The sequence below is a fragment of the Mustela nigripes genome, chromosome 14 (assembly GCF_022355385.1).
Source record: "Mustela nigripes isolate SB6536 chromosome 14, MUSNIG.SB6536, whole genome shotgun sequence".
Classification (NCBI taxonomy): domain Eukaryota; kingdom Metazoa; phylum Chordata; class Mammalia; order Carnivora; family Mustelidae; genus Mustela; species Mustela nigripes.
The window spans coordinates 16,025,132-16,137,186 of record NC_081570.1 but is presented as its reverse complement, the minus strand read 5'-3'; the positions used below and the strand labels follow the sequence as shown (position 1 = coordinate 16,137,186).

The following is a 112,055-nucleotide window of genomic DNA, read 5'->3' as shown; positions in this document are numbered from 1 at the left end:
ACCGGAAGTGGGGAGAGTCGTGGGTGCTCAGAATAGGGGAAAGTTCAGAACTTGGGCTTAGTTTCAGGGAGGGAGAAAGCAGAGGCCAGGTCGGTTACTGATCTGTGGGTTAACGGGAGGCTGTGCTGACCCTTCCCTAAGCCCCTCAGACTTCTGGGGGAAGGTAAAGGGGCTCATGGCTGCAAGGAGAGACCACCCCTGGGAAACCACAAGGGATGGGGCAGGGAGGTTCTGCCCAGTCTGGGGTCTGCAGGGCCTCGAACCCTGTGGGAAGGCTGGATTATAGGGCCGGGGCCAAACGGGGCCAAACGGGCCCAAACGGGGCCTGACTTCTCAACTTGACCATGGCATGGAGCAGGGACCCTCCCTATGGAGTATTAGGAGGATGGGGCCCCTGGCAGCAGGTGGGGGAGAGTCCCTACATGTATTGGGGGACCAACAAAGAGTGTGGGCTCCAGTCAGACCAGGCTGGGATCCCAGGCCTGACGCCCGCTGTGCGCTCTGTGGCTTCAGGAAATCACTTCCCCTGTCTGAGCCTCAGGACCCCGACTGTCCAAGGGGGACACCACCCCCTGCCTTCATGTTATGAAGATCGAAGGGGTTCCTGGTGCGCAGTAGGCCCCCCTGCATCGATCTCAGCCTCGCCCCCACTCTCCCCCCACCTCCGCGCCGCCCCCCAACCCGAAGACCTCCCTCAGGGAGCAGGAGGGATCAGCCATGGCTCATTATCAGAAAGAGGGGTATTAATATCCCTGATATTAAAAAATAACCTTATCATCATTCTGCCTTGTCGGAGGAGATGAGCCCACATCAGCATTCTGACAGATGGGAACAGCGCTCTGTGTTTGCGGGTATTTGCGGGAGAGAGACGGAGGAGAGAGGGAAGCAGGGAGACAGGGAGGGGGGCCCAGAGTGTGAGGGCCTGTTGGGTGGGGAGCCCAGGGCTGTGTGGGTGTGCCGGCGGGGTGGGGGCGGGGCGGGAGGTGGGCGGGTGGCGGTGGCACTTCTCCCGAGCAGAGGAAGAGTTTGGGGAGGGTGACTTGGTAATACCCATTATTGAAAGTATTGAAATGCTAAGCAGCTCTAAAGATCTCTGCCTGATTTTCATTAAAGCGGCTGAGGCAGAGGGTGTACTGGGAGGGGCAGCAGCTGGGGAAGGTCTGACGACAGAAGACAGCCAGGGTCAGGACCACACGGAGGCCACCTTTCCAGACACCACCGCCGCTGTTACCGTCACGAGTCACCGCGACCCAGGGGAAGCCCCGGCCATGCATTAGAGGCCATCCTGGTCACTGCGCAGCCAGATCGCTGAGCTGGACCCAGGGCTGTTGCCCTAGTGCTGCTGCTCCGATAGCGCCCCCCAACCCCCATCTTCCCACCCCTGCCGCCTCCGGAGAACAGGTTCTCCTCTGTTCTAGGAGCAAAGAACCCCTATCCCACCTCCGCCCCATTCCTTCCCATCCCTTCTGAGCCCAGGCAGTGTCCTGTCGGGACAGGGGGAGGGGGCAGCTCTCGGGGAACTGCTTGTCTGACCTGAAATAGGTTCTTTCCAGGCTGTGGGTGGGAATTCCCAAGAAGCTAAGGAAGGGTCAAAAGGAAGGAATGCTAAACAGCATGGTGATGGAGGAAGGGAGTCGGCACAGGCCCAGAGAGGGCAACTGACATCCCCAAGGTCACACAGCCAGCAGCAAATGTGGGACCAGACCCAGCTGCCCGGCTCCTCATCCACTGCTCCCCCGACCCCCAAGACCATCTCACTGTGAAGCAGCTGGAACATGGAGATGGGGCAGGACCGTGGGTTTGCTCACAGTCAGCCTTGGAGCCAGGCAGGGTGGGGGAATCTCTGTCCTGCTCCCCAGCGGGGCAGGAGGAAATAGGGGGTCATCCTTTGAGGGGTACCTGTGGTGGGCTGGATGCTTTGCAGTTCCCCTCCCTTCCAATAACCCCATTCCAAGTCTTTAGGGGTATGGTGCCTCTTACACTAGGCTCCCAGAAGACCCAGAGGGGGAGAGCAAGCTGTCCAAGGTCAGCCAGCCAGGAAGCAGCCAAACAGAGGTAAACCCAAGGGTATCAGACCCTCAAATCTGGGTTTGTCCCCCCTCGAGCCAGACAACCCCCTGGAAGCAGTTTCTTGGAAAGGAGACAGGATGTAATTTGGAAGCTGGAGAGCCTCAGTGGATTAGGGTCACCTAGAAGGAGCTCCCAAGGGCCTAGTTTGATTTGGAATTGTCCCCAAAGCACATTTACTCCCCGGGATGCAAGTGGAAGGGGGACCGAGAGGCCCGGGCTGCTTGGGGCGCAGGCTGTTTGAATTCTAGCGAGGCTGTTCCAGCTCCTGGCCCAAGGTCATTTGTTCAGGGAAGAAAGCAGCTTCTCAGCCCTCCGCGCCCCTCCCTCCCTGCTCTGAGCCCGGAGCTGGGGGAGGCTGAAGGACAATGTTCCGGTAAAAGCAGATTACCCCGCCAGTGTGAGGGGCCGGCTAGGCGGGATGGCACTGTGGTGACAGGTCCATCAGGCGCCTCTCTGAGGGGATGCTTCCTGGGGCTCCCGGTGACAGGCCCGGGCTGTGGAGGGAGTGCTGATGAGGGGTTGGCTGGAGACAGCCTTCCAGCTCTGGCCTCAGGGCCTGGCCGCAGACTCTCTGATGCCTCCTCCTGAGAAGCCCCGGGAATCACCCAGCCACCAGGCCCGGTGCCCGCTCTGGACAGTCCACTGCATCTGTTCCCTCTTCAACTCCAACCCCCTCCCCCTCTTCTGGCCTCTGCCTCCCTACCTGCAGCCCGACTCCCACTCCCACGGCCAGGGGAACCTTTCTGCACGCGGAACACCACGTGCAGCGAGCCCACTGCCCCAGGAGAAGGCTCCGCTCCTCGGCCTGCAAAGCCAAGCCCGTTGTGGTCTGGCTTCTGCTTTTCTCTGGGGCTACATCTCATACTCTTCTCTCTCTCCTCCAGACCTTTGCACGCGCTCGCTCCTCCTTCCTCCTGGCATCCTGCCCTAGCCTCTACTTCTCCCACAAGTCTCAGCTCAGGCTCACCTCCTCCTTGAAGCCTTCCTTGAATGGAAGCCCTGAAGTCTGGGTGAGGGCCCCCCAGGTCCCCGGCACTCACCCCCTTTGTCCTCCTCCTTGTCCTGACGGCTGGCTGCGGTGGACTCTCACGCGTGCCGGGCACGTGCTGGACGCCTACACTGCTTCACTCCTTCCTGGCTCCGGCCAGAGCAAGGTGAATCCCTGTGTGGCCATGCAGCAAACTGGGGCATCTTACGTTCGGCCACTGTATAAAGGCGGGGGTGGGGGGGTGGGCAGTGATTGCTCAAAGGCACCAGCAGGTTAGTGTCTGCTGTGAGCCAAGAATTCCAGGATCCCGACTGGTGTCTTAGCCTCTGGGGCTGTAATCTGGTTCTGGCTGGAGGTCAGCTCCCTTCAGCCAGATTTTGGCCGGGGACCAGCAACTCCGGCCCACCCCCTCCCCGCAGCAGCCCTGGGCCTCTGAGCAGCTTCCCCTGGAGGGTGGGGCTAGAGCGGGGTGGTGGGCAGGGGCAGGGAGGAGCCGAGGCCCCCAGGGCAGCTGGGAACCCATGGCGCCTCCCCTCCAGACTCTCTCAGGCTCTCCTGGTGCCGTTTCTGTGTCCCCTCAGCAGTTCCTGACCTCTGGGCTTCCGTCTGGATCTCGCCTCCCGCACGCGATCCCATCTCCACATTTCAGACTAGCCCCCCCTCCGGTTCTCAAGGTGGTGGTGGGGGGTGCTCCGTATTCTGGCTGGAGCATTTCTGACCCTGGACCCTGCCAGAAGCCCTGCCCCAGGCCCTCGGTCTGGCCTTGGGCTTGTTCTGTCAGCCTGTCCCCACCACCAGAGCTTTGAACCCCAACGTGGAGCTTAGCACTCCGGGCCCCACCTCCTCTCCCCACCGCTGCTGAGGGGCTGGGAGGGGGGGCGGCCCGGGATGATGAAGTCGTCTCAGAAGGAAGAAGCTAAAGATGTAAACGAGCCCGTGAAATCCCCGATGACAGCCGTGACCACTGTGGCTCCAGCCATTAAACACGGAGCTTTCACGGCCCCTGAAATACACCTGGGGCGCTTGTCAGCCGCTCCTGCTCATCACACACGCAGGCTGTGCACACGCGGGCACACGCGGGCACACGCGGGCGTGCACGGGCGTGCGCACACACACAGGCTCAGGGAGCACCCCAGAGGGTGGGATGGGGGACCCTAGGCAATGGTTCCAATAGTCCCCTTGGGCCGCTGGGGAGACGGGAGCCCGGGGCGGAGGCCCAAACCTGCTTCCCGCGTGGCCGCCTCCTCTTTCGGTCGGATTGCACAGCGCCCACCCATCCCCGGCATCCCAGCCAGCCCGGGGGGCCTTGATGTGGGTCAGACGCTGTTGAATAGCCATGCCTCGTCCCAAACACACAGCACGGGGCCCGGCCCACAGCAGGCACGGGATAGAGGCACCAACAGGGGACAGTCAGTGGCCTCGACCACTGAGGAGGATCCTGAGGACCTTGTGCGTCTTCTGAGGCCCAGGCGGCTAAGTCGAAAGCCTGGAGAGTCTGGGCTCTGAGCTCTGGCCTTGCCTCTCCCTCCTGTGTGACCAAGGCCTCCCCTTGTTGAGCAGGAGTGTCCTTCTCTGACAAGTCCCTGGCCTGCCCTGGTCACGGAGGCCTCAGAGCCGGTGGCTCGGGTAGCCTGGCCAGCGATGGCGGCCTGGGTACTGGGGGAGCTTGGAGCCTGCTGGGCGCTCGGACTGAGGAGGCTCCGAGGGCCACTTCCTCCATGGGCGGCCCTAATTCACACAGCACTTGCAAAGGCACGTGGAGTGTAGCAGAGGCTAACCTGGGGGGGGGGGCTCGTTAGGCTGAATGTAGCCCCCAAATCCTGTAAGAGTGAATTTTCAGGAAGCACTGGGAATCTCTTCTGGGTCAATTCCCCCCCAAGAGTTCTGTGCCCTGGCTCATGCTTTCCTCTCCAGGTGAGGGTCTCACCACCCCCACATCCCCACTCAGAGCAACAATTACTCTGAACTTCCAGTCCGCCTGCCCCCGTCATCCACTGTGCTCCCTAGCCTGGTGTGCTCCTCTTCCCTTGCCCCGTCCCTCTGTCCGGGGAACTCAGCCTCAGCCGACTCAAATTGCTGGTCTCCAGAAGCCCTCTCTGGTTCCCACATCTGGGTGAGATGTGTCTTCCTGTTGCTCAGTCTTCGGAACTTCTGCCATCGCAAAACCTATCACAGGGACCCGTCCTCACCAGGCCCTGTTTCTCCACTGGGTTGCAGACCCTGGAGTGTGCTCCTATGGCTCCCGCAGGTTCCCACCTCAAGACGGTGGCACCAGTGGCTCTGCCAGCACCTGTGGGCTTGCCACATGTTGCCGGTTCTGCCAAGACGCCTTCTGTGAGCTGCCTGTCCTGGAAAGCCCAGGGCTGCAGGCAGGCTTAGCTGGGGACCCCATCTTTCTTAAGTGCCAGGCAGGGGGCCGGGGCAAAAAAAGCCTGCCGCCCTCTCCTGGGCACTGTTTCCTTCCTGGGCAGGCCTCTCTCTCTCACCCACGAGGGCCTCAGGGCCCAATCTTCTGTCCGACTCTGTTACTTTCCACCTTCCCAGGGGTCACCTGTCATAGATATGGGAAGTAGGGTGTCAGGGACTTTTATTAGAAAGCTCCTGAACAGAAAACTGCCTGTCCTCAGGGAGGCCCTTCTGGAAGGCCGGATGACTCCAGGCAGGCAGAGGGAATGGTGCGTAAGCATCTGTGGTTCCATGATGACGGTCGCCGGCCCTCCGGGCTGCTGTTGTTGTTAGAGGAATGGCATTCACTGAGCAGCAGTGGTGTGCAGGCGAGACTCATGTAACAGCAGCTTCCCTCCCATCACTCTCTGTGGGCAAAAACGCTCATCTCAGCTTGCAGAGGGGACCCAGGGCGGTGGTCCCTTGCTCTAGGTCACGCACACAGCTAGGGAGTAGCACAGAGCCAAGGGCCCTGAAGCAGAGTCTGTGGAGAGCCCCAGGCCTTGGGCTCTCTCTGCACCAGGCTCCTTCCTGATGCTTAGGCCCTGGTTTCCAGAAGCCCATGGTTCAGTGGTGCCCCCGGGAGTAGTGGGGGGCCTGGTGAGGCTGGTGGCTGATCCAGCAGCATGTTCTGAGGAGGGCCCCAAAGGGTGACCCCTGGAGGCTGGGCATGTGGGGACCGCTCTCCCAGGGCCTGGCATGGTGGCCCCACCCACACACCCTCTGGCCACCCTCTCATTTCCAACAGGGACTCTTTAAAGAGCGATGACCAGCCTGCTAGGGGACTTCAAAGATAGTATTTGATGAGTTTTAGCAGCTTCAGCAAAACTCTAATTTGAATTTCAGGCGCTGGTGTGTGATTTCCTCGGTGACAGCTCCGAGGGACGCTCGGCTCGGCTGTCATCCTGCGGGGCCTCTGCTGGCTGCTGCCGCCGCCTGCCTTCCCAAGGAAGAGAGACGGCAGGCTGAGCCGAGCTGGGGCCCCACAGAAGCTCAGGGAGGAGAGGTGCACGCCGGTGACAGGGAGAGGGCGGGCGAGGGAGGGGACTGTGGAGCAGAGACAGGAGCTGAGTGAAGAGGGAGTCTGAACAGGGGTGAGGCTGGGGGCTGGGGGAGGAGAGCCACAGAGAACAACAGAGGCGAGAGGCGGGGAGACAGAACCCAGAGGAGGGGCGCCTGGGTGGCTCAGTGGGTTAAAGCCTCTGCCTTCGGCTCAGGTCATGATCTCAGGGTCCTGGGATGGAGTCCCACATCGGGCTCTCTGCTCAGCAGGGAGCCTGCTTCCTCCTCTCTGCCTGCCTCTCTGCCTGTCTGTCAAATAAATAAATAAAATCTTAAAAAAAAAAAAAAAAAAGAAAAGAAAAGGCCAGAGAAGAGGGACTGATGGCCAAAATCCAGACTGAAGGAGTCAGCCAGAGAGACCAGACCGAGAGGGGAGCCCAAGCACAGAGGTGGAGATGGAGACCCAGGGAAGCAGTAGAGGGCAGGGAAGGAAGGAGTGGGGGAGGCAGAGGGGCGAATGGAGGATGGCAGAGGGGTGAGGATGCTGTGCCCAACTCGCATTTGCTGGGCAAGCTCAGTCCTGCCTCCCAGCCCCTCCCCTCCCGCAGCCCCTCCCACCTCAGCTGGCGCTGCTGTGCCCGGGGTTAGGGTTAGCCCTGGGTCTCCCACCAGGGCTGCTCAGAACCACCTTCCACCCTAGCCTGGGCCCTGCAACGGGGACCTCTGGGACCCAATCCCAGGGCTGTGCCACGGAGGGAGTCGGCCCCACGCGGGCACATACGCATGCGGGCACACGCACTTGAACCCCCAAACCCCACACACAGAGCACTGGGAAAGAGAGAGGAAAGGGAGACACAGAAGGAAAGAGGGATCCAGGAGCAAAGGCAAGGTCGCTCCGTCTCTCTGAGCTGCGTGCGGTTTCCTCCTCTGCAGAAACTCCGGAGAGAAGAGCTCACATCCCTTGGGGTCCTGGGGAGGGTGACATGAGGTCACTCATGGGAAGGGTTCAGTCTGGCGCTGGTTCAGGTGAATCATCTCAACTAAAGGGACATCCCACCGACACACGGACCCTGGGTTCTGAGGTCCACGTTCCCAAAGTGTGCTCTTCCTGGGGAAGAGGAAGGCCGTGCCCACCTCTCCTCCATCTTCTCCTTCTAAGGTGAGCAGGGAGCAGGCAGGGAGGAGGGAAGGGGAGCCTTACTGGCAGCTCATACCTTCAAGGCCACACAGGTCTCCAGCCTCACAGTCCCTGTGACTGCCCTCGAGGCGGGCATTCTGCTGGGTGGGGAGGGAGTAGGAGGGAGAGGCAGCCTTCAGCCCCACAACAGGGCTCCTGGGCGCGGGGGAGTCGGGATGGTGGGCAGGACAAGACGAGCGTTCCTGCGCAGCAGTGCCCGGTACCACTGCCCTGGCAGCCGCTGGCCACATGTGGTTCGAGCCCTGGAAATGTAGGAAGCCAGAATTGAAATGCTTCCGTCTGAGAAAAATATAAAATAGCTCCTGAGTGTTTTTACATTAATTACGTGTTAAAATGAAAATAACTTGGATGCATCGGTTAAATAAAATACATCACCTTAATCTCACCTGTCCCTCTTTACTCTTTGAGTCTGTGTGTTGCCTAAGTGAGCACACTCTTTACTCTTTTAATGTGGGTATAAGAAAAATTCACAAAATTCCATATAGTTCATATTATCTTTCTATGGGACTACACTGTTCTGGAACATCTAGGCATCGGAGACTCCAAAGCTCCATTTTACTGGTGGTGGGGCGGTGCTGAGGCGCAGAAGGAAGGGCGCTTGCTGGGGAGGGGCATCTGGGAGGGTCATATTTAGCCATCGGGAGCAGAGCTGCGGAGACAAACACCGGTCTCTGGTGTTCGCCCGGCCACCAGCTTGCCAGTCGGGAGTGAGAAGCCACAGCTCTCGACAGTTCCAACAGGTGCACGAGGGTGAGGAGCTTGGATAGGCTCCTACTGGGGCTGGCCCAGGATCCCCACGCGGGGTCCTCCGGAAGGACTCAGGCCAGAGAATCACTAACGTCACCACGGAGGAGGAGGCTCATTTACAAAGGTGGGGCAAGGCGTAGCCGAATGGTGGGCGATTATGAAGGCTGCAGTCCTTACAGTTTTCCTAAAAGGCTGATGGGATCCCTGAGACCATGACCTGTTCCTGGACGAAGACCCTCGGGGAACCCGGCAGAGGGCTGTGTGAAGAACAAAGCCATCGTCCTCAGCAGACGCTGGCTGGGTGACGCCGGGCCAGGCCGTGAGCCTCTCTGGGCTCCAGCTTCCTCGTTTGCAGCCTGGGTCTAAGAGCGCAGGCTTTAGAACCCGGTGAATGCAGCCACCGGCTCTGCCACTTACCGATGACCCCAAGCTGGTCACTTCGCCTCTCTAGGGCCCCCATTCTTCCTCTGAAAAGTGTGCCTAAGTCCTACCTCAAAGGATTGCTGGGAGGATGGGCAGACAACGGCCGGGCAGCGCTCAGCCCCCGCCGGCACCGCGAGTACCCGTTCGCTCAGCGAACAATGGCAGGGCACCTGCGCTGGGAATCCTGCAGTGAACAAGGCAGGCCAGGTCCCCACCCCTGCAGGGCGACTGCTGTCGGTGAGGAGAGAGACCAGTGGGTAATTTACGAAAGTTTAGATCGCAATAAGCGCTATCAGAAAACCGAAGGAAGGCGGGGCGTGGACGGTGGCTCGGGACCGCTCTTTGCAGTGTGGACAGGGACCCCCCCATCGCCGCCCCTCCCCCCAACTCCAGGCAGGCTCTCCCTGCACAGCTGAGAGGCTCTGACAGGGGGCTTCCAGGGTTCCGTCCCAGGTCCACCTGCCAGCGGCCGTGTGACTTTGGGCAAGTTCTTTACTTCCCCCAAGACCCCATTTCTTCACCAGTATGATGGGGATAGGAGCACCAAAGAGGCTGCGCGGGCTCCTGGTGAGGGCCCCTTGCTCAGTCCACCCCCGGAGGCCCCTCTGGCCAGGTAAGCAGGGCAGCCACGGCGACAGCTGCAAGTCCCAGGATCGGGGAAAGGAGAAGGTGGAGCGGAGCCCGGAGGAGGACCGGCGGGCATCCTGGCCCCGGCCTGGGGGGAGAGGGAGCCGCTCCTCCTTCTTGCCCCCACAGTGGGACTGGGCACGCAGTGTGTGGCAGGGGCTATGGGCCATTTGAGAGCCCGGAGAGTGAGGTACGAGGGAGTGGTGAGCGATGAGGAGGCTGGGGAGGTCGGCAGAGGAGAGGCCGGCGGGGGTCAGATCATGGAGGGCCCCGCCTGACTGACGAAGCCGCCAGGACTTCATCTTGGGCACTGTGGCAGGTGGAACCAGGGCACAACCAAGTCAGACCCCCCTGATGGTTGAAAGGTCTTTGAAGACAGCTCTTTCGGGCCTTCCCTTCTCCGGCTCTAGGTCTCCAGGGCCTCGGACTGCTCCCTCTCATCCCCTTAGCACGCCCTGTACTTGGAAATCAGAGACTGGCTCTCAGGTGGACGGCCAGGGCTGAAGCCAAGCACAGAGCTCTTCTTCGGGCCTGTGCCTCTGCCTCCCTAAACCCACCCCTACCTGCGTCTTCTCACCCCACCCATGCCTGCTTTTAGCCGGTGGGTTCAAACCCCAGCTCCCCCACTTACTCCCTGTGTGGCTTTGGGGGACCCTCTGTCCCTCTCCTATAAAATGGGGAGGAATCTTGTGTGTGTGTGTGTGTGTGTGTGCGCGCGCGCGCGCTGCGGTATCTAGAAGCCATGACCGAAGGCTTCTGTGTGTCTCCATCCAGCACCCGTGTGAAGCAGGGAGGGGAAGAGATTGTGCTTATCTCCCATCTGAGGGTCAGGGGGACTGAGACTGAAGGGAGGGGGTCTGTCCAAAGATACTCACGCAGCTCCATCAGGGGCATAGCTGGGACCAGGACTCGGGTCCTATCTTGGCACCTGGTCTAGAACTCTTTCCACTCTATCAGATGGCTTCCAAAGCAGAATCTCAGGTTGAGGGCTGAAGCTCTAATGCGGGGCTTCCAAGCAACTTCCAGCAGCCCAAGGCCATTCTGAGCTGAGGACACGACAGAAGGATATTGTCTCCCCCCAAACCCATTCAGGACCCTGCCTACCCAAAGGAATCATTCTATGTGGACGTCTGCTTTCTCTGTCCCTACACAGGGAGCTGGGATCCTCACTGGCTTTGCCCAGAACTGTCTATGCAGCCTGCTGGAGTCCTGCTTGGCTTAGTCTCTGGAAAGTTCCTGATGTTAGGGTCCCACCTCCACACCCTGCCCCAGCATGGCTCTTGTCATTGGTTATAATGATGGCCTATTTTCTTGTCTGCCCTTCAGCAGATTCTGGGCTCAAGGGCACTGTCCCTTAGCATGGTGCCCTCCGTCCCCAGCACCAGAACTGAGCTCTCTATTATTGTGTAGTCAAATGAGTGTGTGCTCTAAGCCCCGGCCCTCCTCGCCTTCCCTTAACCTACTGTTTTGTATCCTTTTATTTTGGTGTTGCTCCCCGTGGAGTCTTATAAGACGTTTCGTCCCCTCATCTCCACACCTATAAAAATCTTGCGGGGACATACTGATGTTGTACGGTGTATGATTCTTCCCACCCTCCAGCAGGTGGATCATCATCCCCCTCGAGAAGGCAAGCCTTAACCCAAGTCACCTGTGTGTACTGTGGAAGCTGCTAGGTGGCCTTCGTGGCTTCTTGGTGGGACATGCAGAGGGCAACACGTCCGTCAGGGCCCATGTGCTGTCTGGATGGGTGTTCTGGGGGCAGGAAGCTCCGTCCGAGTGGTGGGGGCCCTGCTCCAAGGAGGGCAAGGGCAGGCTGGCCTCACTGGGGTTCCGGGAGGTCTCCGTGGGTGAGGTTTTTAAAGACTCTCTGGTCCAGACTGATTTTACTGATGGAGAGATTGAGGCCAAAGAAGGCATGTGGGGGCACCGGCGTTAAGAGACTCTGTAACCAGACTGTGAGTCTGTTGAGGGGAGGCTATGCTACTCATTCCCGTATTCCCCCCCTCTCCTCCTGGTGCCTGATATTGTGCCTGACTCTGTGTCTGGCTGGGGTTCGATGTGCTGGGCGTGGTGGATAGACGGACAGATGGATGGATGAACACATGGATGGATGGAAGAACGGACGGACGGACGGACAAAGGAAGAGCAGACTGATGCCCAGTCTTTTCTGCACACTGAGGAGGTAGGGTCCAAACTGCAGCCCAGGACTCTAGAAAGCTCTGGTGATGCCAGGTGGGTCTCAGAAAACAGAATAGGAACGCTGGCGGAGTGATCTCTAATGCCCCGACTGCAGACTCATGCTTCAACCGCCCACCCTACACCTCTCTACTTCGGCATTTCATAGACCTCTCAAATCTAGCAAGTCCCAAAGTCAACTCCTCGTCTTCCCTCCAAGACTCACCCTCCTGTGGCTCTCCCCACCAAAGCACATGGCAACTTTCAGACCAGAAATCTTGGGCATCACCCTTGGCTTCTCTGTCTTCCCCTCCGATCCCACATCCAGTCCACCAGCTTCTATTGGCTCTACTGGCATCTGACCACGCCTCCCCACCACCCCAATATAAGCCGTTATCCCTCTCCTTACTTGGCTAACAAATGAGCCACTCAGAAACTGACTTGGGTCTCATTTTCACTCTCACAGTCTCATTTTCATTTTAGAATTTCAAGTAATTTTGCTGTGATGAGATATGACAATGGCCTTTAAGCAATCCCCCACCTTTCACCCTTCTCTCCATATTTATTCTTTACCCACAGTTACAGCACCGCACCTGAAACCTGCCAGTGGCTGGATCTTTAATGTGACCTCAAGGGTCTTACATCCTCTGGATCCTGATTTGTCCCCCTAGCTTCCTCTCCCACTGCTCTCTCCCTTGCCCACTCTGCTCTGGCTACAGCGCCTCTTCAGTATTCCTTAAACAGGCCATGTGTACTCCTGCCTCAGGGCCTTTGCACTGGCTGTTCTCTCTGCTGGTTGGGGGAGGGGTGTTTCTCCCCTGGACACTCAGGTGGTCAATTCCCCAAGCCCTCAGGTCTTTGCTGAAGTCATTTGCTGAGCCAGGCCTTTCCTGGCCACCCCACCTGAGACTCCAACATTGCGACATCGCCAACATTCTCCTTGACACTTGACGCTATCTAGCATTCCACATAGCTTACTTATAGTCTGTCTTCCATATTAAAATATGAGAGCAGGGATGTCACTCTGTACTGTTCACTGAGGTGTCTCTCATCCATCCTAGAATGCTGTCTAGCCCTTAAAATGTTCCATTGATACCTGTCGAGTGAACGAATGAAGGACTTCTGGTCTGGGAGGTAGGAGCAGCGTGACAGGGGCTCTTTTTCCTCAGTCACTCAGCAGAGGCCCCAGCGCTCTGTGGACCGTTTAAGACACGAACACAGACAGATACCGTGTAATCCCACTTCTGGGAGGAACCCAGACGGATTCATAGTGAGGGGGAGTAGAGTGGTTTCCAGGGCCTGGGAGGAGGTGGGGGATGGGAGCGATGCTAACAGATTTGTGGCTTCACTTAGGGATGATGATCTTGTTTGGTGGGTCGAGTCTCAGTATGAAATGAAGAGAAAGTTCTGGAGATGGGTGGTGGCAATGGTGGCACAATATTGTGAATGTACTCAATGCCATGGACATTTACACTTAAAAGTAACTAAAATGGAACACTTGTTATGGATACTTTACTACAAAAAAGGGCAAAAAAAAAAAAAGAACTGAGATTACCACATGCTCAGTATTGTGGATTACAAACACTGAGAAGTCCGAAAGACATTTTGGCTGGCGTGACTGGGGGCAACTTTCTGGAGTGGGAGATATTTGGGATGGGCCTTGAAGGACAGGGAGAAGGCGGGTGGGAAAAGTCTGGCAGAGGATGTGGTGAGGGGGTGAGTAGAGGAAGGCCGGGAGCCTAGTTTGGCCCCGTGTATGTGTGCCTGGCTGGGGTACGGAGGCCCCACTTTGGGAACCTAGAAGCCCTGTCACCTCCCCGTGCCAGCGTGGATCTGAGCCTCCAGGAAGGCTGAGGGGAAGCTTCTGATGAGGAAATCGGGGGCAGCTCATGGTATCCAGGGGATCCTATCTCCTTAGGCCCGCCGGGTGGAGGGTTGAGGACGCCCCCACGAAGCCAGGGCTCTGGGCTTGTTCACCCTGCCAGGTAGGCCTGACCTGGAAGACTTAGGGCACAGAAACACCAGGCCTCAGACCTTGAATCTCCCTGTTAGTAGTGAGGCCACAGGGTCAGCAAAGTGAGGGCAGAGCACGAAGCCTGGACTCCCTCTTCGCTGTTGCCCTGCCAGCGTCCTAGTCCAGGCTACAGAGCAGACCCTCCCCCCACCCCCCACCCCAACCCACCTCGGCTGCCCTTTCTAGGGTCAGGCCCAGGAAGGGAGGACTAACCACTCACTGAGGGCCTGGCACCACGCAGGCTCAGGAGTATTATTTTACAGTCCCCAGGGAAAGGCAAGTACTATTACCCTCCCCATTCACAGGGAAGGAAAAGAGGGCTCAGGGGCGCCGAGCGGCCTGCCCAAAGCCAGAACACTCAGGCTAGCATTTGACACCCGGGCCGGGGGCTACCATGAGCTCTAGGCTTGCTTCAGACCAGGGCTCACAAGAAGGGCAGAGCCACTGTCCCTATGTCCTACTCTCCTCCTAGGGCAGACCCTCCCCCCAGCTCTGGAAAGCTTCCTTCTCCCAGGCCTGGATGCTTTTGTCCTTGGTCCCTGCCAGCTCCTCCCAGCTGTGCCAGGGGTGGGAACAGTCCCCTCAGCCTCATTGAGGGGACAGAAGGTGGGCTGTCCTGGACCGAAGCTGCCACAGGGGGCTCTCTACAGCCAGTGCTAGGGAGGGAGTCAGACTACTGGAGAGGGGGCGCTCAGAGGGTGTCTAATCCAGTCACGGGGCAGGGGTGCTGGAGAGGCTTGTCCAACGTCACGCGGCTCACGGGTGACAACGCATTTAGTTTTCCTACGGCTTCCGTTATAAATGTGCGATGTGTCACCACAAATCTTGTTAGTTCCAAGATAAACAAAAGTCGCATGTAGATTTATGGCGTGCTTAGGAAAAAAAGTGCTTCATTGAGGCGAGCCCCTCCTACCCCACTAATCATCAGAAAGCCACAGACACAGCAAGGTGAGCCAGGCCCAGGGGGCATGGTCAGCTCCGGACACTCGCTCTATGAGGACAAGGCTGGTGCCCCGGGCAGCACGCTCTGTGTCATGGTGTCCTCTCAAAGATGCGGAAAGGAGAGGCTTTCCTGGCTGCCCTGCGGCCCCTTCTGTTTCAGGTCAGCGCTGGTCTGGAGCTGGTGACAGACGCAAACTAGAACTAGGCATCTTGTGTTCAGGCAATGAGACCTTTCTCGCTGGGTCATCGTGGACAAGCTCCTTCGCCCTGCTGAGCTCTGATGTAATCACCTATAAAATGGGCTAGAAGGGCTGTCACTGTAGAGTTTCAAAAGCCACTGGTGTGGACGACGATGAGGGTGAAAGCGGAGGCGGTGCGGGGCAGGGCTGGCGCTCAGGGCAGAACATCGGGCGCGGGCTAACTGTAGTGACTGAGAGCAGGCGCCCTCCACCTTGCCAGGGCCGTGTATCACTTGAGTCCCTGTCTCCACCCCCACCTCCCCTTCATTGGGCACCCGTGGAATGTCACAGGCTTCAGGGACTGACAGGGTTGGGCCTGGATCTGGGAGCAGCCACTCCCCGTAGGACTCTTACCCAGCACGATCGTCATTAGCCACGGGTGACTATTTAAATTATAAGTTGAGGGACGCCTGGGTGGCTCAGTTGGTTAAGCAGCTGCCTTCGGCTCAGGTCATGATCCCAGCGTCCTGGGATCGAGTCCCACATCGGGCTCCTTGCTCCGCAGGGAGCCTGCTTCTCCCTCTGCCTCTGCCTTCCACTCTGTCTGCCTGTGCTCGCTCTCGCTCGCTCTCTCTCTGACAAATAAATAAATAAAATCTTAAAAAAAAATTAAAAAAAAATAAATAAATTATAAGTTGAAATTCAATTTCTCGGCCACACTAGCCACATTTCAAGCGCTCGAAGCCACATCTGACTAGTGGTTCCTACGTCCGACAGTGCAGAACAGGCCATTCCCTGCACCGCTGAGAATCCCACTGGGCAGTGCTCGTCTGCTCACCTGGACAGACATGTGATGCCTGCGCCGGGGATGGTGCACGTGCTTTGGCCCAAGGCCGAGGCCAACAAATGGAAGGGCTCAGCCCACCCGTGCCACAAGGATTCTGGCGGAGCCCCAGATCCCCTTCCTCGCTGGGCTCAAGTAGTGCTTTTTCTTGCAAAGTGGATGTAATTCTGGGTCCAATGCTCTGATTGCAGGTCTGCTGCTGACTTACTGGGTGACCAAGGGATGTCACCTCCTGGAACCTCAATTTCTTCATTGGCAAAATAATAATTCAAGCTCTTTTAGCCTCAGAGCATTGCTGCAAGTAAATGATTCAAAATGCTCAGAAATATGAGGACCCTAGTGACAAAGGGAGAGCACAGCGGAGCGGGAAAAGCCTACCTCTGGTGTCAGACAACCGGACTGCAGTTCAGCCTCTCACTAGCTGAGGACCCTTCTGCCCACAGAGGTGGCCGCGTCTCAGTTCCTTTGTGGTGAAAGGGGTAATAATGAAGACACCTAAACTTTCATGTTGCCGTGAGGCTCAGTAATGACCTGAAAATAGCCCAGCGCTTCTCAAGAGTAAGTAAGGCATTATGGGATTACCCTGTTGCCCATACAAACAAGAGGTTGGCCAAGCTGAGCCAACCATTTGTCACCTTGTCTCGTCCGTGCTCTGCCTGCCTGAGAGCCCTCCTGCTCTGAGCCAGCACACCAGGTTGGGGCAGAAACGGAGGCATCAAAGGGTCCAAGACAGCCTGCTCTGTGGATGCCACAAGATCCACCGGGGCCGCACGGCCAGGACTTTCCTCTAGGTGGCGCTGCGGAGCAGTGGGACGCATCCTAAGGAGCGAAGCTCCAGGCCATCCTTGGACCCCAGCGCTACTGCGGTTTTGCAGCTAGAGTCATACAACAGGTGTTTCCTGAGCACCCGCCAAGCACCGGACACCAGAAATATGGGACACAGAGAGGCGGCTGCGGAAAAGGCCCTGCTTTCCTGGGACTCTGTCCAGCTTGGCCTGTTTTTCATCGGCCTCCCCCACCCAGAAGCCCACCTTACCTGAGCTTCAGATGGACCCATGGGGTCTCTGCACTGGGGCATAGACCACCCCAGAGCTCTGGGCCCCCTTTGGGCACGACTGGTATTTTCCATTAACCACTTGCTACCTGCCATGACCTGTACCAAGGTCTTACATGCATCACCTTTAATCTCCACAATTACTGTGAGAGCTTTTATTACCTCCGTTTACAGACGAAGGATCAAGGTAAAGAGAAGCTTAATGTGCCCAAAGTCACACATCTAACAAGGGACAGGGCGGGGATTTGAATTCGGATCTGAAGAACTCGAAAGGGTGGCTCTGATCTGCCGCCTCTTATCTTGGCTTCTAATCAGATCCTCTACGGTAACACGGCTGCTGTCTGGAAAACATTTTCCTTTTAGGAGGCCAATGATGGGAGAGGTGGGCATGTCCGAGAAGCCCATCCAGCTGCCACCCAGGGCTGCCATCCAGAGCCGTGTGTGTGGAGGAACCACGCTCGCACGCTCGCACACTCACACACTCGCACACTCGCATCAGGCTGTGCGGCGGACCTCCGCCAGCCCTGCGGGGGCTCGAGCAGCTCCGGTAGCTGTCCTTCTGCTCTCTGGGGAAGAGTCTGGACTGAGGACAGGTGAACAAACCATCTAGTCCCGAAGCCAAGGCAAGAGGACATGACTTGTTGCTCCAGGACACCTCATCTCTAGCAGAAAGCAGCAGAGGTTTAGGCCTGCCTGGCTGTCTCAGGCAGGACGGATGCAGGGGAAGGGAAAGGACAGCGCAGGCAGGGAGCCTTGCTGGGTCCTGTGACGACCGTCCAGATGTGACAGACCAGGCTGCTAAGGACTGGGAACTACCAGGGACTAGATCTCTTCTAGCTGACTGGGTACTAAGAGCACGCTACGGAATCAGACTGTCCGTGTTCGAATCCCACTCGCGGGCAGTCACTTGTCACGGGGCTTCCCTGCTGTGGGTCCCCAGGTCTGTAACCCAGGACAACAGCAGCTACATCATCACGGTGCCGGTGAAGGCAGAAGTACGCAAAGATCTCTGTCCCCAGTGCAACAAACACCAAGCACCTGCAGGCATTACTTACTATGAGACTATCTCCAAAAAATATTAACCATCCTGATGAAAAAGACAATGAGAGAGAGAGAGAAACAGCATTTGTAGGTACTTTAGGTCTTGGTCTGGACCCGCATGGATGTTTTTGGTTCTTACTTCTCATAAATAATCTCTGTCTGGCCAACAAGGTGATCAGGCCCCGGGAGCAGGAACCACACACTGTTTCAGCCCCGCACAACCCAACGTCTACAGCACCTGGCACAGGACTGGGCCCACGGCAGGACCACCGAGACTGCAGAACTTTCAGGGAGAACAGACCGGGGCAATCAGAACCTGACGTGCCTGGTTCACTGTGTGTTAACAGAAAGGACACACAGCCCTTGCCCTTGAAGAGGTGACGGTTTCGTGAGGGAGGATCTTAAGTCACCCTGTGACAATCTAGTAATCCCCATGCTCCAGATACGACACCGGCTCCTGCCTGACATCCCTCACCCTGTCCTGCGTGTGTGCAGGCTACTCCGTTCCTCGCTTTACCCCAGGTCCCCGGGCTCACAGGCACGCTAGTCCTGGCCTCCCTGTGTGTGTGGGTTTTGCCCTGGACCCCGTGCAGACCACAGAGGTTTCAACCTTAAAACGAATAAAAAGCCATTTGGTCCTGTGCCAGCCCCGTGGGCCCCCTTCCTCATCCCCTGCCCATTTTTATTGGACCCTCCTGATGGCAGGTCTAGGAGATCTCTCCTGGAGGGAATGGTGGGTCCCTGGACTGACCTTGTCCTGATGTGTTTGATCAGCTGTTTCTGGCCTGCGCTGGGGGAACCCGTGCAAGAAGAGCCAGCGGGGTGGTGTTTGATCAGAGCAGCGGGGGAGCTCTGGGCAGGGCTAGCTGTTCTTCACCTTCTGCTAATCTCTCCTCGGAGGACACAGGAAGTGGGATGTTCTGCTAGACCAGCCCCAAGGTAGCTTGGGGAACAGCCTCACTAGCGGGGTGAGATGGGGACGTCGGTTTCTCCCTGGGGGACGGGAAGACAAGTGAGATGAGCAGCGTCAGCGTCTACTAAGCACCAAGCGGGCTGCCCAGTGCGCTGAGCTCGTGGAGCAGATATGAAGGTCTTGGCGGGCATCGGACCTATGCTCTGGTAGCACCGGTAACAGGGCAGAAGACGGGACAGTTGCACAAGAATAAAGCCTCAAGGACGTTCCCAAGAAGCAATGAAACTAGACCCCCTCTTCTAGCGAAGCCAAGTACTGGGCTATTTACCAATGAAATGTGCGGCCCCTTGGTCTAGGATAAGTTCCCGTGAAGGCAGCCAGAAGCAACGTTTCTCTTTTCACCCAGACACAGCCCTGAGCGTACAGGGAACATAAGACGGACACTGAAGACAGTGCTCCAGAGGCAGGGTGGGAAGGCCAGACACCATTCCGCACGCCGCGATTCCACTCCTCGGATCTCACTACCTGTGCTCCCGACCTGGCATTCAGAGGCTGGCCCTGTACTCTGACAAAACCCCTTGGCTGTGCTGGTCCAAGCCAGGACGTCCTGTCCCCCTCTTGTCCTTGTTCACTCGGGTCTGGGACAGAGGTCCTGGGATTATGCAGTATGGCTCAGAGAGGTGAGGTTTACCTTGGTCTCGGGCACCCGGCACTCTGTTCCATGCCCTCCATCTTAGGGATGTGCTGGGCCTTGCCCTTCTCTGCCCTCTTCCCGCAGGCTCTTTAGAAGGACTGGACATTGTAAGAGACATCATTTCCAAAGCGTCTACATGCCGTTAGGAGTTCAGGAAGGCTTTGCCCAAGGTCATCCACCCAGTTAGTCTATGCCCTTTCCGCTGGGCCATCTAGCCTCCTACAGCAGCCTCCCAGGCCCAGCGCTAAGAAAATGGGACAGCCGAGGGATCCCTCGGCCCATTTCCTACCTCCTCACTTTCACCTTCATGGCTGGAGCCCCGCGATGTGTTACCATTATCCGGGGCTGCCTAGGACGCTGCAAGGATTATTGCTCCCGATACAACGGAGAGCTCCAGCCTATCTGCAGGCACTGGGCAGGCAGGGGTACTCCTTCAAAAAGGCCCTGTGGACTCTGGACAAGGATCCGCTCGTGCCACTCCCAGACTGTCCCAGGAGACGCGAGCACTGAGCCACCTCACCCCTGCTTTCCCTGGCTTCTGGGCTGACCTGACCTTAGAGGACTAGCAGGCAGGACAGGACAGATGGGAAAGATGGGACGTGCCTCCCCTTGCCTTTCACGCGGCTTCTTCCTGCAGAAAAGCTGCACATCCTGTCCGCGCGCTGCCTGTCTGCGTCCTCGCGGGCCGCCAGCAACGTGACATTTCCAGCTATTTTCCACAAAAGGTTTCCGCTTATTTTATACTCATCTGCTCAGCACTTTGTGCTTTGGGGCAGTTGAGATGCAAGAGATAAATGAAAAGTGGTGGGTGTTGTAAGGTCTCCTGAGGGTTGAGAGGGAGGGAGGGAGGAGGGGCAGCGAGGGAGGGGGAGCGAGGGGGGAGGAAGGGAGAAGAGAAACGCGAAGGTGCCGGAATGGCCACCACTCAGCGCCGGCAGCCCAGGCGAACGGCTGGGCTGAGCGCCACAGGCAAGACCGAGCTAACAATTAGTCTCAACACCAAGTTCTTTAAAGCCAGCCTTGGAATTCCCTGTACCATTCTGTGCGGCCTGCCCCCCTTCGGATGGGGGCTGCGAGGAGAGGGCTGAGAGGGTGTCGCCCCCAAGGTCACGCGCTGAGGAATTGGCACAGTGCGGATGTACCCCGGATGCACGTGCACACCCGCCTCTGAGACCACGCACCACGCTGGATCTCCGGCAAAGAGGGCTCTGGAACAGCCTCCACCTGATGGGACAGTCTCCCCTCCCCCCACCATGCTGGCAGGGCCCGAAGGTACAAGAGCCCCTAGAACTCCCTGTCAAGCCTGTGCCCACGCGACAGCTGGCCAGAACCAGAGAGGAAACAAGTCTCATTATAGTCCGTGTGAAACTCACGCAGTGCAAGTTTTTCAAAGTACGTATTTTATTTATATAGAATAGAGCAAGTTAAATGAAAATAATGGTTTATATCTCAATTACACAGCATCAAGTCCTGGCTGGCTGTCCTGACTGGTGGGAGGTGTGGCTGGCCTTGGAAGAAGAAACGACCGATGAACATTTCCATGATTTGGACACAATGTGAATGAGCCCAGGGGATAATTTTTCTCAACAGCATGATCCCAGAGCACAGGCAGCTTCTCTTGTCCTTATAGGCACAGCTGTACACGGAGGAAGTTTCTGAGCCCTGGCTGTGCTTTGAGCTTCTGGCCCAGGTCCTACCAGCCCAAGGTTTTCCATGGCAACAAAACAATCATCAGCTTGCCTCTGATACCCTCTCCAACCCCAAATCTTCCTGTTACTCCTGTTTTTCCCTGCCTCCCAAGGGTCCCTGGGAAACAGTGCACCAAGTGGGGAGGGCTGAGGCTGTTATTCTTTCTTCGGGAGCAATAACTAAAGCGTCCTAGCCACTTCTCCATCACTGTCCCGCTTTCTGGCCCCAATTTAATACAAACACTCCTTATCCCCTAGAACCTTTCTATGTGAGGTCAGCAGTTTCTTCCATTCCTTAGGCAATTCCCAGATCTCAGACCCATGAGACTTAAAGGCACAGCCCTGCTGTGTGATCAGCGCGTGGTTACTGACATCACCTGCAGTGAGAATCTCTGAGGGGCCACCTCCTCTTTCTTCTTGATTCTGAGAGTATCCCTGACTTATTTAAACCATGAACAGAGAAGGGGACCTTCCCCCCATTTTGTCCCTCCGCACCCGACCAGCAGAGCGCCTCCCCGAGGGATGAGGCCGATGCTGGTGGTCAGCGGGAGGGGAGTCAGAGCACTTCCACAGAGAAGGTCTGGATCACCGGGGGGAACCCAGCATTCACAGCACAGTCCTTGCTACTTACTGGGCTCCAAGTTTTCTAAACATAAATCTTTTGAGACAGAAGAGACGGGCTTTCTTACCTAAACGAGTAAAGAGCTTTGCCTTTGCCTCTGCCTCTCTGCTGCCCGTGGCTAGGTGCTGCTCACGTCCTTGGGACAGTGCCATCCTCCTCTGGCACCCCTGCTCTTCCATCTCCTGTCGCCTCACTTACCTGGGATGGCAAATCCTGTTCCCTAAGTGATCCCCGTTACTCCCACAGAATCAGACTCCAGCTGGGCATCTGCCTGCCTGTCCTTCCTTGCCGGCTGCCTCAGCAGCTCTGGAAGCAGAGATAGTCCAGGGTCCTAATGGACATATTCAGGCAGGGGTTCCAAGAGGTCCACAGCCTCCTCCACACAACCACAAATACCCCCAGGATTCAGCCTGGAGGCCACCAGGATGCACCCATGGCAACAAGGCAGAGACCTCGCTGCCATGAGAAAGCAAGTGAGGGGGACCAAGGGGAGCACGATGACAATGTCTTCTGTGCAGACATTCCGGAGGTCTCCTGGGCAGCAGTGGGAGGAAAGAACAAAATGGCCAAGTGAAGCTAGAACAAGTCTTCCTACAATACAACCCGCGCCTGGGCACCTCTCGGAAGTGACACTATAAAACTGCCCCCAGTGCAGTGCCCCGCAGAGGTCCACTCGGAGCAAAGGCTAAATGCAGGACGCACCTTTCCTCCTTCCTCCCTGGAAGCAGCACAGGGTCTGTGCCTCCCACCGGGCGGGCTGCGGGGTCGGTGAGGCATGTCAGGCGGCAGCTGCCACCTCTCTGTATGCCCCCCGCTTGGGAGCTGCTAGTCCTCGATTACGCAGCAAACGTGTGCCCTCCATTGGACACCCAAGCAAGGAGTTCTCGGGACTTGAAAGGATCCGAAACTTGGTTTAAAAACTACAGCTTTCTTTCATCATGAGACTTCTGAAAAAAAAAAATCACTTTCCCCTACGAGCCCTTAGCAATTAAGTTTTTATTTGTCTTTTGGCTGCAAGCAATTCTGAGGATGCAGTCCCTGCCCACCGCCGCAGAGCCTCAACTAGTCGGCGGGGCCGGGCCACGCCGGTCCCTTCCAGAGCATTTCCTCTGGTGCCAGGGGGAGACCCAGCGCCCTCTGCCCCTTGCTGGTCATGAGCTCTCCAGGTCCAACAGCCCCCAGACCGCACCACCTGAAGAGAAGCCAGCGGCGGCAGGAGCAGTGAGGGCTGCGCGTGGAGGCCACGTCTTCAAGGTTTGAGCACCATCTTCTGGTCAGGTTCCGGCTTCTGAGGACTTGCCTTTGAAAACTTCATTTGCTCCAGAATGGAAAGATCCCTGAGCTGACAAGCTCAAGCTGACGCGCAGATCAAGATGAGGACACAAGTGGAGGCGGGAGGAGGGAGCTGCCCGGCGTGCGGGCCCGCGCTGGAACTCAGCCCCTGCGCACAGGTGGACAGACGGCCGCAGCAGCCACGCCGGGCGGTGGCAGGGCTCTGCCTTTGGTCCTACCAGCGGCGTGCGGAGGCCAGCAAAGTCCTGACCGTGTCCCAAGCTGACCCCTGGTCCCTGCTTGTACCTGGGGACGTGAAATGTGCTCGGAAAGACGGCACGAGCGTGTCCTCTGCCAGCCCCCAGCCGGAGGGTGAGTGATGAAATGTGCACCACCCCTGCCAAGGAAGAAGCCGCGCGAGGGGGGCAGGCAGCCCTGCTTGGTGTGTCAACACGCCACTCACGAGCAGACTGTGACCTTCTGGCACCAGGGAAAGGAAGATAAATGCTAGTCATTCCCTCCGAACGGTGGGAACCTACATCCATCTAATTGCACTTCATAATGGATTCCACAAACCATTAATTATCAGATTATATTTTAGGAACTGAAGATAAAAAAGCTTTGTGAAATTCAGACTCCGAAGGATCACTAGCCTGCAGTAACAGCCGCCGCCTGGAAGAGGCGGCCAGCAGGCCACTCCCAAGGCATCGAGAACGTGGCGGGAGGAGGAGCCAGAGCGCCCCGGCACCGGGCACTGGCGCTGGTTCATGGGCCATGCCCCAGGCTCCAGAGCAAGCGGCCGACAGTCTTGGCTTTGAGGAGAACACGGAAGGCCGCAGGGACAGCCCTCGGGTACAGAACACCGCAGAGAAGATCCTGGACCGGCAGGGCTTGTCTCCGCAGCTGCATGGCCGCACACTAAGTGTATCGCAGAAACCCTGCAAGGCTTGGTTTGGGGAAGGGCGAACTGTACTGACGAGGTGGGACTCGGCCTGTGTTAATGCTCTGCTTCCTGTTCTCCCGCCACCAGGAGAGGGCCGGGCCGCCCAAGCGGGGAGTGAGGAAGGAGTCCAGTGTGCTCCGGCCGGGGGTGGGGGCGGCGGTCTCTGTATGGTGTGTTGGTGCTTTTCTCTCATTTCTAAACGGCCAGGAGGCCCTGGCAGCATTGGTAGCCCCAGTGTGTGGACCGTAGGCCCACGGCTGCCTGCCATTCTGCACAGTGAAGGTGGCCAGCGCGCGGCACCTCTCTGATGGCCTGGTCACCACTCCCACCCCACTGCTCACCACAGAGGCCACAGCGGGAGGCCTGTGGGAAGGAGGCCTGTCCCCTGGGGAGGGCGGCAGTGTCCGAGCCAAGGACACCAACACCGCTGGTTCTCTGAGAACAGAGTGAGTGCGCTCGGTTGGTGCAGGCTACGAAGCTCGCTACTCGGGACAGCCAGGGACGGAGGGCAAACTGCAGGCCGCAGAACGTTCTCTGCTGCAAATGCAGGACCCTCCATGGGATGAGCAGCCACTCACTTGGCCTCGCCACAGATCAGGGTCACAGTGCCATCGAGCAAATCCTCCACGGTCACTGCCACAAGCTCAGAGCTGGTCTGAGAGGTCTGCGAATCTGGCAATGTCACAAACACCTGTGACCCAGCAAGCTGGGTCTCCTCCAAAGTGATCACCTGCTCCGTTGGGGCCGCCGGCTCTGGGGCCTGGATCACCTGAAAGGGAAAGACCATGAGGCTGCTCTGGGCAGTGTCTACAGGGAGCTCCCCAGAATTTACATGGTTTTTGTCTCACACTGTAATGATGATATTTATGTTTTCACCTGAGGAGAGCAATTACATGCGCCTAATGGGAAGAGGCAAGTCTAACACACCAGCGATGCAAAAGAGAAGGCAGGCAAACAATTTAAATAACTCTGTGTGCTAAATTGCTGTAATTTAGCTCAGTACGCCATCTCAGGGTGCCCAGACTCTATGATTACACACCGGTGAATACCGGTTCAGTTTCCTACACTGGGTTCACTGGGTTTTCCTGTCTCGAGGATCACACTGCGGAGGTAAGGGCCATGTGAAAGGAATGCTACTTAAAGTGGTTAGTCTCGGGCTTGACCCCGGAAATGGAAGGAATTACCAGAAGCCTTGGCTGGCCAAAGGTAGTGTTTGGCCCTCAGGTGAACAAACTTCCAGAACTCAGGAGCAGGAACAAGTGGAGGAAATGGGGCTTTTATCAACTCCCTCATTTGCCACCCCCCAACGCCCCTACTGGGAGCCCCACGCAGGCCTCTTCCATAGCTGTCACCTGTTCAAGGGGGGTCAGGGAGACCCCGTCTGTGGTGAAGCACACCCCGTTCCGGTCCCAACCTCCAAACTGATGCTTGTGACCTGTGGGGACTTGGGGCAGCTTGGTGCCCCCTGATATTTTCAAACCAGAGAGCCTCTGTGGGCATAGCCACCCTGGCCCTCAAGAACTAGCCACGAGTGGGGAGCAGAGTGCTAGGCCTGAGTGGGCAGAAGGGGGAAGCTAAACTCAGCTCCATGTCTGAGTCGTGGCGGGGGGTGAGAAGATGGATTATGGTGTTTAATCAAAAATCATCTAGGACAGTAGTTTTCAAACGGCTTTTCTTTTTCTTTAGGAATGGGAGCCTTTTTTTTTTTTTCCCCCTTTTTCCTCAAAGGACATCTTACCAAGAATCCTAATATATAAAAAAAGATCAAAGCAGAGACATTCTGGGTGACATGGCGGCAGGAATTCCGCTGCAGCCCGCCTACCTGACCCGCCCTCTGCTCGCAGAGAGGCCTGTGAGGACACAGTTCATCAAGAACCTCTCTGTGGGGCTGGACAGTGGGAAGGTCCAATCAGTTAACAGCGCTGCTCCCGTCCGTCGACAGATGATCCACAGACCCGCATTGCTTTCCCTTGTCTGCCCACCCTCTCCGGAGAAGACAGGAAGAGGCGAGGAACTCCGACATACCCGGTGTCCTGGGCCCAGCCTAGAGGAGCTATCGAAGTGTTTCAGCAGTAGGGGGGTCCCAACAGCTCACCCCCCTTTCTCCGAGATTTCCTGCCACTCCTGCCACACCCCACGGTGTTCTGCAGAAGGTGGGGAAGTGTGTGAATTAAGACAAAGCAAGGTTGTTCTGCTTTTGGAAATTCTCCCTCTACCCAGGGGCCATTTGCAGGTGCTCCCCAGGAGACTAGAGTGTTCTGTTCTGTTTGGTAAGGGGCCCAGAGAGTCGCTTCTATAAGGCCCTCTTAGTCATGTTATTACATATGGGATCCTCTGGGAGCCCCCAAGAGAACGGCTGGGTGGTGTGGCAGAGCTGCCTCCAGAGAAACCTCCGGACCCCCGCGTCAGCACCCTCGTGGCGGGTGGCCCCAGAATCACCTGTACCACCTGGGAAGCTGCCGCTTGGGGTTCAGAGCCCATCACCTTGGGGTGTTCGGATTCCAAGTGACCATCCAGCTGGGCCTGGGAGGTGAAGAGCTCCCCACAGAGCTCGCAGGGGAAGGTGCTCTCGGACTGCTTGAAGTGCTCCATGGTGACGTGGTGCTGCAGCGCTCCCGGGAAGCGGAAGGTGGCTGCGCAGTACAAGCACCGGAACGGCTGGGACCCTGGAAGGGGGGGACAGAAAGGACCGGCTGCGGGCAGAAAGCCTGAGGAAAGCAAGAGCAGCCGAGGGGAGAGGAAGGAGCAACCAGGATCGAGGTGTAGAGGCAGATTCAGGTTCGGTAGGACCCGAAGCTTCTACAATCTGGGGGATCCTCCTCAGAAAGATAAGATAACATGACAAATACAGGACTAGGTCCCACACAAGCAAGGGGCTCCGCAGCCACGCTTCGCCAGCATTAGCTCCAGAATGACTCTGCCTCAGCTCAGGGCCAGGCTTCACTCAACTGTGGACCAGGACCCTGAGGACACTGTACCTCATCAAGTCCACAAGGCATGCTCTGACATCTCTGACCCGGGTTCAAGGGCATCTTATGACCACTACAGGCCACGCAGCAGTGGGATGTAAAATCACCAATAACCATGTGCACATGGACGGCTATGGTGGCAGCACTGAGACCTGCGGAGTGTGTGTCTGTGGCTTCCAAGAACATCCCTGAGACAGGAGTGGTGCACGTTTTTAACTCCCAAGAACCAAATGGTTTAGGAGGGATGAGTAAGGGGCAGATGTTCAGCTACATCCCTAAGCAGCAAGAGTAGACCAGTTTTACGTCATGCTCGAGGGACTGAAACTAACGGCCTGCTGTGCCCCACCGCCGGTGCTGCTGGTGGCGGAGTACATGCCACGTGTAAGCACACGTGCCTCGACTGACAGAAGTGAAAGCTGCTCTGAGAGGTGGGATGCTCACCATGATTTCTTTCTCGTATTTTCCTTCTGATGTACCCAGAGTGTGTAAAATCTCTGCCAAATTAAGCCCAGAACAGCATGCAGAATCACCTGCAAATTCTAAGTGACGATGTAGTTTAATTGGCAGTTTTTCTTTTCTTTTCTTTTTTTTAAGATTTTATTTATTTATTTGATAGAGAGCAAAAGCAGGCAGAGAGGCAGGCAGAGAGAGGGCAGGAAGCAAGCTCCTCGCTGAGCAGAGAGCCCGATGCGGGGCTTTATCCCACGACCCTGAGACCATGACCTGAGCCAAATGCAGGGGCTTAACCCACTGAATCAGTTTATCTTTCTTAATGGTTCATACAAGACTAGCATTTTAGATTTGAGGAGACATGGCAGCAACAAGGACAATCTCAGGTCATGCTGGAGGGATGCTCACGGATGCCGGGCCTTACAAGCTTTCTGGGTACTAACGTATTTCAATTTGCAGTTACCCTGCAAGGAAGGAAGCACTCTGACCGTCCCTGTTTTACAGGTAAGGAAACAGAGGCACAAGTCCGTTCGGTTACTTGGTCTGGCCTGCATGGCTGTGGATGGTGGAGAGGAGACATACCAGGGCAGTCCAGGCCAGGAACATATCGCAAGGGGCACTGACCTGAATGCTGGCACTTGATGTGGACCTGTAGCAAGGCCGGTGTGGGGAAGAGCTCCTTACACTGGTCACATTCGTGGAACTTCATATCTGTGAAGCACACAAGGAAAGAAATGGTGGGAACCAACTGGAGGACGGCTCTCTCAGGCTGCAGAGGGCGGCGCTGGCCAATACTTAGCAAGCATCTACCAAGTGCCGAGAACCTCACAGCTCTGAACTTGCAGAACAATCTGGCGTAAAGGACACCAGATCGGAGCCAGGCCGCCCGGATGGAAGGAGGGCTGCTCTAAGAATGGAGTCGGAGCGCCACCAATGCACAGTACACGCCTCGCACACAGGACATGCTTCATGGCTGTGGTGATTACCCCAGGCTGACTGGCAAGGGGGGTATGTACTGACTTTCTGAAGAGAAGGAAACCGGCTCAGGCAAGAGAGGTCACTTGCCAAGGTCATGCGGCATGTGGGAGTCAGGCTTTCCGCCCGAGCCTGTCTGCCACTACAACCACCCGTCCCAGGTCCCACCGTGTACCAGCGTCCCTCAGCGCTGGGAGCTCACAGTGCTCGAGGCCCCCAGGTTTGAGAACCACTGCCACTCAAGCTACTCTTCACTGCTCCTGATGGGCCAGCGTGGCCTCCTTCAGGTGTGCTGGGACAGAACAAAGGCCACTGCCACACACACCACAGTACAGAACCGGAAGTTGGGATTTTTGGCTGGAGCCCAGGATGCTGTCATCGAGCCACTCCCACTCATCAGCTCACAATGGCGGCCTCAGGCACCCCAACTTCACCTGCATGCTCTGCCTTGATGTGCTTCTTGTGTTCAATGGTGTTGGAAAAGGTTTTGTCACAGGAGCTGCATTGCAGTGATGAGAATTTGGAAGATCGATGGTTCTGAGCGGCAAACACATCAGGGTGGTGGGTCCGATTGTGGTACCACAACCCAGACAATTGCTGCAAGGAACATGGCGAATGTTAAGTCTTAGAAGGTTCCAGCAAGCTGGAGAGGTCCCAAGGCCCTCGTGAGACAAATGAGCTTATGGATCTAGATCACACTCTCACCATCGCACTGAGTGCTCACGTGAGAGGAAAGGCTGGTGGCTGGGGGACCAGGCTCCTGTGTATTTACTGAGAGACCACTATGGGGCAGGGCACAGCCTGGTCCTTCAGAAACTCTCACCCTTCACAATAAGCCCATGAGGGAGGCATCAGAATCTTTCTAGTGAGGTGAGTTGAGGCACACAGCGGTTAAATGACTTGCCCAAGGTCCTATCAGTAAACAGCAGGGCCAGAATTCAATCCCTGGCCTTCCCACCAGAGCATGTGAGCTGTATCTCACCGCGTCCCAGAGGCCCAGGGAGGCAGCAGAGAAGCCTGCTGAAGCAGAAGCATGCGCGGTCCCTGCTCCTTCCCAGGTTCCAGAGCAGCCCGGAGACACTCTCACCCCACAGTTCCCGGCTTTCCCAGTGGCCAAGCTGATGCCTTACTCAGCTCTGTAACCCTGAGGCCATAGCACCAGGTGTGGTCCAAAGTGAGCTCTCCATGTCTGCGGAGCTGCATTAGCCGCGGTGTTTCTGTCCCTACATCCAAATCTTACAGACGTCACAAGAACCATTTTTTCTCTGCAGCTTTAGAGTTGAGTTTCTCATATGTGGTTTCTTTTTGGTTCCATATGGGGTTTCCCTTTAATTACATACCAAATTCTACGGTGAAAAAGCAGACCCCTTCCCTAGGAGTTTAAAAACAGCGACAACAACCCAGTCATCGTGCTAAACAAGGTAACTGCAGGCAGTGTTACACGGCCCATTGTCACTCTCATATCCCCTGACACACGGGCTCAACGGGCTGCACAGAGTGTGAGTGTCCAAGGGGAAGAGCAGTATTCAGCTCGTGACAGGGCTGAGATCCAAGAGAAGAGCTGCAGGAATTCTCGGCTCCAATTAAAGCTCCCAGCTGCATCACTCTGACCAGATCACCTGAGAGAATCTCAGCGGTTACGAGCTGCATCCTTCCTGAGCGGCAGCCACCTCGTCCGCTCGGGGACTCCGGGCAGATGCAAGGGAGGGCAGGCCGGGGACGGGGGAGGTGCTCCGGGCCGAGCGCGCGGTCACCTGGTAGGCCTTGTTGCAGATCCCGCAGCTGAAGGGCTTCCCGCCGACGTGGGTCACCATGTGGCGCTCCAGCATGGAGGGGGCGCTGAAGATCTTCCCGCACGTGGGGCAGGGGTGGTACTCCTTGGAGTGCACCTCGTGGATGTGCCTGCGGTGGTCCTGCAGCGTGGGGAAGCTCATCCTGCATTTCTTGCAGTCGTACGGATCCTCGATGTCTGGTTTCACGGACATCCGCGGGGAGAGAGGGAGGGAAAAACACCACGGGCAGCCGTCAGGAAGGCGCGGCAGCTGGGTGCGGTTCCGGTTGCGAGGCTGTTTGGAGGTCAGGCAGGGCCGCACGCTCCGAGGACCAGCAGTGAGTGTGGCGATCGCCTGACCACCCCCCCACCTTTGTCCGGGGAGGGGGGGGATGCCTCTGAGGCTTCTGTACGAACCCCCTCTGCGGCACCAAGTAGTTAGTCCCCATTCCTCACGTTACATCCTACAAGTTCAATTCCATTTAACTACTTTGCAGGGAGGACTGCCCTTGCTCTTCCCCTGCCTGCGCTGGGCATTTCTGAGTGTTCTCATGTTCTGCAGAGATTTCCAACACACTCCCCAGAGCCTCACTGTTTGCTCTGTTGTCAGCGTCTGACTGACAGGAAGGATGCTTCCTTGCTCCTCACCTTGGATTCAACAATAAAAACACTCTCAATGTTTAATGAGTACTGCATGACAGCCATATTCTAAGTGCCTTACAAATATGAACTCACTCTAACCTTCCAATAACCCATGTGAGATCTATGATCACCCTATTTTAGAGATTAGGAAAAGCAAGGCTTCGAGTGCACCCAGTGACACAAGTGGGAAATGACTCAACCGGGTGACAGTCGCTGCTCTCACTCCCAAGGCTGTGCTCTGAGCCACCTGCTTAACTAGACACGCCAACTCTTCAGGGAGGCCTCAGAAGTAAGAACTAGCACTGAGGAAGGATACATCTGCCATCCCTGTGGCAAGAGATTTCAGTTTTTCTGAAAGCAACAGAAAATAGCACATTTTAATAATAAAATCCTTTGCCTACTAGCCAATCTTACGTGTGCATGGGCTCCAATTAATTCCAGAATTTGGACACACGGCAGCACTCGGTATCATTAACTGGTGTCCCTGTGGACATGAGCTCCGAAATCTCAAGTCTACACTGTCTCCAAAGACACGGGGTGAAGCAGTTCTCCATATGCTACGACGCGGGCCTGGGAAACAGGCAAGCAGTGGCCTGGGAGAGGGCCCTGGCCGCTGGCCTGCTGCCAATGACCTTTCCCAGGACACGGAGGTCTTTGGGCTCCTCTTCGTCCTGACAACTGATCAGCCCCACCATCTCCTGGCTCCTAAGTAATGCTACCAGGAAGAGGAGACCAGAGCAGAGCATCCAGAGCAGAATGTCCTTTGAATAGGTCGAAAGAACATCGAAATGATGGCACTAGATCCAAGCCAGACCTCTCATCTGGGCGTCTACTGCAGCTGGATATGGGGACTTGTGAACCCCCAGGGGAAGGGGCTGCACTGTACGTATGTCCAGCATCGCCCCGGGTCCAGCCCCATGTCAGGGACACAGAGGAGTCCTGACAACAACCTTTGTTGGCTGGCTGATAGTCTATCTGAAGTGTTGACATAAAGGCCATGTTTGTGAGGCACTGTTTTTGCAGATAGCTAGAAACTGGTGTGTGGAAAACAGGGGTAGGGAAGGGAGAAGGATATGCAGGGTACGTGGCACGCCAGAAAGACAGGCTTTGATGGCGACAAATGGCACCTGAGAGGGTTGCTTTTACCACCAATACTCCTATCTGGTGTTTACTGAGCATCTTCTGTGTGTCAGGCAGAGGCGTCATGCTTCACACGGGATAGACACCTTATTAATTCTCACAGCAATCCAAGGCGGTGGCATTATTACTTTTCCTCATGGACAAAAGGGGCATGGGGGATTGGAAAGGTAAAGAAATCTGTTTAAGGTCTCAAGGTAGTGAATGGCAGGGTCAAGGTCCAGTTCCAGGCCCTTGTGGAGTCGGAGCCCAAGCTCCTAACCCCCCCACAGCTACGCCGTGCTGCTCACCCTCACTGCAACGAGTCTGCTGGGGGAGACGGTATGTGGCTGCAGACACCACCCTGGCCACTTCCCGAGGCTGGGATGAGGATGCACAGAGTTTTCTTTGCCTTCATGTGCGTGTGTTGATTAGAAGTGTGTTTTGTCTGTATCAGTTCCGGTAGAAGTGGAGAAAGGTGGGGCAGACTCCACTACCTGAGTGGCTCCAGGGGCACAGTGGAGGGAATATCGGGCAGTAGGCTTCCCAGGTCAGGAGGGGGGGCGAGAGCAGGGACCACTCACGACAGTAGATATTAACTCAGACAGCGTCCGGCTGCTCCTCGGGGAAAGGCGGGTAGGACTACAAGATGAGTTGGGGAGGGAGGGGGCAAGCAAAGAGCAGCTCAGTGGACTAAAGGGAATATTCTGGAGCTCTGCAGCCTGTCTGTTACTGAGGCTCTCCTTCAAGCATGATTGGCCTTTGTCAGGCAAGCAGTGCCAGGTGGGCTAAAAAGGAGACAAGGAAACAGCTCGGACATTACACAATGACATGTTAAAAATGGGATTTTTCTTGAAATAGGAATGAGGGACTTGGTTTTGCTGGAGAACAGGGGAGGGGAAGACACCAAGTGGGGACTGGCTCTGGTGGAGTGACAACTTCTGTCATGATCGTTACACGCCTTCTTAGAGCCAGGCCTGGCGCCGAATGCCTGATAGCCGCCATCCCAGTACGTACTGTGAAAGGTGTGCAGGTGGATGGACAGGCCGTTGGCTTGCCGGAAGCCCTTGCCACAGTCCCTGCAGACATATGGCTTGTCCCCAGTGTGGGTCCTCACGTGGCGGGACAGCTCAATGGACTGGGCGAACACAGCATCACAATACTGGCAGGCGTACATTTTCCCTGGAAACAGCACGAGTTTCCTTATTAGAAATAGCACCAAACACGGAAGGCATCCCTAAACACAAGATCACACGGTAAGGCACGTGTCGGGGAATACAATCTGGGAGACGGCGTCAAAACCACACGCAATTTGTAACACCCGGGGTGAGAGGTCTGGGCCCTTCTATCGGATGGCACCTCGCATGGAGCCAATGACAGTGTGGCCTCCCTCCCCTGCGGGATAAGAACAGAGTCCTCACACACAAGACCACCCATCTGTTAACCAGGCCCCTCTAAGTTATGGAAGAGCTCATTCCGCTCCCAGAAAACAGACATATCCTCCTGCCCAGAAACTCCCGGGTCTGGATCCCTGGCCACATGCACCGTGTGGAACCGCAACCGCACACGGAGGTGACAGACGGGGCTAGAGAGAAGGGAAGCCTTCCCCTGCTGACTCGCTATGAAGTTATTATAAATCATCTGGCTTCTCTGTTCCCTCACACACATAATGGGAATACAATGACCAGACTGCCAAAGACTGTTGGGAAATAGAGGTAAAGAGCAAGGCTGGAAAACTGGCATGTGTAAGAAACCACCAGACCAGCTGTGCCTCCAGGGTCCCTTCTGGGCCAGCAGAGAAGTGGAGAAATCAGTGAGGTGAGAGTCCAAATCCCTCAAATCTGAGGTCTATTTCAGCTATAGCAATCAACATCGTTTGCATTTTTCACATGTTGGGCTTTGAAATAAGATTTTGTTAGGAAAAAAAGGGTTTCTTCGATCAAGAGTTGAAATTATTGAGAAGCCCAGGACTCAGCCCTTGGCCGCCTGCTTTGTAGATGAACCTTAGCTCAGAGCTCAGATACCATCTGTACCCTGAGAATGCCCACAGTCCTAGCTCTGGCTCCCAGCTTCCCCTGTAACCGCGACTTACACATCCAACCTCTTACTTCTGTCCTTCTCTGCGTGGAGCGCACACCTATCCCTCAGACAGAGCTCCTGAGGCTCCGTCCCCGGCACCCCCATGGCCTGCCACCAGCCCCCAAGCACTCCAGTTCCGTCCACTGCAGGGAAGGGCAGGGCCACACACTTGGCTGCTCATCCAGAAACCCCACAGCCGTCCTTAACCAGCCGCCCACCACGGGTCCTAGCACTTCTGCTTCAAACCTGAATGTTTGATGACTGCCCCCAGCATGCCCTCGCTGAGAGCCCCGACACCTCCACACCGGACGACTGGCTGGCCCTGCCTCCCTGTGAACATGACTCTTCTCTTATTAAAACAGACTGCCGAGAGTGGCCAAAATTAACTCCAAATTAACTCCAAAGAAGTCACCTCCTGCTGCTCCTCTGCTTATAGCTGGCCCATGGCTTGCTGCTGTAGAATCATGGCCCCTGAGGGTGCCCATGACCTAACGCCCCGAAACTTGGGAACATGTTCCCTCATGTGGCAAAAGGGGCTCTGCAGATATGATTAAGTTAAGGGTCCTGAGATGGGAAGAGTATCCTGGATTACACCAGCAGGCCCAATGCCATCAAGGCTTCTTTGGAGGGGAGAGCAAGGAGGGTCCAAGGAGGAGGCCCAATGGGGGAAACAAGGAGTGGCCATGAGCTGCAGAAGCCACACAACCTCTAGAAGCTGGGAAAACGGGGAACAAGTTCTCCCCCAGACCTTCCAGAAGGAACACACTCACCAAAACTTTGACTCTTCCTTTGTTAAAATCTCTTTTGGCTCTTTAACCTCCAAAGTAGCAAGGTAATACATTTGCCTTGATTTTAGCTACTGTGTCTGGCAATTCATGAGGGCAGCAACAGAAACCAGCCCACTCTGCATAAAAACCCAAGTCCTAAAAACAGAACAAACTAAAACAACAACAAAAAGTCCTGACCCTGGCCTCTATGGCCCTACACCTGGCCTCTGGTGAGCTCTCTGGCCTTCTCTCCCACCGCTCTTTCCTTGTCTGCTCTGTTTCAGCTCCTTCTAGTTCTCTTGCGGTGTCTCAAATAGGTCAGGCTCATTCCAGTTGCGGGGGGCAGGGTCTCTGCGCTTGGGATGCTCTTCGAAATCTTCCGCCGGTTCCAGTTCTCACGTCACTCGCCTACACAAGCCTCACGTCTCTGAGGCCTTCTCTGATGATAGCAAACCCTGCTGATGATCCCGCTTTATTTTTCTTCCTAGTAATGACTACTATCTGAATTTACACTACACATTTGTTTATGGTCTCTCTTACCACTGGAAGTGAACTCCATGGCACCTCGGTGTGTATACACACGCCTGGTGCCTGGAATAGTGCTGTAGAAATTCATTTACTCAATGAACGTTTACTGAGGGTCGAGTCTTGCTAAGTACTATTCCAGTGATGCAGCAGTTGGGGGGGCATGGGGAACTAACAGCTCTACCTCGTGGAGCCTGCATTCTAACGGGGGAGACTGACTAGAAACACGAGAAATTAATGAAGTAGGTAACATTTCCTGCGACAAGCCCTACAGCGGAGAACGAGGCAGGGGAACTGGAGCTGGGGCTGAGATTTTACACGGGGTGGCCGGGAAAGGACTCGCGGGGAAGAGCTGTGAACAAAGACCTGAAGGAGGTGAGGAGGGATGACAAGAAAGCCTTGGAGTGGAGGGAAGGGCAAGAACGCAGGGCCGGCAGGTGTCCTCCCGGGCCGGAGCCTTGCAAGGAGGCTGCAGTCGGGGAGAACTGGGCAAGGGTGAGGGAGGGGAGTATGAGGGGAGGTCTTAGGGGACCCGGTCACAGGGAGCCTGGCAGGCTGGTGTTAGGCCTTCAGATTTTACACAGAGTGAGGTGAAGAGCTTTTGCAAAAAGGTTTTGAGCAGAGAAGTGACAGGCTATGGGCTAGCACCGGAAGGACCACTGGGGCCTGTGTCCCCAGAGCACCATCTAGGGAGATGAGAGCAAGGGCAGGTGCTTCCTACCACGATCCAGGTGAGATGATGGCGGGACTTTCTTTCTTTCTTTCTTTTTTTTTTTTTTTAAAGGTTTTATTTATTTACTTGAGAGAGAGAGTGAGAGAAAGCACACGAACGCACATAGAGGGAGAGGGAGAAGCAGGCTCCCTGCTGAGCAGGATCCGAGGACTGTGGGATCCTGACCCCGAGCTGAAGGCAGATGTTTCACCACCAACTGAGTTCCCCCAGGCGCCCGATGATGGGATTCTCCCTTACACATAAATGTGCCAAACAAGGCAGGGAGTCCTCTGAGAGGCCCTCTCTGACTATGCATCTCCCTGGCTCTGAGCAGGCTAGAAACCCCTTCCCCGTCCTTCCGGCTTGCTGGGGTTATCCCCTATCCCAGCGTCGGCAGCTCTGCACCGCCTCGGTCTCTGCGGCAGAGAAGCCCCTGGCCCGTGAGCTCTGGGGGCCCAGCAGCTCCGGCATCATCCCTTGGCCATGGTCTGACCCACAGCACGTGCTCAGCCAGGGTTTGTCTCATGCGTGAACTCTACCTCGAAGCCCGAGGAACTCCTGGTTTTCTGCCAATTCTGTAACTATAAGGTCTACATTAGTTAGCCTCTCTTCACGAACTCTTACCATAAGCCTTTTAACGTGCCCATGTACCTGTGTGCTCCTGGTCATCACTCTAGGCAGAGTGTGCACCGTTTTTTGTTTCTAATCTACTTGAGAGACATGTCATGCCTCATTCCAAATGGGTTTTTGGGCAGGTGGCCCACTGAGAGTTGGCAGAAAGAATGAAGAGACTCTCGGCACCCTACCTTCCGAGTGCTTCTTCTTGGTGTGGTAGGCCAGGGCGGAAGCCTGGGTGAAGGTCATGAGGCAGTGCTTGCACATGAACGGGCGGTCCCCCGTGTGAAGGCGAAGGTGGTTCTTCAGGGTAGAATTGGCCGCGAACTTGGCCCCACACTCTTCACAGGAGAAAGGCTTCTCGTCAAAGTGCTCTGTCAGTTTGTGGTACTGCATGCCTAGAGAAGCCACACCAGGGGCCAGAGGGATACACGTCATCAACGTGACCACGCCAACGTGAGGACATATAACCGCGCTGCAGGGGGCCAGGCCCCACGAGGAGGCACAGCAGGCCACCTGCACTCGGCCCGCACTCAGCCCTGCTGCTCATCCGCCCACTGGCCCGTACTCCGAAAGTCACCTCGGTCCCTCTCCTGTCTGCATCAGGCACGGAGTGTTCTGGGTGTATCCTTCCCCTCCCCTCCCCTCTCTCTATTCAATAGGACCCACCACCAAGAGACAGTGAAACAAAACTTGGTTTTATGTTTCATTAGGTTTAGCCAACATCTGGGACGAGGGTAAACAATTCTGACTATCCGACCCAGAGTTTGTGACCTATTTATTATCAAGAAACAAGTGGTATGTGGAAGCCTGAGTCGGCCGTTAACTAGCTGGTTATTGCTACAAGTAACAGCCGCCGCCACTTACTAACTCTACTGCAGGCGCTGTAGGAAGGTGTTTAACTATGTTAACTCTTTAAAACAATTCCAGAAAGTGGGTGCTGTCAGGGTGCCTATTTAACAGATGGGGAAAGGAAAGCTCGGGGAGCGGAGTCCACAGCTCATGCTTTCCTCAAAACACCACCCGCCTCTGTGGGAGCCCTCTGGTTCCCAGGCCCATCCGTAGCCCTTACTGCACACAACCAGAGGCAAGGCCTGGAGTCCACACCACAATATCCGGAACTCCCGCCCTCTGAAATCACTCTGCCTTCTTGGAAGTACCTGAGGCATGGGCAAACTCTCTCCCACAGAGGTCACATGTCACCGGCAGCCTCTTCTTCTTCTTCTTTGGGATATCGGGATCTCCTCCTGCACCATGGGCCTCCAGCTGATGCTTTTCCAGCTCCTTCTTAGAATCCTTGGTCTCGTTGCACTCCTTACACTGCACCTGCTTGCTCTTGGCCACCCGGCAGCGCTTCATGTGCACCTTCAGACGGCAGTAGAAGTGGAAGCTTTTGTCACAGGCCTTACACACGAAGCTCTTCTTGGCAGCGTCGGAGGAGGCAGACGTGTCTTTCTCTTGTCTCTCTGGCAAGGAACCAGTCTCTCCTGGACTGCTCTGTTTCCCAGACTGGCAGCCTTCCTCCGCTGGCTCGGCTACCTTCTCGTCTGCTCTGCTGTCGGCTTTGCGGTGACACTTAGTGCTCACCTTCCACCTCTCCCTCCCTCCACTTTCCTGGGTAAGGAAGCCTGCAGATGAGAGAAATCGCACGGCTCTGGAAATTCTGCGTTTCTGCTTTGCTTCCTCATCTTTCCTAGAGAAGGCTGCAGACTAGGGCAGGACCCTCTAAAACTCTGGAATGATACCACTGTCACCTTCACTTTCCAATATACACCCACAGCATCGGCTTAGATCTAAGCCTGTGACCTGTGCAGGTACTGAGAGCATTTCAAAGTAGTGAGGCAGCGATGGACGAAGCCGTCTACGAACTACTGCCTCTTCTCTGCAGGACGGACACAACCTGTTAGGAAAAGCCTAACAACAGGCTTTTCCCCCAGCGCACCTCCCCAGCCCCCGCTCTGTTCCTTACCAGCGTGTGCTAACTCGTGCATGACGGGCTGCAGGTCTGGGAAAGATCTGTGCACGGTGCATAGGAGGTGACATATTTCAATGGCCGAGACGGATTTTTCCATGGCTCTGCTCAGCACTACTTTCAGGGAAGCTTCAGGGCTCGCCGTCTCCGAGGAAATGCTCAGAATCTAAATGAACACCAGGAGACAAAGGTTTGTGGTTAATATCAGCAATTTTCTCCGTGGTTCTCAACTAGGGGAGAAAGAAAGCGAATCTGAGGAAGACACCACTCCGTTTATAACAGATTTACATGTCTTGTGATGAATGGAAGGGAGAACACTCATTTCCAGATAACAGGGAAACTGGCAAATTAAGAAAGGAAAAGGAGAAAAGGCAGACCCAAGTCAAGACAAATGTGCAAAAACAAAGGTACCAGAGCAAGGAAACGCTGGGCATTTTCTACAAGAAGCATCTTCTCAGAAGCCAGGAGTCTCCAAAAAGAAGTTTTCTAGATCTCAGTATTAAAAGCTTGGAAAGCTACAGGATTTGGTAGTTGGTGGCTCTGTCGCGAAGATCAAGATAATTTCTCATAATATGTAATTGTCACAGTATCTGGAAGTAATTCTGCATGATCAGTGGCTTCACATTTTTAGACACTTAGATGTACCCTTTTAAACATTTTCTTTCATGGAAAAAAAAAAAAAAACTCGGCTTTTTAAAGAAGGTTCAAATAGGGGCTTTAAAGAGGCCAAGAATTTTATTTCAAAGCCATCCTCTTTCAGAATGTTAGCGCGATCAGCAGAAAGAGTCCGTACACTAAGAAAATAAAGCGAAACCATCCACAGATGGCCAAATGGAAGTTTCTTTTGGGAAGACATTTTATTTCTGCTCTTTTCAAGTCTATCTAAATAAACCTGATGTCCCTGGAGGTAGGCCCGAGGCTCATTAGTGAGGCTCAAACTCATCAACTACAAGAGCTCCGTCTCTAGAGCGCGAGGCGTGCCGGATAGAGTCTCGCAGATGCGTCCGGCTCGGAAGGCCCGCAGAAATCCGTGCCACCGTCTTCATTTGAGAGTCAGACCACGGTGGGGCTGTCACCTGTGTGGACAGTGCTAGAAACCTGCCCTTCGGCACACCTTCCACGCCTACCTGGATTAAAAGGCACATACGGGGGAACCTGTAGTTTAATTTAACCCCCTTATAATTCTTTCCCACTCGAGATGCCCATGATCCTGAGCTGGACATCCATGAATCCCCCCACCCAAGTCCCCACCTGGTTTTTCTGGGATGCTGGCCACACTGAAAAGCCTTACAGAAAATGAGCTGGCACTACGTGATACCCCATATGGGCAAAAGCTTTGTTCTAGCTATGTTTGTCTTGGCTCTTCCTAGATGCCAGACCAATTTTACTTTTCTTCCTCTGAAAGCAGTTACTCCATAAAACGTGTTAGGGAACAGTTATCATGGTTCCCTTTGAGTTTACCTAGGTTCAGGTAAATGAAATACATCTAAGTTTGAGCCACATGAGCCTGGGTTCAAACCCCCGCTTCCGCTCTGACCAGCTGGAGCATCCTAGAACTGTTACCAGACCCCTTAGAGCCTGAGTCCCTATTCTGTAAACTGTGGGTGACATCTCCTGCCAAGCAGGGCTGAGAGAATTAAACAACAAAGAAATGTTGGCTCAGCACGGAGCTCGGCGTGCAATATGCACTCTGCAGAATCCAGTGCCTCCCTCAGGAATGAGACCATCCCAGGCATGAGCCTGGTAGAACTCTCTGGAACAACAGGCTTTTCCCCCACCGCACCTCCTTCAAAGCCTCTGCCAGCAGCTCCTCCTCCACGGTAAGGCCCTTGACTCCCGTCCCTTGCTGGATGGCCTCTAGGATCAGTCTGCGATGCCTCAGGATGGCTTCCAAAGCTGCACTTTCTGGGTTGGCCACTGAAAGAAAGGGGGATTGAAAACTCATGAGTGAAACCATGAGCACCATTTTTCCTTCACCTTTTCTGACTGTGAAGAGTGAGAATACACTTCACCGATCCTTCCCAGAGCTGGGAGTGGGGAAAACGACAAACGGTGCTATACTTAGCATGTAATTAATATCAGCTTAGCATAGTTACTGCGTATTTTATTTTACGAGGTTCACAAACTCCCATGTCCTCAAACAAAACTGCCAGCCCTTACTTGCAGTGGTAGGGATGTGGAAAATGACCATGAGAGCTCCTGGGGCTGCTGCTCCAGGGACCAGGAGAGTCACTGCTACTCTCCAGCAGGGACAAGGCTCTGACAAGAGACCGGGGGGCCTACCTGCCCGGAAGAAGGCATCGGCACCAGGCTCTCTCCGTATTTCCTCCATCAGCAGGTTCAGCGGGCAGGTCTTGGTCTCCTGAGCCACCAGCAGCACTTGCCAAATGGCCATTGCAGAGAGAGTCTGCTTTTCTAGAACTGCTGACATCAGAGAACTGAAACCACCCGAGCCAGAGTCACGTTTCACGAGCTTCTCCATGACCTTCAAGATGTGGCACAAAAATACACATTAGGGACCCTCTAGCTGCCAGCCCAGCTGCAGAGCTGTGAGCCTGAGTTCTGGGCCACAGCGGACATACTTCTGGGGAGGGGTTTCTCAGCACCCTTCACCTCTCAACCGGAGACTTTTGTACCCGCCAAAGCTCTTCACACTGCCCTTTGAATGCCTTTCTTATTCCTGCAGAAATTAAAACCTCCGACTTATGACTCTGCCCTAGAAAGCAAATCACCTTGTTTTTCCTTCTCTATGGACCTCTTAGCATTTTTCAACATGGCTGTGTGTATATATTTATGTTAAATACAGGTATAGTTTTGTTTTTTTTTAAATTTTATTTATTTATTTGACAGACAGGGATCACAGGTAGACAGAGAGACAGGCAGAGAGAGAAGGGGGAGGTAAGCTCCCTGCTGAGCAGAGAGCCCGATGTGGGGCTCGATCCCAGGACCCTGGGATCATGACATGAGCCGAAGGCAGAGGCTTTAACCCACTGAGCCACCCAGGCAACCCCCCTAGGTATAGTTTTAAAGTATGTATATATGTCCATCTTTTTTCCTTTTCCCATTTTACCCAACCCCCCTCCCCTCCCCCTTTTTCTCTTACCTCTCTTTCTCCACAGGCTAAACCCTTCACGTGTGAGATCATTTTTAGTAATATCTGGTTGTCTGTGAAAATCTCCGAGAGGTTTTCATGATACCGTCTCAAAAGCTCGGTCCCATAATCATCAGGGCTTGCTTGGACTGCAAGGATATTAGCAAAACAATAATGTTTGCTATAACAAAATGTCTTTACGGGCTTTTGCTACAGAGGAGTAGGGGAGTTACAAATGACAGAGAAAGAGGATTATCACATAAGAGCTCTGTCTCCTCTGGAAGGCAAGTTTGGCTCCCGGCTTGGGGCCTCATACATGTGTGTTCAGATCTCCTCTGGTCTACCCTTAATCACTTGGTGCTTCAGGGTCGCAAAACCTCTCACACTTTGAAAGCCAGTGCCCAGCAGTAGAAGCCAGTGATAGCTCAACAGGGAGGTAATTAGAAGGCGTGCTTGTAAGAGACTCATAGACACGCAGATTCAAGGGGTGTTACTCCTCGAGCCTGAGGTTAAGGACCCATGTGGCAATCCAAAATACTAGCAGACGTTCAGTTGAGACTCCAGTAGGGAGAGTGACCTGTCGTTCTTCATGCCCTTTGAGTCGATCTGTTAGGGACTCTCTTTTAAAAGGTCACACTTAATTTCAAAGGACGAAAAATAGAAACTATCATGCATTTCCTTTAGTTTTACAAATATTTAAAAACGTATTCTCCTCTTTGGCCCAGTTCGCCCTGCTTCTGGGAATCAGGCCTTACGAAATGCTCTGGAGGCAAAAAAAATCTGTGTGTGAAGATATTTGCCACTGCGTTACCTGTGATGAGGAGGAGGGAGAGAACACCTAATGTTTACCGAGGACCTATAATTTGCGAACTGTTGTACATATACTGACTCCCAGGAGCCACAAGAATGAATGTGATGGTATCATTCTCACCCCCATTGCAGGAAAAAACGAGGTTCAGAAGGGTTAGGGTCCCTAGGCTCAGCGTCACACATCTACAAAATAATCAGGATGCAAACCCAGGTGGTCTTGACAGCCTAAGCGTTACACCCCATGTGCCCCTAAACAGGGCAGGAGTCTTACACAATATGCGCCCTTGTGATGGAAAACTACAGAGCCTTCAAAATACAGGGTTATAGAGCGTTTCCTGAAATGTGGGGCGGAATGTTTATGTTATACTGTTAAATGAAGGAAATTATAAAATTATAAAATACAGTAGAATATCTCAACATGGGAAAAATAATGTGACAAATATGTTAATGCCCCAGTACGGACATAATCAAGTTGGGAAAGCTGGAGGTTGTTTTCTTCTTTATTTTGTAAACTGTTCAAGTTTGTATAGATATTCATTGTTTCTAAAAGCTAGAAGAAAGTTGTTTCCTTTTCCAACTACCCCTTTTCTGAAAACCACGTTGGTCTCAAGGGCTCTGGGATAAAGGAGAACTGGCTAGACTTGGCACATTTTTCGAAGGACTGGGACAGGGACTCACTGCCCCGGACTGAATGCACACGAGAGGTGTGTAATTCTGGCGCCTGCCAGAATGAACCAGTACTTGCACGGGAGTGGGAAAATCAAGATCGGCGTCTTTGCTGCTTGGATTTAACATGTCCAAGCCACGCGCTCTGTGAGTCGGCCTGCTCCTCGGCATTCCTGGGGGGTTGGGGGCCAGCCGTGGGACAGCCACACCTTCACAAACCCTGAAACGCAGGAACATCATGAGGACGCCTGACCAGCAAGAGCCGTGCTCAGATCTCGGATCTCAACTCCAGAACTACGGACAATCGCTGGTTTCTGCGGCACTAGGGCATCTCTAAGCATCACCTCATCTCCCCAGCATGGTGCCCAAAGGGTGTTTAAGCTCTAATTTTCTGTGGGAGAGATTCCAGTCCAGAGAGCTGACAATTAACGGATACCTGCGGTGCCCTGCGAGGTGGCTAATCTCTGCAAATTCTCCAGCAGAAGGCCCAAGTTCGGAGACGCAGGTTTCACAGCCTGAAGGAGCTTTACCAAACTCTCTGCAGTCACAGTCCTGTCTTCAGACATTCTGTGCAGCAGCTTTTCCATCGTCTCCTTGGGTGTTCCGCCCTCGCAGCAATTCATGATCACCTGCAGTGGCGAGCAATCAGGCAGACAGCAGTTACTGGCACTTCCAAGTGCATCTGACACACGGCCGGCGAACCCAGCGAGACGGCAGCACAAGGCGCCTGTCCCCGGGTCCTCCTCTGAGGTCTCCAGCACTGCTCTTCCCAGAGTCACTTCCTTGTGCTGTGGTAAAAGGCCCACGTTTTCTCCAAACCGAACAGCTCTGTGAAAATCCCCCCTCCTCAACTGGAGGTCTGAGTAGACTCCTTGTCCCCCTGCCCCCCACCCCCACCATTTGCATTTAGTGAGAAGATTCTTACAGGAAGCCCACATGGCAGCGCCGGGAGCCCAACTCTCTCACCGGCATCTTCAGACTGGGTTTGTTTAGGAAACTGAGAAACAGGCAGGCAACTAACGAGTACAGCTACAGCGGTTTTAGACTGTTCGATAACTACGTGATAGTGGTAAGAGGTTACCACTGCAGGCCAATTCCGTTATTTTACTTCCTCCTACTCATTCAAACCTTTTCATAGCAATTTGAATGCCCAGGTAATTTACACATTAGTCCATGGCCACCAAAATAACAGACTTAAAGTGCATGTCTGGATAATTTTTCTTGCAGATTCTGTATCTTCGATCTCTCTCATCAGTGCCACATACGCGGCTCCAGTCACCATCCCCCGCTCCCACCCCACCTCGTTCTTCCTTGGTGTGCCGGAGTCAGAAGGGCACAGGGCTCCAGCAAGAGGGTGAAGGATAAAACCCATGACTGTTATTTTAAAGAGATTTTCCTATTACAACAGAACTATTTCCTAATGGACTACAACTCACTATGTGTAACTTGGCTCTTATGATGCCTATAACATGCGAGATTATTTCAACACACATAATCTACAGACTCCTAGTAACCGAATTTTGAGCTCTCCTTCAGAAAAATACCCGCTTTCAGGAGCAGTCAAGCAGATCAGTCCCAGAAGCATGCCAGAGGATGCCATTATCAAATTAACTCCCATTTAAAAATAAATTTAGCTTTAAAACCAAATTAGTTTTATGTATATGAAAGGAATATCTATATTACATATATGAAAGGAACACATACATTATATATTAAGCTGTCATATTCATCAGTACAGAACACAGTCATTCTCTTTGTTTAATATCTAATATAACTAGATTCCTATTAAATGAATCATAATTTAAAATTCAAGTGCCTGTATCTGAAAACCACTCTGATTTCAGTGCTATCTCTTTGTTCCTAAGCAATGACCTGATACACAATGAGGCAGCCATGTACTGTCAACAGTGGGTAGGGGCCTTAAAGCCAGACAGGCCTAATAGGAAACCCAGTCCTAAAATGTATAGCCGGCATGACCTTGGGTGAGTTCTTCTGTTCTTTGAACCGTATCTTCCTCATCTGCGAAAGCAGAGAACAATACCAATGCTTGCACACTTGTTATGAGGAGTCTCTAAAGTGAAGCTGCTATTTGTAGAGCCTGACATAATGTCTAGGACATTCGTGATCTTTAAATGACAGTGGGTACTGATATCCTTAGGCAGCTGTATGTACAGCGGTAAGAGAATGTGCCGTGTGTCCATGTCTGAGCTCTAGCACAGGCGCCCAGCAGCTGCGTCTTTGGGTAAGCTGCTTCACCTTCCTGAGGGTCTGTATCCTCATCTTTAAAATGAGGGTACTATCTGTGCCTTCATTGAGCTGATGTGAGGGCAGAAATTAATGTTTAAAAGGTCCTCAGCACACTGCTCAGCACACAGTAAGCAGTAAATTAACGACTGTCGCAATTGCTATTGTTGTACGTTTCCAATCCTGAAGTAAAGACACATCTATTTACCATTTCTTACAGAACCCAGGTATGTATACACAGGGGCCGTGGTGCCTCGATTAGCATCATCCTGTAACAGGAGAGAGTTCTAAAAGGCCCAAGTGCGGGGTGCCTGGGCTCAGTCGTTCAGCATCTGTCTTTAGCTCAGGTCATAATCCTGGGGTCCTGGGACTGAGCCCCGCAGTGGGCTCCCTGCTGTGGGGGGAGCCTGCTTCTACCTCTCCCACTCCCCCTGCTGTGTTCCCTCTCTTGCTATATCTCTCTGTCAAATAAATAAATAAACTCTTAAAAAATAAAAATGAAAATAAAATAAATAAAAGGCCCAAGTGTAAGTTCCACGTGATGGCCACACACTGTGGCCACTTGATCAACATTCACCTCTACGTTCCTGCTTTATTGTTTGGCTTCAATTTTCACAAGAAGTAGCTAATGAAGCTCTGGTAGAACCCCATTCCAAGAGGTGTTTCTGTGATTTATAACTAATTTAGGTTCTTCTGCTTTAGTCCTTTCTGTCAAGTAAACTGAAAGTGACAGAGGAAAATGACAGTGTGTGGTCTGTCTTGGTGCAGAGAATGAGGCTGAGTCTGGGCTCTTCCTATAAATGCTGTTTTACCAAGATAATGAAACAGTTCAAAGGACACATTCAATCTAGCTAATAAGGAAAAGGTTTGAATGAGTAATCGAATGAAATCCCTAAACAGGGAATCAGGTACTTCTAGAGCTACAAGCAACTTACTTAAACTGAGTGCCTAAAATTAAATTCAGTCTTAAGCTGAAGGAAGCTTAATCTTATTTTGTATATTATCTTTCCCTAAGGAAATTCAAAGGAGTTATAATTTTGGGAACACGTAATTTATAAAGTATAATTTTAAGATTAAGGATTGTTCCCATTTTATATGAAAAAACTAGAGTTTATGACCACTGAGAAAAAAAGAATTCAGAATCCAGTCTTCACTACTGATCCATGCAGCGATCCTACCACTGCTTTCTAAACATTTTCTCTTCCCAGACCTGTAAGCCACTTCCCAGAGTTTTAAGAATTGATGCCACAGAAGTTCTCTGTCCCTATTCCTTCCTTCCAGATATAAAAATATTTTTAGCACAAAGTTGAAATCAATAACACCAACAAATACAGTTATCTAGTTGACTTGAGAAGTCATGCCAGCAGTTTTATGAGGATTTTAGTAGCTGGCTGGTGGGAGAGTAAATTGGTACAACCTTTCTGAAGGGCAATTTGGCAATATATAGCAAACACCTGAAAAACTTCATACTCTCTATTCCAAAATCCTACTTCTTAGAAAATTACTCGAAGGAAAGAGTTTGAGAAGTATGCAAAGATCTGTGTGCAAGGATGTTCTCTACATCATTTACCACGGCAAAAAATTGGAAACACATGTGCAACAACAATCAATGTTGTTGTGTATGTGTTCATTACATAAAACACAATGCAGCTACCAAAATCCATTATTATAGTATGGAAATGTATTCACAATGCATTAAATAACAAACCCAAAGGTACTCTGTATAAGCCTATCCCAGGATGACTCAAATGAGAAAAAGTGGGAGCATGTGCTCCAAAATGTTAGCTGTGATCATCTCTGAGTGGTGAGATGGTGAGGGATTATAATTGGGTTTTTTTGCTCACTTCCCCAATTATTCCTACAGGTGAACAGTGTATCGTTTCTATAAAGAAGAAAAGAGTCAAAATTATAATTACAACTGTGTCTAAACGTTTTCACTCTTGGAGCAACAGTTTCCTATTAGCAGCCCACCAGGTGGGAGCAGGACTATCCACCCATCCACGTATCCAAACATTTCATCGTAGGACAGTGTGTGAGTCCCTCAGCCAGCTGCTGCCAGGGGCACAAAGAGACATGTTCAAGAATGTGAATTTCTGGGTGCTTGCTATGCAGTAGGTACAAAAACACTGCAAGGGAAGAAGTGCTATGTGCCACAAAAGAGGTTAAAAAAAGGGCTACATAAACTCAGGAGGGAAGAAGAGGTGCTCGATCCCACAGTTACCCTTTTCTCAGTGTCAGGCAGGAATTCCTCCGTGGCTGTTTCCAGGAACTCCAGGATAGGTCTCAGCTGTGTGACACCCTGGATCAGGTCCTCTTTGTGTTCTAGTAACAGAGCAGACAAGGTCTTTTCCTCCTCTGTGCTCCCTGGGGCGGGGCGGGGGGAAAGAGACAGAGAGATGCACAGGAGAAGCTAGTCAATTTGAAGAAAATGACAGCATGGTTTGTCAAGAGAGATCTAACAGAATAGTAAAGTGATTCTCAGCCTATTTTGAGCACCCGAATGCAGAATCTCTTTTTGGAGAGGAAAATACTTTATTATTCTGTTTAAACTCTATGAAAGGAAAAAATGTTTCATTTATCTGTCGAAACACAAAGCCGCAGAGCCAGCCAGAGGTTAACTTCTGCTTGGCAAGGCCACTGCTTTGTACCTAACCCAAACGAGAGAACTGCAGCCATCGGTGCTGCCGGCAAACCAGTCTGCCCTGGGCACTCAAAACACTGACTGGGATGTGTGGCTTGTGAAGGGCAGGAGAACACGGATGGTCTTCTACTTCAAGGAGTCAGACTAGTTAACTAGGGGCCTGAAATGTAGACTCAAATTCAGGCTGTATATTTGTCATCACCAGCTTCTGGAATTATGTGTAAAACTGATGTGAAAATCACTGAACGATAACTAAGCCGCTGAGGAAATGTATCACTGGAGCAAACCTGACAGCATCTTTCCAGAATAAAACTCAAGCCACTCAGGTGGACGGGGTTTTCTCCTACCTTCTGGCCGCACTGCATCCACACCTTTCGCCTTTCCGTCTAACAACGCTCTCTTTACTGCGGGATTGGAATCTTGGCACAGCCTCAACAGTGACACAACAGTCTGAACGTCCAAGCTCTCATCTCTGACTTTATCCAGGATTCTCTGGAATGCTGAGTGTCCTTCTTCACCCTCAAGACATCCCATGATAGTCTGGGGACACAAGCAACCGGAAAAAGAGATCAACCAGCCACAAGAACCCCGTGCTCCTTGGATCTGGCGAGTGAGGCCCTCTTTGGCCTTTCCTGGTATTTGGCATCCCGACGGCTTCTGTATCACGGCTCCTCTGCCTTCAGAACACTAAAGCATTCGAGATGGATAAGCACCCGCCTTTCTGATCCCTCCTGCTCAGCCTTCCTCACTGATTCTCCTTCCAAATCCCTACCCATAAGCAGTCCCGAAAACTGATCCCAACTTTGTTCTCCTGTATGCTCTCCCTTTGGAAAAGCCCTTACATATGCAGCTTTCATATAACCTCTAGGCCAATAACCCTGAAAACTAGCTCCCCAATCTTCAGCTTTCTATTTAAATCTAGAGCCACACAGTTTCTACTAGAAATGCCTTATCCTCCAGAGGTCTCGGCACTACATGCCGCCATCTGGACTCTTTCAACCTGGAAGTACTAGAATACCAGCCACTCCAGTGGTGAAATAAACAAAATTAGCGGGAGGAACGCTGAATGGATGGAAGGGTCAAAATTTCTGTTTTAGCAATAAGGAATTTATTTTTAAAAAATCTAGAACTAAAAGTTAATTTCATGTGCACAGCCTTTATATTTCTACTTGGCAAAACTACAACCTACCTTTGATGTTTTTTAGTGTCAATACTGTAAAAGAAGAGCTTCCTCACAAGAAAGCGAAAAGTTATGGTTTTCTGCACACACACACACACACACACCCAAAACATGAAAGGATCTCATGAATATCTATACTTGCAAAGTTCAGGTAGGCAGTTCTTATAAATTCTGGTAGTAATTACAGGTTTAAAATTTTTGTTCAGAGAGATTTTTATCTTTCTCTCCTCCTCCCAAAGAAACAGGAATTAGGAACGAGTTAGACTGTGTTTCTTGGCTTTGCTTGAGCGTGCTTCCTGATCGCAGAATGGACATGACATATAAAGCCAAGGTAAACTTAAAAAAAAAAAAAGCTTCTTATGATTTTTAGTCATGTACAAAAATAAATTCAGATAAAGCCCAGTTTAGGAATCTGTATTAAGTAACTTCCATGAACCTGAGTAACTCATCTTGTCTCCAGTTTGGAAAATAATAAACAAATGAAATACTCTGCTGAAAGCTCCATTGAAAGCTGAAAGCTCCATTGAATGGTTTTCAGTCGCCTTTATTGAACCTTCCATGCTCTTGTTAGTTGGCCTAAAATCTTGTTAAGGAGTGCCTTTGCCCTGACAGCAGCAGGGACCTGTGGTAGGCGGCCTCTAAATACTTCACAACAACCCTGCCACCAGGCATTCATGCCATTGGGCTGCACCTGATGTCGTGCTTCCAAGGGAAAGAACATGGCATGAGTAATGGGGGGCACTTCGGAGGCTCCGTCACCGTGACTTCCTTCTTGTCTGCGGGGGCATTCTCTGCCTTCACTCTGGAAGCAGGCTGCCATGTTGTGAGCTGCCCTACAGAGAGGCCCACGTGGCAGGGAATGTCTCCAGCCAATACTCAGTGAGTGAGCTTGGAAGTGAATCTTCGGAACCCTGCCAACAGTCACACGAGTGTACTGGGAAGGGGCCATCCCTCGCCCTGCCCCACCGCGTCCTGAGCTGTCTGTGGCCTTGGCTAATAATACACACCCTGACTACAGACCTGCCAGGGACCCTGAGCCAGGGACTCAGCAAAGGATGCCTAGGTTCCTGACCCACAGAGATGGTAAAAACTGTGTGTGCTTTCAAACTGCTAAATGTTAAGAGTAATTGTTATGCGGCAAGAGATACCTAATATAGACCCTCTCAATGCTAATGCCGTCAGTAAATAGGTTTTTCTCTCTTTATTTCTCATTTCCTTCCTCCTTTTCTTCAATGCATCTTAACGGATACAGCATTTAGCCATCTTCGTCTGCCCTACACCAGTGTGCTTTCTCCCGAAGCTCTGAGCATCGCGAATCCACGTCTCGCAGGACCCAATCTGTCTGGCAGCATCATCTGAGCCGGTGGGGAAGGGACGCTTTCATCCACAGAGGCGTCTGATACGCTTCTCATTATCCTCTCTGCTGTCTCCTCCTCTGCTGAACTGCTCAGCAGTGAAATTAAAACATTTGTTAACTTCATTGCTCAGCAGTGACGCCAGGGTGTGACCATCTGGGAAGGGGAGCAGGGGTGAGCTGATGAAAGGGCCAGGAGGGAGCAGTCAGCTGCCTGGACAGCCCTGCTCTTTGCTCTTTCTTCCAGAACCTACTGGGGACCTGGCACCAGAGCGAGTGTTTTAACTGTTATTCCATCAGCCCCCTAAACTGCCTGGGGCTCCTCCGTGCAGTGAGCCCTTTTCTGAAATAGCCCATCTGCCTAAACAGAGGGCGTCCCATATTGCGGCAGGCTGAGGGTCACTGACTGCTACATAAGATGTCAGCCCAAAACAGAGTTTGGCTCTTTAAGCAAACATTTGGAATTCCTTTGATTCTTAGAGTTAAAGGTACTTCGGTAAATTCATACCAAATTATGGTCACACGTGTGATCAACGGACTTTGATTTATGAATGAACTATAGGTCAATATACTTAAAGATGGGACAATTTCCTTTCCTTTAAAAATTTAATCTTTGCCTTATACTAAGGTCTTTGGATTTACTTATTTTCCCAACTGTCTGCCTACTGCCTTTGGATTCGTTTGAGTTATGCTGTGTTCTTATGCGTTCACACCTTCCCTGAATGCCGAGGGCCAGCCAATGGCCCTCGTGACCCAGACCGGAAGAGCCGAATGCCATCCCAGACACTGTGTCCGTGCCATCTATGGAACTCCTCCCGTCGGTCCTACGAGGCGTTATTACCAGGGCTACTTTTACTCTTTTTTTTTTTTTTTAAGATTTTATTTATGCATTTGAGAGACAGAGAATATGAGAAACAGAGGGAGCATGAGAATGGGGCATGATCAGAGGGAGAAGCAGACTCAACCATCGAGCAGGGCGCCCAATGCGGGACGCCATGCCGGGAGCCTGCATCATGACCTGAGCCGAAGGCAGACGCCCAACCAACTGAGCCATGCAGGCGCCCATTACAACGACTACTTAAATGAAAGTCAGAGAGGTGAGATCTCATGGCCAGTAAGCAGCGTACCTGGGAGGAAATGGTAAGTCAGTGGAGTAGGTCAGTGGAGCTTACTCTACTGACTTAGCACCCCTTTCACTAGTTGCCACCTCAGATTTTGAGTGTAACCGAATCCACTTACACTGCACTCTCCTGGACCTGCTACGGTCAACGTCAAGTTGAACACTGGGTCCTATCTGGACAATTGACACCATTCCTCCTGGTCCTGGAGATTTGTACATAGACAGGTACACTGGTAGGTGCTTCATAAATATTTAACTGAACGAAATTCTCTTGCCATAAAACCAATAGCCTTTCTATCAATGGTTGCATATGTTAGATGACATAATTAGCAGAGAGAAGATATGGAAAAACAACTTACTTCCATTTCTCATAGACCTATAAAATGAACCCTATTAGCTCACTTCTCAACAGGGTTACCCTATCCTGTCAGTGAACATAGTCCACAAAACACAGACCTGCACTTTGTGACAACTCTCCAAAGCAGTGACGTGGTCGGAAACATCAGATTCATACAGGAGAAGAGGCTTGTTTGCCTCTGAAACAAAGTTGAAAAAAAAAAAAAAAAAGCTCCTAAGTCTTAAGCTTTGGGAGTCTTTCTAGAACTTCAGGTGAAAACTGGATCAAACAGCAAGGAAATCAATAGTAGAAGTTATCTCCTAATTCTAGTCAAAGATTCACTTTGCTATATACACACTTAATTAAAAGCAGCGACATGGCTAGGAATAAAGAAAGAAGACAATTAAAAGTTCCTGCATAAAAGCTAAAAACAAATTATAAGCTTGCCTTTAAACATAGGTTTTGCTCAGCTCAGCCAGAAAGCCTGTTAGGTCAGTATCTGCTTTCTCTAATGGGCAGGGATATTACACCGAGATAAAGACGGGCAGAAGCCGCTTTCCCATCCCAGCACCCAAGAGATTTCTCCTTAATCAGCTTTGGCTTTGGTTTCACACAATCCAAGCGGCCCAGCCTCATCCTGTGTTGTTGCAATCACTGCTTAGGGAATGGCTTTGCCACCTTTCATCATTTATCTCAGGAAACAAAATAAGCAGGACACTAGTTCACGGTGTCCTCCTGAAACTCCATTCAGGCCAGGTGCACACCTTGTGTCTGTGTTTCAGAAAAGAAACAGGCTAGTCCGTGTCAACTAGAACACGCTCAGGCCTTCACAAGCCTCCAGATTTCACATCTAAGCACAGATTATTTTTAATGTTAAGCTGTCTTTTTAATGTTATGCCGATTAACCAAATAACAACAACAAAAAGCATTTCAAAGCTCCTTAGGAGCTAAAACTCTTTAAAAAGAAAAACAACAAACCCCCAGCCTTTACAATTGGAGCTGAAACGCAGACTGGTGTTTCAAGCGAGCAGTTTGCAAATGCTTTTAGTACTGAGGCCTTTTGGGGATTTCCATAGTTTGGTGACTCCAAAAAAATAATTACATATGTGGCAGGATTTCTCTGCTGTCAAGACACTCTATAGGGATAGGGATCCAGTTTTATTTATACGTGTCTTCCTAGCAACCAGCTCAATGCCTGGCACACACCAGCTGCTCAGTAAATATTTGCTGAATCAAGGCGTAAGTAAAGAATAACACTTGGGAAAAATGTGTACATGGTGGCCCCTCAAAACAGCAAGGTGCCAGCACAGACACTGTGACATCTGCCATCATACACTAAGAACTGTGCAAGCCATTAACTTCTCTAGCAGCGCTTCTCAGAAACGGGTCTTACTGATATCAAAACAGCAACACGGCAGCTTATTAAAGATGTAGATGCCCAAGCTCTACGACTATCAGACTCTCTCGAAATGAGGTCTGGAGGTGTACATATTCATGAGTGTACTGGATGATTTTCATATACACCGAACCACTGTTCTAGAGACTGATGGCTGTGAACCAGGCACTACACCTGCAGTTCAGTAAGGTACTTCCAAGTGGATAATGGTCCCTATTTGAAAGCATGACTTGCAAATTAGGCTTAAAGTAACAGCAATCCATCTCATGTGTCAGAGCAAATGACCGTGGCACTAAGATATTATAAGACATTAAGTAAAAAGGGGTTTCAAGGTCAACTAAGTCTAAAAATACTAAGTTGACGCATAAACAAACAACAGCAGTCGCCACCAATTGAGCTCTTTTTCTCTGTGCCTGGTATTTTAGTGTGAGTTTTCCATCAATAATCTGTATTAGTTTCACAATGATCCTGTGATGTAGGTGACAACATTCCCAATTTACAAATTAGGAAATTAAGGCTTACACAGATTAAGTTGTTGGAGGTCACAACACTAGCAAATGATAGAGCTGAACAGCTAACTGTATATCCACACAATGGAACTCTGCTCAGGTCTAAAAAGGAGTAAATAAGCATGGATAAGCCTCAGGAGAATTATGTGATGGCAAAAAGCCAGATGTGAAAGAATATAGACTACATGACTCTCTATACATAATACTCTAGAAAATGCACATTCATCTACAGAGAGCGAGCAGGTCAGGGTCACCTAGAGATGGGTGGGTTGAAAGGGGCTAGCGGGAGGGATTAGTAAGCGCATAAGGAACCTCAGGGGTGATGGGTATGTTCAGTATCTTGCTTGTGTTGATGGCTTCGGGTTTTAAAACTTATCAAACTGTATGCTTTAAATATATACAGCTTGCTGCATGTCAACCATACTTTAATAAAACCAACTATAAGAAAGTTAAAGGAGAAAGAGAAGAACTGGGCCCAAGTACAAAGTCTGTATTTTATTTAATGGAATCGTATGCTCTTCAAGTATTTTTTTCTCTTTTTCTTTCTGCAGCTGAAAGGTACTATGGAATGTAACAGAATCAGTTTTAAATACAGCCACTAAGTGATTTGTAGGGCTCTTACTCTGACCTCTAAAACCGTGGAAGAAATAACATAAGCCTATAATGATCCCCAACAGTGAATCAGTGTTCTAAGTACTACTACTGTTATTGTCACCAAAAGATTAGGACAAGAATTGGGAGAGAAAAAAATGCTGGATGAAACCATGTACAGCAAAAATTTCTCAAGCACCTGTTATCTGCCAGACACTTTTAGGTACCAGTGTTAGGAAAAAATGCTTAAAACACAGCTCAAGTAAGTACACAGGCCACCCTAATAATCTGAATATTGCTGATCTAGGAATGCTACTACTCCCCTGTCACCAAAATTAAGTGGACAGGAAGTCCTGCAAGGGAAAATGAAGAGGTGTGTCTCTAAGCTATCACGCCAACAAACTTGTGACAAAAATGATAGATTGAACAGTTAAGAGAACATCCACATGCAAAAGTATAAAACCATAATGTCCTTCAGCATAATCAGTACAAAGAATATCAAGGTTTTACAACCTGTCACCTCCCTAACAGAGTCACTGAGGTTAACCCAGTGTCATAAAAAGCTGTTCTCTCAAGAAAGTAATTTACAGTCAACTGTCAATTAGCCAAGGTTAAAAGAAATACTTGACCTTGAATTGTTGGTTTTGTTTTTTTTTTAAGTAAGTTTCTATGAATCTGGGAAATACTTGTACAGTAGAAGGCAGTTACTGCTTGGGTGAAGGTAACTAACAGACACTCAATTGCCTACAGCAACACGGGAGGCCTCCCCCACACACTCCCCACCACGCAGATGAGCAAGCCTAAGGGGACGGTGCCCACTGGCGCTGCCAGCACCGCTCAGCATGGGAGGCATGGCTGCGGGAAAGGCAGTTCTAAAGTGGCTAGAGGAGTTCTAAAGTGGCTGTGGAGGCAATCCTGTACATTCAAGGGATGAGAAGTCAGGTAGTGAGGAAGCCCCCAGTGGGGATGCGTCTTGATGAGATATTGAAAGAAAGAAAAGGTCAGTTAAGAGCATGATAACCACTGGGCAGTCTTCTGTCAGGCCATTCCTAAACAGTTAAACATACGTGAGACATGTGTAGCATTTTCCCCTACTAGCAGTAAAACCCAGTGTGCAAAGGCACCGCTCTAAAGCTAGAATGCTTGTGTTTAAATTCTGGCTCAGTCCTACGAGCTCTGTGGCCTTGGCCAGGTTATATACCTTAGACCGCTTTTCTCATCTGTAAAACGGGGGCTAAAAAATCAATAAAACAGTATCCATCCCGGGGGGGTTTGTGAGAATTAAATCTGATAACATGTGTGCCAAGCAGAGCATGGTAAGCATTCAATAAATTTCACTATTAGTGGTTTCACGGTGGAAAATGGCCACTGTATTCCTAAATATTGGATGCAATTTACTACATAAGGTATACACATTAGGTCCTTTTCATACCAAGTTGTAAGTATTTCTTAATGTTCTACTTCGGTTTTTATCATTTAGTCTGGATTTGGGGTTGTCCATGACTACTTTTTGCCTTATTTTATCCCTGATTATTCTGGTGGAAATGGTTTTGATTAGTTAAGTATCCTGGATCAAAACTGGTTTAAGTCTGGGTGATCAGAATATAACTTAGTTTTGAAACCATCTTGCCTAGTACTTTTCTAAGACGGCCCTTTAGAGAACAAATATTTAAAAAAAAAAATTAAAGTTTGAGGGATACCTGGGTGGCTCAGTTGGTCAAGCATCTGCCTTCAGCTCAGGTCATGATCCCAAGGTCCTGGGATCGAGTCCCCTATCAGGCTCCTTGCTCAGAGGGGAGCCTGCTTCTCCCTCTGCCTGACACTCCCCTTGCTCTCTTTCTCTCTCTCTCTGACAAGTAATTCTTTTTTTAAAAATTTAAGTTTGAAAAAACTGAGACCCGGAAGTGTTTTGTGTTTTCATAGTTCTGCCCCATATGGGAAACTGATCTGGTATCCAGAGAACACTACATCAGCAAACAAATAAAACTCATGGTACTTACCTCCTCTTGTGCACCTTTAATTTCTGAACATTCTTCTAGTCTTTTTAAAACATCCTGGGTAACCAAGAGTGCATCAGAGAAGACACTTTCATTCTCTAGAAGAAATTTCAGCTGATGCTGTTTCCTCTCATACTCTGAGTACAAAACAAAACACACACACACACAAGTCAGTGATTCATTACTTGAGATGATTTTTTTTTAAAGTTTAAGCTGACAACCTTTGGGTTATATGCGGCATTTATAACTGACACAGATATAACAGTTGTGGATAACAGAAAACAATGGCCCTAACCAGCTGCCTTCTCTGGGCCATCCTCTTCCTGGTTAGAATAATGGGTCAGCATCAAAACTGGTCCATCAGGGGCGCTCAAGTGACTCCGTTGGTTAAGCGTCCGACGTGATCTTCGCGCAGGTTGTGATCTGAGTCGGGCTCCGCACTGGGTATGGAGACTTCTTGGGATTCTCTCTCTCCCTCTGTCCCTCCCCACTTCCTCTTTTTCTTTCTCTCTCTCTCTCAAAACAAAAAGACCCCTGGCACATCGTTATTTCAGTATTGCCTTCTGCTCTGCAGCTTATCCTCTAACTTCCATCACTCGAAAACACAGACATTTTAAAAGAAGAAGAATGCCCCCGTGGGGTGCTTGGCAGGCTCAGCTGGGGGAGAGTACAACGCTTGATCTCAGGGTTATGGGTTCAAGCTTCATGTTGGGTATAGAGATGACTTTAAAAAAATAAAATCATTAAAAAAAAAAAAAAAAGCCATCCCCTAGTAGCAGTTTTGTTTCAGATTCTGTGTGGGATTCTGGTTTCCTATCTAGCAGTGGTTTTTGGTAAATCTATCACTGAAACAAAAAAATTCATAAAGAACACTGGATGTAGTAACCGACAATGGGAGGACAGATTACAACAGAACTATTAAATGAAGGTTACCTGGCTCCGTGCTGACCTCCTTTGCCTCTCTAAAGGCTTGTACAGCAGGGGAGGGGGAACAAACTTCAGAGAGACGAGGAGTCTGCCCCGGGGTGTCTGTGTTCCCCTGCATCCCTTGGGCAGTGGAAGGCCCCGCACTCATCTCTCCCGCAACCATATCAACTGCGTCCTCGGCCTCGGCTTTCACACGGCTCCCTAGAGGGGCAGAAGCCTCCAGGGAAGGGCGAGGGTCTGCAGTGCCCTCAGAGGCAAGGACTTCTATGTCAGGCTTCTCTGGTTCCTTCCTGAATGCCTCTGAGGATGGTACGGAGCCGTCCCTCACCACCTGACCCTGAACAGAGCAGTTCACAAGGCTGGTCAGAAGATTTTTACAGCTAACGGCCACATCGAACATCTGCAGGCTGTCGGCCAGAGAGATGATTTTGGAGAAGTTGTGCTTGCCCACAGGTAGTCTGCCAGTGTACATCATTTCTAACAAGAGGGCAAACTCCTCGGGGCTCACAACAGACGCATCGATGGAGATGGTGTCTGTGTTGTCCAGCAGCGTTTTGAACAGGAGGCTGGCGGCAGCCAGGACCAGCTTGTGGGCCCGGAAGTAAATGGTGCCGATGGAAATGGTGCAGTCACAGAACTGCTGCTCCTTGCACAGAGTGTAGAGCTGCTGCAGCAGCTGTCGGCTGTAGTTGGGGAGCTCCATGGCCTGCGCTCTGCCCCAGGACTTCTTCCAGACCCACTCCGTTGAGGATCAGTGCGGTCTCCTAGAGAAACCCCCAAAGTGCCATGTTAGTACGTCACAAGCACACAGGGAGAGACCCTGAATGAAACAGTTGCACAAACAGGCAACTTACTCACGCACTCGCCCCCTGCTGCTCCCCAGGAGGGGCGCCACGCTAGGCACACTATGTCAGTGACACTGATGACAGCGGTCACGGGCTTAATGCCATCAAGGGGCTCATGCTTCGTGCTTCACATTCCCACTGGAGCCTCACGGTGACTCAGTGGAGAGATACCATCCCTCCCACATTTCACAGATGCGAAATGGAGCTTAAAGATATGGAGACAACCGGCCTGAGGCAAAGCAGCCCTTCAATGAGTTAAATGACTTGTGTGTATCTCCCACCTCTAAGCGGTAGGTAATACACTGCTGGAGGCGTTCCTGCTTCCAGTGAATTCTCAGCCAACGGAAGGAGGCAACAATATAAACAGATCTACAGCACAATGTCCTCATCTCCACGTGACCTATCTGCAACCCTGCACACCAGTCTCACTCCCTCCTGCTTCAAAAGCATGTTTCCTAGCTCCTGCTCTCTCTGGCTCTCCCGTGACCCCCCTAGCCATGCCTTCCCAGCATCCTTGGCTGGGCCCCCTGCATCATGGTGGCCTCCACAGTTTGGAATGCTCCAGGACTCAGTCATCTCCCCTTTCGTCTTCCGTCTCATCTGATTCCACACCCTTGAAATATCAACAAATGCTGACAGTTTGCAGGCTGACACCTTGAGCTTGGACCTCTCCTCTGCAGTCCAGAGGCACACCTCCAGCTCCCTGCTTAGCATCTCCGATCGGAAGACTGATGGGTGGCTTCAACCTATATCCCAAACTCTCCTTCCATCTTCCTACTCCTCAGCAATTTTGTTCAGACCAAAACCTGGAAGTCATCCTTGAGTCCCGTTTTTTTTCCTTATACTCCTTATCCAATCCTTTATAAATCCTGGGGGCTCTACCTTCAAAATATATTCAAAAGCCCAATCACTTCCTGCTGCCTCCACTGGCTCTGCTCTGGTCAGTCTAAGTCTCCGTCACCATGTATGTGGCCTACTACAGCAAGCTCCTCTAACTGGTCTCCACACCCCTGTCCCGTTCAAGCACCACCCCTATGCTACCCTACCTTAGCCCGGTAGTCAGAGGGATCTTTTTAGCACATAGCCAGTGCCTGTCCCTTCTTTGCACAGACGCCTTCTTGGCTTCTGGTCTCAGAGTAAATGCAAAAGCCAAAGTTCTTCTAATGGCCTATGCGCCCCTCACGACCTGGCTGGCACTAAGTCTTTAGGCCGCCTTCTCCCCTCACCCACTCTGCCCTACACACACTGCCTTCCTTACCGATCACGTAACAGTCTGTACATGCTTACTATGGCGTCTCCGCACATGTGCATGGCTCACTCCCCCTTCCAGCAGGTCTCTGCTCTAAGGCCACAGCATTACTGAGGGCTTCCCTGACCATGTCCTTTAAATAGCAGCCTCTTCTCCAACCTCAGAACATTCCATCCCTCTTACTCTATTTATCTGCACAGCATTATCACCTTCTGACATCTATTTTTACTTATTATCATGTATCTCCCTTCCATGGAATGTAAGCTCCATTAGGGAAGGACCATTTAAAAATCATCTGCCCTCACACAAGTGTTGCTGATTAGTTGGTGGAATGAATAAATGAATGGGAGGAGACGCAATGGCAGAGATCTGCGCCCAGAAACCCAGCTTAGGGAAAAGGGGTGTGGAGCAGTTAGAGTAAGGTCTGGAGGAGGAGCTGAGCTGCCTGAATAAATGTGGAGGCCCCGAAGAGGTGAGGGGAGTGAGACAACAGGCGCTTGGAGTGGGAGCCTGCACGGCAGACAGACAACTATCCCCAGTGGTGGGGAGGAAGGGGTGCCGGTGGGACTGCAAGGAATTCAGTGATCCTCGAACATAAGCAGGGGACAGGCAGTATCAGGAGCTAAATCTGGCAGGCAGAGGTTGTGGCCACAGAGAGATACATGGGCCACGCTGGATTTATCTGAAAGGCAACGAGGAGCCACTGAAGGGTTTTAAAGGCTTTAAGCAGGGAAGTCACATGGCCAGAGATGCATCTTAAATGGATCATCTAAGTGACATCGGCACAGAATTGAGGGGGATAATGCTGGAGACAGGCTCTGTTACTGCAGGAGTTCAGAGATAAATCAATGAGGACTCTGACCCACAGAAATGGCAAGAGAAGAAAGAGAAAGAGGCATCCAAAAATATTTAGAAAATGTAACTGTCATGATTTAAACTCTGAGTGGATGTGAAGGAAGAGAAAGACAGTTCCTGGGCACTGTTCTGGTGAGTGGGAGTGGCTGCTGAGATGATCCAGATAACACAAGAGAACTGTCTTGGGAAGAAGACAGTTGTTCAGTTTTGGATTTGAGGATCTTATGATGATAGCCAAATTCTATCATCTTACTTGTGTAAAGAAAAGAAAATACACTGACAAAAAAGCCAAATGTCAAAATAACACCGGCTGCCTCTGTTAGCAAGACTGCAGACGATCCCCTTTTCCTTCCACCACTATTTATTCATTTTCCCATATTTGAAGCTGCCAGATAAAAATAAAAATAGGGGTGCCTGGGCAGCTCGGTCGGTTGAGCGTCCACTTCTTGATTTTGGCTTGGGTCATGATCTCAGGGCGTTAGAATGGAGCCCCGTGTCTGGCTCCGTGTTCAGCAATGAATCTGCCTGTCTCTCCCACTCGGCTCCTTCCCCTGCTCATGCTCACATTCTCTCCTTCTCTCTCCCATAGACAAACACAATCTTTAAAAAGATAAATCTTTAAAAAAAATAAAAATATTTCCAAGTTCTGGTTTCTGGTCTGGCACATAAGCAGCTCAGGAAGTCACCATTCCATCCAGACAACAGTAAAAAGCTAAACAATGGAAAGATCAACTACTCTTCTTGGATCTGTCAGAGAACTGAGGTTGCAGGGCAAAACTGCTGTCCCCCAAACTGGAGAAAAAGGTAGATACAAAGAATCCTAACTTCTCAGAGCAGAAACCCACGAGCAGATACATGCATGGGAACTGGTACCAGAGAAGGAAAACTAAACTGAAATTGGCAAAACGCTGGAGGCTCAGGGTGCAAGAGTTTAAGTTAAAAATTCCAGAGGGACCAAGTCATAATTTTCTAAGTTTTACCTCTAGGCGCTCTAAGGGGTGAATATAGGAGAAAAATTCCATCCTCTAGCGCCTCTAGGCGCTCTAAGGGGTAAATATAGGAGAAAAATTCCATCCTGCTTCTGGAAGGGGGAGGGGAGAACCAATCATTTTGAAATATGCCAGAGTACTCTGTTCTTAACAAGGCCTAGCTTCAGGAGAAACTATTTTACCAGATTCCAACCTAACTAGAGGAAGGGAAATACCCTTCAGCCCACTTCTAGCCATCCTGCACCACTTAAGTGGTGGGGGTGAGAGGGGATGAACAGAAAAACATTGGTGAAGTTCATACTCCTGTGGTACAGGCTCACCAAGAGACTGAGACCTAATCATTGTTCTATAAAACACTTTCTCCCCACACCTTACTTTCCCATCACTATACACTTAATTACCACAATTCCTTTTATCTAATACGTAATGTCTATCTTTGAAAAAAAAATATGAGGGCGCCTGGGTGGCTCAGTGGGTTAAGCCGCTGCCTTCGGCTCAGGTCATGATCTCAGGGTCCTGGGATCAAGTCCTGCATCGGGCTCTCTGCTCAGCAGGGAGCCTGTTTCCCTCTCTCTCTCTGCCTGCCTCTCCGTCTACTTGTGATTTCTCTCTGTCAAATAAATAAATAAAATCTTTAAAAAAAAAAAAAAAAAGAAAAAATATGAGATATACTAAAAGGCAAAAAACACGGTCTAAAGACACTGAATGAGTATCAGAACCATAGTCAGACACATCAGGAGTTATCAGATCAGGAATTTTTACAAACTGTGATTAATATGCTAAGGACATTAATGGAAAAGGTAGACAACATGCAAGAACAGATGAACAATGGAAGAGAGATGGAAATTTAAAAAGTGCAAAAAATGCTCTAAGTCAAAACCTAACAGAAATTATGAATGACTTTGATGTGCTCATTAGTAGACTGGGAAAAGCTGAGGAAAGAATCTCTGAGTTTGGGGATATAATCAGAAGAGAATATCTGAGATCTGTGGGACAACTACAAAAGGTAAAATGCAAATGGGATATCTGATGGGAGACGGAAGAGAAAGGAACAGAAGCAGTGTTTGAAGTAATAATGACGGGCATTTCCCCACATTAATGTCAGTCACCAAACCGCAGGTCTTGGATGCTCAGAGAACACCAAGCACAACAAATTCCAAAGCATTACACTTAGGCATAGCATATTCAAACTACAAAAAACGAACGTTTAAAAAAAATCTCATAAGTCAGAGGAAAAAAAAAAAAAACACTTTACCTATAGAGGAGCAAAGTAAAAAATCACATCAGAAACCATGCAAGTAGGAAGAGGATAGAATAAAATAACTAAGTGTTGAGAAGGAAAAAAAAAAAAAAAGCCCAGCCAACCTAGAATTCTGTACCTTGCAAAATTAACCAAAAATACCCTTAACAAATTAAAAAAAAAAAAAAAAACACCAGAAATCATACAATATTTGCTCTCAGACAAGAATGGACTTAAACTCAAAATCAATGACAGGGTGCCTGGATGGCTGAGTCGGTTAAGCATCTGACTTCGGCTCAAGTCATAACCTCAGGGTCCTGGCACTGAGCTCCGTGTCAAGCTCCGCACTCAGCAAGGAATCTGCTTATCCCTCTCCCTCTGCCCCTATCCCTGCTTGTGCTCTCTCTCTCTTTCTAAGTAAATAAAATCTTTAAAAAAAAAATGACAAGAAGATAGCTGGAAAATATGTGGAGGTTAATCACACATTTTTCTAAATAATACATAGGTCAAGGAAGAAATCTCAAGAGGAATTTAAAAATATTCAAAAACTAGGGGATGCCTGGCTGGTTCAGTCAGTGGAGTATGAGACTCTTGATTTCAGGGTTATGAGTTTGAGCCCCATGTTGGGTGTAGAAATTTAAAAATATATATGTTCTAAACTAAATAAAAATGTAAATACAACTTATCAAAATTTGTGGGATGGGGCACGTGGGTGGCTCAGCGGGTTAAAGCCTCTGCCTTTGGCTCAGGTCACGATCCCAAGGTCCTGAGATCAAGCCCTCCATCTGGCTCGCTGCTCAGCGGGGAGCCTGCTCCCCATGCCCCCGCCTCTCTGCCTACTTGTGACTCCTGCCTGTCAAATAAATTTTTAAAAATTTATTATTTCAGACCAATCTGAAAAGACCTAAATCTATCAAAGAAATTTGAACAATTAATAACTTTCCAATAGTGGAAGCACCAGGGCTGGATGGGTTCTCTGGTGAATTCTTCCAAACATTTAAGGAAGAAATTACACCAAGTATCTACACTCTCTTTCATTAGACAGAAGCAAAGAGGATACTTCTAACTCATTCTATGAAACCAAATTATACCACCACCAAAACCAAACAGACATAAGAAGAAAAAAACAAAAAAACTACAGACCAACATCTCTCATCAACCAAGATAAAGAGATCTTCAACAAAATATTAGCAAATCAAATCCAACTATGTATACAAAGAATGATATACCATGACCAAGTGGAATCTACCCCAGGTATCCAAGGCTGGCTCAACATTTGAAAATCAATAAATGTAATCCATTACATCAACAGGCTAAAGAAAAATCACATTATCTTATTAACAGATAAAAAAAAAAACACTAGAAAAAATCGAAAAGGCATTTATGATTAAAAAAAAAAAACTCTCAGCAAACTAGGAATAGAGAGAAACTTCTTCAATTTGATAAAGAACAGCTACAAAAAACTAACAGTTAATGTTACAGTTAGTAGAGAAAAGTTTGAAGCTTTCTTGCTAAAATCAGGAATAATGTAAGGATGTTCCTTCTTACCACAGCTTTGCAATATTATACTGGAAGTTCTAGCTAATTAATGAAACAAGAAAAGGAAATAAAAGGTATATAGGTTGGGAAGAAAAGAATAAGACAGTCTTGTTCACAGATGATATGTTTGTCTATGTAGAAAACCCAAAAAATCCAAAAGAATCAACAACAAAAAACCCCTAATATGCAAAAAAAACCCCAACCCTAATATGCAATTACAGCAAGAATGCAGGATACGAGATAAATATACAAACATTAATCACTTTCCTACATAACAGCAACGAACTAGAACTTGAAATTAAAACATTACCATTTAAGGGGAGTCTGGTATCATTAAAATCCAACTCTTGGTTTCGGCTCAGGTCATGATCTCAGGGTCATGAGACTGAGCCCCACACTGGGCTGTGTGCTGAGCGTGAAATCTGCTTAAGATTTTTCTCTCCCTCTCCCTCTCCTCCTCCCCATCGCACCTCACACTTGCATGCTCTCTCTCTTGCTCTTTAATAATCTTTTAAAAATTAGCACCTAAAATTGAAATATAAAAAATATGTATGGATAAGTTTAACAAAATATGTACAAGAGTTATATGAGGAAAACTACCAAACTCTGATGAGCAATATCAAAGAAAATCCAAGTAAATGGTGAGACGTTCCTATCCTATTCATAGATAGGAAGACTCAGTACTGTCAAAATTTCAACTTTTCCCAACTTGATCTATAGCTTCGACACAATCCTAATCAAAATCCCAGCAAGTTATTGTGTGGATACAGAGAAACTCTTTCTAAAGTGTTTATGGAGAGGCGGTTAGCCAACTCAGTATGGAAGGAGAGTAACAAGCTGGAGGACTAACACAATTCAACTTCAAGATTTACTACAAAGCTAGAGTAACCAAGACTATGTGGTATTGGTGATAAAATAGATAAAAATTAGCTCCAAAAAACAGTCAACTAATCTTTGACAAAGAAGCAAAGACAATACAAAGCAGCAAAGATAGTACTTCAAGAAATGGCGCTGGAACAACTGGACATCCACATGTAAAAGTATGAATCTAGACAAAGACCTTAAAACTTTCACAAATTTCACTCAAAATGGGTCACAGACCTAAATGTGAAACGTTAGATTATAAAACTAGAAAATAACATAGGAGAAAACCCAAATGAACTTGAGTACAGTGATGACTTTTTTTCAGTATAACACCAAAGGCATGATCCTTAAATGAAATAACCGCTAAGTTAGATTCCATTAAAATTAAAAAAAAACTTTTGTTCTGTGAAAGGTCATGTCAACAAAATGAGAAAACAAGCCACAGACTGGGATATAATATTTGCAAAAGACACAGCTATTAAAAGACTACTATCCAAAATATACAGAGAATTTTGAAAACTCAACAATAAGAAAACAAACAATCTGATTAAAAAATGTGCCAAACCTTACCCGACATCTCACCAAAGAAGAGATACAGAAAGCAAGTATAAAAAGCAAGTATAAAAAATGTGCAACACATGTCATAAGAGAATTGCAAATTAAAGCATCATATTACAATGGCCAAAATCCACAACACTGACAATACCAAATGCGGTGAGGATTTATAGTAACAGGATCTCCTATATATTGCTAATGAGAATGCAAAACGGTACAGCTGCTTTGGAAGACAGATTAGCAGTTCCTTATAAAACTAAACATATCCTTACCATATGCTCCAACAATTGTGCTCTTGATATTTGCCTAAATGAACTGTCTACATAAAAACATGCAGATATTTAGAGCTGCTCTACTAATAACTGCCAAAACTTGGAAGCAATCAAAATGTCTTTCAGTAGGTAAATGGATAAATAAACTGTGGTTCATTCAGATAATAGAATATTATTCTACATTAGAAAGAAATGAGCTAACAAGCCATAGAATGACATGGAGGAAACATAAATGCATATTGTTCAGTGAAAGAAGCTAATCTGAAAAGGCTATAAAATGAATCCAACTATATGACATTCTAGAAAAGGCAAAACTATGGAGACAGTCAAAAGATCAGTGGTTGTCAGTGGCTAAAGGAAGGCAGGGATAAACAGGTGAGGAACAGAGGATTTTTAGGGCAGTGAAATTATTCTTTATGACACCACAATGGTAGATTCACATGTTATACGTCAGTCAAAATCCACAGAATGTACAATACCAAAAGTGACCTTAATGAAAACAATGGACTTCGAGTGATAATGGTATGTCAACATAGGTTCACTGAGTGTAACAAACGTATCAGTGTGGGACAGTGGGGTGGGTGTGGAAAACCCTCTACTGTACTCTGTACTCACAATTTTTTGTAAACCTAAAACTGCTCTAAAAAGGTTATTTATAAAACTTCATAAAATGAATGTAAAATTTTCAGTTCTAATCACCCAAAGCCCTATCTGTACCATGATATTTATTATTATGGAACATTCATGAATTCATGTAATATTTTTAGTTTACTCAGAGTATCTTTAAGAACATCTAGCCCTACTGTCTGAGTACAATTTGTCTTAATACCTGCATTATAACAATGCGTACTTTTTAAAAACAAATAAACTGCAGCCCAGGAGCTAGCCGACTGGCTCTACTAGTATAAGGGGCAGGGGCAGGACGGGAATGCCTATCTCCTGGTACTGGTGGAAAACAAAACAAAACAAAACAAATTCTGTAAGATTTAAAACAGGCAAAAGTAAGGACTATCTTTTTTTAAAAAAAGATAATTCTTAAAATTTATAAATTAACTTATTTTAATAACTAGGAAAAAAACCCAAAAGAACAAGAATTCAATGTGCAAATAACACAAACTATAAACTTCTCAACAGGCACTGAGGTTTTTCTAAAGAATGAATTGTATCAGCAGAATGTGATTTTTTTTTTCCCCAAAGAGAAGCCATAGGCCTTATGAATTCAATAAAGCAAAACACTTCTCTGCACAATACATTAGATCTTTTTAAATATTTTTATAATACGAAATGAAACAAATGATTGGGATTTTATTCTCAGGACGAGCTTAAGATGTTTTTTGGTCATTTTTCTGGGAGAAGTTATCTATGTCTTTCATCAGATAAAAAAAAAAAGATCTAGCAATGATCCAGAGGTATTTTGAGCATTAACTACAGAAACTTGTGGCCAGAACTATTTCATATTTTTATTAATAAATAAATTATATGGAGCGGGGGACACCTGGGTGGCTCAGATAAGAGGCTGCCTTCGGCTCAGGTCATGATCCCAGGTCCTGGGGTGGAGCCCCACATCAAGCCAGATATTGAGCTGAGGCCCCTGCTCAGCAGGGAGTCTGCTACTCCCTTGGCCCCTTCCCTGCCTCATGCTTGTGGGCTCTCTCTCTCTCTGAAATAAATAAATACAATCTTTAAGAAAAATAAATTAGATGGGAAAATAATGCAATAACTATAGCAGAATAAGCAACTGAGCAAGGTTCAAAAAAACTGAACTAAATTATGTGGCTTACCAAAACATAGATATTAAAAACATGGTTATAAACTTGCAATAACGGGAGAAGAGAGATACAGGTAAGGCAGAAGATGTTCAAGGATAATCAAGGGCTACTTATGAATGTAAGTTGGCAATGTTGAAAGTTGAAATTTTACTAAGATTAATAGGAATACTAATTGAAAAGCAAACTTTTGGCAAAATGGCATGTCAAGCTGATGTAAATGGACCTTTTCTCCCACTTCATACAGAAATGCTGGATAAAACATTTTTAAAATGCTTTTAAAATATATAGTCAAGCTTTTTTTTAAAAAAAAAAAAAAAAAAAAAGGAAATCCTCAGGCACCTAAAATGAAAGAGACATCAAAATCAAAACTGGAACATTAAGTGGGTATTGAGACCATGGTGGCCCACAGGGGTTTCAAACTCCAATACAGTCCCTAGGTTTGGAGGAGAAAGCATTAATCCTCACATGGATACTAGAAATACAGCTTCAGGCAGGTAGAAGGTGGGCAAGTTGAAACTGAGACCCTTGCACAAAGCCCAGAGCCTCAAATACCTATCCTTCCTTGATATGCAGTCTAAAAAACCCTGCTCACTGGCTCAGGAAAGCACCCACAGGAAATCTAAAATGCAGGCCTATGATATAGAGAGGCACGTGTAGGTATGCAAATTCGTATCATACAGGAATCCTAAGCTGAGAAATTAATATAAAAACTGGTCTATGACACGCAGCAGAAAAAAACCAGAGTACTTCCACAACCCAAGGCACAGGGACTCACATAATGAAGAAGAAAAACACAGAACAAAGCTCACTATTACAAACCATATGAGGAAGACACAAACATGAAAAGTAAACCTATACTGGCTAACAGTAGAAAATGTCAGAAGGTGTCTTTGAAGCAGGGAAGGGAAATTTCTTAATGCCCCAAATGCCCAAAAAAAAAGGGGGGGGCGGGAATGAGGAATCTGACTGCAATGATAATAAAGGTTTCTATCAAAGACATGAGTAACAGACAATGGACAAAGGGTAATTCAGGAGATAATATGTAATTTTCAGGAGATAATTATGTAAAGTTTAAAGACAATGCGGAATTCATACCTAGAAGATTTAAGAAATTTCTGCAAATCTAGAGAAAAAAATTAAAATCCAAGGGGGAAAACGAGCAAATGATGTAACCAGGCAATTCAGAGATGGAAAAGCTTATTTTAAATTAATCAACAAGTAGTAATAGTAGTTGTTATAATAGCAGTAATCCGGGCACCTGGGTGACTCAGTGGGTTAAGCATCTGCCTTTGACTCAGGTCATGATCCCTGGGTCCTATGATCAAGCCCATATCAAGCTCCCTATTCAGTGGGGAATCTGCTTCTCCTTCTCTCTCTCTGCCTAGCTCATGTTCTCTCTCTCTCTCAAATTATTAAATAAAATCTTAAAAAAAATTAATAGCCACTAGCAATTATCTGATGATTATTGTATTCAGGAAATGTTTATTATATTCAGGAATATGCTTTACATGTACTAATTCATTTTGTCCTCTCAACAATCTGACGAGGCAGATGTTGTAATTATTCCCTTTTACTGATGAAGAGACTAAGGCCCAGGAGGTTGAGTAATTTCTCCAAGATCTCACAGTAACACAGTAGAACTTGAGTTTGAATCTAGGGCACCATTGGTGGGTATATAAATTATACAGCTGTTCTGAAAAACATTCTGCTAACATCTAGTGAAAATTTCTGTATATATATATGTCTTATAACCCAGTGATCATATTCCTCCACACCTATCCTAGAAAAATTCTTACATGGGTCCATAAGGAAGCATGGACAGAAAGATCACTGGGGCACTGTTTTTGGTAGATCAGAGGCAATTTTTTTTTTTTTTAAGATTTTATTTATTTATTTGACAGAGAGAGATCACGAGTAGGCAGAGAGGCAGGCAGAGAGAGAGAGAGAGGAGGAAGCAGGCTCCTGCTGAGCAGAGAGCCCGATGCGGGACTCGATTCCAGGACCCCGAGATCATGACCTGAGCTGAAGGCAGCGGCTTAACCCACTGAGCCACCCAGGCGCCCGGTAGATCAGAGGCAATTTAAATCCCCTCACTAAAAGAGTGTAAGTAAAAGTTCAGGAGGTATACTATGGAAAATAGTGCATTAGAAAGAAGGAACAACTAACTAGCTACCAGGACAGAAACAAGGAGAGATACCCAGTACTGAGGGAAAAAGTAACAACCATAGTCAGCTCTAGAGCGTAACAACATTTCTACAAGTTAAAAACATACCATCAAAACAATACCATATACTTGATAAAGCTACATGTGTAGCCAAAGATATTTCATCAAATATATTAGAGTGGGTGCCTACAGTGTGGGAGGGGAATGAGAAAAGGTGTTGGAGGTGAGAAAGAAAAACAGAATCAGACAAGGGAAGACTTGCTCAGTCAGAGAACTGCTAGTGTCACAGATGAGGGGGCTCCCCGCACCAGCCCCAGAAGGCAAAAAGTACAACTGAAAAGTCACATGAGCAGATAAGGACCACAAGAAGGAAAGTCATTAAATGCAGGAGCACAAACAGCAGCCCCAAGATTTGAAAACCATAAAAGCAAACAGACTATAATTTAAAATGCTGTAAATTGGGGTGCCTGGGTGGCTCAGAGGGTTAAAGCCTCTGCCTTCAGCTCAGGTCATGATCTCAGGGTCCTGGGATCAAGCCCCACATCGGGCTTTCTGCTCAGCAGGGAGCCTGCTTCCTCCTCCTCTCTCTCTGCCTGCCTCTCCACCTACTTGTGATCTCTGTCAAATAAATAAATAAAATCTTTAAAAAAAAATAAAAAAATAAAAGATAAAAATAAAATGTTGTAAATTAATTGTATTTCATTTTAATAAACAGGCAAAATGAAGGAAGTCAGAATCAAAGAACAAGATAATACGGTAAAAGGATAGTCAGATGTGAAAAAGAACTTCTGGCTATAAAAAATTAAGTCAATGACATTAGCCCATTGATAAATTAAATAGATGAGATACAGCTAAATAAAAAATTTGTGATTAAGAAGAGAAGTCTGAGGAAATTATTCAGAAAGTAGCAGAGTTTATAAAAACAGAAATATGAAAGGGAAGTTAAAGGACACAGAAGACAGAATGAGAAGGTGTTCCAGATGAAATAATGGAAAACGTGTATGAGAAGCAATTTGAAGATATAATTACTGAGAATGTTCTAGAATTAAAGGCAAACACGAGTCTTCAGAAGAAAACTTCAAAATATCAACAACATGGAGAAAAAGAAGTTGTAAGGAGACCAAAGAAAAAGACTTTACTTACAAAAGGATGACAACTAGACTGATACAGACTGTCTATTTAATAACAATAGATGCCAGAAGAAAATGCAGTAACAGCTGTTGAATATTAAGGAAAATAACAATCAAGAATCAATATCCAGGAAAAAAAAGATAGAACATAAGAAGATTCTAATAGCAGGTGGAAAGCAAAGAAACTGCTAAAAAAAAAAAAATCCACTGGATATGGAATGACTCGAACTCCCATACACTGCTGGTAGATGTGTAAAACAGTACAACTACACAGGAGAGTTGGGTGGAGGTTTCTTTTAACATGGAATAAACTGCTAATAAATGCAACAACATGGAAAACCTAAAAGCTATTATGTTAAGTCAAAGAAACCAGGCAGAAAAAGTATACACATAGGACTCAACTTACAGGAAAAGAAAATACAGGTAAAACTCATCTGAAAAAATCAGATAGTAGTGTGGAGGTTGTTGGGAGGCTGTAGGGAAGGGAAATGAATGGAAAGAGACACAAAAGAACTTCCTGGGGAATGGACATGTTCTACATTTTTTTCGTGGGGGGGTGGTGTTTAAAGAGTAGATTTTTTTTTTTTTTTAAAGATTTTATTTATTTGAGAGATAGAGATCACAAGTAGACAGAGAGGCAGGCAGAGAGAGAGGGAGAAGCAGACTCCCTGCTGAGCAGAGAGACCCATGCGGGGCTTGATCTCAGGACACTAAGATCATGATCTGAGCCAAAGGCAAAGACTTAACCCACTGAGCCACCCATGTGCCCCTGAAGAATAGATATCTGTCAAAACTCTTCAAATATAATATGTAAGCTCAGTTGTTAATTATAACTCAATATAAAAGAAACTTAAAAATGTGTTGGTATACTCAAAATGCACTGGCTGTTTAAAAATGGGTACTGGAAGGAGAGGTTAAAAACAATACAGAATAATGATAACTACAGTAGCTAGCACTTATTGAGAGCTTATTATGTGCCAAGCACTGTTCTAAATGCTCTGCATATATTAACTCACTTAATCCTTTCAACAACTCCATGGAGTAGGTACTCTTATTATCCACATTTTACAGATTTAAAAAACTGTCGCACAACAAGGTAACATAACTTACCTAGGGTAACACAAATGTGTGGCAGAGCTGGGGTCCAAACTCTGGCAGCCAGGCTCTGAAGTCTGTATTTGTAGAAATCCAATGCCTCTCTGAAATTAACAATCAACAACATGGAAGATGAGAGGAGACCAGAGTCAGGGTGTCCCAAGAGTTGAGAGGATGACAAAAACAATGACTGACTTTAGTCCTTAGCCGAAATGAAGTATGTTAACACACTTGTAGGGGAATAGAAGCAAGGTAAGTATTGCAAACGCAGGTACAAAAGAAAAGAAAGAAAATGTGATTAATACAAAAGCAAGTGAGAAAAGGAAAAAAGAAAGGCAAAAGAAAACTGCATTAAATAGAAAGCAACTGAAGAAGGCAGAAGTAAGTCCAAATGTATTTACAGTCATAATAAACAGACTGGACTTTCTTGCTAAAAGGCAAGGAGAGATGGGACCCCTGGGTGGCACAGTCAGTTAAGTGTCTGACTCTTAGTTTCAGCTCAGGTCGCAGGATCTCAGAGTCATGATTATGATTAAGCCCTGTGTCAGGCTTTGTGTTCAGCTCGCACACACATGCACACACATGCACACACACGCTCTCCTTCTCTCTCAAATAAATAAATCAATCTTTAAAAGGCAGAGAGGTTCTCTGATTGGGTTTTTAAAAAAGCCAACTATCTGTTACTTACAAGAGAATTAGTGAGTGGGCGAGTTTACACTTAAAGCGGTACCCAGCGCACAGAAACTACTACATGTGATAGTTATTACTAGAGACTATGAATCATCCTCATTAAATAGTTTTGCAACCAGCCATCTGACTTGACAGCTGAAGTTTCTATCTGTAAATAAACAATTAAACTATATAATCTTTGTAGACTACTTTCAGGTACAGAACACTGTTATTAAATAAATCGAATATATAATCAAAAGGGATACACTGGTGATTTGGGGGCTACTGAAATGTACTATAGAGGCTAAACTACACTTTGCCGATCTCACAACTGAAATGTTAGAGCTTCTAACATACCTTCCTGCTTCCCCCAATGCCCTCTGTAGGGAAGTTAAACTGAGGAGAGAGAACTTAGCACTGGATATAACATTGTGAAAGTGTAGCTTTCAGAGCTAGAACACTGCGTGTTGGAATCTCTAAGTGAAGTCCTGTCGATGCTTGTATAGAGGCAACCTAAATTATGTTACTAAGCACTTACTGAAATTGCTAGGCTTGGGAAAATTGTCAGAGGTCCCAAGGGAAGAACATTTAAGCAAAAAAGAACACCAGAAAGATGGATGTTCCTCAAAGGAACAATACTAAAGCCTCAAGAAAAGACTATACTGATATAGACTAAAGATACTTAGAAAGAAAAAACTTAATTGGCTGAACCAAGTGCTGCATAATGACCCAACACACAAATGGGGATTCAACACAAAGTGGAAACTAGGCCAGCTTTCTAAAAGGAGCACAAAGAATATTTATTTATTTATTCATTTACATTTTTATTCTGTCTACTTCCAAAAAGGATCTGAAAGTTTAAGGACTGTTTAAGTTATAAAGAAACAAGAGAAAAACCAGAAAAGGCAAAAGTGAAAACTAAGTCATAGCTGGTTGGAAACATGGAACCCCTTTAATGAACAAGGGGGGGGATACAACACTGAAGCCTTACTCTTGATGTGCACCGCTTACTTAAATTCAATAGATGTTCTGAAATCCACAAGTGCTGGTGATGTCCTCAGCAAAGCACTCAAAGGCCTTTGCTGACACTACTGGAGAGCGTAGGAGGCTCTTTTCTGTACCTCAGGAATTGGACCTACCATTCACTAATTATTATACTGTACACACAGATCATCCAATTCTCATTATGGGTTATTTGCCTATTATTTACTGAGCACATTGCTAAGTGCTGTGAAGGATTCAAAGGAAATATAAAACAAGATCTTTGTCCACAGGGAGTCAGTAATAAAGCTGATCTGATGCTAGAATGATTGAAAACAGATCTCTTAAAAGGACACAATCCATACAAGACAAAAAGGACAGGAAGAGGAGACAACAGAGACTGATCCCAGTGAGTGGCAACGAAAAGGCAAGCGCTGCAGCTGGTAAACGCAAGTGAGGTTCAAGTCCAACAGGCCAGGGTGAAAGGTGGAGAGCTCCAAGCAGAGGAAGAGCCACGAAGAGGAACTCCGTTCCAGAAGAGGCACATCTGGCCCGTGTGCTGGAAATCGTGTATGTGTCCAGGACACTGGCACTGCACCCGGCTCTGGAAGGACATGCAGTAACTAGCTGCCATCATTATTATGGACACTGGGCTGGCCAGGGTGGGTCTCCAAAACCACTGGCGGAAGAGGATGGGGGGAGCACAAGGCTACGGAGGTTGTGGGGAGCAGAAAATGAGCCGAGGAACCTCCACCTGCTTTGAGAGAGGAGCTTCTGAAACAGGAATAGCACAATGAGAGCAGAGCTTTCCCAGTGACAGGAGGGCTGGACTAATAAGGAAAGTGCCTGGCAATGGAAAGGAAAAACAGGCGTCTTCTATTATGTTGTCTATACAGGCTGTAGCCTCAGACATCCTGTATTACGGAGTTCCATGGAGAAGCTGGGCCCACCTCTGCCTGGATTTGTGTGTTCCAACATACACGAGAGAAAAGCCATTCTATTACTTCATCAAGGGTCTTCGATTTTGGTTGCCCTAACAATTCTGCCCTCTCCTTTGGGCCCATCTATCTCACAGTCCAAGACCTCTCTTACAGTCTGGCTCAATGCAACCTTATCTGCTTAAAGTTTTTGTTTGTTTCTTTTTTGTGTTGTTTTGTTCTGTTGCTGTTGATAATCCCTTTCTCCTAAATAAAATCTTTACTTCTACCTTGATGCCTGGGCTCTGCTGGAACCAGAGAGTGGAAGAGACCTTGGAGAGCCCTATTCATTGCTTTCAGCAAACAGAAGTTCATTACTTTATCTATCACGTACTCTTGTCGCATGACCAAATGACCTTAGTCCAATCTCTTCCCTTTTTAAGGGAGGAAACTGAGGTCCTGGGAGGCTGAGTTGCTCTTTGATCCGAGTCAGCTTTAACCCCATGGCTATTTAGTATCTCACAAACAACCAGAGTCAGGTGAAGTAACAGGCACGCTCCACATAATTAGAGCAAAGATCACACATTCAGAGACAAGAAATGGGGCATTTGCTACACACAAAAAGATGATTTTAAATGTAAGGTATCTAAGGAATCAGCTAAGTTAAAAGAGAACCACTAGCAATTATTTCTGAGAATGCAAGGTGGATGGGTGAGGTCAGAAAAGGGTGACTGCAGCTTTTAGTGGGCCCAGATTTCTCAATTTCAAAAACAGCTGTCATTTGGTCCTGTCTTACACGGAGGGCCCGAAAGGCACCAACATGTAGCGTAAGGGGTGAGGTCTCCGTATTTGGCATCCCTGGGCTCATGGCAGTATCCTGTCCTGTGCATTGCCATTGTTGTTTCTAACGAGTGGTATATCACGGTCATCCTCATCATTCGGTTCCAGAGTCTGGTCTCCTACAGTTCCTGTCCTTGAGACTTACAGCAATACTGAATGGCCTAGGTGCTTTCCTATGGTATGTTCTAGTCACTGGGAAATCCAAGTAACCTGAACAGCTCCGAAAAATCCTAGGAGTGAAGATTCTCAAGCGGCATCAAGGATAAAATTCTCCTCTGGGGCTCTGGATGCTGTCTAGTGAGCAGTAATGGTAGAAACCAAGCAAGGATGACACAGGGATGATACCTGCTTGTGTGCTGGGATTTACACCTCATCCCATTCATCTTCGTTTTACAGATGAAGACTAAGGCTCAGAGATATTAAATGCATTAAGGGGCATGAGTTACCAAGGGGCAGAAGTGAGCCCGGGTCTCCATTCTCACGCCATGGTTCTGTCCTCTATAATGCGAAGGCCTTGCTGGATGCCAAGTCTTAGCTACCACTTTTGCAGATAATGTTCCCTTCCTAGAGCTCAGTGGCCATCAGGAAGCACAGCTGTCGGGACTTGGTTACTAAACAAGTATACTTACAGCCTCAGCCTGAGGGAACTGGTTAGCGAGCCAACCACATCCACTGCCCCATCAGCTCAGGAGACCATATTTTTCATGATTATCAACTCATGTCTCATGACAGAGTTAGCCAGAATGATATCCCTGCTCTTTCTTTTCATATTCTGCCAAATTATAGATATTACCAAATAACTACTAGTAAGAGCTACTAATAATTAAGTACCTTACTGTGTTTCTAAGCACTTCTTACGTTCCCTCCTTTAATACTAACAATCCAGCATGATAGGTAAACCCAACTCACAATAAATCCTAATAGGTGTAAGGTTCAGGCCCAAGATCATATAGCAAATAGGAAGAGGAACTGAGATCTTAATCCAGGCTGCCTGACCTAAATATCTTGCCCTTCTATCCACTAGAAGGGCTTCTTGGGGATCCATCAAAGAAAAGAAGAATCTGATCCAGAAGTTCTGGGGTAGGGCCTGAATTCTGCATTTCTAATAAGCCCCAGATGATACGGATACTATCGGTCCAAGAACCCTCTCCGAGGAACAAAGCACTGTACAGCCCTGCCTGTTCTCCAATCACTTTTTTCATATCAAATTATTATGTCTTAAGTACCTCTAAAAAAATCTCAAGTCATCTTCAAATCCTTCCCTTTTGCACTTGTCTTTGGCTCCAGTCAGAAAAGCAAACTCCCTAACAGCTCTGGGAATAAAACCTACAAGACATGGAGGACTCCAATAACCATGCCTAAGGCGAATAGCTCTGTGGCCTGGCCCCAACCCCAGCTCCTGCAGAATACATTTCAGCAGTCTGGCCTTCCACGGTTAGTCTGGCTTCCCTGGCTGCTGCCACAGTAACCAAAAGTCAAACTGCTCCTGATCTAACGTGGTCAGCCGAACCTGGTTAGGCCTTGGAAGGGCCTAGGATGGTAGAGCCAATCCATGAATGTACGCTAAACTGCAAACAATGAAGAGATCTCTGCTTATGACACTACGTATGAACCCCTGTGTATTCCCTTTCCAGCCATTATGCCGTTTGTCTTCCCCAGAATCGGGCAACTCTACTGATCTTCCACAGCCTTCTACCGGGTTTCCCCGATAGCTGTATGGAACAGAGTTTCAAGACCTGCATTCTCTCTTGTGCCACAAAGTCTAAAATCAAGGCTCAATATTCCATGCTGCCCTGTCAATTGGTAAAATCAGGAAGGCCTCAAGTGACCTAACTACAAATTCTCCTACCCATTCTGCTCTGGTAGACAAGGTCCCTGAGCCAAACAATCCTCCTTATCAAAGGGACTAAGGTCCAGCTCCTGTCTACCCCCTGAGTAGTGGGTTTCAGTTCCTTATCAGCCCCCAAGATTATTCTAGCAGGCCAATCACACACCCTGGCAGAAACCAGGAGGCACCCTACCTTTTAGATCCTGCAAAGCCCGCCTCCCACAGCCCCTGATGGTTCACTCTGCTCCTGAGGGCGAGCCTGTGTGGCCCTGAGCAGCAGCTGTGTCCTCCTCTGGGGCTGTGAGTCTATGTGACTAATAAAAGCTGCGGCCAGTCTCATCTGCCCGTGTCCAGTGTCATGCATTAGCCACCCCCATAACCCTAGGGTAGGAATTCCTCCCTCAGCAACAGGGTAAGAGGTGATTAAAACACCCTTTCTGCCCAATCCCCAGTCTCTGCTCTTTTCCATATGCTTCAATCTCTTGAAGGCCTTTGGCAAGGTCACCAACTGCTCTGTGATGGTAATAGCGTCCAGCCTTGTGCTACGCACTGTCCAAATACTTTTCCATTCATTTTCCTAACATCCCTATGAGGTAGATACCCTTATTGCCCCTAATGTACAGATGAGGAAAGTAATGTCTAACAGGTTATGCCCAAGACAATACAGCTAAAAAGTCTGAGCACCGTTTAAATGCAGATCTGCTGGTTCCCTGTTCTTAATGACTACCTTAGTCTTGACAGAATTTCTGGGCTGGGTGTTAGCATTCCTCAACCCCTCTCCACAGGCAGAGATGTGCTGCTGGCTGGCCTGACAGGAGCACTTGCGTTTGAGATGCCTTATTTCTTCTGCTGGTCTCTGCTGAAAGATGGATGGAGAGGTATATCTGGAAAGAGTGCCCTTGCAACAGCCAGGCTGGCTGGCTGCCAAGAGACTTCCCTTGATGGCCTGAACTTAATTTACCAAAAGTCTGATTGTCTGACTGTCAACCTTCCAGATACAAAACACTGTCCCATTTAAGTCTCACAGTTAATTGGACTTTGGAGGTTCGATAACACAGTCTCACTCCTAAAAGGAGTATAAATTAGAAAGTGAATTTATTAGTTAATGTATTAGTGAAATAGGTCTACTCTTTACAGTTACACGTGACAAAATTCCAGCAGCAAAGTCAAGTGTCATCAGAAGAGACTGTGTGCTACCAACATTCAGTGGGAACTGGGGGCATCTGCCTTGGCCCAGACAGGTAGAGCCTGAGCGCAGCGTACACTACCCCGGCCCCACAAAGTGCTCTGCTCTGTCCCTTCTGTCGCCTGTACTCTTCGGTGGCTCCCATCTCTCTTTTGAAAAAGCAGGACTCAGCTTTGTCTCTGAGGTAACCCTGTGCATGTATTTAGTAGCTCAGACCACGTGCTGAGTTTTTGCTCGCTCTCCAGAGGCAGGCAGTGTGCGCCTGTTGCCACAGCCCCAGGGCTTCCACCCAGTGCGCTCTGAGCATCTATGGATCAGAACAACTTTCCCGGCAAGCAGCTTCACCCACTGAAGCTCTCAGCTCACTTCAAACTCAGCCACCCTCTAACTTCTCCCCAGCTATTACCAGATTCAGTCCTCACCCCCTTTCCCCCTGCTCCTCACCCCCTCCCCCCACCCATGCACTCTGTCACCTGTCGCTCTGCCTCTCTTCAGCCACTCTGCCACACATCACTAATGACAACTTTTTTAAAAAGTACTTATCAATACCAAACAGGGGAAATGACTCTTCATCAGAAGGATAATAAAAGTCAGGGAATTTTGCAACTAAAATTCTCCTTAGAGACTATGTAATTTAGACCTTTTACAGATGAAAAGATACAGAAATTTAGTGACCTGCCAAGTCATGTACCTAGATAATGGCCAAACCCAGGCCCCAGATTTCTGGGTTTTCAAGACAGCATTGGAGCCAAAATACCAAATTCCTAAATATACAAAACAGGGGAGGGGCTAAACAGGGAGGGCTTCCCACATACCTCACAGACTGGTGGCCATTAGCACTAGGTGTGGGAGACAGCACATTTACTATTCTTTTCTTTGAATGTTAAGTAAATATCAATCACTGATAGCTCTTTCATGAGAAAATAATTATCCTCAAGCCAGAAAACTGCCCAAAAGTGTCTCGAAGAATATATGATTCCAAATTCCCCAATCCATTGTTATTCATAGAACTATAAGGTAGATTTGTGACTTGACAAAAATAATAGAAAGAAAAACCACATTTTTAAAGTGAATAAGATATTTAAAAGATAACATATTTAATGAACATGTAACTGAGTCATGATGGAAAAGGCTTTTTTACACATAAATCACAAATAACCAATAGATGTGATAACATAAAAACATACACCTCCAAAAAAAAACAGTATCAACAAAACTAAAAGATAAATGATAAGCGTGTCATAAGAAGTGAAAAATGAGTGGCTAATATCAGAATAGAAAGCTCATACAAATCAATAAAGAAAACAAATTAACATTTAAATTTTTTTAAATGGATAAAGAAAACTCACAAATGAAATAAAAAAGTCCAACTGATTTAAAAAGTTCACCCTTATGAATAATTAAAGAAATGCAAATTAAGACACTGATGCTATTTTGAAGTGATCAAATTGGAAAAATTTTGCAACAATAATATTTAATTGATAAGCAGTAGTTTTAGATCACGCACTCTGATTTGGCGGACTTCAGTTTAAAGCCTAACTCAAACACTTAGTGACCTTGGGCAAGTCACCTTAATCACTGTGACCTTAACGTCTTTACTGTGTGTGTGTGTGTGTGTGTGTGTGAAGAAGAAATGGGATAATGCATCTGAAATTGTTTTAGCCAAGTTCCTGTCAACAGTAAATGACCAGTGTTAGCTGCTATTATTATAAAAATAATACTTTTACTAGTAACACAAGGGAGGGAGCACTGAGACAGGTGCATACACAATGCCAAAGGAAGTACAAACTGGTAAAAATCCTTCAAGAAGTAATACAGTAAGTAATCTGCTCATCTAGAGCTATAAAAAGTGTCTTTGGAGGGAGACATGAGAATTTGGGGGGTTTGGAAAGGATATACTCTATACGCACTGTCTGATTGTTTTACCAGAATGTTTACATATTCTGTTGTATAATTATAGATAAATGAAAAAGAATGATAAACCCATAAAAGAAGAAATTTTTTTTAAATATTTATACCTTTAGACCCACTTCTAGGACTCCCATCTACATGGAAATAATTAATTAGAGATATAATGAATTATTTATGTATACTGAATTCAGAAGAATAGCACCACTGGTAAAAAACTGGAAACTGAGTTGTACCATATGAAGATTTTAAGTAAATATGATATACAGACATATTATGAAATATGCAGTCAGTAAAAATTAGGTTCCTCTGTAGGATACCTATAGCACAAGCAACCAAAAATAAATAAATATATAAACAAATTGGACTTTATCATCTTCAAAAACTTTTGTGTATTAAAGGATACTGTTATGAAAGAAAAAGAGAAGCCCAGAATGGGAACAAATACTCTCAACTCATTTACCTGATAGAAGTCTAGTATCCAGAATATATATATATAGCATATCAGAATACAGTATCCAGAACTCTTACAACTCACCAGCAAAATGACAAGCCCCTTAAAATCAGGCAAAGGATTGGAATAAATCTCTCTCCAAAGAGGATATATAAAATGGCCAATAAGCACATGAAAAGATGTTCAGTATCAGTTGTTGTTAGGGAAATAGACATTGAAACTGCCAAGAGCTACTACCCCAACCCAGTAGGATGCCTAACAAAACACACACAAACAGGCAGAAAGTACAAGTGTCTCGAGGATGTGGAGAAATTCGAAGCCTCACACATAGTTGGTGGGAATGTAAAATGTACAGCCACTGTGGAAGAAACAGATACTATATGAGCCAGCAATTCCAATTCTAGGTCCAACCCAAATGAAATGAAAACCTATATCCACATGTGGAGCATTATACACAACAGCCAAAACCTAGAAACAACCCAAACATCCACCAACTGAGTAATGAACCAACAAAATGCATATCCATACAATGGAATATTCTTCAGACATACAAAGGAATAAAACATAGAAAACATACAACGGAGTGAAATTTAGAAACACTATGCTCTGTGAAAGAAGCCAGTCATGAAAGGCTACGTACTGGAGAGTTCATTTATATGACCTGTCCAGAACAGGCAAATCCGTAGAGATAGGAAGTGGACTAGTGGTTGCCAGGGGCTGGCAGGAGGGGGAATTGGGGAGTGAATGCTAACGGGTATGGGGTTTTCTTCTGGAGTGACAAAATGTTCTAGAATTATAAAGTGGTGATGGTTACACAGACTTTTAAGTTGTATATGTTAAAACAATGAACTGTATGGTATGCGAATTATATCTAAATAAATTTTTTAATAAGGCTCTTAAAGATTTTTAATAACATGAAGAATGCTCTTAATATACTAAAAGGAAAAAAAAAACAGCATGCAATTGTATATATAATTCCCATTTGGTTTAAAACTGATGGGACGCGGGGCGCCTGGATGGCTCAGTGGGTTAAGCCGCTGCCTTCGGCTCAGGTCATGATCTCAGGGTCCTGGGATCGAGTCCCGCATCGGGCTCTCTGCTCAGCAGGGAGCCTGCTTCATCCTCTCTCTGCCTACTTGTGATCTCTCTCTGTCAAATAAATAAAATCTTTAAAAAAAAAAAACAAAAACTGATGGGACGCGTGGGTGGTTCAGTGGGTTAAGCCTCAGCCTTAGGCTCAGGTCAGGGTCTCAGGGTCCTGGGATCGAGTCCTGCATCGGGCTCTCTGCTCAGCAGGGAGCCTGCTTCCCCCTCTCCCTCTGCCTACCTCTCTGCCTACTTGTGATCTCTATCAAATAAATAAATAAATAAATAAAATCTTTTGTTAAAAAGAGAAAATGTATGTACATGCATGTACACATTTGCAATTAAAGACAGAAAATATATCAAAATGCTACCAGTGAATTCCTAAGTAGTGTCATGATGGAGGATTTTTCTTCTTCTTCATATATTACAGAATTTTTTTAGAATAAACATGTATTACTTTTATAACAAGGAAATTTAAAAATAGAAACCCAGGTAGGTCTGGCTGGCTTCAAAGCCAGTGTCATTTCTAACAACCTAGTCATTCATTAAACATTTAGTTAGTTCCTACTATGTACCAAGCAAAATTAAGTAAGATAGAATCTCTGCCTGCAGGGAATTTACATGTGTCTACCATGGGGTTTAAACCTGAGTGCATGGACTGGGAAAGGAAAGAAGAGTCCACAGGTTCTCCAAATTAAACGCAATGCTGTCCAACTGCACACTACCCGGGGCAGAGGGTCCATGGCTGTCCTGAGTGGCAGTGTAGCTTAGTGGTAAAGGATGGAGCTGGAGCCAGGCTACCTGGTGTACAGCTTGAATGTCCAATCGCAAAATGTGTGCTTGAGGGGCGCAGGTGCCTCATCTACAAAATAGGGGAAATACTGGTACTTCTCTCACTGGGTGGTTAGAAGATGAAATGAGTTAATACACCTAAAGCACCGGCAGTATGCACTGAGGACACAGTAAGTGCTCAATAAATGCATCAGCTGCTAGCCACTAGCTCACCACCGCTGCCACCACCCCACCACTATATTCTCAAGGAGGTGAAGACAGAACGGACTAAAGTCCACTAGAAAGGTGGTTTTCCACATCTCAAAACTGACAGCATCTGATTCTTGATAAGCCTATAATAACCATTATATTAAACTCATTTCTTTTTCCAGATTCTCTCAATTTCTAATGAAACTCTTCTTTGGAGACATTCTATAAAACCCAGTGAGACAAAACATCAAAACGGTCAGCGTAACAAACTGCTTGTGGCCTCTTATCTTCGAACTCCTAGAAACAAGTGATTTTTCAAGGCTATTCTAATGGAAGGAGGCTTTGAGAGGCTTATCTGTCTTTTGCCTGCCTTTCCGGGGGCGCGCAGCTCCTGATTCAGCTGCTCACCCACGATGCCTCTTCACAGGCCAAACTGCAAAATCTCTGGAGCAACACTGTCGTCCAGCGAGGGACTGGGGGCTGCGACTGTCTCCCACCTACTGCGACTCCTCCATCCCACAGTCAAGAGTCTCAACAAGCAATCATCACTCCAATGCTTTTATATCCAACCTTTTAGGTGCTTTAAAAAAAAAAAAAAAGGCTTGTGGCTTTGTCACTGGTACTTACAAGCACCTTGCAGTGATCTGAAGATGGGGGTAAGTTCTGAGGTTTCACCAACTCGATTATGAAAACAGGCTTTTGCTCAGCTGGGAATAATCGATCCAGACACGGAACACCATACCAAAGGTCAAATTCAAAAATACCCATTTAATGCAGAAATTAGTGAGCTCAGCCAACTACATAATACCAAACTAGCGCTGGTGACTGGAGAGACTGGTGCCCAGCTCTAAGGGTCAGAGGCTCTAGAGCCCCCCCGCGTGCCCAGGGGGTGAATCACGGCTCTGTTCTTCTTAACAGCTGTGTGACTTTAGGCAAGAGACCTAATTCTCTAGGCCTCACTTTCCTTATAGGTAAAATGGGGATATTAGCACTTTTTGGTGGGGTGGCTTATAAGCACTAATAAACCTGCGTGTATAGGAGTCCATATATTTAAAGGACATCTCCGGTAACACTATAAACATTCATTAAATGTCAAAAGGAAACATAAAAAATCCACCTGCCAAACTATTTCATTTTATAGTTCTTAGGCTGGATAACTAGTTCACAGATGTACTTTTTAAAAATCACTCTGCTTTATCACTTATATAAGTTATGAATGTATCTTCTATATGTCAAATACTGCATTTTTTTTTTTTAAAGAACAGACTTTATAGACCACCACACTGCTAGTTTCAAACTGGTCTGAGGTGGAAACTGACTGTAAGGAAACCTACCCTGTTTTCTTACAATCAGTAAGGAAATGGGGTAGGTTAGGTCTCTCATAGAGGCCTAGTACTGGGCTTCAATCTGAAAGAACTGAAAGCCTTAAATTCATTGAAAATTAGCAGGAGATAACAGGAACTTCTGAAATCACCTGGTCCAATTCCCACATTGTGTAGATGAGGAAATAGGAGATGCTGATGAGTGTCTTAAGATCTTCCAGGTCAGACATGAGACCTTTCCTGTTACCTATGTTTTTGGTACCTATTTCAAGTGGACAGCAATGAAAAACACATTTTGGAAAGGGAAAAAGACACAGTTCGGAAGGGTTAAGGTAGGGATCTAACAATAGGAGCTAACATTTGCAAACGTTTATTATAACCCAGGCCTTATGCCAAGCACTTTGCATGGTAGCCTTACATAATTTTTGCAAAACCTGTGAGGTAGTTACTATTATTAATTCCACTTTCAAATGAGAAAGTAGAGTCCTATCAAAAGTAAATGGCTTGCCCCAAATCACAAAGCTGGTGAGCACTAGGGTCGGTAAATGAGCCCACGCTGTCTGACTCCAGAGCCGGAATCTTCCCCGCTGGATACCGTCCAAGCGTGGGAACTGAAAAAGCAGTGAAGTTCTCGATCCCTCATTCTTTCTCCTACTTTTTTGGTCATGTCTCTGTTCAGAGGCAATGCAGAGATACATAGTAAAGAAAGTGGGGGGAGTGGGTGTTGTTGCTGCTGTTTGTTTGTTTCTAATTCCAGTATAGTAACATACAACATTATGTCAGTTTCAGGTGTACAATACAGAGATTCAACAATTCTGTACATTACCCAGTGCTCATCACTGAGAGTGTACATAAATAAGGTGTTTTTCAAATAAGAAGAGATGCCATTAATTTAGAGGTTACTTATTCTGTGGTATATAAGGTGCCACCCACACTTGTCAAGGTCATGAGGCACATGATGGTGCTACTGGGGAAGGTAGAACCCATGCAGCATGAGCAGGGCTAGGGCTCTAAGACCCCATTTCCTTAGTCAGGGGACAGTGTGTCCCTGTCCAACCAGCAAATCTTTACTGAGCCCCGCCAAACACCCTTAACTAAATCTGTCCTTATAGAGAGAAGAAATTCAGCATAACCCTGCTCTCAGAGAACAGATCACCTTCAGCTTGGACTCGTACTCTTCTTACACTTCAGCAGTTGACTATCAGCAGCACTGGAGACTGTGGAGCTCCCAATGCCCAATTACTGCCCTGTGATACCATGCAGCTCACCCAACCTTCGCTAGACCTCTGTGCACACTGGGCAGATGAGCTCCATCCTCCTCTCCTTCAAGTTCTGAAAGCTTTTTGTCTTTGAAGAGGAGGAATAATTTTCATCTCCAGCTTTCTCTTGTCTATCACGAGGGAGTTTGCTTGAGGCTAACAAGGGGTTAACTTGGGGAGCTAACAACAACAACAACAACAAAATGCAAAAAGAGGATAATTTCTCTATTGCTTCTAACTTTGGGAAAGAACCTATGGGATTCCATAGCATTTGCTCAAAAATGTTCAAAGGAAGACGTGGAAAATTTCATCCTCAACACTTCACTGCCTAAGAAAAAAAAATCCCCGAACTCCAGGGGCCAATTATTCTGCTGTCTCGGACTTTGACCTTAGAAAGGTTCGAACCTGCCTGGAACTGAGGGCCGCTGACAGCAGAGCACCGGCTATATGAGCAGCCAGTATCTAGGGGGGTCAGATCTAATGACTGCCGGCCGTCAGAGCATCATTCACAAGTTACAGTACCACACTAAACCTATGGGCTAAATGAGTAAGAGCAGCAAATTTCACTGTTATTTAAATTCATAAGTTCCTACTATGTTCCCAATATCATGCTGAGAGCCGGGTCTCAAAACACTGGCAGGCCTTTACAAGTCAACTAATACTGGACTCCACTGATAAAACTAGGCCAAGAGCAGGCAAGTGAGAGCAGAACATAAGGGAAGCAAGAGGGAGGGGTGATGGGAGGGCTTAGTGTTTGCAAAGAGAAGCGAGGTTGGAATCTTTGTGATACGAATTAGAAAGGAAGACTCAAGTGATACTGTGAGCTGGAGTTTAGAATGGAGTGGTCTGACTGTCTCCCTTGTTTCCGTTTTTCCCTCACCAGTTGGGTTTAAAATTTGAAAAATAACCTTAATAAAGAGCTAAAAAGAGTTGGGTTCCAAACCTGACTTTAACTTTGTAACCTTGAGCTACTTAATTTTTCAAAACCTGCTTCCTCTACTGTAAAAGGGAGGTAACATGTATATGGGAGTTCAATGCTAGTCACACTTTTGTGTGTTTGAAACGTCCATATTTTCATGGAGATATTAATATCTATTGCTTAGTGGCTGTAAAGATTACCAGAAATAATTATGGAAAATACCTAGCCAGAGCCTGGCACTTTGTGGTATTCAATAAATGGTCACTATCATTATCAACATGCTATTTTTTAAAGTTCCGGGATGAGGTCAAGGAGAACAACCAGTGAATTAACAGCTGCAGACTGTACACTTAGGAGTATCTGGATGTCTGTACAAGGACAATCTTTGCATATATGGGTCTTATAGGCTCGCTCTTTTATCTACTTTCATCTTTCCCTTCCTGCTTTATTCATCCATTCAACAAATATGCACAGACTGCCTACTGTATGTAGGACACAGAGCTACGTACTGAGAAGGGAGGAGGGCAGACAAGAGAAGAGGTTTTGAGGGGACAACATAACAGGATGGGCTGGGGGTACATCTATGAACCATCTGAAATGACACACAAAAAGTTTTGAGTACATGGGTGTGTAACACCCCTCGAGAAGTTCTGGAGGGACTCCCAAAGGGATTATTAAAAAAAAAAAAAAAAAAGTTAAGACTGAAAATGTAACAAACTTAACAAGAAGCATACAAAATTTATAGGAAAAAACATAAAACACTCTTGAAAGGTCACAAAAGTAGCCCAGAGCAAATGGAAAGATGGGCCAAGATCTTGGATAAGAAGACTCAACATCATAAAGATGTCAGTTCTAAGCTAAATAATAAATTTAACATAATCTCAATAGAAATACCATCCGTTTGTTGCTGTCTAAAACTAAACAAATTGGTTATAAAGTTTATATGGCAGAATAAACAAGCAAAAGCAGCCAGAAAAGCACTAGGAAAGAGCAATATGGAAAAACTGGCCCTTCCAGATGTTAAAAAAAATTATAAAGCCTCTAAAATTAAGACGGTTAAGGGCGCCTGGGTGGCTCAGTGGATTAAGCCGCTGCCTTCGGCTCAGGTCATGATCTCAGGGTCCTGGGATCGAGTCCCGCATCGGGCTCTCTGCTGAGTGGAGAGCCTGCTTTCCTCTCTCTCTCTCTCTCTGCCTGTCTCTCTGTCTACTTGTGCTCTCTCTCTGTCAAATAAATAAATAAAAAATCTTTTAAAAAATAAATAAATAAATAAAATTAAGACGGTTAAGATAATAGCATATGAATCGACAATCAAACCAATGGAATAGAATAGAAAATCCAGTAAGAAACCCAAATGTATACCACAGTTTAGTATCCAATTAAAACAGCATCTCAAATCGATAGGCAAAAAATAAGAACTTTTCTTTCTTTCTTCCTTTCTTTTCAGAGAGAGAGAACAGGGCAGGTGGGAGGGAGGGAGAGAGAGTCTTAAGTGGACTTCAAACCTAGGTGGAGCCCAACTTCATGATCCCAAGACCATGACCTGAGTCGAAATCAGGAGCCAGTGCTTAACTGTCTGAGCCATGGAGGTACCCTGATAAGAATTTTTCATAAGAGATGTTGGAATACCTGGCTGGCTATTGTGGAAAAGATAAAATTGGATCCTTCCTCAAACCAAATGTCAAGATAAATTCCAAAAGGATAAAAACCTTAGATGTTTAAAACATAAAGAGTGAAACCATAGATATACTGAGAGAAAACACTAATGAATTCCCCATAAATTAAGAGCAGGCGAAATTCCTGTGACTCAAAATCTAAAGTAATACACTGTACAAGCCATAAATATAATATGTAAAGATGAAAAACTTTTGTACAGCAATAAAACAACATATGCAAATTTAGGGATATGACAAATTGGAAAAAACATTTTTGCAACTTATATCACAGACATTGGGCAGATAGCTCATATCTCATTAAAGGAGAAAACAAATTTAAACTATACTGAAATTATTTCTTACCTAACAAATGGGCAAAACCCCCCAAATTTTGACATAAGACTCAAGAGAGACAGAGGAGGGGGATCAGGTATGAAATAATCTTCTGTGAATGCAACTTCTTACATAGTTTTGATTTTGGAAACACATAAATGGCTTACATAGTTAAAAAAACAAAATGAGATTTTTAAAAGCAAATCTTAAAGTTTAAAACAAATGAGCCTGTTGATAAAGCTTATCAAGTTGGTGGCATGAGAACCAGAGAAAATACTTGGGAAATACTGACCTCGGGACAGTATTTGACTACATATTTGAAGCAGCACATGGTCCCGGGACAAAGGAATGACATAGAAAGCCCAAACAACATTCAGTGATCTAATGGTCAGTGCAGAGAGTGACACTGCTACCGGCCTGGTAAGTAACATGGCCAGGAAACTCCAAAGCCCCAGAGTGCAGCCTACTTGTCCTGGGAAGGATGAAGTTCTGGGCCCACTGAGCATGACGAACTGGTGCTCAAGTAGAAGGGTGAGAGAGGAGGGAGGGAAAAGAGTTAAGATGAGACTTAAGACAGAGTCTGAGGACAGCAAAGGCCAAGCCAAGGAACTGCATTATCCTGAGGGCAGGCGAGCCATCTGAGAGTCTGAAGCAAGGGGGAAACAATCACATGTGATCTGTGCTTTATAAAGATCACTGACAAGTGTGTACAAAATAGATTAGAAAGGAACAAAGGAAGAAGCCAGCTGGCCAGCTCTGAGGCTATTGTAGTAATTCAGGACGAGAGATTATAGTAGCTTTAACCAAAAGAGAAAAGGGACATCAATAGGCTTGTAGCCTAAATAAATGTGCGCTATTTGTGGTTAGGGAGTGGAAGGAGGGTGGGGAGTTGACAGAAGGGGAAGAACATGGGGGGACTTTCTGCCTTTTGCAACTCTCTGGTGCCATCCACTGAGACTAGGAATCAAAGATAAGCACCGGATGGAAGAAAAATGGCAAGTTCACTGCTGCCAGAGCCCCTGACACCATCCTTCAGTGCGAGTGAGGACAAGGAGTCAAGGACAAAAATCCACCAGTCAGACTGCAGTCTTTGAAAGCTGAGAAACAGATGAAAGTAGCAGGTTAGATGACCTCTTGCAGTATTTTCTCACAATCAGAAACAGAACCACATACCATTCACTTTGTTTTTATATTTTAATAAATTTCAAGTAACCAATATTGAGACCCTCAAAAGCGAGGGATCCTTTGTTTCTAATGGTCCTCATCCTTCTTGGGCCCTTTCCTTCTTAAAAATTTACTTCATCAAACATTGAGAGCCCCGAAATTAGACTCTGCTAAAAGCAGAAGTCACTCATGCCAATGTATCCAGGGGTCAGATAGATGTAAAAATCTCTCTCTGTAAATGTAAGCACTCATTGATAAACACCGTATGGGCCAAACCAACCGTGGCACACAGCAGTTTTCTACTGAGGTCCCATGTTTGCAAACATTCCAAGATAAAGACCTGAAAATAGTTCTTTTCTTGCCATTTGAGTACTAATAAACCAGAAACTGTATCTTCGAGTTGACTTTTTTTTTTTTTTTTTTTTAGGTAAGTGAGGTAAGTTTGGTTTCAGAAAGAGCCGTTTCCCTTCACAGACAACACAGGGATGCCAGGACAAAGGAGGGAGAGCACCTCCCCTCCATCACTCCTCGGTCTCTGCCTCCCTCAACCCATCCCTCTCCTCCTCTCTCCCTCCTAACCCTACTCTCCTACAGTCCTGAGGAATCGAGTCCATCTGCAAGAAGCTGATGCCTAGAGCCCACGTCTTAGGCTGTTAACCACTCTTCCTTTGACCTGTCAGAAGAGACTAATAGGGCAACTGCTACCAAGGTTGCCAAGGCAACATATCGCCAGTGTGGCAGTCTTCTGTAAAATCATGACAATGACCTCTGAGGCATTTCCAAAGTACCTCGTTGGGTAAATAACCTCTACCAGACATGCTCACTTGGCCTCTTTTGACAGGAAACAAGGCCCAAAAAGATACTTTCAAAATTATAGTCAAGACCACGCAGCGGTAAGAAGTAACTGGTTTCAGGGGGTTGTTCAACACTATTTTGGGCCAGTGGTATCACATGTGACATTTCATTGTCAGCTCTGCACCTTGAAGGTCAAGGATCCCTCTGAGACCCGATTAGAGAAATGTGCTCACTCCCCAGAAAAAATGACACCCAGACAAATTTAAAGGATTTGTGGGTCCCCTGAAACTCAACCTCTTACCCCAGATTAACAAGCCAGGATCAGCTATAATGTATTTACTTCATTTAAAGTAATGAAATACTTGGGTGTCGTGAGTTGGAGGATTTGGGGTTAAACACCACCACTGGGTAAGTATAAGGAAAGCCAGCGCTCTTTCCTTACCCCTTTCTGCTGAGGCCTGCAGAAGCCTCAAAACTGCAACAGTCTCGGCAAGTGACACACTGCACCCCCCCCATGACTTGAAGACAGTGACAATCTCATCTCTGAATTTAAGTGCCCTTAATATTTAATTCTTTTCCTCTACATGGCTACAGCTTGCTTTCTTCACATTATCGGGATGATGGCTTTAGAAAGCAGCCTATTGGAGATCCGGAAAACCATAAATTCCAATTCAATTTCCTTGTGAAAATCAAAGAACTCACTCTCTTGAAGAGTTGAAAGCGGCTGAGGGGTCACTGCCTTCCTCCGGGTGCTGGTACACACAGTACTCCAGAAGGGTATCATAAACACCCAGTATAAGGCAACAGGGCATACCAATTTGTTTTTCAATCTATTTTATTTCAGTTCAAAGCTTCTTTGCAGACACAAAGCTCAAGAAAACAAGCCACACTTTGGTTCTACTCAGTCTCCTTCAATCTCCAAAAGCAGCTGAGTGTTGCCAAAGTATGGCTCGTTTTCCTGCAGTGCCTGTCTGCAATGATGCTTTGAACTGAAATAAAATAGATTGAAAAACCAATTCGTATGCCCTCGCTCCTCCTGCAGCTTTACATTATCCTTCAAAACTAGTGTTAGCACTTTCTCTTTACTGGAACCCACCAGACCCAAATCACAGAGTAAAAGTGGAATACTTGAAATGTGAAGGTCCCGCCCAAACCTAAAATAGCAATTTCATGCAGGGCTTATTGTTAACATCGCATTAACATGCCACTCTCCTGTCCGGTTCTTTGCTCCATTTGCTGGACCGGATTACATCACAGTTTAAAGCAAAACTTGACATTGCTGATCTTCTTATACAGTTCGCTGGATTTCTCACTGCCTCTGCAATTTGCACATTCATGAACCCAAACACCTTCTGATTTTTACCAATTCAGAAAGTCTGCTACTTGTTTTAAAGCATCTGATGCCTTGCATCAAGTATGCAACATTATTTTGAAAACTTTCGGGGGAAACCCAAAATCATTTACGAGCAAACTTTGAAATGACCACCAACTAGAAGAAACCTATCATTTTCTTAGACTGCCTTAAGAAAATGCACATGTCTTCAAAGGAGGAACACACTAATGAAAAGTGCTCTGAACTGACTGTTGTATAATTTGGTTAAAAAAAAAAAAAATTAAAAGCCATTTGGAAGAGTTCCTCTCTTAACAGAAACATTAAGAAAAAACAAGATCTGTTCTGTCCCCCTATCCCCATCAAAGATAGAAACATATATATACACCCTCAGTTCTGTTGGTAACATAATCCTGGGTTTTTGTTATTATTTAGCACTTCAAATAAATTTCCGTTGGGGGCCAAATTGTGGTTTGTTTTCTCTAACTGGAATTGAGCAACATGTGTAACAACAACAAAAAGAAAACACCCAACCTGTTATTACATTTTCTCTTATTTAATCCACACAACAACCCTTTGAGGAGGTACCATCATCTGCCTTTCAGTATTAATTTGTAACTGGCCCATGGGCAGGCCACCCAGTTAAAGCTGGCTTCAGGGCCAGAGACTCAGAGCATGGAACTGAATCACAGAACCACTACTCACTTCTTCCAATCCTCCAACACCCCAAATTCTTGCCACCTCACCATCTCTGATCCTATTAAAAAGTTCTTCCTTCCCAGTTGTCTCCCCTCTCCCTTCTTGCTGGACTGGATCCTTGTCGCTCAGAGAGATTCAGATTCAGCTTAAACTACCTTTCTCTAGCGGCTTGCTGGGCCATCCTGGTAAGAGGGGTTTCCCAGGTTATCCCAGGTTAGCCTTGTTTGACTACCTCATCACAGATGCCACTATTTGTCTTAGATATGAGGTGTTAGGTCCATCTCGCTCATGGTAATCACAAGGCCTAGCACAGTGGTATCCGGTACATAGCAGGAACTCAAATATTTGCTCAACCAATGGCCTGAATTTGTTTATTTAATACTTAGGAGATTACAGGCTGTGGGCACTGGCTAGCAGCTGATACAAAACAGGGAAGGGGTGGTCCTGCCCTTGAGAGCATCTCAAGACAGTAGAAAAGATAATAAACACATGGGATAATACCAGGAGCTGTGACCAGCTAAGGTTCAGATCTTAGCTCCCTTGAATATTAGCTATGTAACCCTAAACATCCCTCCTGAGTCTCAGTGTCCTCATCTTTAAAATGGAAATATTAATACTACCTTTGTCATAGTATTGGTGAGAAAACTGAATGATAATCCAAGTAAATAAAGCACATAGTACACTAGCATGCAGAAAACATCTAATAAATATTAACTACTAATTTTACTATGATGCTATGACAGCTGTGGTTTAAATTACCTTTGTTTACCTACAAACCATCTCTCCAAGACCCTACTGAATTTAAATTCTGTGAAAGGCTCAAGACCACGTTGATCTTGTTCACCACTGTATTTCCAGGGATTTGAATCCTTTCTAGTACATAGCAGGTGCTCAATAAATACTGAATGATTCATGAAAGTATGCATGCAGGCGTGGGGTGTTCTGAAATCATTTGTTAGTTAAACTAGTGATGAATAGCTAGGTTTGGGAACTACTGCCAGAGAAGAAAGGCATCTAAATTAGAAAGCAGGGTATGGCAGAAGTTTGACGATTTAGCTAAGTAAAGAAAAACTTCATTTTGAGGTTGTAATTATATCTTCACAAGCCAAACACAGACTCGGATCCAATTTCAAGCCAGAATCAAGGAGCCCCAGGTTGAGACTTGAAAGAAGTTGAAGCCGTGGGAGGTGGGTTACCAAGCACAGGGCTCGCTGGGGTGAGCTCCATTTGCCAGACCTATACTGCACCCTAAGGAAGCTTAACCTCAGAATCTGTCTTAGGTGGAAACATGGGCACTTACTTATGAAGTGTTGTTAACAAACAAACAAACAAACAAAAAACCCTCTGGACATGAAAACAAATAAAACACCTGACTTACTGTAGGCCTATTTTTGTTATCAAAAATAAGGGAAACAATCCCCATGTTGAAGAGCAAACAGATCAGTTAAGGCTAGAGCTTTAGGTGTACGGGGTAGTTTTAACTGGAGTTTCCCACTCCGTGAGAAGTGATCAGAAGAACCGCTGGACAACACTGACCAGTCTGCTTGTCTCTAGGGCTGGGGCTGGCACACTTCTGCAAACGGCAAGGCCTAATAAGCATTTTCGGCTTTGCGGGCTATGCCAGAATCTGTCGCAACGACTCAGCTCAGTCCTTGAGGCAAGAAAGGAGCCACAGATGATACAGAACAATGAACACGGCTGTGCTCCAATAAAACTTCACTTGTGGACCCTGGTATTTGATTTCATATACGGTTCACGAATTACCCGAAAGTCTTCTCCCCGTCCCCGCCACCCCCGCCATTTAAAAATGCAAAAACCATTATATGTTCCCGACAGACAAAAACGGGGTGGGGTAGGGACTGGCCCAAGGCCGGGGTTTCCCGACGCCTGGTGCACCTGGCAGAAGAGAGTGGGGGAGACTCGGGAAGTAGCGGCGAGGAGGCCTCAGATGGCGCCAAGTGGCAGACGGAAAGGGGCGAGGGCAGGCCCCAAGCTGGGGCCAAGCCGAGTGCGCCCCGACGGGGCCCCGCGGCCTCTCCCCACCGCAGACTTACAGCCGAGCCTGCGCTCGGGGTGGGAGCCACCCCCGGGGGTCCGCGTCCCGAGCGAGAGGAGGTGTTTGGGACTTGGCAAAGAGCCCCGCGGAGTTCGCACGCCGAAGGGTCTCAGCGCGCCCCTAATTTGGGGCGCCTCTCGGGCCTCAGCAGCTAAAGGGGTCTCCACGCTGAGTCCCAGCCCCGTTTCTATGGTTACCTGTTCAGCACCGATTCAAACTGCCGTTCTTTATTGACAGCGCCATAGAGGACATGAACACTCCTGCCCGAAGGGAACAATAAAGCTTTCTTCATTCAACAGCGCCAGAGACGCCAGAAGGCGGCCATTTTGAGGCCGGCGCGTAAGGAGTACGAGCGGTGAGGGGGCCGCCCGGCCTGCCCCGCGCGCCACAGTCACGTGCCAGGGGCGGGCCTCAAGGGGCGGGGCCTGCGTCGCGCCGCGACCTCCACCAATGCTGGGACGCTGGGGCTGCCGGGTTGCAGGCTCGTTCCCTGACCCATGACCCTTAGCCACTCTCTCCCCTCCCCACTCTCTCTTTTGAAAGTTTGAGTGGGGTTCCGCGGACTCTTGCTGGGGCACTGCTAGGCTTAGGATCTTATTTCAAGAATAGCACAGAAGTAGACACGGAAGATTTCTCTACATCTTTCCAAAACATGTTCACGTGCAAGGCGGAGACGTGACCTGAGCCGAGTCCCCAGACGCATCCTCATTGGTGGGCAGGCTTGGCGCTGCTCGGCGGTGATAGGCTAACAGGTTCATGTCAGCCAATCGTGGTGTCTTGAAGACATCTTGATCCCGCCTGTCCCTCGTCCCCTCCGGAATGTAGAGGGTGTTGGGGGGGGGGGCGGCGGTGATCATAGCTTTTTTGCTCAGTTTCTCTTTAACACGCTTTGTTGCACAGTGAGCTGTCCTCGTTGGAGATGCTCTTGCCACCCTCATACAGCCAACAGATTAAGTCAGATCCAGACAGTATCAGACAAATTAAGTCACATCAGTGCTGGCCCACTGAACCTCACGCTGTCACTCTGTCACTGACGCACAGCCAATTTTTCTGTCACTGCCAGTCATGCCGCCCAAATCCAGCGCTCTCAGTACAATGCCGAGTTCCCTCTGTGCTTACAGCTGTTACATCCACAATGTCAATATTCGGTCGATCTGAGAGCTGTCATTGTCAGACTGACTCCCACTCCATCACCGTTTTTAATCACAAATTCAATCTGCTGGGCAAAACTGTCACTTGCATTGTTGCTGTCATTGGGTTCATTATTGTTTACTGTCCCTGTCCAGTAGGCGACCACTGTCAATGACCATAAACTTCAAGCAGTTCTGTACAGTGTAGTAGCAATTGGACTCTGTGCCCAGCTGTCACCCTTTCGGTTGTTTTCACCATCATTGTCATTCAGCTACTTTCACTGCCCCATAGTCAAGCCAATATTTAGCAGGCCCTTACTGGGTACACAGCTGTCCTCGTTACTGCCCAATTAGTCACTTTCACTATTATACTCTCATGTCACTGTCACATTCGGGGTCAGATTTACTACAGCTGACATCCAGTCACTTTTGTAGTCACTAGAGCCACACCACAGCTGTTGTCCCCCCTAATTCATTTCCACCATCTCTGCAGTCTCCTTTAATAGGAGCCCCCAACATAGAGGGTTGCCAGATTTGGCAAGCAAGCCACAAATACCTAGAATGGTACATGGCACATAATAGGTGCTCAAAAAATATTTCTCAAATTAGTGGATTTTTTTTTTTTTTTTTTGCAAAACAGTATTATTGCCAACATACTATATGTAAATGTGAATGGCTTGTGGTTCAAACATCTCAAACAATAAGAATAAGTCTGCAGCCATGAACTGTCCTCTGTGTTCTGTTTAACAAGGTTCTGCATCCTACAGGGACTAGGAGAAAAGACAAGAAATGTGGTTACCACGTACATGAATTCCTGGGACCACAGTTACAAAGAATAGGATTTCTGAATTTTGTATTTCTTATTTTAAAAGGAATGTATGTTTATAAAATATAGGAAGGACTCTTCCTTTCTGAAGGACTGTTTTAGCTGTAACAAAGAATGCCATCCCTCAACACACACTCATACACAGTCATGGGTCAATGGCTGCAATTTCTCCATGACTGTTTACTTGAGGTTTTGCATTATTAGAAATTTCCATGAGGCTGCCTCACCTATAGTTCATGAAGAACAGCATGGGGTCATGGAAACAATGGCTCCAGCTTCCATCTGGCCATCACATGGGAGAATAAGAAAACAGGGACGGGGACCTCTAAGGACTTCTCTCTAGAGAGCCTCAAGGATTGTTCTAGAAATAACTTGTGCTTCTCAATCGCCAGAAGGACACAATCCCTCACCTAAAAGAGGAAGGTACATGAGAACTTTTCACCCTTTCTTGTACCTTGACAGAGAATGTTTCCAGGCTGATGCCTAAGGGGCTCCAGCTAAACTACCAGTTGTTTCCAGAGTGACTATTACATGCCAAGGACATTGAGGTGAGTAGAGCATGATTCCTGCCATAAGTAATGGCATAGCCCGCCTCCACTTCTAGTGCTAGTAACAGCCAGGCATCATTTACCTCACCCTTATTCTCTGACAAGCTCTATGTAGATTATCTCATTGGATTCTCATCACCCTCTGAAGAGGTATATGACATTATTACCCTGTTTTATGAAAGAGAAAACTGGTTCAGAGAGGGTGACACAGATCCCAAGAAGTGGAGTTGGGGTTTAAACCTGGGAAATCTGACTCCAAAGTCTTCACTTTTTTTTCTCAGAATAATGCCTTGAGGGTTTTACAAAATATATGTGTCCATTATAAAGAGTTCAAGGATTACTGGAAAAACAACAACAACAACGCACGAGAGATTTTAAAACAGAATCCCTATAAATCCTAGCACTTAGCAGTAACATATCATTATAGCTGAGCATTTCTCCATTCCTGGGCATATGTATGTAGGTGGGTAGATGGAGGGATAATAATGATAATAATGAGTTTCCCTCCAGTATTGCACTATGTGCCGGACACTGCTTCAAGCGCTTTACATGAATTAAGACGTTTAATTTACTCAGAGAGAGATGGAGAGACATAATTTTATTAAAATGAACTCATTTCACATATTTGGGGTTCACATCAGGAGCCACCCACTCCGTGATGTTTTCCCCCAAATCTGGTTCTTTTCTCAGTCTTTGCTGTCTCCTCTCCGCCTTCTAATCAAATCCCAAGCCCAGAGTCCTTGGGCTGCAAAAGCTGAGTCTTTAAATAGCACCCTCTCCGCAGCTGCTGCCCGGTCAAATGTCTCTGCTGTTCCCTCAGGCGGTGGCAGTATTTGTAGACGGGAAGTTTGCTGGATGCTCCACATAACGTTTGTATTTGTTAGCGTAGGTATCTGGGCCTTGGCATTCTTTTTTCCTGGCTTTTCAAGTGTTCAAATTTCACTACCCTTTTCTCAAATCCAAATGAAGCTTGGTCTTCAGATCTTGCCCAGTGGAGACCAGCGAGTCTCAGATGAGAAAGCTGTTGGAATTTGCCGAATGACTCAGAAAGGTCAGCCGCCTGCGCATCCATCCGGCATGACAAAAGACTCGGAGGAGGGAGACTGCTGCCCCGCAAAAGGGGCTGCCCAGCCAGTGGAATCTGGAGCCCTTCTGTAGGTCTGGTCCTACCAATATCATAAACTGTGAATGAATCCCTTGCCTTGGTTTCCCCTGAACAAAAGACGCTTTGCATTTAGAATGATGAAATGAAATTGACATCTCCATGGAGATGGAGATCCACAGAAGCTCAGGTTTTCCAGCCAAACCTGCTTCTCCTCCTCAGCAACTTAGCCCAGAAAGGACAACCCACCCCGCCCTTCTCTGCCTAGTTGCTCAGGTTGGACACCTGGAAGTTGCCCTTGACATTTCTGTGGCTCGCCCTGTCAGTCCCCTAATCTGACTGATTTTACCTCTAAATAAAAGTCCAATTGACTTTTATCTCTCACCGACTATACCGTCCTCATTCTCCAGCCTCTTTTGCTATCCTTTACTTTTTTCTGCAGATGCGAGCCGGCATAGCTTTTCACAGCTTTCCACGTCACTTTGAATCAACTTTATGAAGCATAGTTTACATACAAGAAACTGTACTCATTTAAAGTGGAGTTTTAGCAAACACACACACCTGTGTAACCACCACTAGACCAAGATACAGAACATTTTTATTTTTTAGAGCAGCTTTAGATTCACAGCAAAATTGGGAAGCAGATACGTAGGTTTCCAATATTCCCCCTGCCTATACACACATGCATAGCCTCCGCTACCATCAATATCTCCATTTCCTGATACATTTCCTGCAGGTGATGTGTCTGTGTGGACACATCATTATCCCTCAAGGTTCATGTAAGGACTTGCTCTTCTCACTGTGCATTCTATGGGTTTGGCCGAATGTAGAATGGCATAGATCCACCATTGTAATATCACACAGAAGAGTGTCCCTACTTTCAAGATCTTCTGGGCTCCACCTACTCATCCTCCCTCCCTCCAACCCCTGGTAACCATTGACTTTTTGACTGTCTCCATAGTTTTGTCTTTTCCAAGAAGTCATATAATGGAAATCATACAGTATGTGGTTTTTTCCCAGACTGGCTTCTTTCACTTAGTAATATGCATCGGAGTTTCCACCATGACTTTCCATGGCTTGACAGCTCATTTCTTTTTAGCACGAAATAATAGTCTATCATCGGTATGGACCTTAGTATATGTACCCATTCACCTATCGAAGGATATCATGGTTGCTTCCAAGTTTGGGCAACTATGAACAGAACTGTCATAAACAACTGTGTGCAGACCTTTGTGCGGATCTAAGTTCTGTATTTGCGTAAATACCAAGGAGCATAGTTGCTGGAGCATTCGGTAAGAGGATGTGTAGTTTTGTAAGAAATCACCAAATTGTCTTCCAAAGTGCCTGTACCATTTTGTATTCCCACCAGCAATGAATGAGATTTCTTGCTGCTCCATAACCTCATTAGCTTTTGGGGCAGCCATTGCTCTGGATTTGGGCCATTTAAATAGGATTATAGTGATATCTCATTGTTGTTTTAATTTGTGTTTCTCTGATGACATATGATGTGGAGCATCTCTTGAAACGCTGACTTGCTCTCTGTCTGTCTCCTTTGGTGAGGTGTCTGTTAAGGCCTTTGACCCATTTCTTAAACAAGTTGTTTGTTTTCTTATTGTTGAGATTGAGAGTTCTTTGTGTATGTCAGATAAAAGTCCTTTTGCAGGTATGTCTTTTGCAAATAGTTTCTTGAAGTATGTATCTTATCTTCTCACTCTCTTGATAGTGTCTTTGCAGAGTAGAAAGTTTAATTTTAATGAGCCCAGCTTGTCGATTCTTTCTTTCACAGATCATGCCTTTGGTGTTGTAGCTAAAAAATCATTACCATACTCAAGGTCATCTAGATTTTTCTCCACTGTTATTTTCTAGGAATTTTATAGTTCTGCGTTTTACATTTAGATCTGTGATCCACTTTAAGCTAGTTTTATAAAGAATAAGGTCTGTGTCTACATTCTTTTTTTTTTTTTTTTTTTTTTTTTTGCATGAGGATGTTCCGTTTTCCCAGCACCATTTGTTGAAGCTATCTTTGTTCTATTGTATCGCCTCTGCTTTTTTCAAACATGAGTTAACTTCATATAGGTTTTTTATTTCTGGGCTATTCTGTTCCATTGATCTATTCTTTTCCCAATACCACATACTTGATTACTGTAGCTTTATAGTAAGTCCTGAAGTCAAGTCCTGTCAGTCCTCCAACTTTGTTTTCCTCCTTCAATATTTAGTTGGCTAATCTGGGTCTTTCTCGCCTTTTCATATAAACTCTGGAATCACTTTGACCCCTTAAGTGGTATAGGATATCTAGAGTGGGTTACAATTGGGTATTTCCCTTCCCCCAGGTCAGTTAGGCTCAGATAAAACCGGATTAGAATCCGGTCAAATGGTTTCCTAAGGAGGGAAGAACTTATTCTTAAAAATAATAGAAGGCTCTGGTGTATTTGTATTTCAAAATTGTTCCTTTCCTTGACCCCTGACAAAAGCAAGGGATTTTTTCCTGATACTCATTAATGGAGCTCCAGGAGGTACAACTAATGAGAACTAACAAGACTAGCCTCCCCTCTGCAGTTTTTAACTCTCAGACTTGTCCACACTGAGCCTCCAACATTTTGTCAACCACAGTTCAGGTTTCCCTGTCCCTACACTGGTTCTTTTTTTTTTTTTTTTTAAGATTTTATTTATTTATTTACAGAGAGAGATCACAAGTAGGCTGAGTGGTGGGCAGAGAAAATGGGGAAAGCAGGCTCCGCACTGAGCAGAGAGCCCGATGCAGGGCTCAATCCCAGGACCCTGAGATCAAAGGCAGAGGCTTACCCCACTGAGCCACCCAGGCGCCCCTGATTTTCAGTTTATTCAGATTTTTATTTGTTGGGAGCAGAATGGCTATTTCCAAGTTTCTTTCATGCTAGACTAGAAACCAGAGTCCTAAGACACGTCCATCACCTGAAAATGTGCACGGTTCCCCGGTGCCCCTTTCCTGTTCGACTGCCCTTCTGCAGCTCCTGCCCAGAGCAACAACTGATCTACTTGCTATCGGTATAGTAACTCTGGTCTATCCTAGAATTGCATATATTAAAATTATGTAGCATGGAGTATGTTGTGCCTGGCTTCTTTCATTCAGCATAGATTCACTGAGCTTCATCCACATTGCTAAGTTGTTTTTGTTTTTTTAAAGATTTTATCTATTTATTTGACAGAGAGAGATCACAAGTAGGCAGAGAAGCAGGCAGAGAGAGAGGAGGAAGCAGGCTCCCCGCTGAGCAGATAGTCCGATGCAGGACTTGATCCCAGGACCCTGGGATCATGATCTGAGCCAAAGGCAGAGGCTTTAACCCACTGAGCCACCCAGGCACCCCCACATTGCTAAGTTTATCAATACTTTATTCTTTCTAATTTCTGGGCCCTTTGGTATTGATAGATTACCATGCGTCTGTTCATTTGCCTGTTAACTTTGGTGTTTCCAGCTTTAAGGTGTTATGAAAAATGCTGTTATGAATATTTGTGTGCAAGTCTTTGTGCAGATGTGTGTTTTTCATTTCTTCTGGGTAATGCGCCTGGGAATGGAATGGCTAGGTTATACAGTAGCTGTTCATTTACCTTTATGAGAAACAACCAAAGAGTTCTCCAAAGTGCTGGTGACGTTTATATTCCCAACATCAATGCTGAGAGTTCCAGTTCATCTACCTCCTTGTCAACATTTGGTATTGTCAGTTATTTTTAATGTAGTCGTTATAATGGGTGTGGGGGGGATATCTGCTTTTAGTTTTCATTTTCATTTCCTTTTGCATGTTGTTTTTCTCATTATTGAGTTATAGAAATTCCTTGCATATTTTGGATACAGGGATACAAGTCTTTATCAGATCTATGCTTTATGAATATTTCAGTCTTGCCTTGCCTTTTCTTTTCTTTTCTTTTCTTTTTTTTTTTTTTTGATGGCATCATTTGAAGAGCAGAAGCTTTGAATTTTCATGAAATACAATTTTTCCTTTTAAGAGGAAAACTAGGGGCACCTGGGTGGCTCAGTGGGTTAAGCCTCTGCCTTGGACTCAGTTCATGATCTCAAGGTCCTGGGATTGAGACCCACATTGGGCTCTCTGCTCAGGGAGGAGCCTCCTTCCCCCTCTCTCTTTGCCTGCCTCTCTGCCTACTTGTGATCTCTCTCTCTGTCAAAAAAAATAAATAAAATCTTAAAAAAAAAAAAAAGGAAAACTATTAGCAAAGTGCATTTGCTTAATGGAGAAACCCTGGTACATTCCTCTCTAAAAGTTAGGAACAACACAAGTAGGGTTGCCATCACCCCTATCTTTTTAACATTATGTAGGTTGTATTGCTCAACATGATCAGATAAGAGAAAAGAGAGATAATAGGATTATATACCTGGAAAACCCTAACCCTAAAGGATCTCCTGAATAACCAATGATAAGAAAAAGAAGGAGAGGGGTGCTTGGGGGCTCAGTGGGTTGAGTCCCCGACTCCTGACTTTGGCTCAGGTCATGATCTCAGTGTTGGGAGATCCAGCTTTGCATGTCCGGCTCCACGTTCAGTGCAGTCGACTGGAGATACTTTCTCTCCTTTGTCCCTCCCCCTCCTTGCACACACACATACACTCTCTCAAGTAAATACATAAATCTTAAAAAAAAAAAAAAAAAAGAATGAGAAGAGTTGAAAGTTGAACATTGTCAGTACTGTTTTTAGGAATACATAGGCATAAGTGTGATTAGCAGATCATTATCATGCAAATGTGCCTGAAAAATACCTGAAAGTGGGTCTCCTAATTTAAATAGTCTCCTAATTTACCTCAAATCCTTTCAATCACAATCTACTGCTTACTAGTGCCACTAATTGAATTAATTCCCTTATCCCTGCTTTTTGACTGAAGGTGTTCTTTTTGTATTTTTATCTTTTTAATATCTTTAATCTTAATTTTCATTGCATTAAAATAGTTATTGCAGGTAAATTAGAAAACAGAATAAAAAATAATTAAAGATCTCATATATTTATTATTACTTTGATATATGTTCTTCCAGATAGGCAGTATGGGACCGTATTGTATAATAGAGTATTGCAACCTGCTATTTTCAGTAACCGTAGATTGTGAATACATTGTAAACATCTTTCCACATCAATAAATTCTATTCTACAGAAAAAAAAAAAAAAGGGAGATAAAGCTGGAGGGGATGTGGGAAGAGAGAGGAAGGAGAAGATGGGAAAGTAAGGTGGTAATGTATCAGACAAACATAAGGAAACCAGCTAGAAGACAAAGGCCCTTGCCTTGGACTTGGAATCTCTCCATCAGCTCCTCTAGTTCTCAGGCCTTTGGTCTTGGACTGAATTATACCACCAGCTTTCCGGGTTCTTCAGCTTACAGATGGCTTATCAGTACATATCTCAGCCTCTGTAATTGTGAGAGCCAATTCCCAAAGTACATTTCCTTTTATATGTTTCTATCTCAATCTCGATCTCTATGCTATTGGCTCCTTTTCTCTGGAGAACTACGACTGATGCAACAATGTGTAAATTTTACACAGAGCAGTTAGAAGAGTTAATGGAAGAAAAGACTGTATTTACAATAGCAACAAAAGAAAAAAAATACCAATGTATCGACTTAAAATGTCAGTGAAGGATACAACAGAAAACCTGAACAGAAAGATATACCAGGGCTTCTGGGTGGTGCAGTTAGTTAAGGGTCTGGCTCTTGATTTTGGCTCTGGCCATCATCTCAGGGTGGTGAGACTGAGCCCGGTGCCAGACTCCATGCTGGGCATGGAGCCTGCTTGAGATTCTGTGTGTCTCTCTCTCTCTGCTCTCTTAAAAAAAAAGGCGGGGGGTGGGGGGAGTCATACCATTTCTTAAATAGCAAGAAGACTAAACTAAACATCATAAAAATGTTAATTCTCAGCAAACACAGAACGGGTTTTTTTTTTTTTTCTTCTGCAAAGAAGCTGATTAAAAAGTTCAAATGGAAAAATAGACAACAAAGAATGTGGAGAACCAGCCCTACCAGATATTAAACTATATTCTAAAGCCTCAGCAATTAAAATAGTGGGCAACTAGCACAAGAAAAGACAAACAAATCAATGGGACAAAATACAAAGTCCAAGCATAGACCAAAATTACACATAGAAATTTAGTATATGCTAAAAAAATAGAGAGAAAAAGTAAATTTTATAATTAGTGGTTTGGGGATAACTGGGTAATCATTTGAAAAAGATGTTTTATCTATATCCCACATCTTATGTTATAGTAACTAAAAATAGATCAAAGATTTAAAGCTAAAGAATTGTACACATGAAAGTACTATGGAATGGTGGGCAGATTTCTTTATAACTTGGACGTGGTGAAGTTCTTTCTAATTGACTCAAAATCCAAAACCCAAATAAGAAAAGACTGATCGAGTTAGCATTTTTAAGAAAACTCATGAACAGGAGTGACTTTGTGGCTCTGTCAGTTAAGCTTCTGCCTCGGGCTTGGGTCATAGTCTCAGGGTCCTGGAATCCGGCCCAGCATTAGGTTCCTGGCTCAGTAGGGAGCCTGCTTCTCCTGCTGCCTTGGCTGAGGCTTACTTATGCATGCCTCTCCTGCTTAGGCTCTATGGCTCTCAAGCGCTCTGTCAAATAAATAAATAAATAAATAAATAAATAAATAAATAAAAGAAAAATCATGTACAAAGTCTAAAAAAATCATGAACAAAGTCTAAATGAACAAAGCCTAAATGCCCCAGGAAGGGGCATAGCCAACTTCAGCCCTCCTGCCCCAAGCCACAGCTGCGGGCTCCCTGCTCCGGGCTCTGGGCTCAGGCTCCGACCAAGGGCTCCCCCTCCTTCCGTCCTTCCCTCCCTTTCTCTCCTCCTCCCTCCCCACCCCTCCTGCCCAGTGGAACAGCCCTGGTGCTCTGAGGGGCTGGGAGGGCATGGCTTGGCTCCCAGAGGCGGTGGTGGCCCATGGAGGGGCTCCCAGGCAAGGTGGCCCCTCCCCACGCACCCTCCCACACCAGCACTTAGTTTCTCCTCTGGATCAAACACGTAATAAAGAGAATGTTTGGAATCCGGAAAAAAAAAAAAAAAAAGACACACTGGGAAAATATATTTGCAATTCATATTAAGAGGATTAATTTCCCTAATACATGAAGAACTTCTAGAACTTCATAAGAACAAGAACAAAACTCCCTTGAAAATCTTAGAAAAATGGGCAAAGACGTGAAAAGACCTATCACATACACATGGGACATAAATATACAAAAAGATGCTCAACCCATTCATACTCTGAGCGGTGCAAATTAAAACCGCCCTGAAATATCTTTTTTTAACACATAAAATTGGGAAAAATTCTGGCATTTGATAGTGTGATGGTAAACAGACGACACTTTCATACACTGCAGGCTGGAATAGAAATTAGTACAGTTCCTATGTAGATTAACAATATTTGGGGCACCTGGGTGGCTCAGTGGGTTAAGCCTCTGTCTTTGTCTCAAGTCATGATCTCAGGGTCCTGGGATCGAGCCCCGCATCAGGCTCTCTGCTCAGTGGGGAGTTTGCCTCCCCCACCTCTCTGCTTGCTTCTCTGCCCACTTGTTATCTCTCTCTCTCTTTCTCTGTCAAATAAATAAATAAAATCTTTTTAAAAAATAAAAAAAATAAAAAATAGATGAACAACATTTATCACCATTTAAAAATGCATTTTCCCTTTGACCCAACAATTTTGCTTCTAAATATTTATTTTATATATGTGCCTGTGTGTGTACACAATGATGCATATACAAGCTTATTTACTGAAATAATTCATGAAATAAGAACAAAATGGAATTTAAACCAAAAAAACTTGCTTCAGTATATTGTGATGCATTTATCCGATGGAGTATTATGCTTTAAAAAAAAGGGTGAGGAAGCTCTAAAATCCTGATAGGGAAAGAATTCCAGTATATACTGCTAAACTGAAAAGCAAGAGCTAGAACAGGGATCAACAAGGCTTTTTTTTTTGGTGAAGGGCCAGACACTAAATATTTTCAGCTTTGCAAGCCATGTCATCTCTGTTGGATCTGCTCTACTTGCTGACTTGTCATTGTCGCTGGAAAGCAATCCGGATTGGGCTGGATTTGGCCTGCTGGCAGTTCATCAGACCACTGCACTGTATGTATAGTTTGTTAGTTTTGTGTCAGTGTGTGTGTGTGTGTGTGTGTGTGTGTGTGAGTGTGTGTGTAGATAAGAATATATATTTGTATTTACTTATATCTGCTTAAAAAACATTGAAAAGATACATATGCCAAATGGGGTGTGTATCTGGTAATGGCCAATGAGGAGACAGGAAACCAGAGAAATCTGAACAGAGAAACTTTAATATAAAGAATGATTAGCTAGTGGAGTGCCTGGGTAGCTCAATCGGTTAAGTGTCCAATTCTTGGTCTCAGCTCAGGTCTTGGTCTCGGGGCCTTGAGCTCAAGCCCCTCATTGGGCTCCGTACTGGGCATGGAACCTACTTATTAAAAAAAAAATTATTAGCTATTAATATAACTAGTATAATATTAACTGGTAGAATGTAAAGAATTATTAGCTGATTAGAGATTAACTCCTAAGAGCAATAGAGAGACCTCTGAAGCAGTGAGTCCAACAGAATGTTCTGCAACATGGGATATGTCCTGGGTCTTCACTGCCCAGTAGTAGTCATGAGTCACACTGGCTTTTTTAATTTTTTTTTTAAGATTTTATGTATTAATTTAAGAAAGAGAGAGTGCGAGAGAAAGAGACAGCATGAGCAGCAGGAGTGGGAGAAGGAGCAGCAGATTCCCTGCTGAGCAGAGCCCGATGTGGGGCTTGACCCCAGGACTTCGGGATCATGACCTGAGCCGAAGGCAGACCCTTAACTGACTAAGCCACGCAGGTGCCCCACATTGTATATTAAACACTTGAAATGTAGCTACTGTGACTGAGGAACTGGATTTTTCTATTTGATCTTACTTTAATTTATATTCAAATTCAAGCAGCCACATTTGTCTAGTGGCTATCGCAGGGGCAGAGGTGTGCGTCATAAGCTGCCAGCTCGAAGGTGGAGGGAGCGTACCCAAGCAGGAACAAACTTGGAAGAGCCTCCCTCCCCCCACTCCCCAGACTGAGAGCTGCACGGCACTGGAGAGGTGCAGCTGTAGCCCATGGGATGCTGGTGTGCGTGTACCACTCAGTTCCCTGCATACCCTTGACAGAGAAGCACCTGCTAATACAGGAACTGCCACACTCTAGAAGCCAGAAAGCAAAGCTCCAGAACTGGAAGACAAACCTCACCCTCTTGCAGTTTCCCTCTGCACCCTCTGCTGATAAGGCAGCATTATGCCATCTGCCAAAGGACAAATGTTTACAGGCTCTAGTTCCAGTATCACAAAGCAACATGAAGTAGAGTCAGTCTAGCGTGTAGAGGCAAATAAATGAGAGCTGGCACAGGGTGGATGGAAACTGGGTAAGAGCACAACTTTTCGCTGTGTACCTTTAAATATTATTCTGAGTTTGGATCGTGGAAACACGTGATTTACTCAGCAAATTCAAGACAAGAAGCTAAGGGGCGCTTGGGTGGCTCAGTGGGTTAACCATCTGACTCTTGGTTTTAGCCAAGTCATGATCTTGGGGCCCAGGATTGAGCCCTGAATCCAGCTCTGTGCTCAACACAGTGTCTGCTGGTCACCAACCCTCCCTCTCTGCTCCTCCCCCTGCTTGTGGTCTCTTTCTCTCTCTCAGATAAATAAATAAAATCTTAAAAAAAAAAAAAAGACAAGAAGTTGAAAAATAGATACAAAGCAGATACAAAGCAGAAGAAAACTAGGATACCAAAGCACCCATACAGACCAAAAAGACCACATATATCAGTAAAAAGAATGTTATACCGGGTGCCTGGGTGGCTCAGTGGTTAAGCCTCTACCTTCAGCTCAGGTCATGATCTCAGGATCCTGGGATTGAGTGCCCCATCGGGCTCTCCACTCAGCGGGGAGCCTGCTTCCTCCTCTCTCTCTCTGCCTACCTCTCTACCTATTTGTGATCTCTCTCTGTCAAATAAATAAATAAATTCTTAAAAAAAAAAGAATGTTATACCACGGAGACATGAAAACTATAAACATATAAACACCTAATAATACAATTTAAAAATACATTAAACTACTGATAGAATTATAAGACCAAGTAGCTGAATTTACAGGGTGGCTGGAAATATTAGCACATCCATCTCAGAAATAAATAAAACAGAGAAAAAAAAAAAAACAAGGATATAGAAATAGAACTTTTTTTTAAAGGATTTTATTTATTTATTTGACAGATATCACAAGCAGGCAGAGAGAGGAGGAAGCAGGCTTCCCACTGAGCAGAGAGCCCCATGTGGGACTCGATCCCAGGACCCTGGGACCATGACCTGAGCTGAAGGCAGAGGCTTTAACCCACTGAGCCATCCAGGCGCCCCAAGGATATAGAACACCTGAACAATGAATGAATATAAGCTAATATAGATGAATACATCCTCAAACCCCAAATATAAACTATTCTTAAAATCACATGAAACAGGTGAATATGAATCATATGCGAAGCTACAACATAATTATTAATAAATTCCTAAGAATCAGCACCATTCTGGTCAGTTGCTTAAATCCAATTCAAGAGAAGTAGAAATCAGTAACAAACAGGAGAGCTGAAAAAACTCCATATGTCTGGAAATTTCAAGTCATACTTCTACATAATGCATGGGGTAAAGATAATAAGGGAGATTAAGAGATCCTTATCATTAAAGTGAAAGGTACCTAAAAAACCAGCAAGATGTTGCTAAAGCATTTCTTGTAGGGAAAATTATAGCTTTGAATACATTTCTTAGGAAAAAAAAAGAAAGTACAACTAAAATGAAGTTAATCTTAAAGAAGTTAAAAAATAAAAAATAAATAACGGAATAAATCTCCCCAAAGAAGAAAGGGAATAGTAGATAATAAAGGGCAAGTACCAATGAAATGGTGACGTGAGGGGAGACAATGAACAAAACCAAAAGTTGCTTTTTGATGGGGGGAAAAAAATCCCTAAAACTAAGATACACAAACCCTTCGCAAAAACAGAAGAAATAAACAAAATGCATTAATAAAAGTGAACAAATGAGCGTAGCTACAGCAGAAATGGTAATTTTCATTTAAATTTGATGCTATCAAAATAAAAATTTAAAAATACATAAAATAAAATAAAACTAAAAAAATACACAAGAACAGAGTTTTGCTGTATCAGGATGCTTTGGGCTGCAAATAATGAAAAAGAAATCAATCTAACCTGATTTTCAGATTAAGAGATTTATTATATTATAGAACAGGAAGTGCACAGATAGGATAATTCAGGGACTGGTTAGCTGTACCTTCATCGAGACATCAAAGTCAAGTTTCTTTTCATCCTTCTACTTTTCCATCCTGGCAGCAGACTCAGCCACAGAGCAGCTCCCCTCCTAGACACAAGATAGCTTAGTGGCTCCAGGCTTCCCATTTTGTCAGAGAAAAAAAAAATCATTCCCCCAAGCCCCTCATCCTCTACCATATACAGTTGTCCCTTCAACAATGAGGACAGAGAGGACACCAGCCCCATGCAATCAGAAATCTGTGTATACTTTTTAAAAATTTTTTTAAATTTATTTTTTAAAAGGTTTTGTTTATTTATTTGACAAAGAGAAAGATCACAAGTAAGCAGAGAGGCAGAAAAAGAAAGGAAGCAGGCTCCCCACTGAGCAGAGAGCCTGATGTGGGGCTTGATCCCAGGACCCTGAGACCATGACCTGAGCCTAAGGCAGAGGCTTAATCCACTGAGCCACCCAGGTGCACCCCCCCCCCTTTTTAAAGATTTATTTTAGGGGCACCTGGGTGGCTCAGTGGGTTAAAGCCTCTGCCTTCGGCTCAGGTCATGATGCCAAGGTCCTGGGATGGAGCCCCACATCGGGTTCTCTGCTCAACAGGGAACCTGCTTCCCCCCGCCTCTCTGCCTGCCTCTCTGTCTACTTGTGATCTCTCCCTCTGTCACATAAACAAATAAAATCTTAAAAAAAAAAAAAAAAGATTTGTTTATTTTAGAGAGAGAGAAAGTGCATACGAGGTCGGGGAGACAGGCAGAAGGAGAGAGAGAATGTCAAGCAGACTCCTTGCTGAGCGCAGAGCCTGACACAGGAGTCCACCTCATGACCCGGAGATCATGACCTGAGCCAAAATCAGGAGTTGGCCACCTAACCGACTGAGCCCCCCCGGCCTCCCAGAAATCTGTGTATAACTTTGACTACCCCAAAATGTAACTACTAATCATCCACTGTTGACAGGAAGCCTTACTGATAACATAAATCGTCGATCAACACATAATTTGTATGTCTATGCATTATGCAGTAAAGTAAGCTACAGAAAAGAAAATATCATTAGGAAAATTCTAAGGAAGAGAAAATACATTTAGAGTACCGTATTGTGAAAAATCCTGTCAGTGGATCTGTGCAGTTCAGACCTGTGTTGGTCAAGGGTCAACTGCACTCTTCTGCCTCACGGTGTCATTTACTCACAGCTAAGCTAATCCCTGACAAGGAACAGGGAACCACTGTGTTTGGCATTGGCCAGATCTGGGTCACCGTCCAAATGGCTCTCTGAGGCTGCAGGGGGCTACAGGCCCCTGAAGTATGTGACCGAGCAGAGAAAAATGGCGGTACAGGGAGATGACTGTGGTCAGCATGTCTGCTATTGCAATGAAAAGCCTGATGCCAAAAAATTTGGAAAACCGAAGCAAAATCCATTAAGTGCTTAGAAAAATATGAAACGTCTAAATTGGCACAAGAAGAAAAATATTTGTATAAATTATCCATTCATCTGTTCATTCCATAAATAATTATTAAGTACTTAAGTGCTAGGCACCCTGGAAAAACTGGATTAATAAACACCACCACTCCCTCTCTCTCACCTTCCTGACCCTCCCATACCTTCCCTCCCTACCTCCCTTACCCTGCCAATTAAAAAAAGTCACCACCAGCATTGTTTTGCAGGTAAATTCTACCAAACTTTTAGAGGACATCTATTTCCTATATTATTCTAGTTTTCCCAGAGAAGAGGGGAGGGAAAGTTTACCCAAGCAATTTATGAATCTAGTTAAACCTTGATATTATAGTAGATATAGGGACAGTATGAGGAAAGATAATTTTAGGCCTCCTTTATTTGTAATTATAGATGCAAGATTCCTAATTCAAACAACCCCAGGTGGGATTTAGTTTAGAAATGTAAGGATGATTTAGCATCAGATAAATCTAGCAAGGTGTTTCAGATTAAAGAAAAAAATACAATATTTCAATAGATATGAGAAAAAGATCTATTTGTGATTAAAGTAGCATTCTTAGCCTGATAACAATCCTCTATTAAAAACTTACAGAAAAAAAAAGGGGGCACCTGGGTGGCTCAGTGGGTTAAAGCCTCTGCCTTAGGCTCAGGTCATGATCCCAGGGTCCTGGGATTGAGCCCCTCATTGGGCTTTCTGCTCCGTGGAGAGCCTGCTTCCTCCTCTCTCTCTGCCTGCCTCTCTGCCTACTTGTGATCTCTGTCTGTCAAATAAATAAATAAAATGTTAAAAAAAAGAAAACAAAAAGCAACTTACAACACGACTCGTATTTAATGAAAAAAAAAAAAAAGTGGACTTGTAGTTATTATGGAAACCAGACAAGTATACTTCCCAATACCACTACTGTCCTATGTCCCTATACTGGGAACTGGCATATGATAGAGATGGCATCACAACTCAGTGAGGAAAGAATGAATTATTTAATAAGTGGTGGTGGGAGAATTGACTCACTATGTAGAAAAACTGAACATACCCTCCTTTCATATGCTGTTAAAACACACACACACAAAATAGGTCAAAATACCTCCAGATGGATGAAAGACCTAAAGCAAAGCTATAAAAATTATTAGAAGAAAAACATCGGCAAATGTCATTGTGACTTTGCAATTGGTTATGAATTTTTTTTATAGAGGAAAACAAAAGGATTAGACTATTTCAAAATGAAAGACTTCTGTTCCCGTCAGTTAGATTTAGGTTGGGCTCTGAGAGACACAAGCAGTCTGGGAAAAAGTGGTCCATGCCTGGCATCAGGCACCTAGTCTTTCTATGGTGATTTCCCTATCCTTAACATGTGTCTCCCAACTCATGATCCAATAGACCAGCCAGTG

The 112,055-nt window shown here is 47.0% G+C and overlaps 1 protein-coding gene across 4 annotated transcripts; it reads right to left on the bottom strand.

The window, feature by feature from the left end:
* Nucleotides 1-20,744: 20,744 nt before the first annotated feature.
* ZBTB40 (zinc finger and BTB domain containing 40) lies at nucleotides 20,745-94,680 on the bottom strand. 4 transcript variants are annotated; one of them, XM_059376576.1, is made up of 19 exons: nucleotides 94,483-94,675; nucleotides 71,919-72,007; nucleotides 57,344-58,101; nucleotides 56,414-56,547; nucleotides 48,274-48,466; nucleotides 47,507-47,649; nucleotides 43,478-43,670; nucleotides 41,578-41,714; nucleotides 40,758-40,959; nucleotides 40,258-40,391; nucleotides 38,472-38,640; nucleotides 37,663-38,130; nucleotides 36,694-36,900; nucleotides 32,822-32,986; nucleotides 30,030-30,244; nucleotides 28,710-28,872; nucleotides 27,925-28,011; nucleotides 26,321-26,547; nucleotides 20,745-24,650 (listed from the first exon to the last, which is right to left on the bottom strand). In XM_059376576.1, the coding sequence occupies exons 3-19, from the start codon at nucleotides 58,038-58,040 to the stop codon at nucleotides 24,456-24,458; spliced, it is 3,729 nt and encodes a 1,242-aa protein (XP_059232559.1). In that variant the 5' UTR covers nucleotides 58,041-58,101; nucleotides 71,919-72,007; nucleotides 94,483-94,675; the 3' UTR covers nucleotides 20,745-24,455. The 4 variants fall into 4 exon arrangements, with proteins under 4 accessions (XP_059232559.1, XP_059232561.1, XP_059232560.1 ...); XM_059376578.1 differs by having other exon boundaries at nucleotides 26,366-26,547; XM_059376577.1 differs by lacking the exon at nucleotides 71,919-72,007.
* Nucleotides 94,681-112,055: the final 17,375 nt, after the last annotated feature.

Coding starts and splice junctions, on each gene's coding strand:
- ZBTB40 (XM_059376576.1), bottom strand. CDS start 58,040: ATGGAGCTCCCCAACTACAGCCGACAGCTGCTGCAGCAGCTCTACACT. Junction 32,987..36,693: donor CAAGAAGAAGCACTCGGAAG/GTAGGGTGCCGA, acceptor TGCTGTTTCCAG/GGAAAATGTACGCCTGCCAG. Junction 30,245..32,821: donor CCACCTGCACACCTTTCACA/GTACGTACTGGG, acceptor CCGTGAAACCAG/ACATCGAGGATCCGTACGAC.